This window comes from Myodes glareolus, chromosome 17 (genome assembly GCF_982192425.1).
Source record: "Myodes glareolus chromosome 17, mMyoGla1.1, whole genome shotgun sequence".
Classification (NCBI taxonomy): domain Eukaryota; kingdom Metazoa; phylum Chordata; class Mammalia; order Rodentia; family Cricetidae; genus Myodes; species Myodes glareolus.
In genome coordinates this window covers 39,944,206-40,088,384 of record NC_142042.1, presented here as the reverse complement: position 1 = coordinate 40,088,384, position 144,179 = coordinate 39,944,206, and positions in this window count along the sequence as shown.

Genomic DNA, 144,179 nt, shown 5'->3' with positions numbered 1-144,179 from the left:
GAATCTTTTTCCCAAAGAGGGGAAGTCTCTGAGATACTCGTTTTCCAGGCTTTACATTTCAACAGCAGGCAAATATTGATAGAGGAGGGTCATTTGTCTATGTGTTACTTTCATTGGTTAATAAAGAGACTGCCTTAGCCTTTTTGATAGGCCAGCTCTTAGGCGGGTGGAGTAAACAGAGCAGAATGCTGGGAGGAAGAAGGCAGTGAGGCAGACGCCATGGCTCTCCTCTCCGAGATGGAGGTGGGTTAGAATCTTCCCGGCAAGCCATGACTTCATGGTGATATACAGATTATTAGAAATGGATTAATTAATTTCTGAGAGTTAGCTAATAAGGGGATGAAGACAATGGTCCAGGCAGTGTTTAAATGAATACAGTTTCCATGTAATTATTTTGGGTAAAGCTATCTGGGTGGGCAGCGGGAAGTGGCCCGGCGTTCCTTTTACAAAATATTATATAGGCAAAATGAGTTCTGTGTCCCAAGATATAGTATGGACTGCCAAACATTCAGTCAGTATTCTTGGGCTGACTCTAGAGTAAATAGGATTTACTAATATTTGGGAATCTGTGTAGTAATTCTATGTGGAATGTGTGAATCAACAACCAATCAACCATCACCATGATCTCCTTTTCTTCTCAGACTGCACCATGATGATGTCAGAGGGTCAGGAGCACAGGTTCAGCAATCTCTCACTCCAACTTCTCTGGGAAAGCTTCAACAGCTACTGTGCCATCAGGGCTTGGACGCCTCTGTTCCATACACTGCACCAAATGTTCAGGAAGTCACTGATCTTCATTCTCCTCCTGTGAAAAAGCACAAACTTACCCTCAACCCCATATTAAAACAGGGTCAGGCCTTTTCCATAATCTAGTGCAAGGGTATTTCCATTTTGCTTTATTGAAGGTCACTCTGGTGCCATCATGCCAAAATCTACCCATGGCAGATTGCTCGTGGACATCCACATTCTAGAAATTTAGAATAAAAAGGACATTATTTAAGGCATTATGTGACAAGTGAGGGTATAATTTCCCCTTTTTATTTTTCAAGTTGTGTTTTCAAGGACCCATGGGCACTCTCTATAACTGTTTGTCTTTGAAGATTATAAGGAATGTCTGTTTTATGTTCAATATTCCCCAGAAACAATACTGCTGAAATGCTAAGAGAATATGTCTGGATCCATTAACCATTTTAATAATTTTTATGGATTCCCATATATGAAAAACACTTTAAGCAATGTGTGATCACATGCTTAGTAGCTTCCCCCAGTTTGTATAGTGGCCATTATGAAGCCTGAATATGTATCAGTTGTCACATGCATATATCTTTATTTGCCAAATTCTGCAATATGCATAGCATCAATTTGCCATAAATGGTTTAGAGGCAGTCCTTGAGGATTTACTACCAGATGAGGTACAGGTAAATATTATAGGCATGTATCACAATTCTTATCAATCCGAAGAGCAATTTCTCTTGTTAATCCAAATTGTTTTCTGAAGCTTTTACTATTTTGATGATGGAAAGCGTGTGATCATTGTGTAATTGCTCAAGAATCCTTATTTTGAAATAACCAATCAACCTATTGCTTAGTATAAGGAACATTGGTCACCTTAAGTTCTCTACCAAAACATTGCCTAGATTCCATCTAGTTTCTCTGTATTAAACAAGCTACTACTTCAAAATAAGGCTTTAATACCTTGACTGGTGAAACAGAAAGGTGTATCTGTAAAAGAGAGCCATTTTGCCATAATACTCCTGTGGGAGTAAGTTTTATAGGTAAAATATATGCTTGCCAAGGTTGGTTATAATTAATATAAAGCACCTGCTGATTCTGCATTGCATATTCCACCTGCTCCAGTACCTGTCTAGCAGTGTCTTTGAAGTGTATGGGAAAAATTGGGATCACTACTCCTCTTAAAAATCTCACTTGAGGGGCTCAAGATTTCCTGTAGACACCTTTAAATAGAACCATAGACATGGAATACTTCCCAATAATTTTTGAAAAATATTTAAAGTTTGTAAGCCATGTTTTCTAATCCAATCTCCAAATCTCTCATTAGCTGACAGGCAGCAATTTGCATTCACATGGATGCTTGGCTGGATGGGGTAAAGCTAAGGCTGGGCACTATGAAGTTTGCCAGTCCCACCTGACAAGGATGGGGAGGCCCAGGTTAGCTGATGCCTGTTGGGTCTGAGTGGGGCACAAGCCACACTCTTGGTGGCTGGGTAGGTGGTGGTGACTGACAAACTTACCTGTACCACAAGTGCCAAGGTGTCCACCATTGCAGAGTCTCAGAGACCAAGACATCCACAGGCTTGGCAGGCTCGGTGTTTAGGTGGGTGTAGCTGCACCTTTTTCATTACCTCTGTTTTTCTTTCCCCAATATCAGGAGCAGATAGGTGGGTTCGTGTCACTTTTACTTCTCTGAGCCCAGAAGCAGGCCTAGAACTGCAGCGATTTCCAGAGGCATTGGCCTGCAGTCATTGCCAGGCCTCGGACCCTGAGCTCTCTTTGCTCCCCGGCCCACTAAGCAGTCACAGTGGTTATGGCTCTGACACCACAGCACCAGGAGTTTGCTGGGAGCATGGGCGGGTTTGCTTCCCTGAGTCTTGGCACAGTCTGAAAATGTCCTTTTATGGGGGATGGAGTGAAATATTTATAGTATCTACAAACTCTTAAAATTGCTGCGTTTGTTTCGGCTCCATCCTAGCTCCTCTGGCTATCAAACTACACCCAAGCAAACGTACAAACAGCTGTCGACTCTTTCCTCGCACCATATCTACAATTATAAACAATTTTACTCCTGATATTCACCACCCTTTCACATCTATTATTTATCTGAGTGCTCACTTCTCACCTCTATGCGTGCCCTGTGATATTCAATGTGGCGTCCATCAAGTTCTCTACCTGTACCAGTAGCCATAAATCTGGGCACCACCTGTCTGGGTCTGACCTCGATGGGTTCATGCGTACGAGAGTAGGGGCGTGTGGATTAGAAGTGTTAGGTAGAAAACACAGAGATAGCAAAGAAAAGCCAGAGACACAGAATAGAGTCGGGATGGCAACCAATGAATACTGAGCCCACACACATTTGTTTTCCATATGCTTTATATAACCCCAATCCAAAAGCAGGAGAGAAGGCAAAAGACTTCTTTACCACGATTCAAAGAACAAACAGAGCAATTACCTCTTCAGTACCTGAAACATCAAGTGACAATATCCTGAGTTAAGTGTTCTGTTGTTTAGGCAGGATGTGAAGTGACCACACTCTCGGTCAAGCATCCTGTAAGTAGCCACAGCCTGAGTCAAATTTCTTGTCATAAATTTAAAGGATAGACCTAAACTCTCTGACCTTCAGCCAGGGTGGACAGATTCACATCTCTGGGCTCTAGCACATTCTCCTAGTGGGATGGACCCTCTCATGTCAATCATTAATTAAAAAGATGCCCCACAGGGTTATCTACAGGCCAATCTGATAGGGGTATTTTCTCAGTTGAAAAACCCACCTTGCCGATGATTCATAGTTTGTGTCACGTTTGCAAAAATATAACCAGCAAAATAACCCCAATCCAAAGATCTGAATAGTCATGTTAAGATTAGCTAAGGGAGAATGTATAGCGGAGTGTGAAGACTCTCTGCAGTTGGCCATGTCCTGTGTTGAGAATAAATGATAATGTGATTAAATTGTCTTCACCATCCTCTGGGAAGTATTTCATGAAGAGATTGCTTATCTGTTTTCTCTGTTTGTTGAATGATGAAATGACAGAGTTCTAAGCTAACAGATTAAAAATTCTTGCTACTGCAGACCATGCTACCTTGCAAGTCAGTGAGGGAGTCCAAGCAGCATTGAGGTAATCTGTATTGCACCATGGAGAAACAAAATATGCTTGAAAATGGGTCAAAATTGCCACGGGGTAAACAGCTTTTCAATACTCCCTTTTCTGGTTTTGGAGTGAAATGCTTTAACTCACAAGTAAGCTTATGTGGGGTCGTATCAAGCAGCATTTGGAGCACCAACCCACAGACCAAGTCAATTGCTTGTCTCAATACCACTCTTGGATCACTAGCTCACCCACATCCTCCTGTACTGAACCATGACTGTCTTGGGGTTAACTACAAAGTCAAGTAGTTATGACACAGATTACAAGCTTACAAGGTAGAATAGTCACTCTTACACCCTCACTAATTATGAATTTAGCCTGAATTTACTCTGCACCCATATGGTTGATCTTACCATCTCTAGAATCAATCCTCACTTTTTTTTTCTCCTATTCAATTTCTAACAAATCTGTCGTGACTGAATTCTTCTGCAACATTTAATTAAACCATGAAGTCTAGAGCTTGGCTCTGACTGTCCCTTTCTATGGGTATGAATTCACTGAACCCAGTGAATCCCTGACACCACTTCAGACACATAGAAATAACATGGGTGCAAAATACGGCCGAAGCTTTCTTTGATCAAAGTTGATGGAAATGAAAGAAAATGCTCTAATAAGCTGTAAAGTGAGTAGAGTGATATGTTTAATGTGACATTTAAATTTCAGGCATCTATTTGCCATTGCAAATATTATCCAGAGAGACTCTTTAAGCCTTAAAATGTCATAAAATGGCAAAAGCCACATTATACAAATATCTTTAATTTGCTCAATCTGTGCTGAGTTCTTTGAAAGTTATGTAAAATGGCATACTAATCAGAGTAAATTAACCAATATTTCAGGAAAAGCAGATGGCATCTTGGTCTTCATGCCATTTGAATACTGAAACCAACTGCTGTATTGATCAGAGAGAAATGGGATGTGATTCATGGAAATAAAACATTTTTCATTGTTAGCCCTTATAACATAATGTAATTTTAAAAATAGATATTTTTGGTATATATGTACATATATTCAAACATAAATATACAGACATACATAAGAAAGAGGTAATTACATTCCAGTGTGTATAAATCTTTGCATATTTAATGAAATTTGGAATAAAGTTAAATTTTAAAGGATTTTGCAAGCATTAAAATTTTAAAAAGATATTTTTTCTTTGCCTGCATGTATGTAAGGGCATCATGACTATGCTGGTATGCAGGACGTCAGAAGTGGGCACTGGGTTCCTGGACCTGAGTTATAGATGATATTTTCCTCCAGGTGAGTGTTGGTGGGTTTATAATCAGTGGAAGGAAACACCATTTAGGGTGATATATTTATTCTTAGTCCTGGATCATCAGGTTAAGGCAGAAGGATTTTGAGTAAATGCAGGGCAATATGGATCAAGTAGGGAAAGCTCTTGCTACTTAATTCAAGAAAAATCACTCGATCCTCCTTCTATAAAAAAATACTCAAAATAAAAAGAAAACATATGTCCATTCTTTTTAAAATGACATTATGCATAAACAACAGAAAAAAATATGCTCTGGGGTACACACAAGCATCGAAGAACACACACACACACACACACACACACACACACACGGAGGCAACATTGCCTTCATTACTTAGCCATAGTTTTCTTTATATTGTCAGAGAATAATGACAGATTTATGTTTTTAATAATTTTATTTCCTATTTATTTCATTAAATATTGAGAATGCAGATGCTTTATAATCTGCCTCTGATGTAGGATTTCCTTCTGTATGCTGTGAATATGTTTATTACCATTGGTTAATAAGGAAGCTACTTGGGGCTGTGGCAGGGCAGAATAGAGCTAGGTGGGAAAACTAAACTAAATGCTGGGAGAGAGAAGGCAGGGTCAGAGAGAAGCCAAGTAGCTGACTCAGGAGACAGATGCTGGACAGTGGACAGAATCTTGCCAGCACACTACAACCATGTGATGATATACAGATTAATATAAATGGGTTAATTTAAGATATAAGAGCTAGCAAATAAGAAGCATGAGCTAATAGGCTAAGCATTACTGTAATAATACAGATCTGGGCAGTCAGGAAATGAAGTGCTGGGGACTGTGAACCCCCAGACCCTGAATTTCCTGTGACCCCTCCCCCCCGCCTTCCAGAGTGAACAACTTGTTCTACAGCTGCTTTGAACAAACAACTTGTTTTCCTGTGTTTGCAGCCCCTCTGAGCATGAGACCTGATGGCAGTCCAGTGGTTTCAGCTAAGAGTTAGGGCATGGCCATTGGTTAAGAAGAACCTATATAAGCTGTCCTGGAATACAATAAAGAGGGCATTCTTGGCTGTCTTCTTGTCTTCTCTCTCTCTCTCTATCTCTCTCTCTCTCTCTCTCTCTCTCTCTCTCTCTCTCTCTCTCTGTGTGTGTGTGTGAGTGTGTGTGTGTGTGTGTGTGTGTGTGTGTGTGTGTGCTTCAGTTTCCAGTGCTTTTCCCAACTTGTTGAACTATATCATAGCATGTACCATGTAAAGCAGGTGTTGCAGGCCTCTGCCTACAAAACGGCACCCACTAACTGAGGCATGGATCCACATGAGACCTTAAAAAAAGCTTAAAAATATAGGGCTTCTAGACCCACAAAAATAGGAGCTAAGCAGTTTCTTGTTTTTTTCAGATAGTCCCTGTTTGCTGGTGGCAAGCAGAGACATGGCTCCCAGGTTTTCTGAGCCACCTTTAGTGTCAAGAATTGTGGTGTTTCTTTAAAGAAAGGCTTCCTGGTTCATGCTGGTTGCACAAATAGCTCTAACTTTTTCAGGAGACACAGAATTTGTATGGGTTTTGTGAGCAGGGTGGTACAACCTGCTTCATGGCAACATAGACCTGCTGTGCACCTGGAAATGGGACTATGAGCATGGCTCACAGAGCTGGTGCTGAATGGGCCTCTGCCATGTTGAACTGGGCAGAACTGAAAGGCAAAGCAGCCTTAGTCTTAGCCATACCACTTGGCATTTTAAGAAGCACTCCTGGACTGAAAAGGATTACTGATACACAATAGGACAGATTCAGATAGAAAAGACCCCTAAACGAGACACAGTGTGTTAAAAACGATGTACATATGCTTGGAAGAGAGAGAAAAAGAATACAGACAGTTACTTTAAAAGAGTAAATAGTTTTAAAATAAAAATAAAACAAAGTCTTTAAAGAGACAGAGTACACAATCATAGATTAAAATAGTAAAGACAATAAGCACCTAAAGATGGAATATACACAGAGAGTCTTAATTATGTTTATTTCTGTGCTTTCTTTGGTATTTTGACTACAGAAAGATATTTGATTCTGGGGGCAGATAAACCAAACATATATATTTTAAGGGTATCTTGACTTCAAAATTTGGGTCTAAGGATATATTGCTTTGGAAAAGAGGTTCTGACTTGTTTTCACATAAGATGTGAACCTGAGGATTTCTTTCAGGCTAATGTGATTTGATGAAACAACACCCCCTGAAAGGTCTCTGTAAACCCCTAAAATTACTCTGCCCAACAAAATGCAGAAAGCAGTTTGAAGAGAACTACATCCAAATTCCCAAATATTGTTCATAAATATTTGTTTACATTTAAAGAGGGATTTGATATAGCGATGAATACTTTGAATTGGTATGGATTTTGGTTTATTGATACAAATTTGAGGACAATTTTGTTATATGTATATTTCTGCTCTTGATTAGGGTATTGTGTTTGTGCAGCTCATTTAAAAATGTAATGTATAATTAAAAATATACATTAATAGATAATCATCTATGATGGTCAAGCTTGTAATCATTTTAGTTAGGTTTTCTAGATGTATAGACACATATTTCATTTAGATAGGCATTCTTCAAGCCTTTCAAAGACTAACAGAATATAGCATTTAAAATGTTTTAAGAATTTAGAACTTTTTATGACAATGAGACACATCTGCTCCTGGCAGCACCAGTCTACTTCAAAAGGATTATGGGCATCGAAGAGGTTCTTGTTGGAGTTTGCCAGCCATTTGGGCAAGAAACTGCTCTTACCTGAACTGATTGATGGTATGCTCTATGAATTTGACATGCAGGACACACAGAAAAGTGACTGCTAAACTTGCCCAAAGGTGAGACAGTCCTTTGGGGTTCCTGTTTCATGAAAGAGTCTGCCACAAATTCTGTGAACACAGAAAAAAGTGACTGATAAAGTACCAATATGAAATTTTCTGCTTCATGGAAAACTCTGACAGATGCTATGGACATGAAGGCTTAAGATTGGTGCCCTATTGTTACAGAAGAATTTTGGGTGACTGTCCAGACATTGAGATGTCTGTATCAATTCTAGAGGTTTGGAAGTTGCTGACAATGCACTTCCTGTTTACTTAGGTAATATTATATCATTCTGCGGTCTTTGATGGAGTTGAAGAATAAAAAGTTATAGTTTTCCTTAGTTATGATAAACAGTAAAGCATATTTAAATACTATAACTGTAATTCTTGTCTGATACCTGATCTGTTATTTACAATTTTATTATGTTACAGTTAAAACCTTCCTTTTTATTTAGACATAAAATGGGAGGTGATATGGGATTCCCCTCTTATGCCGTGAATATGTTCTGTTACTGTTGGGTTAATAAGGAAGCTACTTGGGCCTGTGGCAGGGCAGAATAGAGCTAGGTGGGAAAACTAAACTGAATGCTGGGAGAGAGAAGGCAGAGTGAGAGAGTAACCATGTTGCCACCTCAGGAGTCAGATGCTAGACAGCAGACAGAACCTTACCAGTTGGCCACAACCTCACGACAATACACAGATTAATAGAAATGGGTTAATTTAAGATATAAGAGCTAGTCAATAAGAAGCATGAGCTAATAGGCTAACTAGTGTTGTAATAATACAGCTTCTTTGTGAGTATTCTGAGTCTGGGCAGACAGAAAATGAATGAGCAGCCTCCAGTTACATGCCTCCAACAATTTCATCTTTTGAAACCCTGCAGAAATTCTTACTGTTTGTGTGGTTCTTGCCTTGAACCTTAACTGAGCTAACTCTTCTCTCAGTGTATTAGTCACTGTAACTGAAGCACTGGTGTTTTTGACATACACTTAAGAGTTTATATCTAAGATAAATTCTGCCACGTGCAGCTAGAAATCCTTCTGCTGGGCAGCACTGCTCACTTGAAATCACCTCAGCTGAATTACAAGTAGAGATTTCCCAGTCAGGCAATTAATTTAAAATAGGTCTGCAATGGCATGCAAGGGCATTCTATTTCTGGTTCAACTTGACCCTGGGGATGTAGCTCCTGTAGCTTAGATTTGGGGGAGAGAAGGATGGCAAGCCTCGCTGGATGCCTGGAATTTGTCTCTGCAGTTCATCAGCTCTTGTCAGAAAGCTCTGAATCCTGCTGTCTGTCCCTGCCCTACAGCTACTGTCATGATCAACCTCCAGCATCTCTCTGGGTTCTTCTTCCTCCTTTAATTTTGGCCTAGTAATTGATCTTTAGCTTTCCAGTAACATTTCAATGATTCTAAAAGTACATTCAGGACAACACATACACACACAGACACACAGACACACAGACACACACACACACATACACAAACACACACACATACACAAACACACACACACACACAGACATACATGCACGCACAATGTAATTACACACTTTAGTCCTGCTTTCTTTGCTACATCGATTTGGCTTAGTCATGGGCATCCTCATCTACACACAGGGCAAAGGCCTAACTGTGATGGAAATGGGGTTATGTTTCCAAGCTGAGCACATTGCCTTATCCCCCCAAATTCAATTCTGATATATACTATTTTTTTAATAAGAAATTGACTATTTCTACCCACTGTTTTTGTGGGTAATTTGTAAACTCTCAAGAAACAAGTAAATAACTTTTTTTTTTTTTAACAGAGTTCCTCTGCATAGCCCAAGAATGGCTGACAACTAATTTTTCAGGGCACACTGGCCTCAAATCTATGATCCCTGGGACCTGATCTCCTGAGTGCTGGTATTGAAGATATATACACCACACCCAGATAGTAGTCTGTAATTGGTTTGATTTTTTAAACCTTTTATTCTTATTCTTATTTGGTTAGTATATAAAGTAATGGTCCATCTGTATTTTTCATGTACTTTAAGATCTCTTCTTTCTTTTTCTTAACCCCCTTTCTAGCTTTGTGACTAACATCATATATACATTATAAATATACACCCACCCACATATATATGTTTATAGTTTAAAATGTATATAATTTTAAATATTGATTCTACATAAAAGAAAAAGTTGTAGTGTTATTCTTTCTGGATTATTTTGTTTTATATGATGCTCTCCCGTCCCATCCATTTTCTTGCAAATGATGTAACTTCATTCTTTTATGGTGTATTAAACTCCATTGGATCTACATACCACACTCCCTTTACCAATTTTTTGTGCTCACTGATATTGATTGCAAAACTTGGACACCGTGAGTACTGGTTACAGCAGAAAACATAGATGGGCACTGTCAATGTAAGAGCACATCTCTCAACTCAAAGTTCATAAGAAACAGTTTATTCTGGAGCTCGGGAACAGAGTATCTAGTTACAGGTTCTAACTTGGTTAGAATTCAATGGAAGAGTTATATAAACACAGTGAAGAAAGCTGTAAATAATTGTGCTTTTAAATACATGGATGAAAACTCCATATAGGTTAGTTATAGCAAAGCCAGAAAATCATTGCTGTGGACCTGAGATTCATTAAAGCTATTGGTTGGTAGAATCCAGGATTTTATTAATACATTTCTAAAGATTTTATAGGATAGTCACAAGGATGTTAACACAGAACAGAGATGGTCAAGGAAGGACTATTTGTGAGGCTAAAAAGAGGTCAGTATAAATCGTAGTCAGGATCTGCACCTGCCGTATTTCAACCTGTCCACTGTCACTGACCTCGGAGAAGGTCCAGTGTAAGGTATAGCTCTGTCTCAGAGCTGTCACTCACATAAAGCATCTCTAATATTATTACTAACATCACATATACCGAGGAGTGAAATTATAGGGTCATGTTGCTCTGTTTTCAGTTTTCGAGCAGTTCCCATAATGCTTTTTATGGAGGCTGCCCCATTGTACGTCCCAGTCGATGTTGAGTAAAGGCTCTTCTTTTTCCACATCTTTGCCAACAATTCTGGTCAAAGGAAATATTTTATTTTGTAAATGTGTTTTCTTTGAGAAATTTTTGTTATGACTCTGAGTAGTATTTAAAAGTTGGCAGAAGATTTAACTGGGACAAAGAAGCAGTTTTCCTCCTTTAACTTTGCTAAAAGATGTTCAGAGTGGGAGTGCATGCCCGTTGTAGACTTCAGGGTTAAAGAGATACATAACTTACCACATTTTCAGAAGTCATACTTGTAAAAATGAAAAATAAGTGATAATATAATGCAAATATACAAAAATGAAAATTATAGATTTTTTTAAAAAAAAACCATTGGGCTCAATGTTTTATTAACTGAGAAATAGCCAATACCTTCACTGATACTTTACCATCCTGTATCAATTAGCTGGATTCACCCATAAAAAAGCTGGAAAAATATAAAATCCTCCCCCTTGGATTGGTTTCTGACTCAAGTTACAGTCTTGTATCAACAGGCAAAGGAGGGGCTAGGTTCTTTATCTGAAATTGTTCTTTTTTAATAAAATGGGTGTTTCTACCTATACTCTATTCAGAAACTGCAATTCTTAAAAGGTCTCATGGAGAGAATGGCCATGTAGTATTGCCTTGAATTCTGGAAATTTTTTCCTTAAAGTGAATACTGTGAGCAGAAGGAAAGAAAACCTGAAAAGGCAGATTAGAGCACCTACTGAGCACCGCAGTTTCCCTGAACAGCTTTGCGTTACTATGGGAAAGACCCAGCCTGAGAGCAGTGAAACTGAGTAAGACGTGTGATCTGCACACATCAGTGCAAACAGCAAGGTAACTGTGAGCTTGCACTAGCTCTCCTCTCGCTTATGGTTCACTCAATAATTATTGACAGTTTACTACAGTGAGAACAGTCTAGGCATGGCCTACCAGCAACAAGCAAAAACAGCTAAATTTCTGCCCTTCAAGGAGGGAAGGGGTGAGTATAAAAGTAAAGATATTCTAGTTGTTGAAGATGATGGAAGAAAAGTAAGTCTAAAGATGAGCAGCGGGTGGGTGGAGCTCATGGAGAAGGGACTGCTCTAATAGGGGAGGACAAGGAAAAGTTATTGGTAAGTTGTCAGATTTAAGAAGACAACTTACAGAAACACAGAAGGTCCTGTTTTTATTCTGAGAGTGACACTGAATGAATGGGTTCTAGCTGGCACACTCTTCCCCAAGCTGCGTGTATGGTGTCTTTTTCACCTCCTTAAGTTTTCAGGAATAAAAAACAGAACCCCCACCACACACATATACACAGACTCAGAGATGATAATGCACTTCAAGAAGCACAGAGTGCCCACTGCTAGGATCTGGAGGGTTTTACTTTTACCAAGTCAGTTCATGTACTGATAACTTAATCCCCAACACGATGGCATTTAGAAATTTGAACTTTAAAAGATGGTTTTGTCACGAGGTCAGAGCCTTCATGCATGAGACTGGTGCCCTTACAAAAGCAGCCAAAGGGACTTGTCTCTTCCACCAAGTGATGAGACATTAACTAAAAAATAATCCCTCAGCAGACAGAAGACTGGACTGTACTTTTTCTTACATTTATATATATTTTAAAATATTTAAATTAAAATATGTTATTTATATTTTATATTCTGAAGATATTTTATAATCTTCAGAACTTGAAAAATTAAATTTCTAGCATGTGTGTGTGTGTATGATGTATGTGTGTGTGAGGTATATGTGTGTGTGCCTGTATGTATGGGTACTCTCATTCATGTGTGTGCACAAATAAACTAGAGGTTCATGTTGGGTGATTTCCATCATCATTCTCCACATTATGATGATGATGATGATGATGATGATGATGATGATGATGACAAGGACTTTCACTGAACCTGGAATTTGTTGCTGGGGTTTGAATGAGAATGACCCCCATAGGTTTATATCTTTGAATATTTGATCTTCAGTTGTTGGCACTGCTTTTGGAAGGGTTAAAAGGTATGACCTTTTTGGAGGCTATGTGCCATTGGGGTTAGGGTTTTGAGGTTTCAAAAGGCCAGGCCCAGACTCACTGTCTGCTTGGTACCTGTGGATCAGATGTAAGCTCTCAGCTACTGTCCAGCATCATGTCTGCCTGCTGCCAGACTCTCTGCCATGATGACTGTGGATTAATCTGAGCCTGTAAGCAAGCTCTCCACTAAATATCCTCTTTTATAGGTGACCTTGGTCATAGTGTCTCCTCACAGCAATAGATACGTAAATAAGACAATGTTCTACATCCTGATGAGAATTAGAAAGTGAAGCTCCTCTCTGGCCACAGAGGGAGAGTTTAATACCAAATAATCAAAAGCTTGTTGCCCTCTTCAATACTGTTCTGTAGCGCTTCACCTCTACCTCACAATAGCACCTATTTCTTTGTTATGCAGTTGTTTGTGTGCCTAGTGATGTCTTTCATTAGGATAAAATCTACTTAGATTGAAGACTTCAGTCATTTCTTCCTTACTCTTTCATCAATCCTGTCTATTAAGTGAATCTACACATTCCAACAAGAAAGAAATCTTCAGCTTACTATCTTGGCACCTCAGTATTATTCTTCACATATATTTCTAAGTCTGTTAATGTCGGAAAACCATTCAGCATCAGTTGCAAGAACAACTTCACAACAGATTTCTCCTGTTTACAGCTTTCTCCGCCTGTTCACAGTTGTCTCCACTTGTTTAGGGCATGCTCCTGAGTGACCTTACATCTGGGCTAAGTAGGCATTATTTTAAGAGAAGACAGCATTACAATCATGACTGTACATCTGACTGGACACACAGTCCAATACTGCCCCAAAGCCAAGGAAAAACCTTCCAAGCTGTTTGTTAGGTCCGTTGAAAGTAGATGGTTTAGAAGTACCTTCCTCATTTTCTCTCTTATCCCCTTCTTCTCAATATCTTGTCCTATTTCCATGTTGTTTGTTTCTGGTTCACTACAATTAATTATGGTCACACACATAGGCTGTGGTGGGGAATATTTACTCAAGTAAGGGAAATTGACCTTTGCTTGCTTATCACTAAACAGAACATCTCTATATTATTCTCTCCAAGACTCAGGGAAAAGACTTTTTTTTAATGAACCACGGAGGTTTGTGTTGTGGAAGTCTACGACTTTGTCAAAACCCGATAGAAATCAATGAATAAGCAAAAGGCAAACAAGTAAATATGTGTTGTGCTGCCCATGTGCATGTGTAAAATACAGATAGAAATTAGGAATTTGATTGAAGAAAATCCATTTAGCTAAAATCATGGAGATTTAATAAATAACAAAGGAATTGGGTTGTACTCAAAATTAACCAGAAAAGAATAGGTTGTCAAGAGAGCTACTTGAAAGTAATAACGCCCAAGGAAGTAAGTTAGCAGAGAGCAGATCAGAAGCACACATCTTTTTGCAAGAGTTAGGATGCATCTAGTCAAAATCAAAATGCGTCTATTATAAATGTTTGGTAAAAGAGTATGCTTATGGGTTAGTACCTGGGGTATTGATAGAAGATAACTCATGGGTCCATAGATACAACTTACCTACTTGAGAACTTTCAACATCATCCCAAAGTACACTGGAGACATGGTCCCAAAACAAGCTTAGAAAAAATGAATCTAACAGATATTATAAAGATAGATTATTCGAGACTGCTCACTCAAATGCTTATACTTATATTGGCTGACTGGAATGTGTTCTCAAATACTTACAGGGTTGATATCTACAATTGATTTTTTACTTTTCTGAAGGAGACATAATATAGAAATTCTAACAAGTTACCCAAAGTCAAGCAGATGCAAGATCATAGCCTTTATAAACCCAAACTTCATATTAAAAGTAGAATATTAATTGGTTGACTTGTTACTGTAAATTTCAGCACGTGACTCTTTCCATGATGTTGAAAGGATGCTTTTCATCTTCTACTCTCCTCAGTACTCAACCCTCAGTTTCTAGAGTCCATGTCAAGTCTAAGGCTCATTGGGCAGTAAATACTAAGCCTACTCACAGGAAACTGGCAGGTAGGGGCCAGGATATGAGTGCCCAGGCAAATCACTGCTTTTATCTGCAGGAAAGGATAGGGCAACTTTAGATACATGTACTGAGTCATGACGAGTGTGAGCTAAAGAAGTGACAGCATTAAACAGGAAAGGGAGTCTAGTTACTGAAGTTAAGAATCAGTGGCAAACCTGAAGTCTGTTCCTAGGCAGAAGTATGGCACATAGTCTTGATGGCTATGGCTGGCTTTTAAGAATTTCCCATAAAGTGGGGGTGGAAACGCAGGTAACACTACGAGTAAATTAATAATTTAAATAAAGGAATGCATGAAATTAGAACGTACCTTTCTTTGGAGTAATAAAATTAAGCTCCACGGGACTGAAACATCTCCAGTAATAGGAAATGTGCTACTTTTGAAGAAAGCCTTATCTACTGTTGGTTGCACCCCCATTTACCTTGTAATATGCTTAAACTTGTCCCTATTGATAAGTAAACCAGTCATATGGTGGTATTACCTAAATGATAGAGTTTCAGTGTTTGTTAGTAACTAGACTTCTTCAGTGCAAACATTTTCTCTTCCAAATGATAAATTTCTTTGTGTCACCAAGTGCTTTTTGTGTAATATCGGCACTTGCCATGGAATCCTTCAAAATGTCAGCTTTTTTTTTGAAATGGGCATCTTCCAGCACAGCATATGGTTAACACTTCTCAAGTTGATTGAATACCACATCACGCCCTCAAGTAAATACTGTAACTTATTCGGCAAATAAATGTTAGATTCAGAATCTGAAGGAGGTCAGTTATATATTAGTGTTCCCTTCAAAAATATACACTAAGAACTTCTCTTTCCTAATCTACAAACTGTGTGTATATCTATGTAGGACTAAGGATTAGATTATGTGATGCATCTATCTAAGTAACACAGTGAACTTTAGCTGTGTTACATTATTAGTTTATATTGGCTGTATGCCTTCTTTAACTTGCACATTTTTCTTATGAATTGTTTTTAAGCTAGATTCTTCACATCTTGCACTTTGTAATTGATTTTTGAATTTCTAAAGCCAGGAATTCACAAGTTTCCCAGCTCTATTCTGGTTTTAGCTGTTAAATTCACATTTACACTCTGTCTAAAAGTATATAGATATTGATTTATCATTTTCTAAATTGGCTATTCTTGGAAGCATTTTGAAGTCTTCAAAAATTTTTCTTCAGTGCTCATGTGTGGAATGTCTTCTATTTGTCAAGTAGTAAAGTTGCATCTGAAACTCATGATCAAGAAAAGTAGAATTTAAAATAAAACTGTTTTATAAGTGATATAAAATGTGCTGTTAATTCAGTAAATACTAATCAATTTACTTTGCACACAGAACTGCATTAAAAATCTTTAAAACACTTTCTACTTTAATCTTTACTCCTCCTTATTAGGCAGCAATTATTATTATGCATAATTCTAAATAAATAAAAAAGAAACTCAAAGACTGAATCAAAAATGATTTTTCTTGGTCATGAAATCTTAAGAAGTTAAATTTCTGTTGTTCTGAAGGAAGATGGAAAGGAGTGGAGATTTTATTGTAAGATCAGAGTAACAACTTCATCTCTGGTGTGATGGTTACTCTCAGTTGTCAACTTGATGAACCCTAGAATCATCGGAGACATAGGCCTCTGAGTATGGTTAAATGAAGTGTAAAGTCCTGCCCAGTGTGAGTGGTACCATTCCCTTGGCTGAGAGTCTAGGTTGTACAAAGAGGCAAAAGTGAGCTGAGCACAAATGTTCCTGCTTCTGGGCTTACTGATTGCAGAACCATCTGGCCAGTTCCCTCAGCCTCCTGGTGCTGTGACGTTTCCATCATCACGGACTGCAACTTTGAACCATGAGCCGAGTAAACAGACCCTTTGCCTTTGTTAGGGTGCTTCGGCACAGCATCAGGAAACTGATCAGGAAACATTATGTCTCAAATCTTTCTTTATTGTTCTAAGCAATTCTTTCACGTTTCAGTATAGATATTTTAAGCCATGTTAAGCACATAATTTAAATAACAGAAAAGTATATTATTGCAGCTTTTATGATAATAAATTCAAAGCCAAGAAGACAACCTTATTGGACATGAATAACTTCTTCTGTTGATTCAAGCCTATTCCTTGGTTATTTTTATATTATGTTCATAAAAATCTGCAATTGTCTTCCTTATCAGACATTTTGTTTTCTTTAGTTTTAGTTAACAGAAACCAATCATGGTCCACAAAGAACAGTGCTGGGGGAATAGACAGAGTCAGATCTCTGGCAGTCACTGAGCAGACAGCCTTGTCACTTGGCAAGATCTAGAGCAATGAGAGATGCTGCTCACAAGATGGTGGATAGTGTTATTCTCTAATATCCATACACATGCATACACGTATGCACATGTCAGCACATTCACATGCACACATGAACACATGGATACATATACCTGTGCATGTGCACACACACACACACACACACATACACAAACATACACATACACACAATTCCAATATATCTGTTTCTCTAAGTAGTATGATGAAATTTTGTGCTATCGAGTCTCGTCCTGCTTGGAACATGACTCATCCCATTGTCCCACAGTGTTTCTATTCTTTATGCACTATACACTTGTCAGTCACTCAATCTTGGTTACCATGTTGATTGCTGAAGTATCACAATGTTTATGATCATGTAACATTATATGAGACCCCAAATGTAATCACAATGATTACATCATTTCCTTCACTTTATATCAACATGTAGGCATTACATCATCTCATGACAAGAAAGGTGGATTTAGTACAACAAATTATTTTTAAACAGATAGAGGATACAGAGACACAGTAAGACTGGGAATCAGAGAATGTATTTGCACAAATTCTTTTACGGTTTATTATTTTACTTGTTCTGTTATTAATTATAGGTTTCCATCTCTTACTGTGACCAATTTATACTAAATTAAATTTCATTAATTAGTTAGTGTGTAAGTATAGAAAGAAATATAGTCTTTGTAGGATTTGTTTTTTATCTCTGTTAACCAGCATCCATTTTGGTTCTTGGAGCATCTGAAGATCATACTATCATTTATTTTTACTCACCTCTGTCAGTTATTAAAAAAGGACACTTGGTGGTTTGGCCACTAAGATGGTTCGATAGGCAAAGACCGTGGCTATGAACTTTGGCAGCTTGAGTTCAATCCCAAGGACTGGTGGAAGGTCAGAACCAATTCCTAAATGTTGTCTTCTGATCTGCACATATACCCTGTGGCATACATGTGCCCTCTCACCATAAATACAAAATATATAAAATGTAGATCTTTTAGGGTTTGGAAAAAAAGAGTTCCCAACACTTGCTGAAATGTAAAGATATTTCAAGTTGAGCATTCCCCTCGTCAAGGACTTAAGTCCTCTTTCAGAGGAGACAAGAGAGAGGAGCACTGAAAGTCCCCCCTAGAAACTAAGCTCTCAATAGTTACCCTCCTTGCTCTAACTTACACAGCCCATCTGTTTGTGTCTCAGGATTTCTTTTAGAATCATTTGTTTGAAGGATGCTATTCTTACTTTCAAAATATATGGCATTCCATGCTGCTCTGAGTACAGTAAACCAGATTTTCTCTGCTAGTGAACTTCCCTGGAGAACTAAAGTGGCACTTTGGGAAGCTCCAATAATTCTCCTTGCCTGTTAGGGCACCGTTCCAGAAACTGCCTCTAAGATGTTCAGGAATAAAGAGCACTTATGGCTTAAAGTAATAGCTCATATGTGGTACCTCTGTGATCTTAACTTGCAGGTGGGGTACAGCTTGCCTCCCAGCTCCCTGTCTCAGAATCACGCTTCATGATTTCTAGAATGGATACTGCTGTTGACTATTTGTGTGGATGTTGACAAATTGTCAACTTTTCCAGTTACGTTTCTGTATCTAACACATAGGAAGATTGGGTTATGCTAATCCCCAAAGTCCCTTCCTGTCTCCTGAAGCCATAGTTCACAAAGTCTTAGCTTCAATATGCTACAAAATCAAAGGATATATGCAATGCTGTGTTTTTGTGCGTGACTTGTATTTGTTCTAAATAAATTATCTCAGACAAACTCTCTGAAAGACTGCGATTTCACACTATCTTCTACAACACACCGCTATGAATTTGTGCCCTCTTTCTTGCTAATTGAAAGTTCTTTTTATATTCATAAAGCTCAGAACTTCCTAACTTTAATTGGTTAGGGAAACTTTGAGGTGGATGACTTTGGAACAGTATTAATTGCTGGTTGTCTGCTAAACAATCAAAACAACATCTAGGCAGACTGTCCCCAGAGTGAGTCAATGAGGCTGCCCAGGCCCAGAGAGATAAAGCACAGGATGCTAAAAGCAAGAATAGAGATAGGAGAACTGGTTATTGGAGGCAAGGAGTGATGACTAGCTGTTGAAGTCAAAGAAGCTGGTCCCCATCTCAAAGAGACACCTGCCTTATGATTTGAGATTCTCTATCAACTTCATTCATGGGAAATTGCTGGGCAGAAAACAATCTGCAGCTAGAGGGAGAATCCAGCATGTTAGGACAATAGCTCTTACTTCAAAGCTCAAAGGAACACAAGCCAAGAGCACATTATCTTCTCCCGAAGATCCCGAATCATCGTAATTATTTCTGTATTCGACTTTCCCCAACAAAAATTCAAGTGAAGGCTGGGAAGACACAGAAAACAAAACCAAAGCTGAGGGAAAGTGGGGAAGTTACAAGCAGAGAACACATACAGCCTAACAGATATGCAAAGCACAATAGAGAAGTACAAAACCCTGGAGAGGCCACACTTTTGTGACAGCTCTACAAACAAAGAACATCTAACACCAGAAAACAAAGAGGTGAGATAGCAGAGATGCTAGAAAACGTTCTGAAGATTATTCTATAAAAGTCTTAGAAAGTCAAAGATCGAGTAGAGAACTCAACCAGATAAGGAGCTTAATCAAAGATGTGGAAAGGAGTTTACAAAACCACTTCAAGACAGACAAGAATGTTGCTAAAGTAGGAGAAAGAATGAGTACCTTGGAAGAGAAAATTTTAACAATTGAAGAAATGGAAAGGATATAGAGACACTAGAAAATAACCAAACAGAAATTCTGGAAATGAAGCAACCTTTCAAATAAATGGCATAACAGAAAGCAACGTCAGCTGACAAAAGCAGACAACAGAACAGATAGTAGGAATGGAGAACAAGATTGAGACAACAATACATACAGATGCATTTAAAGAAAAAATTAATTAGTAGAGCACAAAACTCCGTGAAGTCTGGGATATGCTAGGATACCCTAAGAATTTGTGGGGTAGAGGAAGGAACTGTGATAAAAGTTAATGGCTTAGATAAGCCATTTATTCTTGGGAATTTGCCAAACTTAGAAAAATAAATGGATATACAAACATAAGAAATATTTACAACTCCAAGTAGACTTGACCAGAGAGCAAGAAGACTTTTTGAGACATACTAGAATGCCAAAAATACATTGAAACAATATTAAAAATATGAAGGAAAAGCACCAAAAAGCTTAGAGAGGCAAAAATATCAGAATAACAGTAGATTTGTCATCAACAAGCATAAAAGCTAGAGAAGTGTGAAATGATATTTTCTTAGCCTTGAAAGAAAATGGCTGCCAACTAAGATTGCTATATCCAGTGAAATTATCTAGTCAAATAAAAGGAATATTAAAACGGAACTTTATTTAAAATCAGATACACTGAAGCTGCTAACAGAAAGCAGGAGTAGCATTTCTGGACACAGGTGCAGGCAGCAAACAGAATCCTGAGCAGAACCCTAGTAGCACAGGATACAAGCCCAAGAATTAGCAAATGAGGCTACATGAAATTAAAAATCTTCTACACAACAGACTATCTTCTACACAATGTGTGAACAGAATAAACAGACTACGGAGTGGGGAAGAACCTTTGCCAGTATATAGGGCTCTAGTATCTAGAATATAAAATGAAATATACAAAATAAACACAAAAGAGATACAACTGCCAGTAGATAAATGTATAGATGAGCCGAACAGTTTTCTAAAGAAAAAAGTAAAATTACCAGTAATTTTTTTTTTTAGGCTTCAAAGTATCTAGCCAGCAGAGAATACAAATTTAAACCATTTAAAAGTCTATACCATCCTAGTGAGAACAGCAACTGTCAAGAAAACATGCTGGCGGGGATGTGGGGAAAGAGGTATCCTTATACACTACGGATATATTCAGCTTTAACCTCGAGGGCATTTCTTGAGTTCTGCGTCCTCGGATGGACATTCTGGGATCATCCACATTAATCCCACTGATACCACATTTCTCCTGAGGCTCCTTTTAGGAAATTTCTTGGAGTGGAGTTTAACTTAGCTTATTTATTCTACTCCAAGGCCCTGTTATGTGCCTCTATGGCAATGTGCACAACCTGTGGGCTTATACGCTTGCTGCCCCACTACCTCCCTTCCCTGCATGTCTTCCTGGTAAAAGGGCCTTGGCCTATAAACACTCTGGAAGTGCAGGTGATACAGGAGTTCATTGTACATTTGTCAGAGGTCCCTTTCAGCAACATTAGATTGGATAGCTCTTTCTGTCGTCTTCATTACCAGGTCAGGGCTTCAGGAAATGCACAAGTCAGCGAAGCTACTAAAAACCCCCTTCTTCAAGGGGATACCCAATGGATTGAGTCAGCACAGGTTTGCAGAGATTTTCTTGGCAGGAGTAATTCGCATGGCATCTCATAGATTATTACCACTTCACATAGAAGTCCTATAGCTTTCAAAGTGTGTGGAAAAGTGAAGATCACGAAGTCTACAATATGCTGCATAGAAAGCACCAGGAATTGCTTGGTCAGGGTTTACAAGAAAAACACATAGTGCCACTCTCTAATTTATAATTGGGATTTGCAGATTTAAATTATCTTTGTCATTGTAATTTACGATAGAAGGAGGAAGATGCCAACTGCACATCATTTCAAAAATGGCTCAGCTTTATTATGGGAATTCACATCATACAGTTCCCTGAGCAAAAAATATAAGCACCACCCTGCATTTCTTACAAACTTAGTTCCAAAGAGCTATATGTTCTTGTATGATTAAATAAAAAGCAATTATTTACAATCTTGTTTATGATTCTATATTGCAATTGCAAAAGAAGTTACCAAATACTGCAGAATTTTAACCAGAGTTGTTGATTGATAACTTTGGGTGAAATTTATGATGCACTGTCAGCATTTCAGCAATGACATACATTAATAAGTCTCAGCAACTCCAGAAGCTGTGTGATTTCCACAGACCTGGCCTTTTTTTTTTTTGTGCCTAAGTAAGTAATGACAATATCATTCTGTTCTTAGTAGAAAACATAGAAAGGGTTCACTTGATCAAAGCCAGCACCCTGATAATCACAATTAAGTGAGTTGCTCACCTTCTGCTGCAATGAAAGTTACCAAATGTTAGATTTCTGGTTTTGAGTTAATCCCATAATGGCATTGGCTAGGATACAGTTTAGGAGAAATTATGTAGTGAAATCTGTTGGCACAAACCTTGAGTAGGAGGAGTAAATGTTTCTAATACACGGTGTGCTCCACGTCCATCTGCTGTTCTCAAAGAAGAAGAGCTGGGGAGGTCTGCAAAATGTACTTGATGGGGCATTTGAGAAAGAAATCTGAGATAACGCATAGCTACATTTTCCTTTTTATTGAACTACCTATTAGCAAGGGCAGTAGACTGAGCAGGTTGTAACTGCATTCTGTTTAAAATGAATTTTAGAGACATGATCCTTCTTGTTTCATGAAGACATGCATGGCATTCCCAAACATTTAAAAAATTGTTGGTTCAAGTCTATTATTGGCTGAGCATTTTTTTTATTTAAAGAATTTCTACTTCCTCCCCTCCTCCCAATACCCTCCCACTTCCCCCACTCCCTTTCCTCCTCCCTCACCATTCCCAAGAGCAGTCAGGGTTTCCTGCCCTGTGGGAAATCCAAGTTCCTCCCCCCTCCCTCCAGGTCCAGGAAGGTGAGCATCCAAACAGACCAGGATCTCATAAAGCTTGGCTGTACATTTGTAATTAATAATAAGTATCCAGGTCAGTTATTGGGGAGGATGGGGTCTGATAAAAAAATCCCACCGATAAATGATGCCCAGCATTTATCCATATAAAAAATTAAAATTCTTAAAGCAAACACACAAAAATGGGGCCAAGCCCAGTTTCCTAGTCCCCCAGTCTCTCGCTCAGGCCATGTTACAGAGAGGCATCTCTACATGAACTGTATTCAAGAGTCACAGCATGAAGAAGGTTGACAACCACTGGCTAATGCCCATACAGTTTTTTATTTGAAAGACAATCAACTTTGTCACTGGCTGAGACCACAGCTGACATGTTGCACATGACGCACACAGAATTCATCCACTTCCTACTAACTTTCTGGAAGCATGTTGACTACATGCTCCCCATTAGATACTGTTTCCTAGGACTGGACCAAAGATGTCTGAGCTATATCCAGAGGGGCAACAAGACATTCGAGGTATCAAACCAGTTGTGGGAACTCTGCTTGCATCAAGGCTGCTGGAGTTCAAACATAGCAGCCAAGAGTGGATGGGCAACAACAAGCTAACCTGATTGAGCATGACTTTGGGCAACCCCCACCCCATATTTCCCAATCACCTCTGCTGCAGTCTGAACATTGGTGTACCCCTCAAATAATGTGTTGAAATTCCAACTTCCAAAAATGTGGTGTTAGGACCTTTGTAGGGTGATTAAGCTGAGACGGTGGCATTTATGTGAGGGAAAGCAATGCCGTTTTAAAATAGAACATAGCAGTCAACCTTTTGATGCTGGATCATGCCACTGTCGTGTGCAGTTTGTGCTTCAGTGCCATGCAGTGTAGTTTCTAAAACGTGTGTGTGTGTGTATGTCTGTGTGTGTAAAAAACATTACAATGGTTAAGTAAGGTTACAATTCTGTGTGGAGTTTCACTTATTAAATTAGCCCCTGCTCCACGTGGGAGCTGCAGCCTCAGACTGTCTATGACTTATGGCATTGAGAAGCCTTTCCCTATGATGAGGAAATGAACCCTCATGGGATACAGCTTGCCAGAACCTTGAGTTTGGACTCCCCAGATTCCAGACTGTGGAGAAGTTTCTGTTGCTTCTTTGCTGCCCCATTTGTGGTATTTTGTTGCTAAACAGTCTCTGAACAATGTCTCTGCTAGAGGTGGCTCAAAATATTCTCCTATTGAACAAGTCAGCAGCTTCCACACTTGCTGTCCCAGAATTTTCACCATATTTTGGGTGTCTGTTCCCTTGAATCAAAGGCCTAGATGTCACAGGTGGTCTGTCCGGTTGACCCAACATCTCCCTGCACAAGCCAGGCTACTTGTTACTTTCATTGCTTCCAAGTCCTTACTGAAATACATGACTCTCAAACGCATTTTAGGTCCCTGCTTAATCCTCATCCTCTGGGGGAAAAAAATCCCTTCACTTTCCTTTCATCTGAGACTGAATTATTTTTTTCTAAGTCAAACAGAGTGCCTCACTCTGTACATAGACACATGCTTTTGGTCCTAATGTTTGAAGGAATGAAAATGAAAATGATGTTTTAAAACAATGAATTTTTAGTGATGTCATGGCAGGCTTTTGGGATCAGGCATTTTTCCTCCCTGAAACTTTTTAAATCCAACACAGACTTTTCCGTCTTCCTGTAGGATAAGACCAGAGTGCTCAGCTAGAGCTTTGCAATGTCAGCAGAGTGGTAAAGAACCAACAGCTCGTCAGGGTGGTGTGCCTCTTTGGTACTGAAGGACTGAGAAAACAATTTCACCCTCATGATGCTTTCAGAACCTCAGTATGATCTCCAGGCTTTCATACTGGAATTTTATGCCTCGCATTTAAGTAATGTGAAAACTGAAGTTATTGTTTGTGTTCAGAAAACCTGGTTTATAATACTTAATGTCACAGAGAGACCATGAGGTTTCAACCCAAAGCAGAAAATAACATATACTTTCTTCCGTGATTAATCCTTTCTCCCAATTTTGGTTCAAATGACTTGCAGTTTGTATCTTTTCTCTGATAGATATCGATGTACCCAAAGTGATGCATACTTCATTTGCTTTCCATCTATTGAGTGTGTAAAGCCTGATATTTTAATTCATATTGGATATTATGTAATCATTTCTATGGATGTCAACACTATATTTTTACAATAGAGTATTTTAATTACTTGAAATTAAAATTGCATCATTTCCCCTCTTGTGTTTTCCCTCTGACCCCTCCTATGTACAACCCCTATTTTTCTCAGATTCATGAACTCTTTTTTCTTTAATTGTTGTCTTACTGTGTTTTATTTCACCTGTTCCTGAAAAAACACCTACTATGTATGGTAAGTTAAACCACCCGAGGCCTGTCTGTTAACTCCTACATAAAAGATATCAGTGATTCTGTTAAAGAAAATACAGCTGCCTTTTTTTGTTAGAGTACTTCTTGTTGAACAAAGATTTTATTTCTGATGGTACAATTGCTTTCTCCTTTTAACAGCTATTATTCTGTTAAAAAGGTAAACATTGTGACATCCCTTAAAATTAGCTATTCTATGTTCTTTATAAAATTGACATCACTGTATGGATGCTACTAAGTTTTATAGAGCATTTGGCCGTTCTTTATCTCTGTTTTTCCTTTCCCAAGTCATTCTTCCATCCTAGAAAACTGTTAGATTTGTATCATTATTATTATCTATTTTGTCTTTTGTTTCTTTTGAGACAAGGCCTCACAAAATGTTCCATGCAGGCTTCCAACTCATGACCTTCCTGGCTCAGTGTCTGAGGACCGGCATTACAAGCATATGCCAGCATACCTGACTTTAAATTTTTACAGCACCAACTAGCAATTATACACACAGAATGGATTAAAAGACAAGACATGACAGGATATGCAAAGGTTACCATGCTGCTTCTGGCTAGATGGGATCATGTACACCAAGACTTAGTCCCCAGAGCAATGTTATTGAGAAACCTACCTTTAAGAGTGACTTAAAGGACTGGGGGCATGCTGTATTCCTCATGAAACTACTCTGGTGATTGAGCAAAAGCATTGTCATAAGAGCAGTGCCTATTCTCTTAGACTCTGCTTATATGACTCAAGATATGACCATATGACACATATTCCCGTCACACCAGGAATTTGTCCCCACCAGGTGCCCTCACTATTTCTAAGCAAATGCCTCTTGCATCTGCTCTTCAAGTAAGAACACTGTTCTGGGGGCTGGAGAGATGGCTCAGTGGTTAAGAGCATTGCCTGCTCTTCCAAAGGTCCTGAGTTCAATTCCGGGCAACCACATGGTGGCTCACAGCCATGTGTGGTGAGGTCTGGTGCCCTCTTTTGGTGTGCGGACATACACACAGACAGAATATTGTATACATAATAAATAAATAAATATTAAAAAAAAGAACACCGTTCTGTGAAACAAAGAAACCTTTTCTCTACCCCAAAGCTGACTAATCCACTACCTGCATGCATAATCCTAGGTCTCCTTTGATGACAAGAAAAGCCAGAAACGTTAAGTGGGCAATCTCACAGACCAGATAGATAACTGCGGCACAGCCAGGACTGCAGAAAGCATTTGGTAAAACTGCAGAAAGCAAGTCTGGAGGATTATGCAGAAGTTAAAGACACTTAGAGTTCTTTCAGAGGGCCCAAGTTTAGTTTCCAGCATAAACTTCAGGTGGCTCACAACTGCTTGCAGCTCCAGCTCCAAGCGAATCTGATACTGTCTTCTGGCTGAAGGGCATCTGCACTCACGTGCAGACCCTCTATCCTCCACATATGCAATTTAAAAATATTTGAAGACAACTTGGAGAAAACAACAGGGATAGAAAATCTTGAGGGGGAGGGAAAGGGGAGGGAGGGAGGAAGGGATGGAGGGAAGAAAAGAAGGAGGGAGGTATTTCTTTAGTACAGTTCTACTGTCAGAAACAAAACAATGTGCAATAAAAAAAAGCACCAGGACAGCTTCAGTAACATAGGACAGTCCAGTTCTTGCGCTAAACATCACCCATTTCTTAAAGAGCATCTCCAGTGCAGGGGATCAATAGAGATAATGTCTGGAGATAAAACAGACGGAGGTTATGCGTGAGAGGAGGCAACTTCCTTGCTTTCGGCTATTGGCGCTGAAAGTGGAAGCTGTTGGTCCAGATATTCTCCTTCTAGTTTTAGCAGATCACGGCGGTTACTCGTGGGAGAGCGGCCCCGTCTGTGGGCAAGTCTTCCTCAGCCTGGCGACTGGCTTGCTTATTGTTAGTGTTCTTATCAGTTATTGACAAATCTTTGGACCCAAGCAAACATCATTGCTTTTTGCTTTGATCTGGTGACAAAGAAAATGCTTTCCTTAATTACAAATGTGCTCTCTTAACAGTGTAGAAAATATTTTTGATTACTTAACATGCCGCTATATTGTATGATAAATCTAAAATAAAAAAATGAATGGTGAAACTAATCACTGAAAAAATCTTTTCTGTGTGGAACTTATGAGAATATTTGCAATTCAAAAGCAACACTCAAATGACGTGCTTATATGAGGAGCTATGTAAAATTTTCTAGCAGTCAAGTCAAGCTAATTAGAGGAATTTATATGAAATTCTGAAGATTTTCATAACGAGGCACTAATCCTTTTAGAGTTTTGCTTTATTTTTATTCTGATAGTGATTGCGTGTGTGCCGTTCCTGTGTGTGTGTGTGTGTGTGTGTGTGTGTGTGAGAGAGAGAGAGAGAGAGAGAGAGAGAGAGAGAGAGAGAGAGAGAGAGAATGTGTGTAGATGAATGTAGATGTTCACAGAAGTCAGAAGAAAGCATCAGATTGCTTGGAGACAAATTATAGGCAATCTTATAGTTGAACCTCTTAACATGGATGCTGGGAACTGAATTCAGGCACTAGCTCTGCAAGAACAAGAAGCACCATGGAGTCATCTCTCTATCCCTATGGCATATGTTTTGAACAACAAACTTTGAACTAAGCCTTAGCTTCTACATTTCCTTTGAAAACAGTTTCTTTGATTGGCTGGCATTGATCACAGATATGTCTTTACATGAAACAACTCTAATCAATATATAGAAAAACCAAACAAAATATACCCCACAGGCAGTAAAAATTATTTATGATGTAGTTGTTTCCATCAGAAATCTTTTAGTCTAATGTATTGTATAGGGGGATATTTTTCCACAGTAATAATCTGTTCCTATGGAATCCTTTTAGAGTAATTACAGACTAATACTGTAAAAACACAAACAAGCAGGGCAGTTTGAAATTAGCTGGAAATTTGGGAACTTGTAGCTAAGAACAAGCTAACAGCAGATAATTTTTTTCTCCTTTTATTAGATTTCAGATACTGACAATATATAAATTTGCATCGAGCCAAAACTATTATAATTTTGGACCCCAGATGGAAGTTGTTTATGAATAGCTAGGGAACATCCACTTTCCTTATATCACTGAAATCACTAGCACTTGAAAAACTAAAAAGCAATTACTGTATCTCCAACCGTGCAATGACCCGTGTTAGATAAAAGGGCCACACATTTACCTTCATCGTTCTTAAATCAAGAGCTGAGTAATGGAGATTGTGACTACCTTTGTAAAATTAGTACTTTTAGAATTATAGCATAAAAGACAATGAAAAGTGTTACCCTTATTTTCCAGGATAATAAAGTTCCATTTTGGAGAAAAGAGAAGTAAATCATCAGAGAAATATTAAAATAAAATCAATTAGATAAGAATAATTAGACATCCCCCATGTGTTTGTGTGTGTGTGTGTATGTGTGTGTGTGACTATGTGTGTATTTATCCTATGATGAATATTTTTTCACAGCTTCCTCTTTCAACTCCTTTCTTTGCTCTGAGTCCCAATATTTCTATTCCTTTAAGAAGGAATAGAATGTGTCTTTTTAAGTCCTTTCTATCAGGTGACCTTCCACTATACTTTGGTTGCCATAGTTGTGAGGTTAGAGACAGAAACCTGGCAGCCCTGTCAGGTGAGGCTACCCATTGTCAATACTTCAATTAAGAGAGAGCTGATTGTGAAGAACAGAGCACGATTTCATCAACATGGTCACATTAGGAAGAGGAACAAAGAGGCCCAATGACCCTGCACCAAGTGAGCTGGAGCCGGAAGTTCAGGTTTAAATAGAAGGCAAGGGTATGCATAACTAAGCAGTCCTGTCCAGATATGGTCTCACCCATCATTGACCCACGCTCTTGGCTCCAGTATCTGCTGCTCTTCTCTGTCAAAGACAAGTCTTCAGCATTTGCCTCTCCCAGTATGAGACTCCTTGGAAAAGTCAAGTTCTTTAGGTTCATTGTCTCAGTTGTCTGACAGTCAAAGGGAGGCACACATGAGTCTTTTTTAATATCTCTGTTCCTGCCAGGATGTTACATTTTCCCATACTCCTTCCTTTTGGTTTGTTTCTTTTCTGTTCTTTCTGTTATTATAAGCAAGCTCTAACCGAAGTATTTTCAGTTCTAAGGAATGAAGAAATTTCTCTGTCTGATAATTATATAAAATGGCCACAAATACGAGCAAGGAGAAAATGAAGCTACTTTTCACACATGGCATCTATTTTAAAGAACATATTTTTATTGATTTTTGGGGGGATTTCACCCAAATCCAGCTCACCTCTCTGGCCCTCCATATCTGTCCCTCACCCTTGCAGCATATTCCACCAAAATCTTTTAAAAACAAACAAAAAAACAAACAAACAAAAATCCCACCTTGACTTGTCTTTACAACACCTCTTTATCCATCCTAGTGACAACTTTATATACTGTATACCCTTTTGTCGACTCAGCACCATCCACAAAACATTCATTGCATTGAGTCACTGGTCTGGTTCAAGGCCTCTGACACACCGTCATCACTAGACCCTCACCGAAACTCCTCTTGGATATCCTGCTATTTTCCTGAGTCATGGAGATCCTGGGGCTATCATTCTTCAGGAACAGTCCCTCCATAGATTCCAGCAGACCATAGATGGGGTAGATGTTAGGATGGATCAACTCAAGACCCAGGATGTAGTCTGGGTGGTAGTTAAACTGATCGGTCTGGGCCACTGGGACTACCTCCTCAGGCAAAAGGCAGAGCCATCTCTCCCAGGCCCATGGTGAGAGGTGGGACAATCTCTCCCAAGTGTGGGGGGGGGCAGCTCTCACATGGGGGATCGGGATGGGGTCAACTCTCCTGCATCAGTGTCCAGCAAGGGGCAAGGGCAGCTATCCTAGGGTCAGTGAGGGGCAGGGTCTGCTCAGCGTGGTCTTTGGATTTCAACCCACATGGTTCCTAGTACCCGCTGTGGTAACACGGACCATGGACATCATCACAGAGCACAGTTGCAACAGGAACACAAACTCAGACATGCCCTCAGCAGCAGCTCAGGCCTAGATACCACCCGGGCCCCAGCGGCAGCCAAGACCCTGGGATACCGACATGATCTCAGATGGCTGTCCAGATTCCTGGCATCCGTTCTGCCCCTAGTGGCAACAGGAGCCATTAACATCAACCAGACCTTGACTGCTTCTGGACCATACACATGGACCATGGCAGCAGCCCAGGACAGGACGACATCATGGCCCTGTGTGGCACCTCAGGCCATCCAGACAAATGGCAACTTAAAAATTTCATTGCACAGTCCCACATTCTTTCTCAGTCCTAGCATAGTATGCTTCCATTCATAATTTTGGACCATCGCTGATCAAGGGGTTTTTCGTACGATGCCATTCAGTACTCATTACAGAATAAGTTAAAATTTGTCATTGTTTCTTCTCTCTCTTTAGGAAAGTAAAATAATCTTCCTCCAAGATTGGATTTTGCCTGAACATGCTCCCATCACTCAACTTGTTTATTTTTTTTATCATGAATCTCTTCCTTTTCCTGTTTTTGTATTCCTTTCCCCTAATGCATTCATTTCTTTCTCCATTTCTTTCTCTCCCGTCATCCCCCTTCTCACGCAGTCCCTGATTCCCATCCTTTTTCTTTAATTCCACACTTCCCCTCCTCCTTCCTTTCTGCATTCCGACTCTTGTCCGGAAAAGGGTTGCCAGAGGCCTTGTCACTCAGCCCCAGGGCCCACAGACAATCAGTCATTAGAGAAGGAAAGTGGATACTGTCTGGCCTCGTTCTGAAAAGATTACTTCTTGGTCCTTCCTCTCTCATCACCCCCCCTTCCGCGTCCCTTTTCCCATTTAAATATTGATGCCATCTCGCTGGCCACCTCCTAAAGTAACTGTGGCTGGCACTCCGCAGAGGCAAGAGGAGCTGCGGCCTGGCAGCAGGTAAGAGACGTTAGGCATCTTTTCCTCCTATCTGTTACGTGCCCTCCTGTAGTCTCCGGGCCCCAAGCTTGCCAAGGACAGAAAAACTCACGTGCATTGCAGTAGATTTGCTGCCTGGAGAGGAGCTTCCCTTCCCTTAAGCTGTGAACTTTCTGATGCTGTTTCAGCAGCTGCCTGGGAGACACTGAAGCAGGGGGAAAGGTCAGCCCTGGGTCTCAAGTGGGGCAAATGACCAACAGTACAGTTGAGATCCTAGTTATCCATGTCTCAATGTTTTAGAGTTGAGAAAAACATACTTATTGGTTTGGGTCTTCCAGAGTTGCATATTCTCAGCCCATCCAGAAGGGCTGTGCATGTAGTTGCTTTGCCCACTGATCTGCCTACTTTACCCAGGGCAGCTGCATCTGTGGCTACCTTGTCTACCAGAATAAGGACAGTGTCATTTCTGAATGTAAGTGTCACAGCACGAGTTCCTGGAGACTGATGAGGCTTCTCAGTGCTTCGGTGTGCACCACTTAATTACGTGCCCCGTGTAATTTCAGAACAGTTCTATTTATAGTGAGACTTTATTTTTAAAAAGCTTATATTCCAGAGTAGGAGGCGATGCAAATCATTTTAGGCCTTGTAATGAGCCTTAAAATGCCACTCCACGGAGCTGTAAAATTGGCCTGCACTTCAAATGGGTCACATTTAGATCAAGATGACAGTAATGGCAGGGTTTGTAAGAATGGAAGATGTAGCGCATGTTTGAGTAAATATGTCTGATATGTGTTGTCGTGTGTGTGTGTGTGTGTGTGTGCATATGTATGCTTTATAAAGATGATTGTTTATTACTAGTAAAAATATAGAGGAAGACAAGGACTTTAGGACATCTAATAGCAATTTAGATTTTATAAAACATTTAACAGGGTCAGATTGTCTGTCGTAGATTCAGTATGAATTCCAAATGAGGAAGAGATGAGAGAGGTAAGATGTGAGTGTGACCAGTCGCAGAAAGCTGGCAGTAAGGATGTAGTGTTGTCTGTGTTGTTAATCATGAAACAGTACCCAGGGAGAGGGGAAACCTTGGTATGTGTGCGGGTTTCTGTGTGCACATAGATTGTATCTGTGTGTTTGTGTGCACATGAGTGTATGGGGTAGAGGAGAGGTTATTGGAGGTTCAAGGTCTCTTAAGAGCACAATAACTCCTAGCTTTCCTGCTTTGATTATAGTCTAGAGTATTATCTTATGTATAATTATTATTTATTTTATATTTATAAAAGTATAACAATTATTTTATCTGTTACATTTAATATTTTCTTTCTCCCTTGAAACTTTCATAAATGTGTACAATGTGTCTTGATCCAAACCACCTCCCATTCCCTCTTCCAACTCTTCCAAGACACCTCCTAATACATCTTCCTCCCAATGTCATGGATACACACACACACACACACACACACACACACACACACACACATATATATATATAGATCTCCATATATATGTATATAATCCATGCAATCCAGTAACCCATGCAATCCAGTTAGTGCTGCCCACATGATCACGGATGTGGGACCATCCATGGGGGCATGAGCGACCTATCACTGCCATACCTATAAAGAGTATGGCTCTCCCTCCCACAGCAACTAACAATGGCCAGTTGCTCCTCAGTAACAGGCAGGGTCTTGGGAGCCCCTCTCTGACCTGTGCCGGAATTTTACCTGTCTTCATCTTGGGCAGGCCTTGGGCAGGTGACCAGGTGACCATTACTTCTGAAATTTCATGTGTGCAAAGCCATGCTAATCAGAAGTCAGAATTTTCTCCTTGCCATCCTCTGGTTCTCACGTTCCTTCCATGCCCTTTTCCACTCTTTCTACCTACTCTTCCAGGCTGTTCCCTTAGCCTTAGGGGTAGGTGGGAGACTGGCATGGGTGTTCCGCCCACAGATTAGCATCATTATCTTTTATTCTAAATTGAGACAGAAGTGACTAAAGCTTGTACACCACTTGAGAGGACCTAGATGCACGCCGAAGTTTCATAGGTTTGTCCTAAGCATGAGTCAGTTCTCCCAATGTGATGTAACAAATTTTACCTCGCCACTCACCCCGTATTTCCCACATAAAGATTCAGAAGAACCCCTGCTGCAGTCATCCAGAAATTCAGAGATGGTACATAGCTTGAGAGTCAGCCCATCACCCACCTCGCTGCCTGACTCTAGCATCAGATCACTGGGGGCAGTTATGGTCAGGCTCATTCCTGAGCACAGCGAGAAATCAGGATAATCAGATGGCTGAATGTTTCTATTTTCTGGGTCTGATTGTTCCATTGTGGAGATCCAGCTGCACCAACTCTTCTCCTTTCTTAGCCGCCCCTCCTTGTACTTATTTCTGGTTCATTTTTTTTTACAGCTACATTCAGTCTTAACCCTTGCACCTATCTTTGGGCACATGCCTGTTTCCTAACATTTAACTGTAGCTCCAGCACCTTGTCCATGTTCCCTAACCTTTAACTGTTCACCATCACTTGGGACTTTATACTCATGTTTGTTGAACTAAGTTCATGGGGTCTGAGGCACAAGCACAAGGCTTCTGTGGGTCTGCACCGGGTCTTCTGAATATGTATTATAGCTATTAGCTAAATATCTTTATGGTACTCCTGACTGTAAAACAATTAGGTCTTTGACTCTTGTGCCTGTTCTCGGAACCCTTCTCCTCCTGTTGGTTTGTTGTGTCCAACTTCAATATGATAGTTTTTGCTTTATCTTATTGCATTTTATTTTGTCAAAAAAGAAAATAAATATTTTGCAACCAAGCAACAGTAAAAAGATTAAGTATAATTTCAATATCTAGTACATACTCTATATTAAAAGAAGACTGAAAACACTGAATTTAATCCTAGGACCCAAAGCAAACATCACTTTTTGAGATACATTTTTAAGTGAATACTCTGAAGGGATAATGAGATGGTTCAGTGAAAGGAATTTGCTATGTAATCATCGTGACCTGGAGTCCCTGGAACCAAAGTCAAATGGAAGGTGAATACCAACTCTGCAAAGTTGTCCTGTGTCTCCCACACATGAAATGTAGAATGCCGACTACACATTCATGTTAATTCACACTAAAACAGAAATTTTTAAAGGGTCATTTTCTTTAGGTATGATTCCAAGACCTATAATAATCCTCTGAAAACGGCATAAAATAAAACTGTGGTTTATTATCAAGTAGCTCCCTATTATTTAAATTTCAATATTGAAAACATGAACTATGAATCTAATTAGACCAGTGGTTCTCAACTTTCACATTCTGTGACACTTTAATACAGTTCTTAATGTTTAGGTAACCCCAAACCATAAAATTATCTTCATTGTTATTTCATAACTGTAATCTTGATACTGTTATGACTCATATCTGTTTTCCTAATGGAACTAGGCTGCCCATGTGAAGGTGTTGCTCCTCTCCCAAAAGATCATGGTGTGGGGGTCGCCGTTCCATGCCACCCACCTCCCACGAGTTCCATATTGTCCTAGGGGTAAAACACAAGACGCACACGACACAGATACAGAGTTCGAGTCATCCTCAAGAAGAGAATGCCCAATTGATTCAACTTAATCCAGGGTTAAATACTTTTGGCCCCAGTAAAGAAAAACTCCTCCCACCCAGAGGGGGCTGGGGAAACTGGCGCCTGTGAGAGCTTCTTGGCAGGCAGGTGGTCAAGGGTACAAGGCAGTGTCAGACAGGGTAGATGGACCTTGGCGCCTGAGCTTCTTTCAGGCAGGTTGAGAAATTACCATTTTAAAGTAAAATAGACCCCTCAGGCTATTGTACCAGGCTGTAGCAGAAGCAAGCACAGAACTCAGCAGGAAGCTTAGCTGGTTAGCGTAAACATTACTTGCATCCTGTGTTTTGGCCTCAAGGAACAGGGAGGACAGGGCCTCACATCATGGCCCACAGGTTGAGAACCACTGAATTAAACTATTATCTTAACTATCACTATTAGTAATAGAAAACATGGTAGTAAGAAAATTACACTGGCAATAATTCTGTAGCATTTTATTTGTTAAACTAGTATAGACTAGTATAGAAGAGAATGTTTAATGGGTGCAGAGTAAATATTTATAGGATGCTAAATGTTGGCAAATATGTGGTCTCTTGGTTCTACTCACAGTTCAAGGGTTCTGTCTTATCATCTCATTTTTGTTGACAATTTTCTTTTACAAGCCAGTGCAACAACAGGTAGACAGGTGAGAAGCGAGTATCAATAATTGCTGGTTATGTGATTAGCAGGGCAGATTAATATCTGCTTTGTGAATTCAAAACATACATTTAAGGGCTTGACTATCAACTGACCTATCATAATTTTCCATGAAAGGAGATATCCTCCCCACTAAAGTAAGCAGACAAAAAGTCAGACATGATTGTTTGTGATGGTTCAGGCTCTCATCAAATTGCCTACATACCTAAGGATGAACTCCTGATTCTTCTGTCCCCAACTCCCAAGTGTTGAAACTATATGTTTCAACATATAGTACAGTATATGTTCAGTGTCATTGTACTGAACTAAGAGAAAATATTTTACATTAAACAAACATTGTGGTCCCAGGTCAAAGTTTGGCGTTTGCTATTGGCAAGTCTCTCATCTAGAGACTGTTGGAACTGCAACTTTTGTATGATTAGCATATTTTGGGAGCACTGATTCTGAAGCAGTAATAGACAAGAAGAATTCTGCCTAAGGATCACATTTTACAAATCAGACATTCATGCTCAAATGGCTATTTAATCTCATCACAGGTTACGGGGACCCTACTTGCTACTTTTGATGGTTCATGCTCAAATGGGTTGAAAGTGGTCAAAGCCAGTGCCTTTCTTTGATCCTTGGACCTGGAAATTGGGCATGCTAAAGGGTGCTCTCAGACTGTGGCTAAGTATTTCTGTCTTCCTTCAGAGAATCCCCAGGGAGCTGACGGTGCACTTGCACGAGCAATACCTGGGGCTTGCTGCACAAATGAGGTCTTTGAGCTGTTGGATCGTTAGCAAATTTGAAAAAGAAAGTAGTAAGAATTCTGCCCACCTTGGATGTAAAGATGAAGAGACAGTAGAAAGCGTGTGTAAAGTAAATTAGCTAGAGGCAAAGCTGGTGGTAGTTATTGCGTCTACGGAAGAGGTCACGACTGACCATCTATGGTAAAGTTGTCTTAAACTCAAATCTGATTGGGGAACTGCTTTGAGGAGGAAAGATGTTTTCTACTCCGTAACACAATTATTATTGACATGTCCTTTTCAAGGACATCTATGTTTTTGACATGATCCATACTGAAACAGTTCTTTCTGTGAAGTCTATGTCACTGGTACAAACATAATTACTGCCATTGTGTGCTCACTGATTGAAGGTCAGAGCCCTCTTAGTATCCACTGTCGGTGAAGCACTGCTATCAGAGATACGAAGCCATTTTATCAAGCAAGTCACCTGCTTCCTTAGTATCTTTTGTGCATTTGAAAAGGTGTCCCTTCTAGCATAAACCAGCCCAATGGGTGCTTAGGAAACACTAGCATGGCGGGAACACGGAATAAAGTAAAACTGGAGAGTTTAAAATTGTCAATTCTGTTTCCTTTCCCAATTTATAGAAATTAGAAAGTCAAGTGACATCTCTACCAAACTTAGGGTGTGTGAGCAGTTTCTAGACATGTTAATAAACCGTCTCACGAATGGATTTCAATTGCTGCGAGAAGAATACCAATCACTGTTCTGATTCTATACCATGTAGTTCATGACCTTCTGAGTCTGACTGGTCCTCCAACTTCGAGGAACAGACGCCTGAACACGATTTTTAATGCTTCCCGATTCTCGTTAGGCTGTATACTTCAGCTGGTATTCTTTGGGGGTCTCTAGAAGGAGCAGCTAGAGACAGAAGGGCTTGTGTGGTTCTCTTTCAGTATGTAAGGTCAGCAGCATAAGCGGAAGAGAAACAATGTTTCATGGGTGCCCTTGTCATTACATGCTACCGACCCTTTCTCCTACACTGTCCCTTCCTTATCAGAGCTGGGAGTGGACACATTTGACTCTATAGTTGTAGCATTTACAGTCAAGACCCTGTTGAGGAGGACAGAAAGCCTGGGCAGCGATAGGGCATAACAGACAATGAAGCCCAGTGTTTAGAAATATATTTATCAGAGAGCATGCTGCCTGGGTCTCTTCTAGCATCATCAATCAAGAGACTAATAACAATTAGCCTTGTGGGCTCCCAGGAAGAGTATCTCAGTTCTCTTTATCAGTGGCTTTAAGATAAGCACAAGCTCACTTAATTTTATGGTGTGTGAAAATTACTTTGCAATTACATCAAGGTTCTTGTGAATTAACTACAAAGGAGAGAGCAGATTTTAGGTTGGTTGTATTACTGGAGCCAGTGCTGCTGTGTAAGGTGGAATATTCTCTAGAACTTTACTCTGTCAGATCACATCTCTCTATACCTCTGCTTTTGTTAGGATCTTTTCTGAGTCAGCTCAAGAGATAACTCCCTGGTTAGGAAAATAGGGTATCTCATCCTTAGATTCTTGGTCCAGAGTGAGAGGTATCTCTGCTTCCTACATGCATCTTACTGGACTCAGGTCACTGAACTTTATAAATTCTTCCTCTTCCTATGATTCTACATGATGCTAATTTTATATCATTGTAACAAAATACCTTGGAAAATTAAAGGCAGGAAGGTTTTTTTTTTTTTTGACTCATGTTTTCACGGGTGTTAGTCCGTGTTGACAGCATTCATTATATCTGGGCCTGAGGTGAAGCAGGCCATCACGGTGGGAGAACATCAGAAGAAAGATCCGCTCAGTGCATGGGGGTTGGGAAGCAGAGAGAGGCTAAAGACAGAGCTCCAGAGGATACACACCCTCTCCGAGCATGCCCCACTGACCTACTTCTTCCAATCAGTCCCCTCATTTCACTACCCCCTAGTAGCAGCCTCAGGTTTGTAATGAATCAGTGAATTAATCCACTGGCAAGGTTGTAGCTTTAATGATCCATTCGCCTTCCCGAAATTCCAGAACTGACCTCTGCTGCACGGAGAACCAGCCTTTGACACACAAGGTGTGAGGTAGGGTAGGTGAGTCAGATGCTGACCACAGCACACGTTTTCTCCAGATTCTGTATTTCGCAGGCACGTCTCTGGCACACATCACCACCAGTTTTCTAGTTTACAGTATACTCATCCGCCTAACCTGCTTTACTTTCCCCATCTGGAGATGTTCTGCCATCTATTTATAACTGTAAAGTAACGGAATTAACACGGAACTCTGCTCAGAGCTGGGGAAGCGAAGTCGATGTTTAAATATTTAGCTTAATGGACAAAGAGGGTGGCACCACATCCCACTTGGAGGGGGTAAAGTATCTTTTCTTCCTTTCCTTCAGTTGTATGGGATACCTTTTAGCCTATAAGCTTTCTACTGCTAGTAAGTTTATTACTACACCATTGTGAATGATAATATTTCTGGATGGTGGAGTGAGTGAGCATCTTTGCTTTCTTCCTGATTCTCTGCGTAAGTGTATGAAGCATAAATCTAATTAATCTTATCAATGAAAACCAGGAGTTGGAAATGGAGCTAAAATCCTGAAAGATCAGAGAAGCAGAACAGCCACAGGCCCTTCCTACCTCTTCCGTTCCTTCTACCAAACGGGCCTGGGTCCTCTCTCTGCCCCACCTTACCACTTCCTGTCTTCTCTCTGTACAGACCTCCAGATCTCTGTGGTTAACTAGAGGCTAGCTCCACCCTCTGATTCCAAGCAAGTTTTCTCAGAACACAAACAAAACATCACAGAAAAAATGTTTTCTTGTGTATGCAGGCACAGGTGTGTGCATACACAGGTGAGGCCCAGGGATAAACTTGATCATTGTGTCTTGGCGTCTTTCAACCTTGAAAGACACTTTCGTTGAGACAGAGTCTCAAAAGAAATAAGAATAGATAAAGCATGCCTCTATATACAGAATTTTTAAACAAACGAAACAAAACATGGGTTCTTGGACATTAAACTCAGTTGCTCAAGTTTCTGAGGCAAATACTTTCCTGACAGAGGAGCTGTGCACCTCAGCATTTCTTCCTTATTGTAGAAGGGGATACTTCCAGTTTCTCGCTAAGGAATATGAGTCTAGCTACTTGTGAACCTTTCATAGATGATTTTCACTTAACTTAGGCAGTTTTTTCTTTTCCTAGTTTTTGAGTGTCTTTATCATGATGGGGCTTTAAATTTCACCGGATGCTTTTGGTACATCACATGAAATGGTTGTATTATTATCATCAATATTATTAACTTGTAAAAAAATGAAAAAGATGAAATTTATGCCCTGGCAGTGCTGACGCATGCATGGGCAGCCAGTATATGGTGGTGCTGTTGAACTTGTTCATATTGGGTTTCATGGTCTAAGTTGATGAGGACAACTGACCAGGTCTCTTCCTCAAGAGGGCACCAGATCTCATTACAGATGGTTATGAGTCACAATTTGGTTGCTGGGAAATGAACTCAGAACCTTTGGAAAAGAGTTAAGAGCACACTGCTTTTAATTGCTGAGTCATCTCTCATAATGTATTTAATTGATTTCCTCTTTAAAACATAATTCTGAAGATAGCATGGTTAATTTCTATCCTTCATTTGGAATTTGATAGTGTTAGTGGCTTCCTTTTGAATTTTTTAGAAGGATTTTAAATGACTGGTATGGCTCGCACACTTCATTTGGGAAATTTCTTTGTTCAGTGGATGGTGGTTAATGCAGAAACTCACACTGGTCAAGCTGCAGAATAAGTGTGTATAGAGTGTCTAGCCACATCTGGAACATACATGTATTCCACCTCTACTCAAGGTTCAGGAACCACGATGAATAAGGGTATAGAAAGATTGAAAGAGACAGAACACAAGGAGGACCAGAGGAATACAGTTCTAAGAACATGGCAGGGCCTCTGTACTCATGAACTCCCAGCAGGAGAGTCTGTGTATATATGATATGATGCCGATCAACATTCTAGTATGGAGGGGTGAGAGACTCATGAGACCCTATTTCTAGCAGAGGAGCTCTTGATAGTTTACGGCTTCTGGGGGAGGGAGAATTGGTTGTCTTTAAGAGTATATATAGTCCCTGGTAGGCTGACAACACTCTAGTGGCTGGCTTTGTACTAATGGGTATATTGCAGCACAAATTGGAGTTGGTTTGTCATTTGAGAAAAGAGGACACAAAGTTGGGGTTTGTGTGGAGACGGAGAATAAATCTCAGAGGAGTGAGGATGAATAGTGTGTGAGGGGAGATGAAATCAAAATACATTGAATCGAATTCTTGAGGAATTAATTCAAATAGCATATTAAATTGAACAAAAATTTAAAAAATATCTTTGTCTCTCAAAGCATTCTGCTAGTCAAACAATCTTTCAAAAATTCAAATATCACTTAAAATATAAAATGAATTAGAGCTTCTAAATATAGAAAAAGCCATAGATAGACAAAACAACTTTAAGGAATGACAATAAAAGCAGAGGTCTTACCCTTTCTAACTTCAAAACGCAGCACAAAGTGACACTAGTCTAATAAGTGTGGTAACAGCTTATTAAGATAGACATAGAGACTGATAGAACAGGATAAGTAGGTCAGATATGAACCATGGTGCATGATCAACAAATGTTTAATAGAGGAACTAAGACAACACATGTGAAGAAACAGCTTTTTCAAATAATATAGAGGTGGGGGAATTGAATGTTTATAAGCACAATGACTATTATTGTGTCATGTACTTAAAAATAAATTTCCAATGTAGTAGTAAATTAACTATATGACTGAAAGCATGAGACTTTCAGATGGATGCAAACGCAGTGGAAGCCTAACAATGTTGACTGTGTAAACGATTTCTTGGACACGACACCAAATGCACTACAAACAATAACAAAGAAAGACAGCGAACAAAAATTTCCCTGCAAAAAAGTAAGTGATATAATTAAAATAAATGTATAGAGTGAAAGAAAATATTATAAACTGAATATCTAAATAAGAGCCCAATTTTGAAAAGGCATGGGGACGTTCGAGAGTTCAAGAACTCAACTTAAATGATTGCCTGACTTAAATAGACACTACTCTTATGAAAGCATGATGATATTTCTATCAAACCATGCTTCATATCATGTATTATTATGCAAGCCAACAGTGCATTGAGATACCTCACATGATTTAAGATGGGCACTTTTAATATTTACAAATAAGCATTAGTGAGGATGTGGAAAAACTGAAACCCTTGTGAATTGGTGGTGAGAAGAAATAGTGGCATGTTTGTTATGAAACTGATAAGAAGTTTCCTCAGAAGCTTACATTTATTAGAAGTGCCACCTCATCCAACAATTATATTTATTTCCTCTCAAATTGAAGACAAGACTCCCAACCATGTTTCCATTCATGTGTCCATTGCAATATAACTCACAAGAGGCAGAAAAACAGACATTCTTGGGAAAAATGTGATCTAAACAAACAGGGTGCTATAATTCTGTCTTAAAGAATGATGTACTAACGCATGTTATAAGTATGAACCTGGAAGATAGCATGCTAAGTACATGACCCAACCATGAAAAAATGAATAATAGTATTATGCTTATTAGAGGTATCTAAACGGCATTGGAAAGCTGAAATCAGGAATCAAATGTAATCCAGAGATTGAGACAGGGGCAAGGTTGGGGTGTCCGCTCAGTGGTGTCAAGGTTCAGCATGATTCAATTGTAGGGATCTGCTGTACAACTACATGCTTACAGTTAGCCACAGGGAGCTGTGCGATCAAATATTTGTTAGGAAGGTAAGTCTCACATGATGTGGAAGTTCTGGGTCACCACAGGTGGTGTTAAGAGGAGAATAAGAAGATAGAAACCGACGTAGCTGCTGGATAAAGGCTGCTTATTGGAGCATTCTGGGCATTTGTGTTGCTGTACAACAAGATGAACTGTCCCGCACATCCTATATGCTGAGTTAGGAGCTGAATAGGACATTTCTAGTCAGATGAGGGAATGATTCTGTGTATGGTTCTGACATCAAGGCTGGGGGTTCTGTCAGAAAAGAAAGGATCCCTGGGAATTCAGAAGAGCCTATTATGTGTTGGAGAAAGAGAAGAAACAAACAAAAACCAAAATTTCCCCACTTCTATCTACAAAGGCAGTAAAGAGGGTAAAAAGCCAATGACTTGCATTATTTTATAAACACTGAAAAAGTGCATGGCGCTTAGCATAGAAAATTTGCTTAAGGGATTGTAAAAAGAAAGAATTAGACTTTTCTGTGTGGCTAAGGTGGTACAACCTGTTGCGGACCTCAAGATAAACAACCAGGATTTGGCAGGATCTGTTGTTAAGCGCAAACCCTCTTAAGTGGACCTGGCAATTGGAGTGACCCTCTGAGTTAGCTAATGGTCTTTATCCAGAGAAGAGGGAACTTAAGTTCTTTCTCTTTTCTTGAATAGAGGAGGCATTGTGTGTGGATGAAAGGTGTCCATGGAAGGTAGGCGCCTTTCCTCTCCCAGAGACTGGGGGATGGGTGCCGGTTCCTTTATGTTGAGAGGTGGAGTCCAGGTCCTTAAGAAAGATGTCTCTCATCATAAAATTGACAACAGGCTTTTTAGTCTTCTAAGGAATCTACAGAAAGTTCAAAGAAAATAAAATGAATTCACATTAGCATTTTTTAAGCAACTGAAAAAAGGAAAGGAGGGACATGCTCGGCTCCCTTTTTAATTCATACTGCTGGTTTGTGCTTCATTTTGACAATTTCCCATCCCAAAGCAATGTGGAAGGGTGTGTGTATGTGACTTTGGGGTTACTTTCCTAGTTGTAGATATTTTAGGCGTTCACATGCATGAGTAGGCATGGGCTTTGTATTGGGGACACTGGGGCAGTTGAAAAGGGACTTTTCCAGTCCCTTAGGCTGTCAGTTTGGGCTCTGGAATGCAGGTTAGCCTGGCCTCTTCACCTCAGCAGTCAAGTCACACTTCCATAAAGTAGACTTTTAGGATATCATTGTTGTGTCATGAAGAAGCACTTAGCTGTGATCCATTTTAGTTAATAAATAATAATTATTTGAGGTGTGTGCAAGGATTCATTTTAAGTGAGAACTTGGTCTTTTCTATCAACTTGTAACTGTTAAGAGATGTGTATTTTGAAGTCACATGCCATTTCTTTCAAAATGACCTTATTTTAGCTAAAAGCTATCTTTATAAGCTATTTTTCCCTCAGAAGTTTAATTTCTTCTACTAACTGTTTCTATATTCTTTCTAAATTCAAGTCAGGCAGTTATCAGTCCATCACTTACACAACCAGAGTCTCTTCTTTTGTTTGGTCAGTGAGAATAAGGCAGGCAGAATTTGAAACAAAGGCATACATCAGCCTGGCCCCCATTCTTTCCTGTTACTGGATACCCTGCCACGAGATCAGTTGCCCTGCAACAGCATTTAACCCAGACCAAGTGATAATGGTAATAGCAGGCATGGGTATCATAACACAAGATCAAGTTACATTGTCTCATCTACAAACTCTGCTTTATTTTCTCTATCATCACTCTTGGTTCTTGATTTTCCACAACACAAGTGCAGGTGAACGGGTCTGTATTGAAACCGCCATGCCCGTTGCCAGGTACAAAGCTCTAAGTAATCAGAAACTGCAGGGAAAGGGACACCATTAATTTTACTCCCGAACTGGTTTGAAATTCTTTATATGAATCAACTATATACAAGAGTTGAAAGCATCCCTAACTACCTTAGGCTGTGATGAATCAAGCAAAAACTTTAAATAATGAGTAGACATTTAGCTACCAACAATATTCAAGACAATATTACAAGTCTAAATTGGTTTAACTTTGGCATCAAGAAATATAATATTTTTTGCATTATTTCCTGAGAGAATGCCTTCCACTCTAATTCATGTGTATAGTTATAGTTTATCAAAATCTTATTTGTAATTTTTGATTCTTTTCCATTATTTTTTTTCTCAATTAAGTTTTATGACACTATTTTTAAGAAGATATGAACAAATGTCTCCTCACCCTAGATATGGAACCAACTACAGACCAAAGAAAGGATACCTCCAAAGTCCAACTTGGTGAACCAATGAGTTTCATTAGTTTTACTTCAGGAGTATGAATGAGGAGTTACTTACAGATCGATCATAAGTGACCCAAAGACAGCTGCATCACAAAACCCACCCAAGCATACATGTTGGCTCACAAAAACTGGGAAGCTGTAGTATATTGCACCACCTCAAGATATCGCAATAGGCTGCCCAGTGTTTCTCACTAGTCCTTGTTGCTTATATAAGCCTAGGTAGGAAGAGGCTTAGTGAATCTTGTTAGTTTCCGGGACTTCCTGAATCTATTGAGTTGTCTACCTCCTGAGTCTGAATGTACTTCCCTTCAGGATGGACTGTTTCAATTTGATTTCAAATATACTGTGTTTTAAAAAGCTTTTAAATTGGAATGTTTTGCTTTTGAGAGAATTACTGTGTAATAAATACTAATTGGTTCTTTTTAGTTGAGATACTTTTGGTACTCAGGTAATTGAAGAGAATTGTTTGCAAGTCATGATCTCAATAATTGTTTTGCTTTTCTTTTGTATTTGATTGACCTGCTTGATAAAGGAAATAATAATTATCATTTATTCAATGAAACATTAATTTGATAATCCTCAGACAGGAAACACAATGACAGTAATTTTTTCTATATTCTGCATCATTATATAGAGCTTAAGTTTCCTAAGAATGGAAGTGTGTTTTTGACATTCATCTGTCATAGAAACTAATAAGGTGCTCATAACATTTCTTTTCCCCTTATAGATGCTATATTTACTGGAAGAATAAAAAAGAATCCTGTCCAACCCTCACTAAGAAAAATTACTCCAAAATATTAAGAAAATTCTAATTACAATTTAAGACAATTCATTAACATAAATTCAATAAACTCATTGCAGTAATTTTCCACCCAACTGTCATGGTCATAAGAGATTAATTGAACATAATTGCTGTTTACCTTTTTGTAAATGGACAGAGAAAGGAAAAGAACAGCCTTGGAATTACCCCAGTATATCTGAGTGTTATAAAGGTGACAATTGTTTTGTAACTCTGTGTTTACAATACAATACAGTTGACTGAAATATTCGCATGTCTTTCAATTCTGAATTCTTTCATTTATAGATGACAATCTGATCTGCTATTTGTTTTTGTTTAGTTTTATGCTGAAGTAAGAGTGGAATGATAACTTGGGAGTTCAAAAACTCTGGCTCTTTACTACACAGTTAGTGTAACAGAAGAGGTGGTTTCTTCTTCTACATTCCTACACCAGGGGAATTAAAATCAGTATTCACTTAGCATTTTTGCTTAAGCAGAGAGAGGATCCTTTTGGCTTTCAGAACTTAAAAAAATCTGGCTTACCTGGTTTAGGAAAAATTAAATGAAAAGTGACTTTTCTAATGTCTTTTTAATGTCAATCATATAAAATTATGATTGTTTTATTTATAGTCATTTATTTCATGTGTCTATGCACAATGTGGCAGAGTGTTAAATGTCAGAGAAGAGCTTGCAGAAGTCAGTTCTTTCTGTCTATCCTGTGGGTTTCAAGAGTTAAACTTAGACGAGCAGATTTGGCAAAAAGTGCCTTAGCAACTGAGCCATTTCATCTACCCCATATGTAAATATTATTTTATTACATCATTATTAATCTAAATGTTTTAAGTTGGATGATCTCTTAGTTACTTTAACTACTTTTCTATTGCTGGGATAAGACACTATTACTGAGGAAATTCATAGAAGAAAGAATTTATTGGGACCTTAAAGTTTCAGAGGATGAGTCCATGCCTATCATGGTGGGGAATATTGCAGTGGGCAGGCAGATATAATGCTGGACTAGTAGCTGGGAGCTTATATCTTGACCCATAAATATGAGGTAGCAAAGAAGATACTGGAAATGCCATGGGCTTTTGAGACCTCAAAGCCCACCTCCAGTGACACAACCCTCCAACAAGGCAACATCTCCTAATCCTTCCCAAACAATACTACAAACTGAAGACCAAGTCTTTAAACATATGAGCCTATGGGGCCATTCTCATGCAAACCACAACACATGACATAAATTAACATTAAGTTGCCATTGATTCTCTAGGAATTAAAACATGGGAATTACTATATGTAAGATATTCTTAATTCCTCAAGTAGATGCCATACTGACATGAGTGGATCCTGTCATAGAAAATCAAGACATTGTACCGTTGGGGTAACCTTCCAGGTTAGAAAACTGTTTCTAATGAATATTTAGGGACAAGAGTTACCAGAAGCTAACCTGTTGTCAAGTACCATATATTCTATTATAGTTCAGCAACTTTGGAATTTTGAGCAGTTAACAAAACTAACTTTTGTAAAATAAAATTTATTTCTAGGGTTAGTTTTGATTCAGTCAGAATCCACAGACTTCAGTAGAAAACTCGATTTATGTGACTCTGTAAGTTAAGACAAACACAGTCTATTTGTTGATCAAATTGGGATGCTGAATTCAGTGTCAGGCTATTCAAGTCTCCATCTTTGAGTATCTTCTTCTTCTTTCTCCAAGTGAATATATTTTCCTGGTTTTAAATTTAATTCTTAAAGTGAGCATACAAAATAGTGAGTTTCATTATGGAATTTCCTAACATTTTCTCAACCCCCCTCACTATATTTCCTCATCCATCTGCCTCCTTTTGTTGACCCCCCTTCCTTCTACTGTACAGTTCCTATTTTGTTTTTAATGTCATGTGTCCCGTGGATGCACTGTGAAACCATGGTGGTCTTAACAATACTCAGGCATTCTGAGGGGCGGATGATGATTAGTTTCAGCTACCATGATATGCAGCCATGTGAACAGTCACCAGTGTCCCCTTAGAAAGACACAGTGGCCTCAGGCTGTGAAAGGGGTCTGTCCTCGCAGTCAGAAACCTGAATGACCTCATCCCTAACCAACATCATGGCAAAACCTTTAAAGTGATCACTGAGTCAAAATCTCCCCTCTGAGCTGCTTTTGATCAGAAACGGACAAATTGTAAATATTCATCAGTGTAAACACACATGTGAGATGCATGCACACTCACACATGTGTGTGAATGTGCTCTCTCTTGTTCTATGGTATTTAAAGCTTAGCTGTCATACTGGTGGGTACTATGGTAGCACTGGATGAGGCACCAGTAACAGAAATAGAAATGTATTAAAATACAAGTTACCATTCATAATGTACCTCTGAGGAAGGGGAGAAATAGTCTTAAATTTATTATGAATGATACTTTTAGTTCATTCTCCATGTTGCACTTACTCACAGAAAACATTTGATATGGGAAGCCATTGCAAAGTCATGCAGGACTTAGAAGAAGCTTCATTGCTGCTCTCTTTCTTCACTAACCCCAAAGGTTTGCAACAAGCATTGTTTAAGAACAAATTTTATTCTTCCATTAGCATTTAGAAATAGTCACTAGGGATTTCTGAGCATTTTCCATTAAAAATTTCCCACTGTATGCTTATAATTTATGTATTATGTCAGAAGAACACATAAAGGGTAAGATTTTATTATATATTTCTGTACCTATGGAAATCAGTGTAAAGCATGAGTCTAGTTTAGAATCATCAGTGAACACAGGGAAGTAGTCTGAAGTCTCAGGCTTCTATAGCTTTTAAGTCTGGAAAATTGTTCAAAAAGTTCCAAAATTCTATTGAATGTGTGAACAGTTTTTCTTTAGTTGAAGAGTTGTTGCCTGTCCTAATTAGCTTCAACATGCTGCAACCTAGGAATTACCTGAGATGAGAGCCTCAGGTGAGGCATTCCTTAGATCGAATTAATCTGACTGTGTGTCTGTAAAGGATTGTCTTTATTGTAAGTTTGACATAAAAGTGTCCAGTATCTGTGGGTAGTACCAATTTCTGTGCAAGTAGTTCTGAGCTACGTATTGAAGGTATGTTAGTTAGGATTTCTATTGCTGTTAAGAGACACCGTAGCCATGGTGACTCTTAAAAAGGAAAAACATTAAACTGAAGTGGCTTATATTTTCAGAGGTTCAATTCATTATCATCATGGTGTTACATAGAGCGCAGGCAGACATGGTGCTGAAGACATAGTTGAGATTTCTACATCTTGACTTGTAGGTAACCGGAAGCGACCTGTCTCACTGGGGGTAGCTTGAGCATAGGAGACCCCCAAAGCCTGCCTCTACAGTGACAAACTTCTTCCAATAAGACCACACCTATACTCTACCATGACCACACCTCCTAATGGTGCCATCCACTATGAGATTGTAGGAGCCAATTACCTTCAAACTACCAAAGAATTCATTTGAGGAGGATTTTGCACAGACACCTCAAACTACATCCTTCATGCCTTCTGCTGTACTTTCTTGGTTAGAGGTAATTCTCTGTGAAGCAGAAAACAGGCCTGCCTTCATGTTCTTGCCCTGACTTCATTCAACTACGTCCTGTTACCTGGAAGTGTAAGACAAATAAATACTTTCTTCCCTTAATTTGCCTTTGTTATTGTATACAGCAGCAAAATAAAACTAGAACATTACCATATAACAACAACAGCAACTATTGTAGGTAAGGCAAGCATGGAGCTGGATTCTGACTACATTTGATGAGCTGTGTGCCATCCTGAGTGAGTCTCATTCCTTCTCTGAACCTGTTTTCCTTTTCATAAAGTGCTTAATAATAGTTCTGCCTTTATAACACTTCTGGAAAAAACAAAAGAGGTGTTTCTTGGAGAACATTAGTCCAAATATGCTGCAAATGAGCATTAAATGGAAGCAATTGTTGTTACTCCTTTTGATCTCTGGTCCCTCTAAGGGACAAACCATGCCCACTTCCAGCGACTTCTGACCTCTTATTGCCATCTTGGCTTCTTTTTTTTCTCTCTTTTGGCATGTGCACACGTGTTTCTGTCTTTCTCTCTCCCTTTTTCTCTGTTTCTTTCTTTCTCTCCCTCTCCTTCTCACTCTCTCTTTCTCTCTCTTCCCCCTCCCCTTTTCCTTCATAACCCCCTGAATAAATATTTCAATCTCATTCTACATGTCCATGACTCTGTCTCCTGCCTACCTGCTATATGACTGCTTGCTGCCGCACTGGCTGCTACCAGAGCCTGCACTGCCTGCCATCCCTCCTGGGACTGGCTGCCATCTCTCCTGGATCGTGGGAACCACCCAGGAATCTTGGGCAGGGTGCTGGGGGGGGGCACGCCAGCATTTGTCTCTGTCTCCTGCCTGCCTGCCATGTGCCTGCCTGCCCACAGCCAGCTGCTTTCCCAGGACACGCTCCCGCTGCTCTGTGAGCTCACTGCCTGTTCACATGGCCCCTGGAGATCTTGCAGTGACCCACAGCTGTCTCTGCCAGACTAGCGGCTGCTCTGCGAGCCTGCGGGGGGGCACGCCAGCATTTTATAAGGAATAGTAATTGTCACTTGGGTTACTTTGCTACTATTTGAAGCCTGGTTAGTGACTGAAAACTTTTCTACCTTTTTTTCAAATATAGTCAAACAGAAGGACAAATAACTGTCATCAAATCTCCATTGATCTGCCCTCACATGCTGCTTTTGCTCATCACTTTAATTCCTTTTGTATGTTCTACTGTTTGACAAACATGAAGTCACAGGATTATAAATCTTTCTCCATATTTGCTCATTCTGCCTTGCAAAAAGCTAACAGAAAACAGAGAAATTTTTTATCTGAGTTTTATAACAAAATTGCTGTATTTTTGAATTTATGAAATATTCATTAATAGATGTATAAATGTATTTAATACACTTATTTTGAATTGGATCTAGTGATGTATTATGTTCATGCGACTACTTATGATAAAGGGATAGAAATTTTCATAGGTTAAACTATATTTAATGTGAGTATAACATATACAAGATTTTGAAATAATTTTGAATGAAGCATTTAATTGGAGTTTTCAGACATGTTTTCAAGGTCTTAATAAGCTAATAATGATAAAAATCTCTTAACATTGAGGTCTCCTCTTACCTCAAAGATCAGTGGGACCTAACTCTGTGATATTTGCCCTCAATTTAAGTCCTTACTGCCTTTATTTTAGATTGTAATTTGCCTATCTTCCTCACTTGTGTCAGAACCAAAAATTCTGGATTCAGTAGTAAATTTTGACTTTTTGGTGCTGGCATCTTCCACTATGTCCCAAACTCTGGGAAAATGGGGATACACAGTGTTTACTCTGTCCAGCTATACTCAGTCTTTTACACAATGCTTAATGAATACTTGTTGAAGCTTGGATCATCCTGGGTGCATTCATAGGCTTGCTTTCATTGATTTACTTTTATGTGATGCATCTCCTTTCTTTAGCTTTTTACGTATGCAAAGCTACAACTACATGTATTTCAGTTGCTATAGGTTATATATTAATACAAAGTTTAATAAGCTTTCATTTTAAGACTTGGAAGAGGAAACCATTAAAGTCATTAGACTCAGTCTTAAAGAATGATGGCAATTGGTGGATTGGAAGGATTAGTGTAGGTAGGTTGAGGACAGGCCTCAACAACAATATCTCTTGCCAGGGTAGGGGCATGGGAATTTATAAATATTAGTAAAGAATGTGAAGGCACATAAAAAATAATAAGACAGAAACCGTAGGACAGTACCAGGAGGGCAACCCAGTGATTACTGAAATTGCCTGCATTTATTTTTCCATAGCGTTTATAACCAAAGTAAACTGGACAGGAGGGTGGGGTGTAGCAAAAGACTTTATTTACATGATTCAAAAGACAACTCAGTCAATCCCTTTAATGCTCTGAGACATCAAATCATTAGCATTCTGTTGTTTAGTAGTGGAGCTCCTTTAGACCTGGTAAGCTGAAGGCAGCCACTCCCCAGGTGACCTCCCCAGGTTACAAAAGAAAGAGCAGCTATGGTTGTCTATCATTTGAACAACCTCCAGCTCTCTGACCCTCAGACAAGGTGGAAATGGGCCCACATTTTAGGGCCTCCACAATTCCTCCATTTTTATTAATTTTAATAAAACCTGTGCTTTGCAACATGACAGATGATCACATCTGCCATAGGTAAATACTTTCTTGTTTCCAAGAGTTACTCATCTTTGATACATGCTTTAATCATACATGTTCATATCTTAGGGCCCTGGGAGGAAAAAGGATAAATGACTTTTATCCTTTATGTTGACAGTTGAATGACTGTCAACATCTGAAAGCAAAGGGTAAATATCTTTGGGCTCTGTGTCTCTGAGCCAATTTTTTGTCAAAAGTATTTATTTGTATTGACATTGTTTTGTGAATAAACATGTTCTTAATGGCTACAGTCTCCTAATTAAAGGAGAGGAGAATCATTAGGGTTGGGAATGTCTTTTTTAAATTGTTCTAGAGTGCTTTTTAAACAATTTTTTGTTGTATTAAACTTTAAATTTTTATTAAATATGTCAAACTCAAGCACTCTTAGGAAATGTTAAACTTTTTTTTAACAACTTATGGTGAACTAAAGCAGTTACAAACATTAACTGGCCAATACCATAATTCTAGAGTGGAAATTAACAATAAACACATAATTTGTCACATTACAACTTTTTTGAATCTATTTTAATCAAAAAACAAGAAAGGTTTTTCTGATGGATGAGAGTCTAACCACATTGCTGTTTTTATAAGTAATTGTCTTAGTCCCTGAGTATCAGGAAAAAAACCCTTGGGCTACCCTCCTCAATTTTGAAGAGGGATTTTAGTCACATTTTGTAATGAGTCTTTTTTTCCCTGAGGGGAAAATTAAGGTCTCAGTTTTTTAGGTCTAATATTCTAACAGTGGATTGAATACCATACTGGAAAAATGAGTTCTGTGTCCCAAAGAATAAAACAGTCAAATGATTGGTCTTCATTTCTGGTCTGACTCCAAGGTAAACAGGACTCACTAGGTCTGGAAGTCTGTGTAGCAAGTCCATCAAGAGGCTGGAAATCACCAGCTGCTGCCATTATTTTTTTTTTCCTTTTTAGACTGTAGCAACTTGTCGTGAATCAAGGACATTGGTTCAGGTATCCCCTTCGCTGGCCTCCAGCATGGTGGTACTAGGAGGTCAGGATCATGGGTTTAGGAAACTCTTTTTGCTTTTCCTATGGAGTCATTAGCGACTGCAATGTCATCAGGGCTGGCATCTTTTGTTGTATATATAGTCATTTTATTTAGCTTTATTTTCTTCCTGTGAAAAAAGCACAAACATATCTCAACCCCAAATTAATACAGGGTCAGGTCTTTTCCATAATCTAGCATAAGTTTATTTTTACCTTTGTCTTAGCAAATGCCACCTTGGTGCCATCATGCCAAAATCTGTCCATGGCAGATTGCTCACGGGCATCCATAAAAAGAGTATGACTTAAGGCATTACTGGTTATTTTTAATTCTCTTGTTTTTATCCTTTTAAGTTGTTTTCTAGGAGCTATGGGCATGCTCCACAGTTCCTTATCACTATTAACAATATATGCAGCTCTTCCACTGGAAGAACCATCTGTATTTAGCATAACATCCTTTAAGGGATCTTTTGCTACAGCTTTCGGAAACATAAAGGAATGTTGTTGTGCGAATTGTAGCAATGATCATCTGGGAAAAGATTATTAATCTGTCCTTTAAATTGAGGAAACATAATTGCCCAAGAATCACTACTTTGAAATAACCAATCAATCTGTTGCTTAGTATAGTATAAAGAACATTGTTCACAGTCGGTTTTGTGCCAAAATATCTCCTTTATTTTATCTTGCTCTTTAGTGACGCAAGCTATTGCTTTAAAATAAGTGTGTAATACCTTAATTGGTGAAACGGGAAGGTCCAGCCATAGAAGCAGACCATTTTACCAAAACAAACAAACAAACAAACAAACAAACAAAAACTGCTGTAGGAGTAAGTTTTGTAGGTAATTACATGCTTGCTAAGGTGGATTATAATTAATATAATATATTTTCTGTTTTTGTACGGCATACCCTACCTACTTGTGTACCTGTCTGGCAGCTTCTGTAAACTGTCTACTGGAATTAGGATCACTGCTCCCTTTAAGAGTTTTACTTAGTGGCTAAAGATTTCCCATAGGAAATTTTAAATAAGTTTTTTACCATTGGACATTTTATTAAAAGTTTGTAAGCTATCTTTAAAGTGTGCTTAGCTGATAGGAAAATAGAAAAAAGAAAGTATACACATTGGCACAGGAGACCACTTCCTAACTATAACCCAGTAGCACAGACACTGAGAGAAACAATTAATAAATGGGACCTCCTAAAACTGAGAAGCCTCTGTAAAGCAAAGAACATGCTCATTCCAAGGCAAAACGGCAGCCTACAGAATGGGAAAAGAACTTAACCAACCCCAAGTCAGACAGAGGTCTGATCTCTAAAATATACAAAGAACTAAAGAAAGGCCAAGATCAAAAACACGATGACAGTTTATGTTTGTTTATTCCATCATTGAGTCTATTTCTGAGGAGCACAAAACAGGAGTTGTGTAGTCAATATACTTATAAGGAATTCTGACTTATCTGTTTATACAGTAGTGTCAAGCATGCAAAGGCAGGTGCTGTATAGTTATGGAGTATACTGTCTAGCTGGCGCAGATGAACCAATAAGCAAAAGACAGTTGCTTCTTTCTGTATTGCTTTCTATTACCTCATGAAGGCAAGGGGACTGGGTCACACCCCAGGGCAGGTACTCACGTCTCAATGGCCTGGCAGATTCTGTCTGCCCCTAGGTTGCCCTTGCGTAGGATGATGGCCTCAGTGAGTGTTGCCTTGGTAGGAGCTCTGTGGGCTGCTTTTCCCTTGGATTAAAGAAAGCCATATATTCCAATAACATAGGAAGAAAAATCAAGCCTAGGACAATTATTAGTAATCTATGCATGTATATAAAAGTTGAAAGCATTAGTTACTTCTAGTTGTCCAGTTAGGAGATGAGTGATATCCTTTAAACTAGTAGCGATTGGTTACGAACACAGATAGAAGATAGAAGATATTTAAAGACAGTGCTTATTATGCATAAAGAAAATCTCAGTGGAAGGCAACTATCTTCTCACTCAAACGTCTTCCAGCCATGTGTTTACTTTCAGAGAAGAGAAAAGTTAATCACAGGCTTTCCTGTACATTGCAATGATACAATCATTTTGACGGGGCCATATTGAAATATGAAAATCAAAATTGTCTTACAAATGGCATTTGCAACAGATGACGGGACTCCAAGGATTATGCTCCCTGCAGACCTCAACTTCTTTCTGTTACCTGCCCCCAAGTTAAGGAGCGATTTTACTTTTTGCCTGGCCTGCATCCATATTGTTGACATTTTGAGTGTGTGTCATTTTTTTCAAGTTAAGTATTTCTCATATACAATTGTTTTAAAATCCTCAAGAACTAACTTAACCTATGTGAACAAAATGTGTTCTCTGTCTTGGTAATTGTGATTGCCAACTCTGTTTTGGAATCACTTAAATTATATCCCTGCGAGAAATGTCTGGAAGGGATGTTCCAGAGATGGACCAGGGAGAAAAGGCCAACCCTAAACGTGGATGGTGTGTCCAGACTGCACAAAAGGAGGAGAGGGGGCAGGAAAGCTAATGAGCACCTCCATTGATCTCCCTGTGCTTCCCTACTGCACAGCAACACGATCAGTTGCTTCATGGTCTAACACTATACTTTCCTTCCCACCATGTTGGGCTATGTGACCCCAACAATGACTCAGAATAAACCCTTCCCTCTTTAAGTGGCCTTTGTCAGGTTTGCGTCACAGCAAAGAAAAAAGTTGCAGATATTCTTTATCGTTGCGACGTAACTCCGTGACATTAAACATAGTACTTATCTTATTAATAATAAGGGAAAAATTCACATCTAAGAATGATCTTTGAACTACTGAAGTAGCTACTGAAATGTTTTTCTCATTGAAACAAAAGTCGGCTTCAGGTCATACCACTTGCTCATCTTCTCTTTATTCCAGACACAGAGTGGATGCTGGGCGACAGTTTGCTGGGTGTCCTTCTGTGCTTTTTTTTTTTTTGAATTTAATTTTTTTTATTAAGAACAAGTGTTCTCAGAAGTTACCTGTACAGTAATATCTTTTTTTCCATTATTTATTTATTTAAAGAATTTCCACTTCCTCCCCTCCTCCCAATACCCTCACGCTACCCCCACTCCCTCTCCTCCTCCCTCACCATTCCCAAGAGTAGTCAGGGTTTCCTGCCCTGTGGGAAATCCAAGTTCCTTCCCCCTCCCTTCAGGTCCAGGAAGGTGAGCATCCGAACAGACCAGGATCCCAAAAAGCCAGTCCATGCAGACGAAACAAGAGCCAGTGACATTGTCAATGGCTTCACAGTCAGCCCCCATGTCAGCCACATTCAGAGAATCCGGTTTGATCACATGCTCGTTCAGTTCCAGTCCAGCTGGCCTTGGTGAGCTCTCATTCGATCAGTCCCCTTGTATCAGAGGGTGAACGCACCCCTCACGGTCCTGACTTCCTTTTTCATGTTCTCCCTCCTTCTGCTCTTCATTTGGACCTTGGGGGCTCAGTCCAGTGCTCCAATGTGGGTCTCCGTCTCTATCTCCATCCATCGTCGGATGAAGGTTCCCTCTGGTTCTGCTTTCCTTGCTCATGATCTCCCTCCCTCTGCTTCTCATTTGGACCTAGGGAGTTAAGTCCAGTGTTCCAATATGTGTCTCTGTCTCTATCTCCATCCTTGGCTATATGAAGGTTCTGTGGTGACATGCAAAATATTCATCAGTATGGTTATGGGCCATTAGAAGTAGACAAGATTACCAGGCAAACTTGGGTGCACAGGGAGTGGGGGACGGAAGTAAGGGAAGATGGTTAGGGAGAGGGGGAGGATTCGGGATGGCTTGGGGGAATGGGAGGGGGGAGGGAGGAAGGATGGTTATGGGAGCAGGGAAGTTTATATCTCAACTAAGGGAGCAATTTTAGGGTTTGCAAGAGACTTCATTCTGGAGGGGTTCACAGGCCCAAGGAGAGGTCCCCAGATTGTTCCCTGGGCAACAGAGGAGAGGGTGCCTGAACTGGCCTTGGTTCTTCTGTGCTTTATAGTTTCTTTTTAAGGAAAGTGTGTCTTCCTATGTGTATATTTCTACATACTCAATGTTAAACTTTAATGCCATTGACAAATTTTACATGGTGGTTCTTATACATTAAGCATTAATTGAGAATTTCATTTACATTTGTATTAAGAAAGGAAACACTTTTTTTCCTAGTGACCCTTGCTTTGCCCTTTTAAACTCAATGTTTTTCATATGCAATGCTTGAATCTCATCATTAAAAAATATGAATATTAATAATATCTGATCCATAAGCTTCTTCTGACATTAATATAAATATATATATATATATATATAGTGTTTAAGTCAATTATGTTAGTTATTGCTCTACCTGGTATTAATTTCTATTGTGCCATTTCTAGTGTTATTTAAAAAGACCTCAGTAGACATTTTTCTGTCTTTAGTTCCACACGTCTGACCTTTTCTCTTGGGCTGGGTTTTCCCAGAGTTCCAGGAAGTCTGCTAAATGTGCTTACTCACTCATGACTTACACGTGGCCAGATTTCATTTAGATAGCTCCAAGATGAACCAAAGCAGTCATAACATGAACATACTTTCAATGCAGTGATATGAACCTTAATAAAACATCAGCTCTGTTTCTGGAATATACTATCAAATACAAAACAGAGCCTTTTAGGGAGAAAATAAACAAAGGGAAGTCTTCAAAATGAAATACACAGTCAGCTGCTCATTTTCTTTCTCTTGAAAATATTTTACAGAGTATAGAAATTATAAGAGCAACACTTTAAAAAGCAAGAAAAGCAAACACCACTTTAATCGCTCAGGGTAACGGCTATGCAATATTGTTTCTTGGGAAAATTGACTACAGCATCTTGGAGGAATGATATGGCTAGAAGATCCTGGAAATCACAATATAACAGTTTGAATTTCTAATGCATCATGACTATTTCATATTTGACTCCAGCACATGCACTACTTGGAGCTGCTTCTCAGAACGAACTTCTGCTGTGCCCTCCAGAAGCTCTGATTCCACCGGTACTGTGTGCTGTATTTAGTGGGCTTAGAATCACCTGAGGTCGCTGCTAAGCATGTTGTCCCAGGTTGTCAGATCCCTTGTCTTCACTCATCTCAAGTCCTTAAAACCAATCTCAACAAGCCCTTCATGGGTAACCACACTAACTATAAAATGAATTTTCAATTGATATAAAAACATAAAAGATCATGTGACACTGGGTACGAGGTGGCATTTTAGCACATGCACACATTAGATAATGTTTAAATCAGGGTAAATTGCATATCTCTTCAACCATTCATTTCCTCTTTATAATGAGAATATTAAAAATCTTTCTTTCAGGCCTTTGAAATTCATAGGACGTTTTTGGTATCTGTAGCCACATTGCTTTTCAACAGTGGAACATCGGAAACTCCTACCCCTAAATGACTGATTTAATACCTATTAATTAACTCTTTTCTTCTCTCTCTCCTCTTCTAAATGATCTCTCAGGTTGCGGTAACCATCATTCTGTCCTCAGTGTCTATGAAAGCAATCTTATTGTGTCCTACATATTAGCAAAGTCACATGGCACTTGTTCTGTGCCTGGCTACTTCACTTAACATGGTGACACCATCTCACTCATTGCAAATGACAGGACTTAATTTTTTTTTATGATTGGTTAGTATTGTGTGTTCACCACATTTTAAAAATCCATTCACCCATCCACCTAGAGACAGCTTAGTATATAAGAGTGAGCACTGCTCCTGTTAAAGACCTGGGTTAAATTACGGCACCCACATGGGCTACCTTATAACCACTTCTAGCCCCAGTAGATACAGTGTCATCTCTGACCTCCTTTGGTACCTACACCTATGTGCACAAACCACCACCACTACCACCACCACCACCACACACACACACACACACACACACACACACACACACACACACTTAAAGTAAAAATGCCTGTTCAGCCTTTGATGGACACTTAAGTTGATTCCCTTTCTTGGATACTGTAAATAGTGATATAACCACCATGGGAGTGCAGGGGTCTCTTCAACAATGTTTCATTTCCTTTGGATTCATAGCCATTAGTGGGATTATCATATCATATCATACGAGAGTCTACTTTTGTAATCCTGTAAAAATTATTTTATTTTTGAATTATGTGTACAAGTGTATATTTCAGTGCCCATGGAGGCCAGGAGAGGGTGTCAGATCCTTTGAGGTGGAGTAACAGGATGTTGTAAGCCACCTGCTACAGGTGTTGGAAACAAAACTGGGACTCTTCGGGAGAGCAGCAGCCACTTCTTAATTGCTGAGCTGTCTCTCCAGTCACCACCTTTTCATCTTCTGAGAACTCTTGATAAAGTCTTTAGTAATTTGCATTCCCATCTACAGAGTACAAGGAATACTTGGATACTTTAATTCTTTTCTCCACATTCTTGCCAGTCTTTGTTATGTTTTGTGGTTCTTTTTCAAACTATCCATGTAGCAGGAGTTGATATCTAGAATATAAGAGGAACACTGAATGCTCAGTAGGCATAAAACAAATGACTTGAAAAACAGGTAATAGACCTAAAGAGACATCTGTCATAGGAAAGTGTACACATTGTCAACAGATATAGGAAAAGTTCTCTACGTCATTAATCATCAGGTAGATACATATTAAACCACTATTAAGTATCACTTCACAACAGTGAGACAAAATAGCTCTATTTAACATCTCAGTTTGTTTCAACAGATGGCGGAGGTGTGCCTGTGGTCCGCTCCTGTCACATTTGCTCCTTCCCTCAGCTTTGTCTCTCTCCTCAGTCCAACCTCCCTTCTCCTGACTTTTGCCTCTTTGCTCCTTTGTTTTGCTTTCAATGGTTGCTTTTCTTCCATGAATAACGTTCCTTGGAAAAGAAACCCTAAACAAACAAAGCAACCCCCATTGAGCCTGGAGATGCTCGTGTTCACTGTCTCACCATTTTCTTGACATTGCCCTTATCGCCATTAACTTGTTCTTCCAGTAATCAGATGGATAAACTGTGAGAATCTGAGCACAATAGCAGAGACTCCCCCATTTGCATACTGGTACCTTGATAGATTAACAGTTTTTGAACAAAGTGTGTTCAAATCTATGCACAAATTTCTACTATTATGTTGTTCTAACTGGCTTTCTTTCTCATTGTCTAAATTGCCCATACAAAAAAAAATTAAAATTTCTCTAATGCCAGATTTTGCCTTTAACTTAATAAAAACATTTCATCTTCAATTTTGTAGGTGAAAGTAGAAACCACCACACTCAATTTTCTTAGCTCATTTTAATCCACACATGGCAATCTGGGTCTGAGACTTCCCCAACCAAGTGTTTCTAATGGCAAGGATGTGGTGTGTCCTTTGCCTGGAGTTTTGGATCTTAAGGTTAGTGTCCTCAAGGATTGTGTTCTGGTTTCTTTTGTTGTTGTTGGTTGTGATAAGAGCAGTTGGGTGGTGTGTGTGTGTGTGTGTGTGTGTGTGTGTGTGTGTGTGTGTGTGTGTGTATTAGTTTTGGTCAAGTTCCAGACCACGCTGTTTCTCAAACTCACTATGTAACCCATGTGGGCAACCCTCTTCCCTATCCAACCCTCTTCTATGCTGGCACAGTATATGTGCCTCCAGTTGGCCAGCCTTGTTTTCTTTTTCATTTTTAACTTACCTTCTACTTCTTTTTCTCTTTGTCAACTCAATGGTTAAAAAATTGAAATAATCAAATTTAATTTTAAAAAGTTAATTTAAAGAACAAAAATAATTTAAAATGGAAACTCTAAGGAAACAAACAAGACCCTTAAATCAGCCCTATACTTCCCAGGTGAAGTCGTTTAAAGCAAGAGAGATCCAGAACGGGCACTTTTAAAATCCAGCAGTGAAGGAAAACCTACTTTTTCCTTCCTGCTGTCATATTTGTGTCTAAGCCTAATAAAATTTCTATTAATTTTCTTTTTGACTGGCATATAATCATTGTTCATAACCTGGAAGTCCTAGTGTGATATTTCTCACACTCATGATTAAATTGGCATGCTCAACAGATACGTCACCTTAAATATCTAGAGCGTGTTTGCGATGAAGACATCCAAAATGCTCCCTTCTCACTGTTTTGAAACCCACAACACTTTAACTGTAACCATAGTCTCACAGCAGATCTTGTGCTTTCTGCCTGTTGAGCGACTTCTCTTTGTTGCCCTCCCTCACTTTCGTCTTGTAGAGTCTACCTCTCTGTTAATTCTTGAGCATTGGACAATACTCTAACTTGAAGTATTTTTTTTTCTTATTTCTTTTCTGTTTTAAGATTTGTTTATTTATTTTGTATACAACATTCTACCTCCATGTATGCCTGCACACCTGAAGAGGATGCCAGATCTCTTCACCGTGGTTGTGAGCCCCATGTGGTTGCTGGGAATCGAACTGAGGACCTCTGGGAGAGCAGCCAGTGTTCTTAACCACTGAGCCATCTCTCCAGCCCAAAGTATTTTTTTTCTGTTGAGTTTCTGTTACAGCATCCCATCTTTAACTCTTCCTCTTCCTTCTTCCTTGATGCCTATGATTTCTAAATCTCTAGCTGTAAACCACCTGTTGGTTTTGTTTAGGTGCTAAAAAAAATGCCCACAAAGTAGGTGACGAGATATTTACTTTATCCCCTTTCTGGAAGTTTGACATATGAAATGAAGGTGTCAACAAACCCACACATCATCCAGAAGTCTTGGAAGAGAATTCCCCTCTTAGCCTCTTCTGCTGGCTAAATACATTTCCTGGTATAATTCCCACATCTACTTCTCCAAGCTATGATATCCAGTGACTTCCCTTCACATTGATTGAAGTATTGCTGTGCCGTGATGATAGCTTGTAGATGCAGTTGTCTCACAACCCGGTAACCTGAAGAATTGTTATATTAGCTAGCACAATGTTGTTTTCTATTAGAACATTATACTGTGGGTATGACTGGCACTTGTTAGGTAAGGAGCTAACAAATTCCTAGGTGATACTAGTTTTCCTAGAGTCCACTCATACCTTCCTGACCTCTGACTTCCTGTCTGACTCCAGATTCTTGTCCAGTCTAGCTGACCCACGGACTCTCCAGCTGCAAGATATTTAAACAAGTGAGACCTGTATACTGAAATCTAAAACACTGCTCAGATGAATTATAGAAGGAATGAAGGCATGGGGAGATGAATGTCCATGACTGGATTATTTGCTAATACAACCTGGACAAAAATTCAAGTAGGCTTTGATAAAACCAAGAGGCTGACTTAGATACTTATTTAAAAAAAATAGAGCCAAAGGTATGGTAGGAACAATGCAATCTTAATGGAACAAAAAATTTGAAGAGAGGAGGCCACACAGTAATTGATGCTACTAGTAAGATGTTAGTAAACAAATAAGGATGGACAAAGAGACTTGTGAATTAAACAGAGGATTCGGAGATAGACTCACACATATCTGGTCACTTGATCTGAAAACAAAGAATGAAGATAGAATGAGTAGGGAGAAGGGCAGCCTTCCTGATGAGCAATGGTGGACCAACTGGGTATTCACAGGAGTGAAATGTGTACTTTGATTTTGATAACATATAGCACATGCAAACATGAATTTGAGACAGATTCTGTGCCTAAACTTTTCATGTTGGTGACGCCCAGAATCGTTGAAAAGGGAATGTGGACGTATAGGTGGCTCTCCCTTGAATAAAAATATGCCCCTGCTCTGCTGCTGCTGCACACATTTTGACAGTGGCCTTGCAGAAATCATAGCACATTTTTTATTGATAATTGAGAAAAATGAATTACTGGTGGAAGTTTTGGGGTTTTGATTTGAAAGGTAATTTTGCAAAGTCATCTATGTTCTAACTAATGGGCACCAAAGCACTTATCTACTCTCAAAAGGCATAAATGTGGTCGTCAACAAGCACATTCACCCCAAATGGATTTCCACCTGTTAACTGGGGGATGTGGATGTGCCCTGTGCCCACCTCAGCAAGGGGTAGTAGTTGAGCAGAAATGGAAACACAAATGTCTTGCAGTAAGTAGGCACAAAGTGTACAATATTAGACTTGGACTTGGCACAGAATTCCTGATTATTGCACCAGCTCTTGTCATTAGTAGGTTCTAAGAAGTACTCCATCCCTGTCACCTGTATTTTAGTATTTGAAAGAAGTGATACAAAGTGCAATAGCAGTATGTTTGATCTTCAAAACACTATACAGATGATAAATGAGTTGGAAGATGTTAGATTTCCCCCTGAGATTATGTACACACACACAGACGCACACAACACATGCGCGTGCGCGCGCACACACACACACACACACACACACACACACACACACGTGCACACACATACATACACATCTCCAGACTGCCTTCTGCAGCAGCCCTCTCCTTCTGTCACAGTGGGCTGGGGCTGTCACATTTTCATTTACCTCATCCTATGTCTGTAAAATGATAATCCTCTCTAAGAATCTTCTAACTGGATTAAGAAATTTTAAAAAAGGGTTTAATTCTTCTTCGATGCCAGAATTAAAAATCCCAAATACAAAAGTCGTGTTTTCCAGTCCAGAAGTGGCAGCCTATCTGCCATAAGAGAACCAATCTGGCTGGAAAAGGAGAACAAGGACCATGGAAAGAATGTGCGAGAGGAAGAAGAGCGAGGAGAATGAGAGGATTTTGCTGTGATTTGGTGGCTTTCCCGGCATCATTATGGCTATTGTCTCACATAGGCTGCCATTCAGCTTGAGAAAAGCCAAGGCCCTTACAATGAATGTCGCCGTTTCTTTGGTTTTGGTCATTTATTTTCCCACCCGCTTCCCATTTCTTGGTGTGTCCATCTATCAGTCCTTAGCTGTACCTGTCCAGCTGCCAGGTATTCTTTACACTTCCAGAAGGTGTCGCCGTGTCAAAGGGACAGACCATTTTGTCTTCTGGGAATTAGTGCTTCTTAGATCTCAGATCTCAGCAGTGGAAACAGTACGTTTGAGGGCCATTTCTGAGGGTCGTTTCTGAGGGTCTATTCTGAGGGCCGTTTCTGAGGGTCATTTCTGAGGGCCATTTCTTTTTTTTTTTTAAGATTTATTTATTTATTTATTTATTTATTTATTTATTTATTATGTATGCAGTGTTCTGTCTGCATGTATGCCACCAGACCAGAAGAGGGCACCAGACCTCATTACGGATAGTTGTGAGCACCATGTGGTGGCTGGGAATTGAACTCAGGACCTCTGGAAGAGCAGTCAGTGCTCTTAACCTCTGAGCCATCTCTCCAGCCCCTCTGAGGGCCATTTCTGAGGGCCGTTTCTGAGGGCCGTTTCTGAGGGCCGTTTCTGAGGGCCGTTTCTGAGGGTCGTTTCTGAGGGCCGTTTCTGAGGGTCATTTCAACTTAGCACTGTCACTAATTCTCCCTCTGCTGCTGGGGATGCACCAGGCAAATGCAAGAAGAAATGGTTCTGGCATTCTGTTTTATGCTACAGAATAATAATACTTCCTCGTTTCTTTTTACAGAATATATCTTTCTGGTTTATTTGAATGAAATGTCTCCTTAAATTTTTTCTTCTCTCTCTCTCTCTTTCTTTCTTTCCTTCTTTCTTTCTTTCTTTTATTTTTTTAAAGTCTTTTGCTTTATCCTAGAATTGAAGCAGAATTTTGACCAGAGAGGCTTCTGAGCAACACTAGATTATACTAAGAACCCTTACCCACCCCCTCTCAAAGCTCTGTTGTGAGCATTGTGTGAGTTTCTCTGGGAAACAGCTCTCTGTCTTTTAGATAGCAAGACCACCAGGTGTGTGCTTGCCATGTTGATCAGATATTCTTATTTACACCCAAATGCTAGCTATAGGTATAGGTTAGTCTGAGACCAAACTTTTTACCAAATCTATCAAATATTTGATTTCTGGATGACAGTGAGTAGTGTTTTTTAGTTTTATTTTGTTATAAAATTGTGTGTGTGTGTGTATATGTGTGTGTGTGTGTGTGTGTGTGTGTGTGTGTGTGTGTATGTGTGTGGGGGTGCATGTCCATATGAGCTCAAGTGCCCTCAGAGGTCAGGGATGACATCTGATTCCCTGGAGGTGGAGTTACAAGTGATTATCATCTGTCCAGCGTGGGTGCTGAGAACTGAACAAATCCTCCGTGAGAGTAGTAGCCACTGAGACATCTCTCCAGCTCCTTTAAAATTAGTTCTGTACTGAGATCATCCAAAGGAACCTACAACACGAGTGTTCACGATCTGATGCTAAGAAAAAAAGTTTTTTAGATGTGATGCTAAAGCATAAAAAAAACAAAACAAAACAAGAAACTAAGAAAGCTTTGACTACATACTAGAAAGAAATATTGGGAAGCCAAATATTCAAAATGTATGATAAGCTCCTAACATTGAAAAGTAAAGAGATTTTAAAAAAAGGTGTTAAACAGATGAAGTTTGGACACTCACTAAAGTGGTTCAAGAGAAGAAACTGGGACATTTAGAACAAATCCTCAGGAACTGGGGAGATGGCTGTCTGGGTAAGAGCGCTGGATGAGCAAGACTGAGGACCCACATCCCCAAGACACAAGTAAAAGCCAGGATGGAGAACCAGAGTGGACAAAGCCAGCCTTCTGCCCCCTCCTGATTTCAGAAAAACCATACTTGTGCATTCTCAGAGTTGGGAAACCAAAGCACATTTCTGTGCTTTTTATAAAGCAACATGCTATTACAACCCTTTGGAACACGCTGCCGTCTTGATTCCATCCTTGGGTATCTGAGAAAGGTCTACATTTCAAGGAAGTCTGTCACGTTTGGTACTTCATGAAATACCATGAAAACTTGAGTCCTGTTGTTCTGCCTACAGGACTGTGTTGTGTACATGTGTGTGCACCCTTGTGCTTATGCATGTGGAGGCCAGAGGACAATTGCGGTTTTCATTCCTCAGGTGTTGTCTGAATTGATTTCTCTTTAAAGGGATCATTGGCATAGTTGTCAATAGGCTGTACAGGCTGTACTGACCGCTCAATGAGACCCGGCGGCCCATCTGACTTCCTCCACAGTGCTGAGATTGCAAGCTGTCACACTGTCACTGTAGGTTCTTGTTAATGTGGGTTCTGGGAGGTGAAACTTGGATCTTCTTGTCTGCAAAACCAGCACTTTCCCGGAACACAGAGCTACCACTCTAGCCCTATGTGCTGGCTGCTCCACGAACTAAAATCCAAATGGCTGGGCACACCTGCGAGGGGTTTCGTTCTTTTTAATTAAATTGGTTGAAGTGGGAAGAGCTACTACTAAACTGGATCTTTGAGGCTAGGTGGGGACATTAATTTAAATTTTTTGACTATTCTGGGCCACACCTCCTGCTGGCAGCCTATGTGAAGGACATTGAAGAGGAAAGGTTGCCTCTGCTGCTCGCTCTCACTAGCAAGTCCATGCCTCCACTGGTGTTAGAGGCAACTTCGTCACCATTTCAGTGTATACTGAAGACCTGCTGAGACGCCCAGCCTCATGGACTACCACCTACTGGCTTCTCTATTCCGCTGGAGAATCCTGACTAATATGCCCTATTAATACATTCTTACAGAAGCAACACAATCTGCCCTCACTTACCGTTTCAAATATTTTAATGTACCCTATACCCGGGGATGTGCTGCTTCACAAAATCTTTCTTAAATCATTTGCTTTCCAATGCATAAACCCTCTCTATGTATTTCTTCTCCTCATCTTTAAAAAAAATCACTTTGAATATTTTGAATTAAAAAAAAAAGAATTAAGCAATCTCCTTCAGGAGAGTGGAAAGCTGGGCCCTACAGCCTTCCTCAAGTGACAACTGAAACATTAGCCCCTTTTTCCAAAGCAGACAGGGATCTCATAGGCAGAAGACAGGGGTATCCAAGGACCCCGAGGATGTCCCGATGTGCTCCAGACCATCTGTTTAAAATCTAATTGCTAATGGATGAACAGTTTTTGTTTTCATCCACAAATACAGCAAGCCTTTAGAGGGGTTCAAGCCAGGATTGTCGAGCATGCCTGGAACAAAGGAGATGTTGTAGAAGAAATCAGGCTAGCGATACTTTCGGTACACGTACACCAGGCCACACAAAAGGCATCTTCTCAATTATATGGACATCCTATGAAGCATTTTCAAATCCACGTCCTTCCAATCCGTCAATAACTTAGCTTCACTAATTTGGGTCAATTTTTAATTTCTTTTAAAAGATAAATACTAATCTCGACTCAAATATATTTTTCTCTTATAAAGATGATGCTGGAGCTTTAATTGTGCCTGGAGCTGAAAGGTTGTCATGGTGATGGGAATCTGTGCTAGACTGCTCCACTTCCCTGGCCTTGCTCTGAGCCTGAAGTGGAAGATTCTATTGTTAGGGTGGGCTTCATTGTCGGCTATTCGAACCTGTGTTTAATTTCTTTTTTTTTTTTTTAAACACAGTCTTGTTCCTGTTGGTATCTTTGTCTCATGAAAACAATGCAGTACTCAAGCGACGATAATGAAAATGTTTTAGATTGACAAGCCTTCTCTTTCTAACTGCTGCAGATCACATAAAAAATGGTGTCCTGCAGATGCACCGGTACCCGCCATAGTTTGGAAACGTCTGCCACCTGGTGGTCACAGTCGGAAATGCTGACTAATATTCACATTTATTTAGTTTGGAAGCAGAAAAACAGACTACCTGAGTAAATACACTCCTTGGTCGGCTATAGCACAGTTCTGATTTTTCCAACGATTCCTATTAGGTTTGCAAAACTGTGGTTTCGTATTTGGTGACTTCACTTCACTTTTGCAATTTTTGACAATAAAATTGTTTCTTGTGTTTGTATTTTTAACAGCGATTAACTCTAGAGTGATTAGTGTCTGATGTTATTTTTCCTTCATTGTTTCCGTTTGGCTTAGAGATATAACGTTATCCTCTCCTGGGACTCAATATCTACTGTAATGTAGGCTTAGTATCTATTTGCTTGTGTTGTCTTTCTCATTTCTTTGGTTTTAATTTGGACTTTTCAAATCTCTTTCATATTTCCCTTTATAGCTGTGTATAATTCTCTAAGTTTTTATCTAATCATGGCTTTACACACCTTGTGCCTTTTGGTATGACACTTCTAATTTATTTCCAAGCACTCTCTAAATTTCATCACAGATACCTGTACTAGTGGGATATGACTCTTGGTTTTGTTTGTTTGTTTTCGTTTTTCTACAAAGGGTTTCCTAGCAGCTATGGAGCCAGTTCTGGAACTCACTCTGTAGACCAGACTGGCCTTGAACTCATAGAGCTCCAGATGCCCCGGCCTCCCAAGTGGCGGGATTAAAGGTCTGTGTCACCACAGCCAGGCAATGCTAAAGTTTCTTCCCATTTAGCTTTGTGCTATGTATTTTTTTTTTTAATTTAATTCTGTCTGCAGAGAAAAGATTCCTTTTGAAGTGTAAAACAAATAGCTAGATTGTTCAAGTGGGTTGATACTTAATTGGTCTATGGGCACTGTTTATTACTCGAAGCTTTTCTTCCTACTGTTACCTGGAAAAGTCCAATCCCATGTCAGCCACTCAATAAAATCTTTGCCAGTTCTTCCTTTCCTGTGCTGCCTACCCAGGATGCTCATGCCTTCTATTGTATTCTCACTACATTTTGGACTTCCTTTGATGATAATTCTGATTTCGGTATATTCTAAGCAGGTGTGTGTGTGTGTGTGTGTATGTGTGTGTGTGTGTCTCCGTGTGTGTATGTGTGTACTAGGTTCTTCCCTCAGAGTAATGCTGTTTATTAATCTTATTCTCTGTACTATATTTCTTAGTGGCATTAATCCTCTGCCTTCCACCTTTTAGCCACCTCTTGAACACTCTTCCCTGGTTTCCAAGCCTCTCTTAGTTCTTCCTCAGTGGGATGGTGCCCCCGTCTACAGGCCCTTTGGATAGGCGGCTTCCCCTGCTTGGAATATTGCTCTTTTCATCCTTTCCCACCCCCTAGCCCATCATTGGTTTTCAGTTCAGCTGTGACTTGAGGAAGCTTTCTCAGAGTGGACAAGGTGTTCGCTGTGGGATACTCCCATTCCTGAGTGCTTTTTGATTTCTGATTGCCAGTCACTTGGGTCTCAATCACTGCCTCATCCAGTAGTAAGGAAAGGTTTTGATAACTGACCATAAGAGACTGCCAATAGAACTTGCATTTAATTTAAAAAATAATCTGACTCACTTATTTATGATAGTAAAATTAAATATTAGGCAGTTACTGTTTTTTAAAATGTAAAGGGAAATTAAAAAAACAACTTGAGAAATTGCATACTTAATTTTTAAATTTTTGGTTTTGAGCCTAGCTTTTGAGGGCTGAATCATCTTTTTGGCCTGGATCTCTGATTTTCTAAAGGACAGAACGTGAAAAGACAATGTCCCTTCTTTCCCCTCCCCTCTCCTCTCTTCTCTTCTAACCCTTCCTCATCTCACCAGTATCTCCAGAAGACTTGGATAAGCTCCTTGGTGTGGTTTTTGAAATTTCCCATTAGCCACTAAACATATAAAACACTATAAGCAGGAATAAATAGAACACAGACTACGAGGGTGTGGTGGCACACTAGAGGCAGAGGTAGGTGTTTCTCTGTGTCTGAGGCCAGCCTGGTTTACATAGTGAGTTTCAGACCAGCCAGAGCTATGTATAAAAACCATGTCTCAAAAATAAAATAAAATAAATCAAACAACAGCAACAACAAACCATGTGTTTTGAAGTTATGGCATTCCCAAGATCTGAGGTTGGGTTGACAGAGCCTTTAAGAACTGTGGGTTCCATACATGCAAGCCATGTGCAGAAACTGGAGTCTTCTCAAAATTTCTCCATCGTCCTCATTTACCCTTAGTTGGTATCTACTGTGTGCTGTGGATATCAACATAAATAAGATATGATGCTGACTCTCAAATAGCCTGGGGTCTAAGTTCATCACAGAGATGCACGATTAGAGATTCAAGTAATTCACAGGCACAGATGTCAGTGTAGACTGGATTCTGTCATACAGGCACAGAGGAGAGAAGGGGGGATGAAGAGACAACATTGCCGGGTTTCTCTTACTATTTGTCATATACCCTAACACAGTGCTCAGGCTAAATCTTGACTCCTCTCAGTCAATAGACATGAGATTTGGGGCTTGTTTTTAAATCTCTCTGTGTGTCATTAGTAATAGCAGAAGCCAAAGTTTGCACATCACTTGATGTAGCCAAGACTTTCTCCTTACTGAAATATGTATTTTACTTCCCCAATCCCTGCAATGATACAAGAAGAACTAAGGACTGATAAAAGGGATAACAATAGTGAGTGTGTTGTCTGCTGGTACAGACATAAGAAAAATGGCAGGGCTGTAATTCAGAACCTGGCAGTCAAGCTCCATGGTCACATCCTTTATTCATCACAACTGAGTCCAGCATGTTAGCAACAATGACAATAACAATGATGGGTGTACGTCTGCTATAAAGGATGCTTCTGCAAACTTGACTGTCACCATTATCAACTCCTTGCAGTTAGAGAAATTATTTGCTTACTTAACTTTTTAAATGTAATTAATTCCTAGGAAATAGTTCAAATTCTTGTCTCTGGTTTTTACCAATAGATGTAGGGAAAGCGTTCGCACTGGGCAGTGCTTTTGCCTGGTTAGAGCCCTCTTGTGGAAAAACATAATAATTCAGGGCAACCCTTTTACTTAGGGATTGTGAAATAGATGGGGATACAGGGGAGGGCTAAAAGTCAAGAAAATCCTAATAATAATCTGGCACCATCTACAGCTGTATTGGATACAGCAAAAATTTTATCAATGACTTGAAATATACAATTAAATAGGTAAAATGTACACTATTGCAAACATTAAAAAGCAAGTCTGCAGGGCAACTGAAATCTATCTGTAAGCTGTAATGAAGCAGAGTTAGCACGGCCCCAAGGCAGCTTTAATTAAGCAATTAAATTATTGGAAAGGTTCAAAGGTAAATATAGTACTTACCTAAAGAAATCAATTCAACTTTAGCATTTAGTTTGATGCAATAAAATATGCTTGCCTTTACATCTATTATTTATGTTTTTAAAAAGTTTGATTGGAATTAACCTTGGACAAGGAAGAATCCTGAAAAAAAATTAAATGTGCTTTTTTATTTGAGAGGCTTTAAAATTAATTAAAAGTAGGAACTTATTAGATATTAGTGTCTGCATAAATCATTTATTAAATGATCAGGTTGTGGGAGTTTAAGGCATGGATTGTACTGAAGAATGATTTCCCCTGGCAACGGGTATTTATTTACTTGCCCCAAACAATTTTTGGTTTGGTGTTGCAGGAATAAACTTTCTCCCTACTTTCGTTTATAAAATGGTATTGTTATCTGCTCTCACCTCAGAAAGAGACCTGCACTTTCTGTCTCCTGTTGCTGAATCAGAAGTTATCCTGGCCATGTGGTTTATCCTTGCTTTATGCACATTCCCAGTGTGAAAGAGAGATGCTATCAAGAGAAATAGTTTATTTCAAATGAAAATGCCTGTTAAAGGCTCTGATTGTGTGATTCCTATTCAGTCATTTCCAAGCCTCATCAGTTAAACTTATTAGGAAGAACTCAGTGTTAGCTTCTAATTGAATTTGCCTCCAATAAAGATGTTTCCTAAGGCTCTGTACTGTTCCTCTGGCAATGTGCTAGTATTTGTATTGGCCCTGGGTAATGTTTTCGGCCCGTTATCTTTTCCAGTCCTCAGGAGAAGAAACCACAAGGATCCAGGTACTTAAGGTGCTGACAGGCCTGGAACTGAGACTGGAACCCAGATGCTTCTTTTCCAGCTGTATCCAGTGACTTCAAGGGAGCCATGCTGCTAACAGAAGGGAGTTTGGGTGCTGACCAGTTTGAAGAGGAATTTGGAAAAAAAAAAACCCAGCAGACATGAGTTGGGTTTCCATCATGCTTCTAGGAGCTTTCTAAATGTTTCCTACTTCCTATTGCTCTGAAATGTTTTAGAGAAGAGTTCCACAGCTAAGATCAATTTGAATCCACTCTGTTTTCACGGACTGCCTGGTAGGTTGTCTCTGGCTAGGAAGCAATGGAAGTTCCTCAGTGGCAGTGCTAACTATTGTCTCCTTTATTGACATTCTTGGTGTCCCTTACCACAGTCCCTTTGGTGAGGATACTCATATTGCATTTTTGGGGGGGGCTTTAGTATGGTACTGTAGTGAGGGGCTGCGGGCAGGCCTGCTTTTCATCCTGCCCAGCTCCCGCACGGCTAGCTTAGCCCCAGATATAATAACACTTAAGTTGTATTCATTTAAATACTGCCTGGCCCATTATCTCTAGAGAGTTAGTTACTGGCTAACTCTCACATCTTGATCAACCGATTTCTAATAATTTGTATAGCACCACGAGGTGTGGCGTACCGGGAAAGAGTCAGCATGTCTGACCTGGTGGCTGGCTCCATGGGCGTCTGCTTCATTTCCCTTCTTCCCAGCATTGTGTTCTGTTTACTCTGCCTACCTTATTTTCTGTCCTATCAAAGGGCCAAGGCAGTCTCTTTATTAACCAATGAGAATAACACATAGAAGGCCCACCTACATCATAGTACCTCTCTTTTGGATGGCCCATTGTTTCTCTTCCAGCTATACTAGAGAAGCAAGCCAGATATAATGAAGTTGGCTAATAGAAAAAAAATTAAAGTCCAACAGAAAAGCCTGAATTAATCATCCAAACATCACAGCTGCCACCCCGGCAGTGTCTGAAACCTCTCTTCGCCACAGAGTCATACTCTTTTGTTTGATTTGTGAGCTTGGGTTTAAATCTTATTTTTGGGAGAACTACCTACCAAAACCTGCAACTAAATTCAATGCCAGGTACAAGCTGCTCTAAAGAACTAATGGATAAATCCAAGACGGAGTGTTTCCAATCAGCATAAACAGCAGAGACAAACATGTATTCAATAGGAAAGATATTTGTCTCAGCCACATGCATCTGCATCATTAGGAAACTTACTATGATTTTGGGGAGCAAATCTCTCCCCAATCTCGCTACACAATCTACATCTTTTCCTAAGTATCTCTGAAGCATCATATTGTAAAGTCCTTTTGTTCCTTGATTTAGATCTGGTAGCAGAGCTAGAAGGAATATGGAGTCATTTTCTAGAGAAGAAAGAAAATCCTGTATTCAATTATTGAAAGAGAATGGAGGCCCAGTAAGGTTAGCCAGCTTGCTCAGGGGTCTGTATGTAACCATCCCCAGGCCTTTCTACAGCCATCTAGTTCACACTCTGGCTTACTTGTGCACATGGGCCCAGAGAGGCATAGTTCAGTGCCATCCTAAATGCAATGTTTTATTTTATTTCTCTATATTGAAGGGAACAGTTGCTTTTGTCTCTCATTTTCGTCTAAGAGTTTCATTCCCAGTCCAGCTTTAAGTAGGATTTCTTTTTAAAAAGTCTCACACATGGTAGTGTTATTACTTGAGAGCCATTTGTTCCAGGGATAAATTTTTGAGTAAAATAGGTGGTATGTCTTCTGAAAAACATCATAGCTTTAGTTTTTCTCTCAGTTCATGTCCTAAGACATGAAGCTGAAGAAGTAAGCCAGAAGATAACCTGAGCAAGGGAGCTTGGGAAACTCAACATTTAATGCCCCTGCCTGCTAGCAAGGGAACCAGAGAAGCCTCCAAAATGGTACTAAGGTAGATTCAGTGACTTGAGAAAGGAGATGGATGATGAAGTGTAAGAAAAGAATGGAAGAGAAAAGGGAAGAAAAATTCAGTTTTATCTCTATCTCTAAAAAGAGAAAACGGTCTGCCAAAAGATTCATATGTCCATAGGAAACTGAAATTATAAAATTAATTTCATTATAGGTCTCAATATTGAGTCTTTTAGCCTGGTCTTCACAACAGCCTTGTGTATTAGTATAAGGGGGCCTTTTGTTTGTTCCTGGTTGATACCATGTTATTTAAATTACATAAAACAGTTATCAAGCAAGAATTACAGTTATAATATTTATATCTACTTTAGCTTTTATCATAACTAAGGAAAGCTAGAACTATTAATATAAATTCTTCACCTCCATAAAAGACTCTAAAAGGATATAATATCACCTAAGTAAACAGGAAGTGCATTGTAAGCAACTTCTAAAACTAGAATTTACAGAGGTATCTCACTGCATTGACAGTCAACCAAAGTTCTTCTGTACCATTGGGGCATCCATCTTCAGCCTACAGGCCCATAGTATCTAACAGACTTTTCCACAAATCAGGAAATTTTAAAGACAGTTCTATCTATATTGGTGGTTTCTCAGTCACTGTGTCCTGCAGAATGTCAGCAGACTCTTTTATGAAGCAGAAACCCCAAAGGATGGTCTTACCTTTAGGGAAGTTCAGCAGTCATTTCTCTGTGGGTCCTGTATATCCAGTTCACCCAACATACCATCAAGCAGTCCAGGCAAGAACAGTTTCTTATCCAAATGGCTGATAAACTCCATAAGGAGCCTCTTCAATGCTCATTTTCCTCTTGAAGCAATTAGTGCTATCAGGAGCAGATGTGTCTCACTGTCATGAAAAGTCCTAAGTTCTTAAAACATTTTAAGTGCCATATTATGAAGGTCTCTGAAAGACTTGAAGAACACCTATCTAACTGTATCTCTGTATATATCTAGATATCTCTGTATATCTAGAAAACCTAATTAACATGACTAGAAGCTTGACTATTGTAGATGACTCACTATTAATCTGTATTTCTTATACATTACATTTTTAAATGAGCTGCACAGACACAATACCATAATCAAGAGCAGAAATATACACAAAACAAGATTGACCTTTAATTTGTATCAATAAATCAAGATCCATACCAATGGATCTCTGTCATATCCCTCTTTAAATGTAAAGAAACATTTATGAGCAATCTTTGGGAATTTGGATGCAGTTCTCTAGACTACTTCCTGCTGATTGGGGTCGCCATTAATCAGATCTTTCACGGTGTATCCTGTGTGCTAGGTTCATCTCAGTCAGCAGTTAGGCAAAATAACTTTTGGGGGGTGTTTATGGTAACCTTTCAGTGGGTTTTGGTCCATCAAATCATATTAGTCTGGAAGCAATCCACAGGTCCTCATCCTCTGTGGAAACAAAAGAAGAACCTCTTTTCCAAAGCAACATATCCATAGACTCAAACTTTGAAGTCAAGAAACCTTTAAAACAGATATGTTGGTTTAGCTTAGCAGCCCATACAATGAAATGGCTCTCTATACTTAGCTCCTTCACAGACAAAAAATTCAAAGAAAACACGATAATATACATAATCCAGACTCTCTGTGTATTCTCCATCTTTATGTGGCTTATTTGTTTTAAGTTTATTACTTCTTAATATTTCTTTTATTATCTTTTTATAACTCTCTATACTCTTTTTCTTCTCTCTCCCAAGCTTACGTACATTTATCCAACACTGTGACCCATTTAGAGGTCTTTATCTGTCTTTATTGTGTATCTGTAATTATTTTCTGACCAGGAATGCTTCTTAAAATGCTAAGTGCTTCTTAAGAATCTCAGCTGTGGCATTGCTAAGATATATACGGCCCTGACTGCTTGTCCCACATTCTCCAACATGGTGGAAGTCTGTTCACTGCCTCTGCAAGCTGTATACATTGCCTCAGTTCTAAGTATGTGGTGGCTCTATGCCAAGCCATTAAGCGGTTTGTAACACATTCCTCACAAACCTCATTTAAATGCTTGATCTCTTGAAAGAGCCAGAAGTTGCCCTGGCAGCATGGCCCAGGAAACCAGCATTTCAAAGCCACATGGCTTTTTTTCTGCTACTGGTGAGTCAGGAAAACCTCTCTTAAAGGAGCCATGCCTCTGCTTGTTTCTAGCAAACAGAGCCCACCCAAGAAAATGCTGCTACCAAACCATGTTTAACTCTGTTCTAAATTGTGTCTAAAATTCTTTTTTAAGCTTTTTCAGGTTTTTATGTGGATGTAGTATTAGAGGTTCAATAGTTGTAAGGGGGTCTCTTGTTTGTTCCCGGGGGTTTGGCAGCTTAGCCCCAAAATAATCATGCTGAAACTATATTATTTTAAACACTGCTTGGCCTATTAACTCTAGCTTTTTATTGACTAACACTTATATTTTAATTTAACCCATTTCTTGTAATCTGTATATTGCCACAAGGCTTACCTGGTAAAGTTTCTAACATCTGTCTCTGGCAGGGCTACATGGCTTCTCCTAACTCTGCCTTATTTCTCCCAGCATTCAGTTTATTTTCCCCACCGACCTAAATTCTGCCCTATCAATAGGCCAAGGCAGTTTTCTTTGTTCACCAGTGGTATTCACGGCATGCGGAGGGGAATTTCACATCATATTGCATGCTTTCCAGTTCACAGGGCACATTTCTGAGTCTTGAATGATACAAGTAAAGTTGCCCCCATAGGTACATCAGTTCCTTTTGGGGATGAGAGTTACTCCTCTTATCTGTTTTATTCTGGAACACAAAGAGTTTTATTTTATAAGCTTTACAGTATCTAGAGTCTGGCCCACATATGATTATAGCTGCTAAAATTAGCAGTAAGAATTTACCCTTTTGCACTGTATTAAAATCAACAAACAGATCCTATCCTTTTTTTTTTCCAAGTGATGTTTTCCAGGTGAAATTTTTCTTTTTTCTGTATTCTCTGTTTCTATCCCTTGAGCATATCCTTTATCAGTGCTAAGAATGGGGAGAAGAATGTAGAAGTCCAATTTAGGTGTCTTTCTTAATTCCTTGCCAGGAAAACACCTTCTCTTTTGAAGTCCTTGCCAAGAAATGCAACATGGTCCTAGAATGCCCAAGAAGACAGACAACCAGGTGGGAAGTGGAAGCAGAGACACTGGCTGACAGCCAGACACCCAGTTCCTTTCACTCACATCAGATGTGAGTTACAGAGCTGAAAGCCCATGTTCCCTGAGGCAGAAAGGAGTCTACCCTACCCCCATAAGCCATGCATTTGCTCTCTGGAGCACATTCATTGAAACATATGTATATCTGAATGATTCCCTTGGCAAAATATTTCTGTCTTGTTGCCATGGTCATAATTGCATTTCTTATTGTGTGTGTTTTCTTGACCAATTCTGGTACACAGTTTGGAAATGGAAAGAAAATTCAGGTTGATGTGATAATGGTGTCCGGGTCTCTGGATAAATAGGTTATCTGTTAGCTTTATCCTTCCCTCTTTCCCTCTTTAATTACTTCTAAGAGGACTTCTTCAGTGTGTGCTTGGACTTTGGAAATCAAGTTAATATATTTTAAATCACATTTCTACAACCAAATTACTAACCATAAACCCAGTTATAGACTGGGCAGGCTAGGAAGGCATCTACTCCTGATATGGAAAGAAAAATTATATATATATATATATATATATATTTAGATATTTTAATCTGTTTTTCCTGAAGTGCTTCAGATTGAGTACAGTCTCTGAAAACATTTAGCATTAAGTATTTGTGAAGTTTGCCTTCAGTTGTTTTAGATTTGTGTAGGAAAAGTTTTAAAGCATTGAGTTTATTTTTATTTTTTCCATCTAAGGAGTCCCTAAATTCTACTGTGGGTAAAAATATGAGTTGACATATATCCTTCAGAGTTTGTCTAAATCTCATAATTTATTTACCTAAGAGAAAAACTCAGTCTTGCCTGAATGATTAAATAAAGGAAAATTATAGCTAATTATATTTTAAGAAGTCCCCTGTAAACAATGTAAGAAAAATGAATCTTAGTATGTGCATACATACTCACATATATATGGTTGTACATATACATGTTTGAATATATATGAATAATTCTAATTTCTAAAATTAAGAAAATGAACCCAGTTGCTTTTAAAATGTGTCCATGAAAACTGAACTTCTCAGTAATTAGGGATAAGAAGAGGGCTAAGGACAGAGTCTAGTCAACCTGTGCATTCTCCCCAAGCACAGGAACTTGAGTTTGGATTCCCAAAACCCATGTGAAATACCAGGGTTATAAGTATGCTCCCACAACCCTATTACTTGGCAGGGATAGGCAGAAATAGGTAGATTCCAGAAGCCCATTGGCCAGCCTAAGGGTTAGTAAGAGTCTCTATCTCAAGAAATAAAAGGTGGAAAGTGCTCTGATGGTCTCTATAAGGTTCCACACCCACCCATGTGCACACTCACACTAGCAAGTACACACAATTGCCCTTCCACACATGAGAAATAATAAGATAGAAAAAATTCAAGAATATTAAATCATTGAAAATTATAGAATATTCCTTAGAACATCTGTTATTGTGTTTTAATAAAACTTTTGCATTTTGTATTTTTCATATTTATATTTTTATATGCTTATTCTGGAAATAAGATGTCTAAGTATAAACTTTGTAAAGAATACTGAGTTCCAGCAGCACCGTGAGAAAGAATTTAATCCAGAAGGACTGTCTAACAGGCCTACGTATGGCAAAAATGGCACTGGAGGTCTTTCCCACCCCACTTCCCTTTCTTCCAGTAGACTATTAGATTACCTTCCCAAAAGGATCCATCAAGATCTATTCTCTCATTTGGTCACTTCCTTATGCCTGACTAAAACTCCAAGGTCTAGCAATCATTTGGCTACACTGACTAGCATGCCCAATCGGTAATTACCAAACTCACCCTAACACAGACTTCACCTTTTCTCGCCTTAAGAATCACTCCTGCAGAGTCACCTGTTGCTGTCTTCATCTGAGCCACATGCAGCCTCTGTGACCCCAGTTGCCCTTCTTGTGTAATAAAATCTTTTTTTGTGCTGAGAATTTGGTATCTGGGTATGTTCTGTGCTGACTCCGAGGCCCCCATCAAATTCTGTCCATATGTGTATTGGATGTCATTTCTTTAAGAAAACTCAAGTCTTAAAATGAGTCATTTAATAATGAGTCTTGACCCAGTACTTTAAGTTATTTTATTTGATAAATTCCATTGATATGAGTAAGATTTTATCAGCAGAAAAATGTAGTAATATGTTTTGTTATAAGTTATGTATAAGCAAATATAATTCAGTTGCAATAATTTGTGTATCCATTCACTGGGACAAAATAAATCTTCAGGAACTTAACGAAATTTTGTCTTGTTTAATAAAACTCAGAGAAAACCCTGAAGGTTGTTAACTCCATTTCATAAATAAGACTGATGGATTCTGAAGTCTGTGTTTTCCCTTTAAGCTGTCTTCTATGAGCTATCAGTATTTGCACAGTACCAGCTACTTGAGTGCTGACTTTATGTTCCATTGCATGAGACCATTATCTTGCCTGTATTTGAATTAGACCATATTGGCTGGGGTTTGTCTTAAAAACAAAACAAAACAAAACAAAAAACTAAATCTAGGGCTGGGCATGGTGGTCCTCACTACATTTGATCCCTGCACTCTGGAGGCAGAGAAAGGGGGGATCTCTGAGAGATCGAGATCACTCTGCTTTACACAGTGAGTTCCAGATAAGCTAGGGCTATCCAAGAAGAAGTTATCTCAACCCCCCCCCCCCCCAAAAAAAACAAACAAACAAAACCCCTTAACTCTGAAATATCCTTACTTATTAATATTTATTTCTTATTCACATAAGTTTTCCTTGTGGTAGTAGATACTCCAATACAAAGGCACTGAAGGTGGCAAGGTGGTTGGGCTTCTGTGTTCTGGAACTTTACAGGAGTTGTGTGTGGGCTGGTGGATATCATGTCAGTTACCTCTAAGTGACTACAAGTTCATAGTCCTATGCTATCTTAGGGAAGTTCATGTTTCCTTATATAAAGTCTATAGGAGAATGTCTACCGCAGTTTCCATGTCACATGCTAATTCAAGTTAGCTTTAGGAAAACTTTTAGGAATTCATTTATAAAATTCTAAATCATATTCCTCCCGAATCATTTAAGAAAAATCACGTGGGCTATATGATCAACAACAGACTACCAAAAGAACAAAAAAGCACAGTAACAGGTAAAAGGCACTGAATGGACCAGGGAGAAGAAAGCAAACATAACTGAAAAAATACTACTTAGAAAATAATGTGAAACCAGAATTAAGTGGAAAAAATATGATTCCATCTCTATTAAAGTGCCAAAACCCAAACATAGTGCCTGTTGTGTGGATGAGTCACCCAAATCTAGTTAAAACATATGTGATTGTGTATGAGTCAAATAAAGACGAAAGGTTTGGAGGAGAGGAAGCCAGAGGCACACACTGAGGAGTCTGGGTTATCCTAAACAGCTTTACTGAAGACTATGAAAGAATTACAAGCAGCTAATTAAATATCCAAGACAAGTAACCAGGGAAGATCACAAAAGATACACAAGGCAGGTGGCAGGAATGATTTAATAAAGGTATTAATGAGTTTTAGAACAAGAGGAGAAGAAGAGGGATTAACCACAAGCTCCCCAGGTGTGGTTCTTGGAAAACAACAGCAACGGCAGCTCCTGGAGCCTCAGCAGGAACAACAATGAGTTTAATATTCAGAGGAGGGAGAAGCAAAGCTGACACTTCACATTAATAGCAGAATATTCCGTTATGAAAGATACCAAGGAAGTTAAGAAGCAGCAAGAACTCACTCTTCCCTTGACAACAAATAATGTATGAAATCCAAGATGCAATGGCATTATGGGTGAAATATAAATTATGTAATTTTACTGAAACAGAGAATCATATCTAGAGTCTAACAACTAAAAGCATTGATCAAGTTGGGAAATCTTTATGGGTAACTCCAAATCTGGCTCATTTTAAGCATTAAATATTAATACATTTAACCAAAGCCTAATTTCTGAAATCGAAGTAAACCATTTCCTGGGTTGTATAAAGTGAGAATTATACTCACTCGAGAATCTGATAATGATTATATATTTTTTTAAATGGCCATTAAGAAAAGAATGTGGCATACTTCCAAAATTGTTCATGTAATATAGTACTGAGTCTTTAATGTTAATATTATGAACAATGGAATCACCTCTTGAAAGAAAGAGCAGTACAGCACATGTAGTGGTTTGAAAGAAAATGGCCCCCATAAGCTCATAAGGAGTGTTACTGGTAAGAGATGTGGCCTTGAAGTAGGTGTGGCCTTGTTGGAGGAAGTATGTCACCATGGAGGTGGGCTTCGAGGTTTGATAAGTTCACATTTGGCCAGTGTGACACAGTTTCTTACTCTGTTGCCTGTGGATCAAGATGTAGGACTCTCAGATCCTTCTCCATGCCTGTCTGCATGTTGCTGTGTCCCACCATGATGACAATGAACTAAACCTCTGAAACTGTAAGCCACCTCCAATTAGATGTTTTCCTTTATAAGAGTTGCCAGGGTTATGATGTCTCTTCACAGCAATAGAAAACATAACTAAGACACTACATTAACCAAAATATTCAAAGGAATATCATTAAAAATCCTACTCAGGTTCTCTGGAGCTGTAATATCCAATTCATATTCTCCTGGAATAGCATACCTAGGGACTAAATAATCAAATGATCTGCGGTGCTAAAAAGTCTATAGGAATGGCTCATAAATGGCAAATAAATAGAAAGGGCCAGATGCAAAAGACAAACCAAATATAAATGGGATAATTATATATAATATGTGTAATAAAACTAGGATTTCACATGTGTGGGTGACAGCAGATTATTACAAGGCTGTACTGCAAAGCCTGCAGTCTGCTGCAAAGTCAAGAGCCTGCAATAGCATCTGCTTTAAGCATGTTGATTTTAGGTCTAAGGTTCCTTGCAGCTGTGTTTCTCCTTCTTCACATCTGCACCTGGAACAAACCACCATGCCTATCTGCTTGACTCAGTGTACTGACCCTCTCAAGTCCAGTTCATCTGGAATTTAAATAGACATTAGCTTAATTGAGAGGGATTATGATTATTGAAAATAAGTTTTCATACAATATATTCTACCATAGTTTTCCTTCCCCCAACTCCTACTACCAGATTCTCCTCACCTCCCCTCCCATTCAACTCCATGACTTCTTCCTCTTTCTTTAAAAAAATAAAAACAAAGAATTCAAATGGTGTGAATGCAGTGCTAGCAATTTATATTAGCAACAATGTCCCACCAATATCAAAATTATAGCCCTACATTAAAAGCTATGAAGTGACAGAAGATAACCATCTTACTACCATTCATTTCTTTCTTTCTCTATATCTCCATCATATGTAAAATTTAATAATCCTAGGAAATGAGACCAGATTGGCAAACTTTGCCTGTTTTTCTGCATTTCTGAACTATTTTAATAATCACTCATAGCCCAAAATATAGATGCTCACATCACAATGATTAGTGTATTTTTCTTTCATGTATCTTGATTTCAACCAATTGAAGTTATATTTTCTCATTAACTTTGGCCTATTTTCTCGTATTTTCAGTGATAATTTTAAAAATCTGTACCTCTAAACTATTGGCTATGGATAGATTCTGGGAGAAAGGGACTCACTGTCTTTATTTGTGTCTTCTCTGATGAATCCACTAGACTCCAGAGGATAACTCCATACCCAGTGCCATACAGATGGTCCTGGTTTGTCTTGGTGAATTATGAAACAAAGTAAGAAGAGATGAGTTGAGAGAAGGAGGATGGACAGAAGTGCTAGAGAGGTGGGATGTGAAACTGGCCAGTATGCATGATGTACATACGCAAAATTGTAACAAGAAAAAAGAAAAGAAAATCCTACAACCAACTTGAAGCATTGTATAAGGATTCCACACCACAAGTTCTGTCAGTCAGCATATGATTATTACATTCTATTCACTTCATAATCTCTTTTAGGAACGTAGTTTCACAGTCATAAATAACCTTGGAAGAAATAAACCCTACATATTTCAATTATGTGCTCCAAATTGCAAGAAAATGCCTCTAAACCTGTTTTTTTTAATATTTCCTCCCTCCAGGAGAAAGATAATCTTTTCTCTTGTCATGTTATTCATTTAGCGAAAGTAAACTTGAACAGTAATTATGGGTGTGCTTTTAAGGAATAAGCATTTCATAATCTTCCTCTTTTTTTTCCCGGCAGGGGTTTGCTTATTGGTATTGTGTATTTCATTTAAAAGCAGATGATATGCCCAGTAAGATAAATCCTGACCATATGTCTCTGCCTGAAATAAAAGTTGATAAACAGAAAACATGTTGAGAAAATAAGGTACTTAACAAATTGTCCACATTACCATTATTTTAGGACTTCGAAAGTGGTAAAGATATTCTACATATTTCAAAGTACAAAAGAAATGTATTCTTATAACAGGAGTCTTTCTTTACCCAGTGAGGTTTCTCAGCAGATTTCTTTTAGACTCTGAAAGAGGGACAAAACCAACTTAGTATTGAAGAGGAATTTCAGATAGAATAACTCCCATGAGGATATTCAGAAACCTTGTTGTGGGAGGGAGTTAGTGTTGTAGGTGTTTGGGCTACTGTGAGGTGGCTGGAACTGTGTGTATCTTGGTGACTATATGGGGTCTCATTGTAGGTAATCACACCTCTTGTTGTGGGACACATGTACTCTGGATCAGCTATGCTGTGCACCAGCATTGTCCGCTTGTTCTTCTAGCATTGATAGGTCCAATTCCAGTATGAAGCACAGATTGAGACACAGCAGTGGACAAGACAGAGTAGCTTGCTTTTTTAACTAATCTTTTAGTGTAAGAAGAAAAAAGGTAAAATTTTCAGTAATCAAATACTCAAAATATTTGGTTATAGTTGGTATAGGGAAAGGGAATCAAGAAAGACAATATTCGACAGGGTTGACTTGTAGCAGTGCTCAGTCCAACTTTAAGATCCAAGTTGACACTAGCAGAGTATTTGAAGAATGCCAAGAAAATGATCGACTCTCTTTACAGGTATTGAAAATATTATTAGAGCTTGTGCTTTAAAACAGCTTAAAAATGTTTTGTTTCTTTGTTCCGTTTTTAAAAAGGGCACTTGGTTGTATATGTCAATCTTCACAGCCTTCAAAGAACTCCTTTGTTCATCACAAACTCTTAAGAAGTCCCTTAAGACTCGTACAAGGTCCAACCTTCTGCTAAGTGATCACTGCCTGCCACTTAGTTGCTTTTGTTGTTCATTCAGCTCCAGAACCATTATCCCGGCCGGCGAAATACGAATGGTGGTTCCTGATAAACCTAGGGGAGAGGAATGGAGGGTACAAGAGACACAAGAAATGACAGCAAGGCAATATTTCTGATCAGTTCCCCGTGCGTAACTTCTCCTGTGAGAATAATAGCAGTCCACATTGGCTGGCATACAGCTCTAGAAGGTTATCTTGAGCTTCTCTGCACAGCAGTTGCCAGGTCCTCCATCTCCAGCGTGCACATAAAGGCAATGAAAATTATGTAAAGAAGAGCAGTCATAGTGAGTCAATTCTGGTCCTGAGCAGAGTTGGAGAGACAGGGCAAGGCTGCAAGCTTCAGAGATTCTCCGATGGGAACCAGATGTATTTTTCTAATCTCTTAGTAATAGTGTTCCCTTCACAAAATGGGTGCATCTGCTAACCTTCATCTGGTGGAAAGACTGTCTAGGACTTTCACCTGAGTAGGACTTAAGCAAATACAGTATTTAAAAGGACCACGCCAGTCACTGTACAGTGGAGTCTTAAAAACACCGAAAGGAGGGGAGGGCCTTGTATAAGGAAGAGTAGAATATTTTTTCCTTGTTTGGCGTGATGTGCATATAAAATAGCAATATGTAGATACCACATAGACCTAGAGTTCTGAGGAAATGTCACGAACACCATGCTGTCTTAGTATAAGGAGAGTTCCAATTGATTGGAATGCATGCAGTAAGTAAAGCCTGTGCTCTTCACTCTGAATGATATCAGGAACAGAGAAGCCATATTAGACATATTTTTTCTCTAAGGAGCTTCCAAACTAAATAAAAATAGTATCATCTGAGGCATTTTTGCTGTTACTGTGATAAAATAACCCAGAAAACCAATTTAAGTCAGTAATAATTAAAAATAGGTTTTAATTTTATGGACATGAGTTTTTTTTTTGGCATACCGTGTGCGTGAAAAGTCTATATGGAGGCTGGAAGAGGCGATCAGATTATTTTTCTCCCCAGGCTTTAGTTCCTGTCAGCCAATAAATGCCATTTTGTATTTGTGAATTGTGTGTGCAGAATGTTTCACGATTTTGTCTCTGTCATGCTCCAACATCTAGTTATCTCCCCAAAGAACACCAAATGACCATGAAATAAAATTATTCTTTCTGCTCCCTAAACCCTGGTATTGAACAGTTTGCTTTCTGTTAATAACATGGTTTTGTTCTTTAAAAAGTAACACTTTTAAACATGAAATTGTAATATCACACTTAACAGTGTGAAAAAATAAATAATTTTGCTGCATAAAATTTGCAAACACCAATATGAAAATTCAGACCAAACAAATCTATTTTAATCATATACACAAATTTAAACGTTCAAATCTTCAAACACTGAAATTCACTCAAAAATATTATCTGCATATTTTCTATATGCTGGGGTTGCAAGGACAGAAGAAAAGGAAAATGAAAGAGATAGCTCTTACACTCATGTAATAAATTTATTTTGAATAATCACTTTGAATTCAGTCACTGAGAGCTTTAAACTCAGAGTTCATCATACTTCAGAATAATTTGTTGGGTTCTCTATGAGGGAGATAAAAATATTTTGGAACGTGATAGAGGTGAAAGTTGTAAAACATTCTGTGTATACAAAATGGCACATTTTTGGTGATAGGAACTAATGCCTGGGGGAGGAACATAAAAGATGAAATAACACTAAGTGCTCCCATAGCAGTGCTCCCATAGCAGTGCTCTCTCCATAAAGGAAGTTGCTTCTTCACTGGTTTCATTGGTTCTTTCCTTGCTGCTTCAGTCTCTGCAGTGGAAGTGCTTCAGGGAGGTTGACTCGACTGGGTTGTGAACAACTTGTTTGCTCTTCAATAGGATAAAGAGAAACATGGTTATGTGAAGTTATAATCCAAATGGAAAATGTGTATTTTTAAGAAATATGTGAGTGTTGTTTTTAAGAGTTCTCTGCGAGTTCAAGGCCAGCCTGGTTTACAACAGCTAGTTCCACGATGAGCTCCAAAGCTGCAGAGAAACCCTGTCTCGAAACCTCCCCCTCCCCCAGCCAATTTAACCACCATTATTCATAATAGCCACAACCTGGAAACAACCTAAATACCCCTCAACCAAAGAATGGATAAGGAAAATGTGATATATTTATACAATGGGTATTACTCAGCTGTAAAATAACAATGACCTCACAAAATTTAAAGACAAATGGGTGAAAGAAAAAAAAGAATCATTCTGAGTGAGGTAACCCAAACACAGAAAGACAAACACGGTCTGTACTCACTCATAGGTGGTTATTAAGAGTAAAGTATAACCAACTTATAGTTCACAGCCCCAGAGAGTCTAGGTAACATAGAGGGCCCAAAGAAGGATGCATAGATTTTCCTGGGAAGAGGAAGTAGAATATATCTCTTGGGTAAACCAGGGTGGGAGCTGGAGGGATGGGGACTAGAGAGAGTCAGTTGGGTGGGTTGAAGGCAGGAGGCAGGTTGGAGGCAGGATGGAGGGCGAGGGTAACAAAAGAGACATCTTGATGGGGGTGGGCATTTCATGGTTAGGGAGAAGCCTGGTACTAGGGAAAGCCCCAGAAACATGAAAGAATTACCCCAACTAAGATCCCTAGCAGTAGTGCAAGCGTGCCTGAACTAGCCATCTAATGTAAGCAGATTGGTGACTTCCCTAATTGTCATCAGAGATACTCTATGCAGTAACTGATGAAAGCAGAGACAGAGGTCCACAGATGAGCACTATGCTGAGCTCCAAGAGTCTTGCGGGGGAAAAAAGGGAGAGTTATACCAGTCAGGAGGGTTATGATGGGGGAACCCACAGAAACAGTTGACCTGACCGACCTAGACCGTCTGCAGGTGTGTGACAGTCTGTAGCTTGGTCTCTTAGTAAGTCTTCTAACAATGAGTGCAGGACCTCTTCCTGGCACTTTGCAAGCTTTTGGTAACCTATTCCCCTTTCTGGATTAGCTAGACCTAAGGGGAGGAGGAGCTTGGTCCTGCCCCAACTTGATCTGCCACACTTTGTGCCCCTTTCTGAACAGAGATGGAGGAGTGGATGGAAATAGGGAGATGAGAAAGGGGAGGGAAGGAGGAGGAGAAGAAGGGGAAACTGGTTGGTGTGTAAAACAAATGAAAAAGATGTTATTTCAATACAATTAGAGAAATAAAGAGTACACTTCAAAGTATGCATCTATATTATATTGATACATATATCTAGCTATGGACTTTTTTGTTTCAAGCAACTGCTTTGTAGCTTTCACATAAAAATATTAGAAGAGGAAATTTACAGCAGAATACTTACAGCAATTTGGAAGAAGTTGGGCACTAATGTTACTTATATTTAGGCTGTATTTTTTTATATAACCTTTAAATTTCTCAGTAAGAAATTTGATTTTCCCATCTTGGATGATTGCCAAAGAATTTGTCATTTGAGGGATGGGTGTGAGAGACAGACAGGGAAAGCGGTCATGACATGGCATGTGTGGTTGTTTCGTTCACTGTAACCTCTTCCAGCAAAAGTGGAGTAAATGGGACAAACGGCTCTAGAGGTCATATTTCCTGAAGGCATTAGAATGTGTTTCATATACAATTAGAAGATGCTGCCACAGTCTCTGTGAGCGTATATGTATATCAGTGAGGCCTGATTCCCTGGAGTCTTCCATCCCCTCAAGTTTTAAATTCTTTCTACCTTCTTTCAACCAAAATTCCCTGAATCCTGAGGGCAGGATTTGATGGAGACAGGCAATTTACAACTGAGTATTCAAAGGTCTCTTGTTCTCTGCCCCTCGTTCAGTAGGTCTTTCCCTTAATTTCAAGCATACGTAAATTTTTATTCCATTTATTTATCTATGCAAAAATCATGAAGGTTACTGATGGGCTAATCTCCAGTTGATACCTTGGGAACCCTAAGAAAGAGGAGGCAGAAAGGTTGTAAGAGTCAGTGACCACACAAAATGCCAAGCAAACAGGGCCTTCTACACACACCTGGCCTGACACATAGAAAATCCCAGAGACTGTGGCAGCATGCCCAGGGCCAGGGCAGGTGGGTTTGAGAGCTGAGAGAGGAAGTAGGCATAAGTCCCCATCCCTAAACCTATCCATCTCCCCTAAACCCAAGCTATCTTCACCTGATAACTGCTCATAAAAGAAACATTAATTCTCTTCAAAGGTGTTTTACTCAGTGTGCACATGGATAAAGGGGTCAGATTAAATAGAAGTTACAATGGCAACATTATTCTTTTAACAGACAGAACCAAGGCCAGTGGACTTCCACTTGGTTGGGGCCAAATCTTCCTGGACAAGGTTAATTCTGATGGTATAAAATTCTCATCTCTACAAAAAGCATCCCGATCTATGTAAAAATCCATTAGCTTCTGTTTGCCTTTAATCACTGAGGTTCCTGCACCCTCGTGATGATCTGATGCAGGCTCATCCTTGCAATCTACTGAGCAGGCTTTGAAGGTCCTTTGCTCTCCCGCCTCTTGTCTCTTGCTTTTCTTGCAAGAAAATAACTTGCTTTTCTCTATGATGTCCTTCTTCCTTTGAAGATTTTCTCCCCATCCCTTAATTTGTTTCATCTGGGCAAAGCTACTTTCCTAAGACTTTAAAATTACTGCTTCAGAGGATGGTTCGGAAGTCGAGTCTCCAGGGCCAGTGAAAGGCCAGTGCTTCTGCCACGTGTTTATTGCACTCTAATCACATTGGAATCAGGAAGCAACAGCCAAGATCAGGTCTGGTGTAATTAACTAAGTCAGATCAATTAGAGGGCACATGGCAGGGCATCTCTCTGGAGGCCCTGGACCAGGCACATGAATCCAACATCCATCCCTTTATGAGGTCATCAATGCAAAATGAAATTTGACGTCTAGGGTGCTGCACATGCTAAGCATGTATAATCTCACTGGATTATATTCTTAGCCCCAACACTGATGATTTAAACCCAGAAATTTGCTAGTTCATATGCATGTGGGCTGCCTTACAATGAAAAGAAACACTTAATATTGTTATCTACCAAAGCCTAAGGAGAGAGCTGAGTTCCCATGCTGTTCTCCCCTGCAAAGCTAGGCTATGCTGTTCCTTGGTGGCCAAGGAGACAAACTGGAGAAGCTATTGGTTTGTAGCCAAAAACCATCCCTGTATAAAGCATCCATTTGCCTCTGGGTAAATATTGGACTCTGTTATGAAGTACTGAGGTCAAAATCGTGCCTACTTTGCCTGTTTGATCCGTAAGGTTTTTAGTTGTTGGTTCAGACTGTGTTAACTAAAAGCCATGGATGGATGTATAAAATTAAAGCACGTTTAAACCACCTGCATAGTCTATGGTGGCAAAATATCCATGTGGTCTGTACCTAGTCAAATATTAGCCAAATATGAAGATGCTTGAAATGCATTAAAAGTTCTTGCTTCTTTTTAAAGGCAATGATAGAATCAGCTTCTTTTTCAAATATTTGGATCAGAACTAGAACATTTTTTATCTCTGAGGCCACAGTTAACTTTTTCTTTCTGAAAGGGTAAGTGACAATGTGTTACCATTCGGTGGTTGCTCATTGTTTCCTGTGTGTCTCAGCATGTACAGACCCCATAACTAAGTCAGTATTAAGTAGAAAGGAGGTAAAATCAGTTGGAGAAAACTCAGCATTTCTTAGAAATCATTTACTGATTGTCAGAGATGAGACCAAGGAGCTTTCTTCTCCTTCCCTTCTCTTTCCTTCTCTTTTTCCCTTCCCTTCCCTTCCCTTCCCTTCCCTTCCCTCCCCTTCCCTTCCCTTCCCTTCCCTTCCCTTCCCTTCCCTTCCCTTCCCTTCCCTTCCCTTCCCTTCTTCCTCAATCCCTCTATCCTTCCTTCTTCCTTCCTGTAACCCACTGAGAATCAGTGCTTCCTGAAGGAATATTTCCTAGTCTTGTGGTCTTGATTTTGTGCAGTTAACTATAGTGGCCATGAGTTCAATGCCCATGTCATGACAAGAAGATATATTCTAGCACTCCTTCCTCTGGCTCTTACTTTCTTCTGACTCCTCTCTGGGATAATCCCTAGCCACGAGGATGCACCTGTGTGACTGTGTGACATAGATGTTTCATATAGGGCTGTGAGCTCAAAAGTCCCTTATTCTAAACCCTTGGACTGGTTATGAATATAAAGATACAAATCAGCCTTTATGTGACAAGCCTCCAGTACTTATCTCTCTCATTTGTTTCCTCCAGGTACTCTATTGTAATGCAATTTCTTTGGAAATGCAAATTTCACAGAAAGTTGTTCATCAAACAAGAAGCTAATAGACTAGAATTAGTGTTACTGCTTTACCTGCTTTCATAAATAATAAAGTAAAAAATACACCCCCCCACATATATATGTCTTATTTGTGGAAACATCATCAACTGACTTTCTTGCTCTTCCCAGTGAAAAGCAAAACTATTTGAAGCCTGGATCTGCCCAACTCATGGAGTATTGGATGCTCAGCTCAGATTAAACTCTTAGGTTTCCAAAGTGCCCAGCCACAAGTGTAACTCGTGGTAGAGCATGTGCTCATACTGACTAGGCCCTGTTCAATATTTATCATGTAGATAGTTAGCCAGCAAGCTAGCAAGTCAGCAAGCAAGAAGAAAGAGATAGAGATGGGTAGAGATTTTATTTTTCAACAATCTCTTCTTCATTATTTATAAACCTTCATGAACAACCATGTCAGTATTTTTTTCTGTCACAGCCTCCTCAGGATCTCAAAAGGGATAGTTGTCCAAAAAATATTTATTGAATAACTTTTTGCTATTACTCATACCCATGACTCAGTAGGAAATTAAAATATACTGGGGCCCTTGTCAGGTTTCCACAAATGTTCACTTTAAAAGTTTGTAAGAGAAAAAAAAATCCTTGTTATGTAAGTAATCAATAGTTGTTTCAGAAAGAGAAAGACCACTGTTTTCTGAAGCTATGTAGATTCACATGCACTGTTTCAAGTCATCAAAGGACTATGACCACATGAGGACATGTCCTTAGCAAAGGAATATCTTCTTTTACTTTTACTCTAAGTCCAAGCATAATGGGAAATCTACCAATAAAACATTTATATCCTGATTATATATAGGCTTGTGGGAACAGAAACAGCAGACACCAGGTTTTCTGTCAATAGCAGTTTATTAGCCTGACAAATGGATAAAATAACATAAAATAATCCTTAAGCCCATTTCATCTTCCTTTTGTTGATCAGTTCCAGAAGAAGATCTTCACCAGCACATTTACATGTTTCTAATAGAATTAGTTGTTTTGAGAAAGAAAAGTCTGAAGAATGATCAAGAAATCTGAAATTGGTGGTCTGTAAGAATTCAGAAAAGTGCATTTTTGTAGAACAATAATTCTGGAAATACTAATAGTTCCACCGCTGTGGGAATATGGAAGAAAGGTTTATGTTGCATGATTGAATGATGGGCTGAGTGTGCATTACCAGTATTCTAAAAGTACATATCAGATACTGGGGTGGAGACTCAGGAAGGAAAGGGCTTGCTTTGCAACCTTGATGATCTGAGTTCGAATTTCCAGCACCCACATAAAATCCAGACATTGCAGGCTATGTCTGTAATTCCAGTGTTGTGGTCGGGGGCAGAGACAGCTGGTTGTGCAGCTCTCCCGGCCTAGCTAGTTTACTCAGTAGGTGCGCTCAATATGAGGCCTTGTCTTTAGAATGAAGTAGAGAGGGCTGATAAGAGGGCTTAAAGGTTAGGAGCCCTGGCTGCTATTGCAAAGAACTCAGGGCCAGTGGCCAGCACCAACGTGACAGCTTAAATCTGCCTGAATCACCAGTTCTAAGGGATCTGACATCTTTTGGCCACCATGGTACCAGGCAAACACTTGGTGTACATGCATACACACAGACAAAACACCCCTACACATAAAATAAAAATGAATAAATAGTTTAAAAGTAAAGTAAAGGGTGGTACAGGAAATATATGATGTCAATCTCTGATTTCCTTATACACACACACGCACACACACATTCACGGCCCCTGACCCCAGCACACAATAATACTTTATTTAAGAATGTAACATAGGAAAATAATTTTATGTTTATGTTTTCTAAGTTGGTTGTTGTATAATCTTATAAAAAAGGCACACATATTCACTTATATCTGGTTGATATCTAGGTAAATACCAAAGAATTGGGTTTTAATACAATTTAATCTCTAGAAGCAAGAAGGGTAGTCTCGAAAAGTCTAGTTCTGGGAATTTAACAAGAAAAGGTACCATGAAACAAGAGTGAGATCAAGCAGTTGACTCTGTTCCCACTGCTATATTTTCTATGACATGGTCATCCTTGCCTTACTGGCTTAGAGGGAGACATTACAAATGGAGATTTCCTTTATAAATACAAATTTATCCTGTAAAGAATAGCAAGTATTTTGGAGGCTTCTCTTCTGTTATCTATTAATATAATTAGTTCAAAATTATATTTGTGTCAAGAAGGTGTATTTTGGAGTCTCAATCTAGTACTATATATAATACATAACACATATTATAATATATATAATATAGTATAATATATAGTATGCTTAAGCAAACATAGATACAAATTGTGACTTCTGAGTAAAATTTAATTGGAAAAAATCTGCATTATATTAAGAATATATTTAAAATCAGTGTTTTAAGACCTCTGAATGGATATTGTCCACTAATAATAGGTAATGTTTATCTCTAGAATCACTGTTTGGGGACTGGTCAAAACAGTCTGTACATATCACCTCATTATTTAAGCCTAGGCAGAAGGCACTTGTGTTACTGGTCTTTGATTTGAATAGGTGTAAGACAATGTGGTCCATGACAGGGCCTGTGTCCTGTTCTGTAGAACTTCTTGGCCCCTCCTCTTGAGCTGTTCTTGGCAGAAGTAGTCCTTGCATGCCTCTGCCAGGTTACTGTACCTTGATAGTCCTGCCATATTGCCTATTCTAACCTGGCATTCAAAAGTCTAAAGAGAAACACCACCTAAATAGTTAAGATGTTAATAGTTAAATCTCTCTTTACAGTTCAGAATCTGGAACATCTGGAAACCTCTGTACTATCTCTCCTTAAACTTCTCCTGCACAACCAAGTAACCCCAAGTACATCAGCTTAAAGTCAGCTTTAATGGGTAGAAAACGATGACATTTGGCCATTAAATTAACTTGCTTCCTTCCCGTCAACTGTTGCCTCCTAAGTATAGGCCAGTGAGTGACAGAGAGTCAAGGCTTATCCTAGAAACAGTAAAAGAGGCATATTTCACTAAAATATTAGACAGGTGATTGTCAAAAATACATTTGAGTTTGATCATATTTTGGCATGGCTTCACTGAAGATTTTTTTACATATTCAAATTTTCACCCTATTCTATTATATTCTGATTCGTTTTCCTTGATACAGTTAGTTTGTTCTTCTTGATTACAGAAAACATTGATTTTTTAATATTTCTATTACAACAAAGAAAAATGAAATGTAGCAGAAATATTAAGTCTGTGAGGAAAAATGAAAGAACTCAAGATCTGTAAGACTAAAGTTCAGCCTTGTAGATTTCTCAGGATCCAAACAACTCATATGGTCTTTGTCTTTGAAGCATTTACATATGAGTTCACTTTTAGTATAAACTTCACTTAATTTTGACATCAACTATATAGTGATTTTTTGCATGTATGTACCTCAGTGTGAGGTCAAACAAATCAGAAATGACTTAGATGACACAAATCTTGGCTTCAGGAACTGTTTGATCTAGATTGGACCCTTCTAGTATGAAGCAACAGAGTAGAAGCTCTCTGAAAATCAGGAGACATGAAATACTGAACTCTTCTCTCCAGCTGCCCCCAGCTGCTCTCTTTTGAATCTCTCCCATGTTCCCTTCTTTTCTGCAGTGGCATTTCAACTGTATTTTAATAAATACAGCTTGCCTGAAGATCTGAGAGTAGAACAGCCCCACTGGTCAGCTTTATAGACCAGGCAATAGTGACACACACCTTTAATCCCAGTAGCCACACTAGTTGCCATAGATACCGGGTGGTGCATGCCTTTAATCCCAGTGGTACACATCTTAAATCCCAGGTCTAGAGAGGATTATAAAATGGGGAAGGTAGGAGACAGCTCTCAGACACAGTCTCATTCTGAGATTCCTGCAGACAGGATTGCCATTTCAGACTGAGGTAGAAGTAAGAGCCAGTGGCTGGCTGCTTTGCTTTTTGGATCTTCAGGTTGAACTCCAATTTCTCTCTCTGAGTTTATATTAATTGCACTTTACTTTTCTTTTTATTATTATTGTTTTGCACACACATTTTTTTATTATCATTGCTTTACACACACATGCATACCCGTGTACACACGCACATACACACACATACTTATATCACAAATATATAAGACCATTCAGTCCATTTTTGTTGTTTGTCTGTGTATAGTTTCAAGCCTTACCACCCTGAACTGGACAACCAATAAATGTTCTCATCTGGGAGAGGCTAAGTCTTCTCTCATCAGTCTTTAGTTGCCTATGGTTCTTTGTCTAGCAGTGGAAGCCCATGAAGTTCCCCTTTCCATGCCATCATGTCCACTGATTTGTCATTGTTCCAGTCTTGTTTGGGTAGTCATTTTTAGGAGAGACTGTTTCACATTAGGCTTCCTGGTATTCTGACTATTATGGACTTTCTTACTCTTCTTCCACAATGTTTTCTGAGTCATAGATGCAAGCACCATGATGTAGATGTATCTGTTGGGGCTAGGCTCTTCAGGATATATTGATCTCAGCATTGTATTTACTTGTGGTGGTCTATATTTGATATAGCTACATATACCTGTGGGTATATAGATAAGGTTTAGAACATAGGAAGGGGTTGTGCTGTTTAAGCAAAGTGGTGGTAGTAGGTTTTTTTCTACGGTCATGACCTCATTAGCATCGAGAAAACACTACCAGTGTATTAATGCCACTTAATGCACCTTTGTGTATGTTTTTCCATGGTGGTGATTGTCTTATCCATACTGATTTCTATTCAGTAATGATCACTTTGGGGACCTACTTTTTTATTTTGTGTTATGTGTTCACCCTACAAAGATAGGATTACTCATATTCTATAAAGAATTTGTGAGCCCTAAAATTCAATTCATTTAACATTTCATCTTCACATTGGGAAAGTTACTTTTTAAGCTCTGTCTTCTTTGATTCATTTATGATTTTTCTTGAATTGCCCTTTCTATCAGAAAAGAAGTAAAAAAATTAAATTTTAATATATTTTTCAGTTCTAAATTTTTTAATTTAGTTTTTAGCTAAAAATTCAATTTATGATTATTGTTCATCTATTTTAGTAATATAATTAGTTTAATGGAGTAATAGCTGTTTTAAAAATTTTAAGGCTTTAATCTATTAAATTAACCTTTTAATACCTTGGATCTATTTCCATTTTTATTTTCATTAACTGTGGGTTATTTAACCTATTTACATGTCTTATCACTTGTATTCCAAGCATTGGTATAAAGTGAATTAGGAAATGAAGTAGGTGATATTTAATTCCATTCAGGGGCATGCTCCTTCCTACCATAAATATTTAAACTGAGTCTTAAAATGGTTGTAGTTTAAATAAATTTCAAGACTCACTGGTTCCAAATAGCATGAAGGTTTGATTGGGACTTTTTCTCAAGCAATAACATCTTAGTGTACAACTTGGTTTTATTTCAGGTTCCTGTGACTACAGTAACAAAGGGATTATTAGAGTTCACAATTTCAGGTTACAGCCCGTCACTGTGGTGAAGTCAGAGCAGCAAGAACTTGATGCAAATAGTCATATTATATCAACAATCAAGGGCAGAAGTCAGTGAAGATACACACATGCTTGTACTCAGCTTGCTCTGTCCACTCTTACACAGTCCAGGATCCCCTGTCTGGGAAATGACACTACCCAGAGTTGACAGTTCTTCTCACCTCAGTTAATGTATTTAAGATAATAACTTCCAAAATATTTCCACAGGCCAACTTGATCTTTATAATCCTTCATTGAGACTCTCTTCTCAAATGAGTATGTCAAGTTGATAATTAAAATTGGCCAATACAGTGCAGGGTTTCAAGTCTTGTTGTTAAATTTGAAGAATGTGTCATCTGCACCCCAACTTTATTCTAAATTTTTATTATCCCATAAATGCCTCTCTTACTCTCTTTGGGAAATAATTGCCTCCAGGTTTTAATCTACTCTGTCAGTTTGTGACTTTATATGGAAGACTGGTATCTTCAGACCTTCTATGTTCCAGCATCTACCTTTGGCTTGCATATCCTTCCATTCACTCGTGGATGAGCATGCAAGAGATGCTGTGTTTCCTAGAAGGAGCTCGGAGAACTCTGCAACTTAGTTTTTTAATGTACCTTTCTCTTCTGATGAGTATAAAAAGACCCCTACAGTTTTTTATTCTATTTTTTTTTGTTTTGTTTCTTTTGGAAACATTAATCGTTTGTGATTTTCCATATTCTGAGAAAATCTTACCTTAACCATTCTGAGTCACTGTTTGTTATCTTCAAATGGGAGAAATTTCATGTGGATTTAAATATAGCTTGTGAAAATTACTTGGCTTGGTGCCTGATATTGGTAGGCGCCTGATAAATATTAATGTCATTCCTCCATTTAATGGATATCAAGGGTGTTAAGAAGAGAAATTAACATCTGTGAGGATTTTGCCAGAACAGAATTTGCAAGAGGTCAAGTTCTGAAGATACAGGATATAGATGGTCAAAAAGGACAAAAAGTAAAATGGAAGTTTTGTCTGATAAATTTATCTCAATCAATGTTCATGGAATGCTTCCTATATGGACTGTGTTCATGATTGGAAACTGTCCATAAGAACACTTGTGAGCCTAAGATCTTGGGCTTCTAAGCTTTTGTAAATCTTATCTGTGCAGTCACTGTATTCTACTGAAGCAAACATTGTTATTTTTATCGAGTTTATTTCAACAGGAATGAAGAAATATGTAGAAATGTAACAAAGGCTGATAAAGTACTAAAGCACGGCACCAAAACCCAGTTGGGTGACCCTAATAGGAATGTGAAATAAGCCCACACACACATAAACACTTGTAGGATGGAATACAATTATTGGGGATATTTGAATGTCCATATCATTGCATTTCAATGTGAATACACAATTCACAGAAGCAAACAAACAAAAAAAGAGATGGGAAGTATAACACAAAAGGAAAAGTAAGAAGAGAGTCTCTTTTATGGTTATAGCTGTAGTAACAGAAGTGGCGGGCTGCTTCCCGCCACCCGGCTCCCAGCTGCCTGTCTAGTTTATACCCTGAAATAACAACACACAAATTGTATTTATTTAAACACTGCCTGCCCCATTAGTTCTAGCCTCTTCTTGGCTAACTCTCCCATCTTGTTTCAACCCATTTCTAATAGTCTGTATGTCACCACGAGCTTGTGGCTTACTGGGAAAGATTCAGCATGTCTGACCTGGCAGCTTCATGGTGGGCAGTTCTCTCTGCCTGACTTCTTCCCAGCATCCTGTTCTGTCTACTCTGCCTACCTAATCTGTTGTCCTATCAAAAGGTCAAGGCAGTATCTTTATTTACCAATGAAAGCAGCACATAGAAAGAAGACCCTCCTACACCATATAGCAACAGACTAAGACCTCAACAGGATGAAATTATATATGGGTGGGAGCAAGGTGGATTTATTCCACTCTTGATCTTGACCAACAGTAGTTGCAAAGAATTTCCAGCTGCTGACAAAATCCTTCTTCTCTCTCTGAGAAAGGTAGCTAGTCTTTAACAATACCCTGTAAAATTTCTTGCTCAATCTGATAGTCTTTGATTCTTTTAAAAAATCAAGCAAATTTTATAGTGTACATACAGGCCAACTTATACTGAAGAAAGTAGCTTTCCCGAATGAGAATTACACTGTCACTCTATACCACTGCCATATTAACCTTCTCTTCCCTAATTCCCTGTGTCTCTGTGGAAGGAGAAATGTCCCCAGAAAGATGAATATCTAGAATGAAAGTTGAGCCTCTGAGAGGGGGAATTTAGTCTTTTGGTAATAGGATAATATTTTAAAATTGGACCTATATCTTGCTTCTTCTCTTTATCAATTGGTGGTAGTACATACTCCGGAAACACAAATACAATTTGAACATTTAATGTATGCCACTGACTTTGGTAGATAATTCATGAATTAAACTTCCTGGCTTGTTTGGGATCCTACTTTTCTAGGCATACTTACCAATAGCACTAACCATACTGAATTTTAATTGTCAGATATGATGATATAGTCTCACATGCATGGTCTTTAAATTCACCATACTGTAGCTGGTCTGGGCCAACAATCTGAGATGATAGTGAGTTAGCAATCTAATGATCTGTCTGCCATCTCATCTTCAGCCAACAGAATGTGTAGGGCAAGGAACCAAAGACAGTTAGTTATTTCAAGTTTAGTGCTCAGCCTCTGGTAAGGTGGTCAATCTAGTATGAGATTCTGAGACTAAAGGTATTGGTGTGTTTCTCCTTATATTTGCTTATCTCCCTTACCCTCCTTCTTCCCCTTCCTTCCTCTCTCCTCCATCCTAGCAGTGGGCATATTCACAAAAACCATCCTGTCCTGTAGTCCTCTGGAGTCTCATATTTGGATGACCTATAGAATAAAAGCTTCTATTTTAATGAAAGATAATTGAAAAATCTTGTTGGAGCTGGAGAGATGGCTCAGGGGTTAAGAGCATGAACTGCTCTTCCAGATGACCTGGTTTCATTTCCCAGCACTCGAAAATTCTATAGTTTTCATTCCAAGGAATCTGACACTCTTACACTGACATGAAGGCAAGTAAAACACCAATGCATATAAAATAAAAATAAAAACTAATTTTAAAAAATTCTCCTTGTCCCTAGCAAACTTACCTGTCTATTGACTGTACCAATGAAATACAATTCCACCTTAGTTTGCTCTGTTCATACTGTATTTAGCTAGCCTTAAAACAGAAATTATGGTTCTTTTCTCTCTGTTCCTCCAGACATAATTCCTGAGTCTCATTCTTAACACAGTAGTAGATCACCAGATGCAGTCTCCCTTACCCTCTGCCCACATCTGTGGTTCCCATAGACCATGACCTTCTAACTGTCCTCCCCCAACTTATCACTGTGTCTCAGTCCTCAGCTGAAGAAAACCCAAAGAAGGGGAGTGTACACACACACACACACACACACACACACACACACACCACCACCACCACCACCAACAACAACAACAAAATAACAGAAATGAATGATAATTGGTCATTAATATTTCTCAATACCCATGGTCTCAATTACTCAATAAAAATACATAGATTAATATAATAAATGAAAAAACAGGATTACTCTTTCTGGTGCATCCAAGAAATACAACTCAACATCAAGGACAGATATTATCTCAGTGTAAGGGGTTGGAAAAATATATACCAAGCAAATGAACCTAAGAAAAAAGCTGGTGAAGCCATTTTAAAATCTAACAAAATAGATTTCAAACCCAAAGTAATCAAAAGAGATGGTGAAGAATTCTGTATACTCATCAAAGGATAAATCAAGCAAGATAACATTTCCCTTCTTAACGACTAAGCTCCAAACACAAGGGCATACAAGTTTGTTAAAGGAATATTACTACATCTTAAATCACACATTTGCCTTCACAATTGGATAGCGGGAGGTTTCAATACTTTTCTTTTACCATTGAACGGGTTATACAGACAAAGAATTACTAGAGCTAAGAGTTGTCATAGATTTATGACAAATAAATGGATCTAACAGATATTTACAGATCATTTCACCCAAACAGAAAAGAATATACCTTCTTCTCAGTGCCTCATGGAACTTTCTCCAAAATTGATCACATACTGGAACACAAAGTCTCAATAGATACAAGAAAATTGAAATAACTCCCTGCATCCTATCAGATCACCATGGACTAAACCATCAACAACAGAAAGTTTGCAAACTCATGGAAACTGAACAACTCTCACTGAGTGAAAAATGGGTCAAGATAGAAACAAAAGAAATTAAAGATTTTCTAGAATTCAAAGAAAATGAATACACAGCATGCACCAACTTATGGGACATAATGAAAGTGGTACTGAGAGGAAAGTTTATAGCACTAAGTACCTAAAGTAAACAATAATAGAGAGGTTTCATACCAGCAACTTATCAACCATCTGAAATCTCTTGAACAAGTAATCATACTCAGGATGATTAAATGATGAGAAATATTCAACTGAGGACAAACAAATAAAGACATCAGTAAAAAGAATCAACGAGACAAAAATTTTACTAAGAAAATCAGCACAGCAGACAAAACTGTTGCAAGGAGACCGTTTGTTTGTCCTGGCCATTCAGCCCAGAAATAGCCACACAGAAACTGTATTAATTAAAACACTGCTTGGCCCATTAGCTCTAGCTTCTTATTGGCTAATTCTTTTATTAATTTAAGCCATTTTTATTAATCTGTATTTTGCCACATGACAGTGGTTTGCTGGCAAAGATTAGGCATGTCTGACTCTGGTGGCTCCATGGTGTCTCTCTAACTTTTTCCTTCTCCCAGCATTCAGTTCTGTCTTCTCCACATACCTAAGTTCTGCCCCTATCAACAGGCCATGGCAGTTTCTTTATTCATTAACCAAGAAAAGCATCCCAAGACAGAAGGATCTCCCACACCATAAACCTTTATCCAAACTAACTAAAATGGCGAGAGAGAAGATTCAAATTAATAAGATCAGAAATGACAAGGGGAACATAACAACAGACATGGAGGAAATCCAGAGAATCATAAGTACATATTTTAAAAGCCTGCTATCTTAGTTAGGGTTTCTGTTGCTGTGAAGAAACCTCATGTCCATGACACCTCTTTTTATATTTTATTTTTTAAACTTTTTATTGCATTTTTTAAAAGAGAAAACAAATTATCTATTTTCATTTTACATGCCAATCCCAGTTCCCACTCCCTCCCCTCTTTCCATTCCCTTCACCTACCTGCCCCATTCACTCTTCAGAGAGGATAGGGCACATTGCTTTGGAGAGGGTCCAAAACCCTTCCTACTATATCTAGGCTGAGCAAGTTATTCATCCTAAGAGAATAGGTTTCAAAAAAGCCAGTACAAGCAGTAGGAATAAATCCTGGTGCTGTTGCCAGTGGCCCCACAGTCTGCCCCAGACATACACCTGTCACCCACATTCAGAGAGTCTAATTTGAACTTATGCTGTTTCCTTCCCTGTCCAATTGCAGTTGGTGAGCTCCCACTTGCTCAGATAAACTGTTTCAGTGGGTATCCCCATCATGGTCTTGACCTCTTTGCTCCTATTCTCACACCTTCCACTCTTCGACTGGACTTTGGGAGCTCAGTCCACTGTTCCAATGTAGTTCTCTGCCTCTGTTTTCATCACTTTCTGGATGAAGCTTCTATGGTGACATCTAAGATATTCATCAGTCTGACTACAGGACAAAGTCAGTATGGGCACCCTGTCCTCGATTGCTTAGGGTCTTAGCTGGGGTCATCCCTGTGGATTCCTAGGAATTCCCCTAGTGCCAGGTTTCTTGCTAGCCCCCTACGGCTACCTCAATCAAAATATCTCTTTCCTTGCTCTCATCTCTGTTCTTCCTCCATCTCAAATATCCTGTTCCCTCTAGTTCTTCTCCCACCTCCCCTTCTCCCCTCATCTTCCTCTTCCACCCTTCCTTCTCCCCCACTGTCATGTTCCCAATTTTATCAGGTGACCTTGTATATTTCCCCTTTCTCGGTAGATCTATTTCTTTTTTTCTTAGGGTTCATCTTGTTATTTAGCTTCTCTAGGATCATGAACTATAGGCTCAATATCCTTTGCTTTCCAGCTGATATCCACTTATGAGAGCATACACATCATATTCTTCTTTCTGGGTATGGATTACCTCACTCAGGATGTTTTTTCTAGTCCCAGTCATTCACATACAAATTTCAATATGTTATTGTTATTTTTATCACTGAGTAGTTCTCTAATATGTAAATGTATTGTAAGGAAATGCTTGTTTGTCCTGGTCACCCAGAACCAAAATAATCACACAGAAACTGTATTAATTAAATCACTGCTTGGCCCATTAGCTCTGGCTTATTATTGGCTAACTTTTATATCTGAATTTAACCCATTTCTAGTAATCTGAGTATTGCCATGTGGCTGTGCTTACTGGGTAAAATTCCTTCCAGCTCCAGTAGAGCTACATGGCTTCTCTCTGACCCTGCCTCCTTTCTTCCAGCATTCACTTTAATTTTCCCCACCTGGCTCTGTTCTTTTGCCCGATTATAGGCCAAGACAGTTTTTTTCTTCATTAACCAATAAAAGCAACACATAGACAAAAGGACCTCTCACACCATTTCTCCTTTTCTGTTTAAACAAGAAGGAAGGCTTTAACTTTAGCATAGTAAAATTACATATAACAAAACAGTTATCAAGTAAGAATTACAGTTATAATATTTATATCTACTTTATATTTTATCATAACTAAGGAAGACTATAATAATAACTATCTTTTCTTCAACTCCTTCAAAGACTCCAGAAGTACATAATATTACCTAAGTAAACAGGCGGTGCATTGTAAGCAAGTTCCAACACTATAATTAACAGAGATATCTAGCTGCCTGGACAGTCACCCAAAGTTCTTCTGTACTATTGGGGCATTCATCTTCAGCCTACAGGCCCATAGTATCCAGCAGACTTTTCCATGAAGCAGAAAATTTCAAAGATAGGTCCACCTATATTGACAGTCTGTCAGTCACTTTCTTCTGTATCCTGCAGAATATCCTGGCAAACTCTTTAATGAAGCAGGAACCATGAAGTATGAACTCACCATTAGGCAAGTTCAACAGTCATAAATGTGCCACATTTTCTTTATCCATTCTTTGGTTGAGGGGCATCTAGGTTGTTTCCAGATTCTGGTTATTATAAATAATGCTGCTATGAACATAGCTGAATTCTTGTAGTATGATTGAGTATCTTTTAGGTATATGCCCAAGAATGGTATTGCTGAGTCCTGAAGTATGTTGATTCTTACTTTTATGGGAAACTGCCATACTGATTTCCAAAGTGGTTGAACAAGTTTGGATCCCCATCAGCATGGAGGAGTGTTCCACTTACTCCACATCCTCTCCAGCATAAGCTATCCTTGGTGTTTTTGATCTTGGCCATTCTAACTGGTGTAAGATGGTATCTCAGAGTTCTTTTGATTTTATTTTACTGATGGCTAAGGATTTTGAACATTTTCTTAAGTGTCTTTTGGCCATGTGAGATTCTTCTTTTGAGAATTCTCTGTTTAGTTCTGTACCCCATTTTTTAATTGGGTTACTTGGAATTTTGATGTCTAATTTCTTGAATTCTTTATATATTTTGGAAATCAGTTCTCTGTCTGATGTGGGTTTAGTAAAGATCATTTCCCATTCAATAGGCTACATTTTGTCTTATTCACAGTGTCCTTTGCTTTACTGAAGCTTCTCAGTTTGAGGAGGTCCCATTTATTCATTGTTGCTCTTATTGTCTGTGTTACTGGTGTTATATTTAGGAAGTGGTCTCCTGTGCCCATGTGTTGCAGGCTCCTTCACACTTTCTCTTCTATCAGGTTCAGTGTGGTCGGATTTATATTGAGGCTTAATCCATTTGGACTTAAGTTTTGTGCATGGGGAAAGATATGGATCTATTTTCATTCTTCTACATGTTGATTTCCAGTTATGATAGTACCAGTTTTTGAAGATGCTTTCTTTTTTCAGTTGGATAATTTTAGCTTATTTTTTTTTAAAAATCAGGTGTCCACAGGTGTTTGGATTAATATCTGTGTCTTTGATTCAATTCCATTGGTCAAGCTCTCTGTTTTTATGCCAATTCCAAGCTGTTTTCATTACTGTAGCTCTATAATAGAGCTTGATGTCAGTGATGGTGATGCCTCCAGATGTTCCTTTATTGTAAAGGTTTGTTTTAGCTATCCTGAGTTTTTTGTTTTTCCATAGAAAGTTGATTATTGTTTTTTCAAGATCTGTGAAGAATTGTATTGAGATTTTGATGTAGATTGCATTGAATCTATAGATTGCATTTGGTAGGATTACCATTCTTATTATGTTGATAATGCCTATTGAAGATCATGGGGGATACTTACAATTTCTGGTATCTTACTTAATTTCTTTCTTCAAAGAAATAAAGTTCTTGTTGAACAGTTCTTTCATTTCTTTGGTTAGTGTTACTCCAAGACATTTTGTGTTATTTGTGGTTGTTGTGAAGGGTGATGTTTCTCTAATTTCTTTTTCAGCTTTTTTATCATTTGTATATAGGATGGTTACAAATTTTGGGGGTTTGATCTTGTATCCTGCCACATTACTGAAAGTATTTATCAGTTGTCAAAGTTCCCTAGTAGAGTTTTAGGAATCAGTTATTTAAACTATCATATCATTTGCAAATACTAAAAGTTTGACTTTCTTTCCAATTTGAGTTCCTTGATTTCCTTTCGTTGTCTTAATGCTTGAATTTGGTTTTCAAGTATTTTATTGAGTATTTTTGCATCTATGTTCATAAGTGAGATTGGTCTGTAATTCTCTTTTTTTTGTTGAACCTTTGTGTAGTTTTGGTATCAGAGTAACTGTAGCTTCATAAAAAAAGAGTTTAGCAATGTTCTTTCTCTTTCTATTGTGTGGAACATTTTGAGGAGTAAAGGTATTGGCTTGTATTTGAAGTTCTGGCAGAATTCTGCACTGAAACCATTTGGCCCTGGGCTTTTTTTGGTTGGAGACTTTTGATGACAGATTCTATTTTCTTGCAGGTTATAGGTCTATTTAAATTGTCCACCTGGTCTTGATTTAACTTTGATATGTGGTACATATCAAAAGATTGTCCATTTCTTCCACATTTTCCAGTTTTGTTGAGTACAGATTTTTGTAGTATGACCTAACGATCTCTGGATTTTCTCAGTGTCTGTTTTTATGTCCTCCTTTTCATTTCTGATTTTGTTAGTTTGTATGGTCTATCTCTGTCTTTTGATTAATTTGGATAAGGGTTTGTCTATTTTGTTCATTTTTCTCAAAGAACCAGCTCTTTGTTTCATTTATTCTTTGTATTGTTTTCTTTGTTTTTATTTTATTGATTTTAGCCCTCAATTTGATTATTTCCTGTCTTCTACTCCTTCTGGGTGAGTCTGCTTCTTTTTGTTCTAAAGAAGTTATATTCTTTTGTGTTTGTGTAGAATGCTCTGTAGATGTCTCTTAATTCCATTTAAGTTATGATATTTGTTAGTTCTCTTATTTCTCTGTTAGGTTTCTTTCTGGTTGACCTGTCCAGTGGGGATAGTGGGGTGTTGAAATCTCCTATTATTAATGTGTGGGATTTGATGTGCAATTTAAGCTTAATAATGTTTCTTTTACATTTGTGAGTTCTCTTGGTTTTTTTTGGCATAGGTGTTCATGATTGAGACTTCATCTTGATAGATTATTCCTGTCATGAGTATAAAGTATCTTTCTCCATCCCTTCTGATTAATTTTAGTTAGAAGTCTATTTTGTTAGGTATTAGGAAACTACACCTGTTTATTTCTTAGGTCTATTTGATTGGAAAATCTTTTCCCAACGCTTTACTTTGAGGTAATGTCTGTCTTTGAAGTTGAGGTGTGTTTCTTTTGTATACCAGAAATCTGGATCCTGCTTTTGTATCCATTCTCTTAGCCTGTGTCTTTTATAGGGGAATTGAGTCCATTGATATTCAGTGATATTAATGACCAGTGATTGTTGATTCCTGCTATTTTTACATAGTAGTATTTGTTTCCCTTCTTTGGGTTTTGTTGATGTGAGGTTATCTGTTGTCTGTGTTTTTGTGGGTGCAGTTAGCTTCCTTGGGTTTGGGTTTTTCTTTTAGTACTTTCTGTAGGGTTGGGTTTGTGGATACATATTGTTTAAATCTGGTTTTGCCATGGAATATCTTGTTTTCTCCATCGAGGGTGATTGAAAGTTTTGCTGTGTTTAGTAGTCTAGGCTTGCATCCATGATCTCTTAGTGTCTGCAGTACATCCGCCCAGGACCTTCTGGATTTCAGGTTTTCATTGAGAAGTCAGATGATATTCTGATAGGTCTACCTTTATATTTTACTTGATTTTTTTTCCTTTGCAGCTCTTAATATTTGTTCTTTTTCCTGTACTTTTGCATTTTGATTTTATATGGTGAGGAGATTTTTTTTTATCTAGTCTATTTGGGTGTTCTGTAAGCTTCTTGTACCTTCATAGGGATATTCTTCTTTAATCTGGGAAAGTTCTATGATTTTTGTTGAATATATTTTCTGTGCCTTTGAACTGGAATTTGTCTCCTTCTTCTATTCCTATTATTCTTAGGTGTGGTCTTTTCATGGTGTTCCAGATTTTCAGGATGGTCTGTGTTAAGAATTTGTTGAATTTAATTTTTTTTGACCAGTGAATTTATTTCCTCTTTAGTATCTTCAACCCCTGAGATTCTCTCTTTCATCTCTTATATTCTGCTGGTTATACTCGTCTCTGTAGTTTCTGTTTGCTTACTCAGATTTTCCATATCCAGAATTTCCTCAGTTTGTGTTTTATTTCCTTTATTCCAGACTTCAAGTCTTGAACTGTTTGCTTCATTTGTTTGATTGTTTTTTCTTGGTTTTCTTAGGTTTCTTTGAGAGATTTATTAATTTCTTCCAACTTTTTGTTTGTGTTTTCCTTCATTTCTTTAAGGGAGTTTTTCCTCGTTAAAGGTCTCCATCATCTTCAAAGTTATATTTAAGATTGTTTTCTTCTGCTTCTTCTGGGTTAGCATGGTCAGGTCTTCCTGTTGTATGACCGCTGGGCTCTGGTGTTACCATGTTGCTTTTTAGGTTGTTTGATGAGTTCTTGCATTGGCGCCTACCTATCTCTTTCTTTATTTGATGCCATCAGGGTCTTTGTGTCTTGGTCCAATCCTTACAGTGGCTGTCTATGTCTTGGGAACTGTTCTTGGTCTGCTCTGCACTGTAAATGTCTGTGTCTTAGGGGTTTTGGAGCAATCTATTGGCAGGAAAATCACCTGCTGGCTGGCTATCGAAGCTGAGGCAGGTGGCAGAAGGGCTCGGGGTTTTGCCCCAGTATGAAAGGCCTAGAGAGTGGAGTGTCCTGCCAGGTGGCTGGTAATTCACCTCTTGATCCCCTCCGTGTAGTAGCAGGCTGTGTTTCAGAGTTTCACTTTGGTTGCAGGGAGATAGGAGGGTTCGGGCTAGGATAGGACTTGTAGTTTGCAGGGTACAATGATTGGGATGGGGGTGCAAGTTATTCAGCTTTTGTCCTCAAGGTTGGTTCTCCCATACATATACCCCCAGGGCCAGTTCTACTGTGTTGCCCAGGCAAGGTGTAGGGGCCCAAGGCAGACAATATATGGAGAGAAAATTGTAGCATGACACTGAGTTTTATTATTATTCATGCTACAGAAAATATAAAGTGGAGTCTTCCCCCAAAAATCTCTTCCCTCAGAGCTCAGGGAATCCTGTGAAAGGGGAGGCAGAAAGATGGGGATGGAGGACACAAGGGGAATGTGGCAGTCTGAATCAAGCAAGGTGAATCTGAGCTCACTGAAACTGAAGCCTCAAGTACAGAGCCTGGTTGGATCTATACCAGGTATAAATTATGAGCATTGCTTTAGTATTTTTATGGGATATCTGGCTATAACAATGAATAGGTATATGACTGTATTGCCTATTCTTGGGACTCTTCTTCCTGTTAAGTTGCCATATCAAAATTTGATATGAATTTTTTTTTTGCTTTGCCTTATTATATTTTATTTTGTAATGTTTGGTTTTTATCTCTTAGAATTCTGTTCTTTTCTAATGAGAGACAGAAAGGGAGTATGTCTGGAGGGGAGGAGAAGTGGTGAAAAACTGGGAGGAATAGAGGAAAGGGAAAGTGTAATCAGGATATTTGTATGAGAAAACAATCTGTTTTAAATTTATAAGTTTTCAGATTTTAAAGCATTTAACTTCACACATGAAGGACAAAAATGTATTCTCCTGTAGTACAATTTGACTTCAGATAAATGATTTATTCTAGACTCTCATCAATCATTAATCCAGCATCATATTGAATATTGTTGTAAATAGTAATCAAGTGTATTTATTACATATGGTTATATTTAAAATGGACCCTTATATATTACCTCAATCACTTACAGACACAAATTTATTAGAAAAAGCCAAAATTTCATTGATTAAAACAACAAATCTGTGAATTGAATTAATTTGATTCTAATTATAAGAAAATATCATTATTAGAGTTCAAGGTCAATGTTTCCAGCTTTAGGAGAAATGTAGGTGGTCATTTAAAGTCTATATAGTCAGGCTAATAAATAATTCTGCAAATGTATATTATATTTAATATTTTGCTTATAAATGTATTCTTTATAATGAAAAAGAAATAGTCTTAATCCAAGATCAAAAATATATACATCTAGAACATTGCATTCATTATTTTAATTCATTATAGAAATGTTTGGAAAGCAAAGGTTGCATTTAGAATATTTTCAAATGACAGAGCTAAGTAGGACACTGTATTTGATCCAGGTGGTGGTGGTGCATGCCTTTTAATTCCAGTTCAGGCAGAGGCAGGCAGTTCTCTGAGTTCAAGGTTATCCTGATATAAAGAACGAGTTTCAGGACAGCCATGAGTACACAAAGAAACCCTGTCTCAAAAACCAAAACCAAACACAACATCCCAAAATTGTATGGGTGTGTGTATAACAAATTAAAACAAGTTTAATATATCAAAATATGACAAAATGCTTAGTAGACTCATCTCTTAAAATTGAGGTAATTGGTAATAAAGGATTATCCTAGTGATTTTTAATTTTTAAAATCTTCTCTCATTTAAATATGTTCAATTTTATTTTATAGATGTAATAAGATTCAACTGACAAATACAAAATGTATGTAATTTTAAAGACAATTAGGGTATTGGGGAGGTAGTGCTTGCCCAGCCTGGTGAAAGCCTGGGTTCCCTGCCTAGAATTGCATACATGGGGAGTGATGATACAAGGCAGTCATCCCATCACATTGCAGATAGGGCCAAGGATCAGTGTCTCAAGGTCAAGGCCATGATCAGTGTCTCAAGGTCAAGGCCATGCTATTTGCTACTTAGTAAGTTTGAGTTTGAAGCCATCCTGGGATATATGCAACCACCACAAACAAAAATAAAAACAAAAAAGAGAAAGAAAAAGAAAAAATGACATTTAAGAGTCTCTAAAGGCAACCAGGGCTTTGCATCCATATACTTGGGGTTCAACTGTCAATCAAACAGGTGGTGTGGACAGATAGAATGTTTCAAGGGAATATCGCTGGCAGAGAAATTTTTAAAAGTATTCTACTGGTCTAACAAGATGACTGGACTACTAAAAGTCCTTGCCACCAAGCCTGACAACTCAAGTTCAATCCCTGAGAACTCATGAAGGAATAGAGAATTGACTCTTGCAAGTTGTGTTCTGACTGCCACACCCATGCAGTAGCATGGGGCATGCACACATAGAAGCCCACACACAGGCAAATGTGAATATATAAACAAATAAATATAAACTACTCTAACATTCTCTCAAAATTTGGACTCTTGTAGTTGTAGTTCTCTGAGGAGCACACCTGGAGAAAATGGCTCTGTCATCGATAGTCCAACCACTGACAAGTCAAAGCCTTGGATTGCTGTCCCTCTTGACTTTGCATTTTACTACTAAAGTAACAGGGAAAATGGACGTAGAGTGTCCGCACCAGTGTGAAAAGGAAACAGCAGCCTCATTCTCTTGGGGGATCTACTGCGCATGTCTCTCCCAGGCCTACCTGTGCAAGTAGCCCAAGGTCCTTTCTTATTGTAATTCCACTGTGAAAAAAGTAGCAAAACTCTAGAACAGACAGTGAAAGGGAGGCAGAGAAAAAGTAACATCCGTATCTTCCCCTCCAAGAAGCAGCAATGCTGGCTTTATTTCTGTATCAGCTTTTAGGAAAAGTCACATTTAAAACGAGAGGTTTGGGGCTTGAGGTTTAATCCATTTCTCCTTTGAAAATAAACTTTGATAAATGTTCCACGCCTCCATTTTCAGTTACTTATATCTATTTCATCTCCAATCTTTGTTATTTCTTTATCTCAGAAGATCCTGACAGGTTTTCCCTCAGCATTTGAGTTGTCTTTTTGTAGCTTTGGTTCTGCTATTTATGGCCCTGACTGTGATTTTTAAATTGTTGATATTTCATTTTAAGTATTCTGACATTTTCAAGTTATTTCAGCCTGCTTATAGTCACTCAGAAATAATTTATTAAAGCCTGATTTGTCTCACTGCAGTGAAGATGGGGTCTCTGTCCTCACTGTCACAGTTTCTGAGGGCTTGGTAGAGAATCACAAAGGATTTGGTGAAAATTGGATATTGAATTCTCAATGTCTGATAGATAAGAAGAGGCATAATAACTTATATGCTTTGCTTTCCAATGTGCCGTGTCTACAGTACAAGACTTCTGAATGAGATAAAATGTTGGCTCCAGGATGTTCAGCATAAAGACAAAACACGAGGAGTAAGGAGGAGTTGTGAGATGTGGGAAGTCAATATGAGTCAAGCCCATATTAAAAAATAGTTTTTTTCTTAAGAAGAAGACCAGAGATAATACAAAAGAGATATTAGTCACAGAAATAATATAAAAGCAGTTATTAAAGATAAGGAAAAATGGAAGTTACACCATGAAAAAGCCCTAAGCAATCTAATATTTTAAAAAGACCCACAGGCCCCTCCTAATTCTTTTAACTAAGATACAGAATATATCTTAAAATATTATGGGCACATTATAGAATAGAATAAAATCAACTACAAAAAGTTGAGATGCAGAATGATAATATGCTTCTTTCAATAACAATGATGATCAAAGACAATGAGACAAGCCTAATTAGAAAAAGTTTTCCAACATTAGAAAAATAGAATTTATACGCAAATGGCATCCTGGTTGTATCTTTGTCTAATTGACATAATTGGAGTTATCTGGGTAGAGGAGCCTGCATGAGAAAATGCTTCCCTGAGATTGTCCTGTATACAAGCCTGTGGGGCATTTTATTAATTAGTGATTCATGTGGGAGGGCTGACCCATGTGGGTGGTGCCAACCCTGGGCAGGTTGCAAGGGTGTATGTAAGAAAACAGGCTGAGTCAGCCATTTGGAGAAAGCCAGTAAGCAGTGTTCTAACACGACTTCTGCTTCAGTTCCTGCCGCTAGGTTTCTGCCTGAGTTTCTGCCCCAACTTTCTTGATGGGCAGTGATGTGGGACTGAATGTTGAAATAAACCTTTTCCTCCTCAGCAGCAATGGAAAGCCAATTAAGGCAAGCAGGCACCACAGCTGTCTGCAGCCAAGTTAGCTCCAGCTACATGGAGATGTTTGCAGTGAGGTCCCTAAAAAGGCAGCTGCTTTCCTGTTGAAAGGTGGGGGGCCATATTCTCTGCTCTTGTTGAGTCTGTCTGGTGCTGTACTGATCATGCGCAGATTGCATCTCAGACAGCAGGTGAGCGGGCCTGCAGGAAGGACCCAGGACCCAAGAGAGAAAGAATTACAGAGTCCTTTATCAATCAGTCATCAGTCAGAATGTTAGAAAATCTTTGCCTGGATTTCAGTTTGTATACTGAACTTGTCAGAAATATAGAAGCAAGATCATCAAAGCTTTAAGTGTTCCCAAATCAAAGTGACAGGTAACCCTGAGGTCAGGGACAAACTATGATAGAACACAGAAAAGAGGACCAAGGAAGCCTGCCTTTAGAAGAGCCCACGTCACTGGACACTGAGCTTCCTTTAGACTCTAGGTATCATTGTAGTTGCCTAATAAAGTGTACTTTAGATAATCCATGGTGGACATTTTGGACAGTAAGTTAATCAGTACTGTTTACTTTATTTACACTTATAAACAGACTGAAGTACTTTCAGATTCAGAAAAACAGAAGCCATTTTTCTTTGAATGATGAAAATTAGAACTAGAATCATTGCATTAAATTTGGGAAGTAAGGAACACATTACCATAAAAGTTGGGGCTAGCTCAGGTTAGGCCAAAGAAAGTCAAAATGATCAGTAACAATCCACAGTGGCTTCATTTTCTTTGTAAAGTGATCTAATCTAAGCTAATGTCGCAATTGATGTTGCTATTAACAACAAAAATGCTGTGTCAGCCTTTGTGCGAACACAGGTCTGAAAACGTAGACGCTCCAGCTCACTGCAAAGTACCCTACATGTGTGCGCTGCTGAGGACCGCAGACCACCGTGATCCCAAAGATGGCGCTTGCTGAATTTTCGGGGTGTGAGTTGAGGTTTGTGGAAGAAAAACAAACCAGGCAATTGCTTCTAAGCAGTGGAGATTAGTCATCTCCTAGACTTCGTTCTTCTATGAATAGCAGCTCCAGTGGGGCACATTTCCCAGTTTCCCACATAGCAAGCTCTGGCCTCTTAAGTATGTTCTAGCAAATCTGGAAAGATGTGCACATTTCCTTACAAGGGGAGGATATATTCTCCTACCAGTCTTTCCCCTCATCCCTTCCTCCAAATGCAAACTAGTAGAAAGGACATATTAGACTATAGAGGAGAGACTCTTGGGAAGGACAGGGAACTGGACAGTTAGGCCACTGCACAGGGCATATTAGAAGAGTGGGATTTACTGTTGTTCTCTTCTGTTAATGCCATGGAAGTTTTAGTTATCAAATATGACAATTGGAAAAAAAATCCTAAATAAAGCGTTTACATTTCCAAGTTAGTAGAGCAATAATGTAAGTGACATTCCCAGGATAGTCAGCTTGAATGTGTCTTTCCTTTTTAATGACTCATTATGAAATCGAGAGTGTGCTATATGATTCTTCCCGTCCTTGTGGAGAGCCGGAACACTTGTCATTTGGAACCACCAGATACTTTGTGATTTAAAAATCAAGATGAGAGCTTGAAGCTTAGGTCTCTCTCTCTCTCTCTCTCTCTCTCTCTCTCTCTCTCTCTCTCTCACACACACACACACACACACACACACACACACACACACACACAATCTCTCTCCTCCTTTCCCTCTCTTCATATATGAACTATTAGTTAAATTAATGTGGGCTGAAAAAATAGTATGTGCTGTATGCAATTGCACATAGCCCATTATGACAGTACTCTAGAGCATACAAGGTTATCGGAGGTATTGAAGATTTCAAGCATTTTGTGAAATTTTTCGATATAAGCTGCAATCAATAGTTAGCATGGTTATTTTAATGTGGGCTCCTTGCTCATGTTTATGCAATATTTGAGGCACAGCAGAATAATGAGCGGAAATCAATTAATACGGAATAGGGTACTAAATGTGAAATACTAATAAAATGCAGAAAATCATGGAATTTTTTGGCAATAACAGTTTAAAACTGATACAATACAATTATATGAATTTCCCAATGAAAATTGTTTTTTTAATAATGTCCACTTTTAGGGACATAATAACATTACAAAATAGAAATATTGTCCAGTCTCTATTATTACTATAATTTGCACTAAGGACCAAGGGCAAATAGATGTGGTTAAATTAAGCTAAGTTTCTGATGTTCCTGAAGTCATTTCAAATGGGATGCATTATTTAGTTTGAAGGACAGGCCAGCCTTACCCTCATAATTATATTTTCCTGAGACTAATAGTAGCATTAATTAGCATTCCATTTGTGTTCATAACGAAAATGACTCTAGAATTTAAATTTGTCACAGTAAAGCCATAGGCAAATTAAGTAGTTTTTCTATGTATATTACTTCCTATGCAAAAAAAATTAAATTTCCCCTGAGTAGAGGGAGGAAAAATTCAATTATAACATGGGAAAACGTTGCCAAAATTATGTAGCCATTAATGGTTAGCAAGACCTCACTTCAGTAATCTTTTCCTGCAAACACTTTTACTTATTTGCTGGCTGTTTCCAAACACAAACAATTAAATGAAGAACAGACTTGAAATATCATTTGACATTATCATACCTTGATGGCTGCTTTCTAGAATATTTGTTTGTGAAGGCTGCTGTAACAAAGTCCTAAAGATTAGATGTCGTAAAGAACAGAAAATTCCCTCCCACCCCAACTCTACTCACTATTCTAGAACCAGATGTCAGAGGCAAAAGTGTCTGTAGAAATGATTTCTTCCCAGAATTACCTTGCTAGTTATAGACAGTCAGCTTCCATGGTCTTGTTCATGTGTGTCTGTGTTCTAATTTCTCCACTAAGAACAGTAAGAGCATTAGATGGATCAGATTAGAATATACAGCAAAGTCTTCGTTTCTCCTTCATCACTACTGCAAAGGCTTTCTTTCCAAGTTTAGAGGAGCAAATACAGAGGAGTTTAAGATTTCAACACATGAATTTTGGGGATACACTAACTACACCATAATATCTAGAAATACAGTGTCCTTTTCCCTGACATGAAGATAGCAAGCTGAGTTTTAGCAGACAAAAAGGAACAACGCATCTGTTTAACTGAGGTTTGATGTCTGGCTGATCATGTTCCATACCTTCAGTCTGCTTGAGCTGATATTTTTAAGGTCAGACATAAAAGTTTATTTGAACCTCAAATTTTGTTAATTTGGTGGAAATTGATTAGTCATTTTTCTCATTGCTCTGACTAAATACGTCGCCAAGGGAACTTAAAGAAGGAGTTTGGCTGGCAGTTTGAGAGGACAATATGTCACGGCAATGACGTCATGGCAACAGGAGTATGAGATGCCTGGTCACACTGCATCTGTAGTCGAAAAGCAGAGAGTTCAGTGCTGATGTCCAACTTGCTTTCTTATTGTTTTTTTTTTTTTTCTTCAGTGCAGGATGGCAGCCCATGGAATGGCTCTGTTGTTCTCAGAGGGGGTCTTCCACTCTGGAAGTCAGAACTCTGGAAACACCTTTGAACATACTCATAGTTCTGTCTCATAGGTGGTTATAAACCCTACCAAGTGGTCAATTATTACAGTATCGTTACTAGCAGATGATAAATGTGAATCATGGAACTAAGTCACAAATACGGCATCCAGCAGTGATTGACAAAGCCAAAATTCAGGCAGGCATAAGAAACCTAACCTCCGGTGGGCAAAAGACTAACCAAAATCCTACCTTCTTTTAAAAATTTTGATATGATTTACAGGTTTGATCAACTGTTGCAACTAGCATCATGTTAAATGTAAAGTTTTAAGATTTCAATTATTGCAGCAGCATTGTACATCTACAATAACTGCATCATAGGACTGATCACTGTAAAACTTTAAGACTTAATATGTGGTGGGAAAATGAAGTTTGGTGAGACAATATCTCACATAAGTGAAAGATTTATAGTTGTGAAACAATCTGTTCTATTTAAGCTTTTCTATACATAATAACTTTCAAATTATTGGAATTTTCAGCTTATTTCTCTTATATTTTCTTATTAGTAGAGCTGAACTACTGCCCACATACTCTGAAAAGTGTAAGCTGGTGGGATATTGGGGAGTGAGGTAGGGTACAGGAAATCTCAACAATGTAGAGAACTGTCTGCAATTTTGCAGAAGCTACACCACCACGTTTAAAAACTTGATCATTGTCCTTAAATGACAGCAATGGGTCCAAGCTCTTCGGGCAAGAGAATTTTCTAATATTGTTTCTAAATAAGGCTAAAGTTAGACATTCTGCTTTGTCTCCTCCCGAAGGAGGCTGATCACTGATGCATACAGAAATAGGACTTAGAATATGGGGCACCAACATTCTGTGGCTTCAATTTTATGTATATGGGAATTTAGATTTTCTTTGTATTTTGAGGAATTGTAAGTGTCCATTTCTTTTTACACAACACAGTAGTTACTTTTCTTGTTGCCATGACAAAATGTCTGACAAGAAGCAAGTTAAGGAAGAATTTGTTTTGACTCACAGTCTTGAGGGTACTGTCCAGCATGGTGGGAGGGTGTGTGGCAGAAGTGTGTAATGGCTGGTGATGTCAGATAGTCACTTAGGAAACAGATGTATGCTGGTGCTCAGTTCTTTCTTCCCTTTCAGTTCAACCCAGAACCCCAGCCTATGGAGTGGTGCCTCACATATTCAGGCTGGGTCTTCCCACTTCTGTTAAATTTCTCTGGAAATACCCACCCGTACATGCCTAAGGTGTTTCTCCTTGAGTGATATTAAATATTGCCAATCTGATAACATAAATGAATCGTTACTTGAATCAGTCTCATAATTCCATATAAACATCTCATTTAGATTCTTTTAAACTTTTATGATTTTTTTTTAACCTATTGCTATCATAGGTGTTGACTTGTGTTTTCCATCACAAGGAACATAATCAAAACATTTCTTGATCATTATGACTAAATAATTTCCTGCCTTGATCCATCAGGTGATTTTTGCATCAAGATGATTTTATTTAGAAATTGCCAACAGCATACCAGCAATGACAGAGAAGGACCTTAGATCAAAAGCTACGATGGAGCTCAGTGTTGACAACAGTTTTGCCTTCCCCACCTTCTTAGAGCCAGGAGCACTTGTGGTGGGAGTGTTGGCCGGTTTCCTGGTGAGAGGTCTTCTAGGAGCATGCTAGATATTGTGAACTTCAGGTGAGGCAGGTACTGGGAGTATAGATGCTCACCAGATTCCCTCCCAACCATCTCACAATAGATGCAGTCCAGTGTCTGTTATCTGGCTCTACATAGATAGAACTGGAAATAACTGATGATCTGGCAAGCCAGGGACCTTATTCAGAAAAGAAGCATTATTGTGGGTGCTAAATGCAAGACAAATGGAGGATATTAATGTTCTGACACTGCAGGCAATAACTCAAGATGTATGATGTCCGTTCCTGGTACTACAAAATTAGCTCTATAATGAGAATTTATTGAGTTTCCACAGAGCATGTCGCCATGTACAAACAGGATGTCACAGTTTCTGTATCCTTTCCTCTATGCCAACAGGAAAATGTTTCCCAATCACCAAGTCCAAGAGTTTAGAAGCAACACAATTTTCCCCTGCTTCATATTCGTAGAGGTAAGTACACTGAACACTTACCTCTAGAGTGTGTATTTTTCAAATGAAAGATAAGTCATTCAAAGTAAGAGGTGACAAGCATTCCCTCCCATAGAGACTTAATGTGCCCTCCTCCTAATACACTGAAGATGTAACTGTAGTTCTGTGCTGTGGCACAGGTCATTTTCAGCTCAACTCTGGTGATTAAGGTGGTTGTGAACACAGATGCCGTCGTTGCACCATATACAAATTTTTTAGCTCTAGAGGTTTTTGGTTTTTTTTTAATCTTATTGTCACATCTCTTTCTTTCTATCTCCACCTACTCTTCTTTTTATAGGCTTGCCTGTAACCCAGTATTTCTCAGTCTCAGTCTAGAATGTCATAGTGTGACTTGACTTGATTGGTTAGTATAACTACACTTGACCCCGCATTAGTCAGGAGCCCTGAGGTTGCTGTCACTGCGGATTACAGCTCTGTTTCAGTTCCCCACGCTTCATTTCCCTTCTGTCACTTTCATCCCCTGCCCTGTGACAGAGTCTCGGAGCTCCAGCTTGCTCCTCTGTTAGCCTCATTATGTCCATCATAAATTGAAGTTGCAGTGAACCATCACTAAAGCTGGCCTTTCCAGATCCTGTATGTATAACCCACACGTTAGCAGCAAGTTATCGGTGACAAGGACCTGCCATCAGCCCAGACCTTTTCCTTTGAGTCTGTACTCACGTATAATGATACTATTGAACACATTGCAATATATCATACAGTGAAATGCGTGCAGTTCCCATGCTGTAATGAATTATATTAAATTTTTGATTAAGCCAGAAATGCTAAACTGATAATAGCTTCTTCCCATGAAGTCTTTAATAGGATTATAGCTTAGGTTCAGACATGACAATTACTTTCTTGGAGTCTTCTCCTCTTTGATTACTGTGTCATTTTGTTGAAAATGACCTAGGGTAATCTAATGAAATGAGAGGCGAGAATATCTGGATGCTGGGATGGGGGAGTAAAATCACCTGGGCTTTAAAGTTTTCCATTCTTTAAAATACGTTTGAATGCTTTAAGAGGACAATGTAGAAGACTCTTACGAGAAACTAACTTTTTTTTTTTTTAAAAAAAGGCCTCCAATAAAAATGAAAAGTTTAGTTGAACCAAGGAAGAACTTCAGCCTTAGCCTGAGCAATATATACTTAAAGACAGAATGTGGACAGGTCTTTATAGTTGAGTGTACATTCCTTGTGTTAAATCCACCAATCTTACTTTTACAATGTGAAAACAGAGATCATAGTAGGAGGAAGGCTTTGGAAACACAATCACACTGTAAGCAAAACAAGTAAGTAGCGGCTCCTAGATAGAGAAATAGGGCTCACAACAAGCACAAAGGATGCTCTGTAGGACAAAGCCAACCTTGGAAGAAAGCTTTTGGGGTGAATTGGGGATACCTGGTACAGCATCTGTGAAGGAAATCCAGGAACTCACACAGGTAAAAGCACAAAAAAAGAGGTTGGGAATGAGAGGCAGCAGACAGAATGGTGACTATGTATTAGCCCATGAAGTTGAGAGGAAAAGTGTTGGGGAGAATACCAAAGGAATTGGAAGGAAATTGGAGGGCATGAAATTCATTTTTATTGCTTTATAAATAATAAAAATAAAAGAGGAAGAATAGTTTAGGTGGTATTTTGGCAGATGTTGATAACAGAGCTTGTTATATGATCAATTTACATGACTGTTATTAACTGGTGCCTGAGACTACAGTAAACTGGAGACTATGTTAAAAAAACATTTTTCATAGCAGCCATGGATCCACTTAACTATGCTCAGCTAAAGAACGAACAAAAAAACAGGCATGTGAGCTTATGTTTAAGAATATATGCATGTACATATGTGCATGTAACAACAATTAATGGGAAAAGAGTCCATGAATTTTAAAGAGAGTAAGGAGGAGTGTGTGGGATGATTTGGAAGGAGGAAAAGGGAAGTGGAAAATAATTTAATTATATTATAATCATGACAAATAAAAGAGGTAATAAAATTAAAAAATGAGCTGGCATGTGCTTTCCTCACCACCTCACCTACCCCAGTATATTTTGGATGCTGAGCAAGGGCCCCTTGCCCAAAGTGTGCAATAGCCACTCCCTTGGCATTGTTTTCTCTGTGAAATAAAGCTTTAATTCATGCTGTACCAGCAGGGAGACCAGGGGTTACAAGCTCATCTCTCTTCTTCCCAGATGAGTTGATAGCAAGGAGACTTAACTTCAAGAGTTGTGAAGAGCTATTGACTAGATGTGGAGGAGGGACCCATTTTAGGGTACAGAAACACATGCCTTTTCTCAGGTCACAGACGTCTTTGGTTGGGGAGTTACCTGCTGCTCAAGGGAGTTTGAGATTGGGGTGATCAAAGGACACCATCTAGAGGATCAAATTACTTCTGAGGTTGTTTATTATTCCAACTCTGGAACTCTGGAAGCGTTTCCTGAAAAACACCTTAAATGTCTTGCTAACGGAAGAATTTCTGCACGCATATGTCCAAGCCTAAAGTGACTTCATTAAATTTACTGGGGCAGAGCAGAAGGTGATGTTTTGGCTCTTTCCTGCACCTTTTCCGTCTTGCTCAAACTCTAGACTCCAGCAGGCCCCTGGGCAACTTTCTTGCCATGTGCACTTTGTTTTGGATGCCCTAATCTCTCAAAACAAGACACAACTAACCCTCGAGGGTGGACCATCATTACACTCTCCTGCTCTCTTCATAATCAGCTGCTTTGTTTTTAGGATGAAAAATAAGTGTATGCAGGTTCCTTGTTCAAATTTTAAAGGATTAAATGGTTACTAATTTTAAGAATAAAAGTTAAGAAAGGTTTTAATGTTTTCATGCATTTAGTTTCATTAGCTGAGTGCCTTATGTGTAGAACATACTGTTTTAGTTTCTAGGGATACAGTAGGGACAAAAGTACATTATAATTCTGTCTTCAAAGATGTTACATTCCCATCAGCTAGGTAAACAAAGAATGGACAAGTGAAAGGATCATTTAGATCATCAACTGTGATAGAAGAGAAAGACAGTGTGGCCAGAGAATGGGTGTGCCTTAATACAAGTGCCTTCTCATAATTTTCTTATGATGTTGCTATTGTTTTAGGGGCGGCTGCTAGTTTGTTTCCCACTGCCCTGACTTGAAATAATCACACAGAAACTATATTACTTAAATCACTGCTTAGCCAATAACTTAAACATATTGCTAGCCAGCTCTTATATTTTAAAGCAACCCATTTCTATTTCTTTATATTTTACCATGAGGTTCGTGACCTACAGGCAAGGTTCCGGCTTACAGTTTGCATTTTTTCCTCTGGCAGCTCCATGGCTTCTCCTTGACTCCTCCTACTCTCTCTATATCTCTTTCAGCCTGGCTTTACTCTGTTAAGCCATTGGCTGAGAGCATCTTTATTCATTAACCAAAAAAAGCAAAACATAAACAGAAGGACTTCCCACACCATTTTTCCTTTTCTGTTTAAATAAAAAGGAGGTTTTAAATTTAACATAATAAAATTACATATAACAAAACAGGTATCAAGCAAGAATTACAGTTACAATATTTATATCTACTTTATCTCTCATCATAAATAAGAAAAACTATAACTATCTATTCTTCAACTCCATCAAAGACTCCAGAAGAATATAATATTACCTAAGTAAACAGGAAGTGCATTGTAAGCAACTTCCAAAACTCAGGAATTGACAAAATATTTTGCTGCCTGGACAGTCACTCAAAGTTCTTCTGTAACATGAAGACTTCCAATCTTTAAACTACAGGCATATAATATCTGGCAGACTTTTCCACGAAGCAGGAATTTCAAAGACAGTTCTGCCTATATTGGCAGATTGTCAGTAAGTTTCTTCTGTGTCCTGCAGAGTGTGTGGCAGACTCTTTCATAAATCAGAAACCCTAAAGGACAGTCTCACCTTCATTAAGCACCTTCAGCAGTCACTTTTCTGTTGGTCCTGCAAGTCCACTTCATATAGCATAACATTAAGCAGTCCAGGTAAGAGCAGTTTCTTGCCCAAATGGCCACCAAACTCCATGAGGAGCCTCTTCAATGCCCATAATCCTCTTGAAGTAATAGGTGCTGCCAGGAGCAGATGTGTCTCACTGTCATGAAAAGTCCTAAGTTCTTAAAACATTTTAAATGCCATATTATAATGGTCTCTGAAAGATTAAAAGAATAGCTATCTAACTGAAATATACCTCTATATATCTAGAAAACCTAATTAACATGACTACAAATTTGACTTTTATAGATGACTATTAACCTGTATTTCTTAATTATGCATTACATTTTTAAATGAGCTGCATAAACACAATCCCTTAATCAAGAGCAGAAATATACATATACAAAACTGACCTAAAATTTGTATCAATAAACAAAGCTCCATACCAATGCAAAGTGTTTATACCTATAGCATATCCCCCTTTAAATATAAACAAACATAAATTATCAGTTAGGGAATCTGAGTGTTCTTGTCTAGACTACTTCCTGTTGATTGGGGTGCTATTAACCAGATTTTTCATGGGGTATCCTGTGTGGTAGGTACATCTCAGTCAGCAGTCCTGAAGCTGTCATGGGTGTTGGACCATCTGGGCCATTTTCAGGGACTTTTGTTTTATCAAACCACATTAGTCTGGAAGGAATTCACAGGTTCTTATCTTCTGTGGAAACAAAAGTAAAACCCCTTTTCCAAAGCAGCATACCCTTAGACCCAAATTTTGAAGTCAAGATATCTTTAAAATATCTGCTGGTTTAGCTTAGCAGCATGTACAATAAAATATCCCACTGTCCTTAGCTCATTCATAGTCAAAAAATTCAAAGAAAACACAATAATATACATAATGCAGATTCTCTGTGTATATTCCATCTTTATGTGACTTATTTTTATTACTCTATTAGTTTTTCTACATGTTTACGCTGTCTCTTTAAAGATTTTGCTTTATTTTTTAAAAAATCATTTACTTCTTTTTGTAACTCTCTATACTATTTTTCTTCCCTCTTTCAAGCCTACATATATTTTTTAAACACACTGTGACCTGTTCAGAGGTTTATTTCTGTCTGACTCTGTCTTTATTGCATATCTGTAATTAATGCAAAGTGGGTGTGGCTAGGACTGAGGCTGCTTTGTCTTTTGGCTCCACCCAGTACAACATGACAGAGCCATGTTCACTATCTCTTCAAGTTTTGCACACTAATCTAGTTCCAATTGTGCAGTGGGTCTATGTTGTGCCGTGCCATTAAGGAGTTTGTAACATGATGTTCACAAACCCCAGTTAAGTGCTCTGTCTCCTGAAAGAGCCAGAGCTGTTTGTGTAACTAGCATGAACTAGGAAGCCTTTTTAAAAGCAGCCACATGGTTTTTGCTGCCAATCCTGTGTCAGGAAGACCTCTCTTAAACTTGCTGCCAGAAGAGTCCATCCAAAAAAATAATGCCATCTATCAAGAAGTCATGCTTAACTCTGTTCGTTTGTGTTTAGGATTCCTTTCCAAGCTCTCTCAGGTTTTACATGGATTTAGCTGGCACACATTGGCACACCAATTTGTTGGGGGGATGCCACTAGTTCATTTCTGCTGTTCTGACTTAAAATAATCACATAGAAACTATAATATTTAATTCACCGCTTGGCCAATCACTTAAGCTTATTACTAGCTAGCTCTTATATCTTAAATTAGCCAATTTCTTTTATTTTATATTTTACCATGGGGCTTGTGATCTGCCAGCAAGGTTCCATGTAGCAGCTTGCATCTTTCTACTCTGGAGGCTACATGGATTCTCCCTGACTCACTTACTTTCTCTATATCTCTTTCAGCCTGGTTTTCTTTGTTAAGCCATTGGCTGAAAGCAGCTTTATTCATTAACCAATAAAACAAAACAGACAGAAGGACTTTCCACACAGAAGACATCAAATGGGGAGAACGTGAGCCAAATAATCCCAAGATAACTCCCAATAGAGTGCTCTAAGTTTTTTCTTCATTAAAAGGGAACTCATGGATCACACTGAGGAAATAGGAATGGGTTCCACCATCTAGGTGTGGCTTGTGGAAAGAAGAAACCGAGCAGGGTCACAGCCTTTGGTACCCAAAGCCACGCCCCATTATTCTTATCTATGTTAGTCACGTGGCTTGGTATGTTTTATCAGTGAGGAATTCTCCTCTTGCTTCCTCTGTGTCTGGGTGATGATTGCAGACTGAGCCTTTCTTCTTCCCAGAATTCTCCTATTCTTGTTGTCCCACCTATACTTTCTGCCTGGCTACTGGCCAATCAGCATTTTATTAAACAAGTAAAAGAGACAGATCTTTACAGAGTACAAGACCATTGTCCCACAGCAGAGTTATATAGGTACAATACCATAATCAAGAGAAGAAATGTATGTTAAACTTTCTCTAGCAAAAATAACTACAAACTTATATCAATATGCAAAAATATCATTATAAAATATTAAAGATTAGTAGTTGCTTTTTGGTTTAAAAATAGATTCAATAATCTACCATTCTATTCTTTTCTTTAACAGTAGATTCAACCATCAAGCAATTTTTCTATTATTACTATTGCCCCCTTTTTCTTTTAAAGACAATAACCCTGAATCTAATCTCCTTTGTTTAGTTTTTCTCCTGGTCATTAACAATACCAACTTGTAACCAACACCCCTAAACAATGACACATATCCATAACCCATTGAATGACCAAAACCCACCCACTCTACCTCTTGGGGACGTGGGCATCATGTTCTTTAAATTACTTTTTACTGTTTGGGCATAATGGCATCTTTTGGCAGCCCTGAAAAATATTGGACTAATTATCATGTCCTGGAAAAACTAGCTGTATCATTTGTTATCTAGCCTCTATATAGTAAGAAAGGCCAAAGCTTATCTCAAGTTTTCTTTATAGTAGTCTGTGAGGCTGGGCCATCTCAGCTAGCCACCTTGAAATTGTCCCGAGAAGTTTGTAGTCCAAAGTCAGTCTTTCAGTGGTGTTTGTCAGCTTAGCCCTGCTCTCATGTTCCTGGTGGAATAAGTGCTGTTTGAGTCCCATCCTCATTTTGAAGACTTCAAAAGTTGATGTTAGGCATGGCTATAGTTCACTGCAGAAAACTTAATCATTTGAAATGTCATATGCTGCAGATCTAGAAAAGGACCATAATTTTTTATGTGCATCCTGATTACAAAAGCTTAATTCATAGTTATCTGTTAGAGACTCAAAGCCAAAACCATGTACAGGAAGGATTAGTTAGTATTCTATATGACCATAAATATCATGACAAAAGTTTAATATATATACTAAATATATATATATATATATAAAATAAAATTTGGGATATTATTTATACATTAAGATAAGTTTCAAAGAGTTAAAATGAAACCAAAGATTTATGAGATTAGTGGCAATAGAATAGTACCTTAAGTTTTATTTTTTTTCGGTCTCATATCAAGTGATTCTTCTGAGACAGAGATTTTATTTTCTTTTAACAAACATGTTTAGATTTAGAGGAGAGAGCCACACTCCAACTCCAAATCCAGCTTTAATTTTTATTTGAACTGGGACAACAACAAGATCATTTGAATAATATATCTATAGAGAATAGCAGAAGCAAACATTTGGGAAATTTTCTAAAATTTTGTCTTGTTGGATATATGATATACCAATAGGCCAATTTCCTCTTTTTCTTTTCTTGGGACATTTTCTCTGGATGATTTGTTCTTTTCCTTTAGAAGTCTCCTTTGTTCAATGGTCTTCAGATTCTTTAGCTGGATGTCTTCATTTTCCTGAAAATACAAAAACAAAATCCTGTATCAACTCTAACTTTGGGATGGTTCCCTTTTGATAAGTTATATCTGATCAAATGAAAAGCATTTGCTAGTCTTATAAGTTAGTTTAGATTGAACGCTCACACTGTTTGATGAACTATTTCCTTTTCTGATCAAGAGGTCTCTTTTGTTTGAATCTAATCTTTATACTGCTTGCTTTATGGTTTCTCCTGAAATTTTTGTTTTATTTTCCAAAGCTGTTCTACCATACAGAGCAATATGGTTTTATTTACAATAAGCATTGGGTCCTTTAATTTCTCTGGGGAGAGATTTCCCCTGTGATGTATGATTGAGCCAAATTTTACATTGGGGTCTGTGAGAGCCCCCCATCCCAAGCCATTTCCCAATTACTAAGGGCTCCCTGCCTGTCTCTTTTTGATTTCCATTTATTGGTCCAGTGTTGGTGTTGGACTTTGTCACACCTTCAGCATATTCCAGAAGGGAAGGGCCTTCTGTTTAAATTAGAAGAAATATTGTTTCTAGAAATGCCCTATCTACAGTCTTGCTTTTGAATGACCTGATTTGCCACAATTAAAACATCTGGAATTTTGATTTTTCTTCAAGCTAATAGAAGTCACCTGTCCTATCCAATTATCATCATGGTTATGCCATTCAAGATTGACTATTTGCTGGATCCATTCCTCTATGGGTGCTGATCTTTAAAGACAGCATAAAAGTCTTTATCATCTGCATTGTGAAGTAGCATTTTCAAAATTCAAAGATTCAATTATTATTTATCTAGCTTCTGAATTTAGTATCATTCTATTTACTGCTGAAGTCAATCTTTGTTTAAAAAAAAAGTCAATGAAGGTTTCTTTTTGGTCCTGTATAACTTTAGTAAATGACTGAGTTCTCTTTCCAACTTCTTCAATTCTGTTTCAAGCATTCAAAGTTGCTGCATGGTAAAGAGACAAGGTGTGGGCATCGTATTGAGACCATCTTTGTCATTAGCATAATCACCCTCTCCAAGAAGTTGGTCTTGGAAAATTTCAGTGTCTCTAGCCCTATTTTGTTGTAGGAGGCTTCCTGTTCATTGTTCGTTGTCCTAGCCTCATCTTTCTACCAGGTCCTCCACTGCAATTGAGGATCAAGCTTCAAGACTGTAGCAACCAAATCTTTACAGTCTTGTGGGATAATTCTGTTACTTGTTGACCATGAATTTAACACCTACCTCACAGAAGGTGGATTCATACCATATGAGACTATCACTATCTTATATTTCCTCAAAACTAGTGTTTCTACAGGAATTCAGCCAGCTCTTACACAAACTTGGGGGAATTCCTGTCATTTGGTAGTCCCTGTAAGGTGACAGGATAAATTAAGATTGGTTGTTTGAAAACCTTGGGGTGTTCCACTCTAATTTTATAATGTAATACTAAGGTTTATTCTCCTTCAAATTCTTCCACCTTTGTCTGAATATCTCTTTAGGCTTGTAACTTATCAGTCAAAGTGTCATTATTTTCTCTAGTAACTTTTTCTAAGGCCTTTATCTTGTCCACATATCAACCAACCTTTTAAGGGATAAAACAAGAATGATCAAACCAATAATATTTATAATTAACATTACATAAATTCCCATCTAAGTTAATTAATCCCTCATGTAATTGCTCCCATGTGCTTCATTTGTGTTATCAAATGAAGACCTAACTCCCTCTATCATAATAATGTTTCCCAGCTGGGTAGTGGTGGTGCACACAGTTAATGCCAGCACTCAGGAGGCAGAGGAAGGTAGATCTCTGTGAGTTTGGGGACAGTCTGGTCTACAAGAGTTAGTTCCAGGGCAAGTTCCAAAGCTACAGAAAAACCTTGTCTCAAAAACAAAACAAAACAAAAGTATTTCCCGTTTTTTAACATGGGAAATCTCTCTCTCTCTCTCTCTCTCTCTCTCTCTCTCTCTCTCTCTCTGTCTCTCTCTCTCTCGAATCTCATTCCCACATTTAAGAATTCCCAATTTTCTCATCAAATCTTCTGGTGATGATGGTGAAATGTGAGGCACAGCGTGTCTGCGTGGTGAACATAGGCAGTGAACAGCCTGGCTGAGGACATTTTCTGCTGATCCAGTGCTCAGCAGCCTGAGGAGGGATCCAGGGAAAGCCCACAACACATAGGGGTGGGGGGAGAAGTCAAAGAGCTAGCCTTCTGCATGGGGGAACATGCAAGGGTGCTGACTCACATGGCAGTTGACACCCAAGCACCTGTGGTGTTTTCTGTAGAGAAACTGCAACATAAAAATCCCATGCTCACTCAGAGGGCTTGGGAAAGAAAGGAAAGGCAGTCGGTGGTTCAGTGACTCTGCCCGCTATACTTCCCTCTGTGTGCAGATCCAGTGGGTGCTGGTAACTGCAAAGTCAAGGGCCAGTGGCTATTTTGTGAATTTGTGCCCCGTGTTGGCCCCCAGCTGATGTGTAAATCTAATTCACCTTAATCAATAAAAAACCTGGGAGTCAGATGCCAGAGAAAAAACCGGGAGGATCAAAGAACTGGGAGCAGCTATTAGCTGCTTCTTTCCTTTCTCCTTCCTCCATCTGAAAGACTGAGATTCTGTCTTTGCCCCACCTTATCACTTTCTTTCTCTGCTTCCTGAGTGCTGGGATAAAAGGCATTGTAGCATAATTACTAAAACCCCAGAGACAGAAATTGGGGTTCAACCTGAAGGTCAGAAAAGCAAAACAACCAGCCACTGGCTCTTTCTGCTATCTCAGTCTAAAATGATAATCCTGCCTCCAGGAATCTCAGAAAGAGACTGAGTCTGAGAGCTGTCTCCTCCCGTCTTATATTTCTCAAGGTCTGGGATTAAAGGTGTGCACCACTACCACCTGGTTTCTAGAACAAACCAGTGTGACTACTGAGAATAAAAGTGTGTGTCTCCGCTGCCTGGTCTGTCAGGCTGATCAGTGCAGCTGTTATGTTCTCTGAACTTCAGGCAAGTCTTATTTATTAAAGTACAAATGAAACAAGGCATGAGCCTCCCAAGTGATGGGATTAAAGGCATGTGTCATCACTGCCCAGTTTCCATGGTTAACTAGCAGCTAATTCTATTCTCTGACCTCCAGACAAGTTTTATTTGTCAGAACACAAACAAAATATTCCAATACACAATGCGTGTGTGTGTGTGTGTGTGTGTGTGTGTGTGTGTGTATTTGTGCATTCAACATTCTCTTTCTTTTTGTTTATTCTGGAAGAGTAAAAGAGTCTCTTTTGTTCACTAACTTCCTGATTGAATTAAAAATCACAGTTAAAGCTGGGAATGGTGGTGAATGCTTTTAATTACCTCACTTGGGAAACAATGTTAGGATTATTTATGTGGTTCAAGGCCAGACTGGTCTATATATTGAGCTACAGGCCAGACAGGGCAACATAGTGAGACACTGTCTAAAGAAAGATAGCTTTATGTTTTTTAGTCTAGAAAACATAAAGTCTAATAAGACCCGAGCTCTTATTCTTTGCTCGTCACTTTTTGTCCATCTTTTCTCAATTTAGAGATACTGCACTTTTTCATTTTAGGAAAAGATTTACATGAATTTTTCATCTGTCACGGTGTTCTTGTCACTTTTTAAAACTTATTTTTATACCTTTATGTTCTCTCATTCTCTTTCAATTTCTTTCCAGTATTTAAAAACATTCAAATATGTATCCCATTAAGAACAAGAGACAGGAGCTGGAGAGAAGGCTCAGCAGTTAAGAGTTCTGGCTTCTCTTCTAGAGGGCTGGAGTTTAATTCCCAGCAACCAGATGGATACTAACAGTCTTCTGTTGCTCCAGACTTATGGTATCTCCATTTGGCCTATTCTGGACACTGCACATGTTTGGAATAAAGGCATACATTCAAGCAAACATCCTTACATATAATTTTTTCAGTACTACAAAATGATTAAAAGACAAAAAGCTGAATGGAGCCTTTGAGTGTGGGTTCAGAATTCCAGCTGGTTGTGTTAGAATATAGTTTTAAAAGAAATATTTGTGTATTGATTACTAGTGATTCTGGTTGGACTAAGTCCACGGTCAGTAATAGGTCCAGGATTCATTAGCATTGGCGGTCACATCTGCCCCCTTCTCTTTCGGCACGATACACACTGCACTCAGGACTTCCTGGTGTGATTCTAACGCAAATAATTAAAATGATTTATGCAACTGTCAGTTGAGAAAAGCAAGTCTAGAGAGATATTGGTATGGATTCCCTTGTGTTCTACTCTGGTCTCCTTTTATTGCACTTCATTTGCTTTCACATAATTAGAAGGAGAAATTGAAGAATGGAAGTATCAATAGGTTTAAATAAAAATATGATTTTATCTTCTCTGTTATTACATTAAAATCAAAGCATTACATTCTTTATTTCACACGTAAAACAGAATATTTCTAGTACATTTTGTAAGTTGTATGGATTTTATTTTTATAAATTTTCATTCATTTTTGGCTATTTTATTCAAACACTTAGATATTATTGTGGTTGTTATAATTAATAATTTAAAATTATTTATATTTATGCCATCACTATTATTCTTATTTAAAATTTATGTTTATATTCAAGTCTAGATTTTACTAAGATCAAACCATAAAAAATCCCCTCTCTGATTTCTCACATGTATAAATATTGTTAAAATGCTACCCAGCACAACACTATGATAGATTCTGAGGTCCTCAAACAATGGAATTCCTGTCCTTACACTGAGAATTATTCCTCAAGACGGTTGTGTATAGTTTTATTATAAGACTTTCAGTGTACTTAGGTAAACAGGAATGGAGGAAGGATTACCATATGCATGTGGATTCCTGGGGCTTTATGAAAAGTCTCCTTAAGGTTTTATTAGCCTATGTTGGAGGCAGGAAAGAAGGATTTTTATAGCTTGTGACCAGTGAAAGGAACGTTCAATAGTTAAGAAAGAAAATGAAGAAAGCAATTGACATGGTTTATTAACCATTCCTTCTAGAGAGGAGTGTGTCTTAATTTTGGCAGAGTAGGCCTCTCAAAGATTAATTCATTTAATTTATAATCTAGAAGATGATAGGAATCCTTATAAATATTCTTTTTAATGAAATAATTGCATCATTGAGGTCACGGTTAGTGTTAGAAGTTTTTCAGGCGTACATATTTTATTTACCACATTATGACAATATGGTACATATATTGTACTCCAATGGATGGCCCTACACTCAAGTACATGCAGGCAGCACTATTTGGACTCAGCGGGTTATTAAAAGAAAAATCACAGACATGAAGTTAGGAAGCGGGTGAGGAAGGGTCTGGGAGAAGATATGCAGGAGGAGTTGGAGTAGATAAAACTAAAATACACTATATATGTATACACACACACACATACACACATACATATACATACACACACCCTAAAGTCTCAAATGATAAGCAATATCATTTAAAAATATTACACTATAACAAAAAAACCATGCCTATAATACCAGAAATATCTTAATTCTCCAGTACTTTTAGAACAGAGTAATGTGGAAGGAATTATATAAGAAAGTGGAACAGACTTTTTTGTTTTTACAATTAAATAGGTTTATTTAAGAAGATTATAAACCAAAACATGAATGTGACACTTGGCACAGATTCATAAGTAAAACAATCTTCAAGAGAAAAACTTTGAATTTGTTTAGACATATTCCATGGAATTTGTCTTTTAAGGAAAATATAGATTTATGTGGGTGCATATTTGTAATCTTTAACTCCTTCCTTCCTCCCTTCCTCCCTCCCTCCCTCCCTCCCTCCCTTCCTCCCTCCCTCCCTCCCTTTCTTCCTTCCTTCCTTTCTTCCTCTCTCCCTTCCTTCCTCTCTTTCTTTAATTAAGACAGGATCTCAGCATATAGCCCAGGCTTCTCTAAACCTTAGACTCTTTTGGCCTCAGCCTCATGCATGATAGAACAGGCATGGGATATGTGCTAGAATTATCCAAATGGGATAGTGGGAAGGGGGATTTCATTAATGTGTGTGTGTGTGTGTGTGTGTGTTTGTATGTTTGTGTGTGTTCATGTGTAAGCACACATGCATGTAGAGTTCATTGTCCACTTCAGTTGCTCTCAACTTTTTTTCTTTTTTTGAGACAGTCTCTCAGATTTGCCAAAAGTGGCTAACCTAGGATTAACCTGTCCCCACCACACCCAGCTTGTATGTTAATGCTGGGCAACCAGAGTTGGATCTTCATGTTTGCCTGGCAAGCACCTTCCTAATCATGCCATGTCCCCCACGAAAGCTGGGATTTTCTTTTTGTTACTATTTCAAAGGCTTCTCAAGGCTCCCTTTGCCCTGGTGTCCCCGCAGACATAAGGTTTTCTTATTTTATGACTTTAGTGGATCAAGGGAATAGACAATTTTTTATCCTTTCCTCTTGTGTGCTTGAATTTGTCTCATGTTTTTGCCTGTTCTTGGTGACTGGAGCATATATTTTATTCACATTTGCTACAAAGCAAGTTTTTTTGTTTTACTGCAGACCAGTAGCATGCCTGCCTCATTCATTGTCCCTCCAAATACATTTGCTTTGTCATTACCTATGCAAAGGAACTGGCTCTACACAAGAATATTTTCTGAACTAGAACTTAGTTAGATCTCAGAATTATTTGTGATCTCTGGTAAGTTCTACCTTCTTTCTTCCGTGTTTCTTTTTATCACTGGATAAACGCATTTCTGTGAATTACTCATCAAAGAGCAAACAACGTGTTGCCTCCTGCACACTTCTTTCCATCAGTCTGTTTCAGTGCTTTGGTAACCTGACAATTGACTCTCCCCTTCCTTCAACACAAAGGCATCTTCCACAGCAGGTTTGCTGCTTGTCCTTCCCTAAAGTGTCTTGTGCTGAGATAATGTTAGGCAAGAGGCCTTTCTTCCAGTCATAACTCTCAGGCTCAGGAATACCCTGCTGTGAATTTTTTTAATCTATTATAAGAGGACTTGGTGGTTGTTATTGCTAACCTTCCACAATAATATGAGAACAGAAATGCTTAGAAGATTTAGTGATTAAGACTCCACCAGAATGGCCCAATTTTGAACAAGTATAATAATCAAATGTCCAGCCAAATTTGTGTCTCTGCTGATGAAAGAAGGTCAATGGTCCACCTTATAAATAATTCACATGATGAAGGTTATCAGTTAATTTCTGTTTCAGTGGCTGCATGTGTTCTGATAAGTTTTCAATCTTCTCTTACTTCTTTCATTTTAAAGCAGAAAAACAAAAATAAGGACAATAAACATACTATTGCTATGTGTTCAAGTTACTTGATTCTGGGGCCAATGCTTACACTGTCAAGTATTTAAATTGGTAGAGCCTGCTCTGCTTCCTGGATGCCTCAATGCTCTCTCTGCTATGACGTTCTGTTTTCAGTAAAAGCCCGTGAATGAGCATTTCCCATCAGGTTCTACTTCGTAGTGTTTCCACAGTCTCCTAATAGTGCCACCAAGTGAGAACTCAACCATTAATACACAAACCCTTAGGGGATGGCGACCCAGACCACAGCAACTGCTTTGTTTTTGAGAGGATTTCTACTTTTTGGTGTCATTTCATCTTTAAACTGTACTTTCTATGTATAGGTCATATACAAATCTCTGCATCTTAGCAATCAGTGTTCCCTTTGGGTTAGTTCTAAGGATTTCATTTATGGCCTAAAAAGCCAAAGTAGAGAGCCAGAAGTAGTAGCGCCCCACACTTGGAATTCTGAGGTAAGAGGATTTTTGTGAATCCAGGTCTGTCAGGGCTACAGTGTGAAAGTCTGTTTTAATAATAATAATAATAATAATAATAATAATAATAATAATAATAGTGATAAATAAAGAAGCTGCCACAGTCTAAGTTAGGTAACAGGAGGGAATTTTCAGGTGGGGAAGCACAGCTAAATTTTACAGAACATTTATTGTTAGACATAGAAATAAAGAGTGCATTTATTGAGAGAAAAGTAAGCTGAATGGAATCAGGAAGGGAAAAGCAGCAACTACCGGGGTTATACCCAGACAGTGCAGCGTGTGCTATCATTTTCCTGCAGAATATCATGTTCCAGCGCACCTTCTGAAAATATGAACTCAGGGTACCTTTAAGAAAGACAATAAGGGACTTCTCAGAGGAAGGATTGTCCAAGCTCATTGATGATGTAATTTGTAAATAAGATTTATTAGCAAAATGAAACAAACTCCAGCCCCAGTTCCATGTCTCCTCACAATGCCTTGTGCAGTGCTTTCTGTCCTCTTTGCATGGAATATAGACTTTAATACACATTAATTACTTAAATTCTATGCTTCACATAATTAATACATACTTACATTCTGAAAAATGTTTGAGGTGATACTCAACACTAATTATTTGTACTAATTAACTATGTAAAATATGCAAATCATCTTTCAGTAATTCTGTGATTATTAATGTTTGACATTCTAATTTTAGCTAATTATAAAATTAGAACTTAAAAACCATCTTTAAATCATTTTAAGTAGCAGGGAGGAGCTTTTCTAAAATATAATCCTAATTCTATCTAAATATCCCTTGTTCTGACTTTTGCATGTTACTTAGTTCTAAAAGTTCATGGCTTTCATATAGATTTAATTTCTGTAAAACGTAGACAGCAAAGGAAACAATGAATGAAAGCATTCTCACGGAGGAGGAGCCCACTACATTCACAGGGTTTCCTATGGCAGAAGTCTGAGATGCTTTACTTCCCTAATAGGCTCCTTCCCAGGAGAAACATTTTCTCCTTTTGGAAATATTGGACAATTGTTCACTCCCTTAGAAAATGCTATTATTTCACTTAAATGCTTTTATGAAGTTTCATGGCAGAAGTACTAGAGGAATAAGAACCGTATTTATTTTCCCACCTGAAACAATTTAAAAACATGCAATTATATTTAAGTAGTTTTCAGCTATGAACCATCAGCTGGGATGTCATGAGAAGGTAGAAACAATGAGGGTAGCTCAGGTGATTGCCTCAGTCATGGCAGAGAGGCTACAGATAGGAAGTGAAGACCTGAACAGCGAGCATGACTTTCCCTGAATTGAAGTAACAAACGTTCGTACAGAGTGGGGCAGATCCAGAGAGAGCCACGGAGGGTCTTCCATGAGTATTCACATGAGTTCTGTCAGCTTAGACATGTGAGGAAACTACTCAGAGTGGGGGTGGGATGGGGAAAACTATTGGAAAGGAATGGGATAAACAGTTCCTGGAAATCATGAAAAGCCAAGAATAATGCACGTTCACTGGTCAGAAGTTAGGGAACAACTATAAGAAATATTATGCAAAATGCTCAACAGCAAATTGCCTTACAGTTGAAAAAACTAATCTTACTTACCCGTAAAGCTATTTGGTCCTAACTTACAAGCTTGCAGTGAGTCTTAAAAATATCAATCTAATACCAAGGAGCTTTATCAGAAAACAAAGATTAAGACTATTTGGGAAATTACAGAACAGTTAACCATTGGATAGAAGGAGAAAAAGCATTCAGAATCTGGAAAAACAAGTAAACAACCTCACAAGACATGTGAGAAAGTAAAAATCATGACCCACAGCAAAAACATATTCAGTACAATGTATAGCAAGATTTGTCTGAAAATGTGAGGAGGGTTTTTAACAATGAAAAATTGTCATTTTTTTCAATTTTAATTACTTGGACATTTTGAAATGCTCAAGTAGACCAATACATACCAAATTCCAGTGGAGTGCTATTTGATAATTTTGTGTGTCGTTGATAAGAATAGAAGTAAGTAACATCATTGACTATGTACTAATATTTTGGAGGATAATAACTGACTAGCTCTGGTTTATTACTTACAATTATCCCTTTTTGAATCTGTACTTCTTGTTTATATCTAAAACATGTCTACTTTAGATTAAAATTGATTCAAAGAGCTAACTGAGTGAATAAAGGAAGGATTTATTTTATTAATTTGTCACTTGTTGAAAATATTGTCTGCTTTTTATGGTTTTATATATAATGCTTTGTTTGTCCTTTTTCAGAGAGACAGTTTTAAGTGACATATTTTCTGAGTACTCATGAATAAAGACAGAACACTATGTTCCATCCCCTCATTGTCTTTTTCATTGAGATAATAGACAGTGCACAGCACTTGTCTCAATGCAGTTAACCAGGTCAGAGACACAGAGGATAGTTTTGTCTCAGATCAGTTGTTCTCAAACTGTGGGCTAAGAACCCTTCACAGATGTCACAGAAGACCATCAGAAAACACAGATGTTTATATTATGATTCATAACAGCAGCAAAATTAGAGTTATAAAGTAGCAACAAAAATAATTTTATGGTTGGGGGGTCACCACAACATGAGGAAGCATATTAAAGTGTTGCAGCATTAGGAACGTTGAGAATCATTGTCTTAGATCCTTGGCTGATAATCTGTCACAAGAAGAAATACTCCTCAACATAAAAACAACTGATGCACAAAACAACATGGTTAAGTGTCAGATGTGTGTGAGCAATATCCACAGATTAAACAAAAACAATGACTACGTTTTTATTTCATTCTGAAAAAAAACCTAAACTACTGGGGTAGGTAACAGAACAAAGTTCATTAGAAGTATGAATAAGGACTGTCTCTGGCTACACAGGGTCAAGGGGGGAAATCTTTGGGCTGATGAAAGTGTTTTGTGTAGTATGTGTGGTGATGAAAGTGTTTTGTGCTGTGTGTGTGGTGATGAAAAAGTGTTTTGTGTTGTGTACGTGATGACAGGAAATTCTTTTCAAGTTCTCATAATCTTGATATATAACTTTTTCTTTTGACAAAGTACATTTAACAAACATATTGAATTATTTCTATTATGAAAATTATACTTTAAGACAGCAGTGTTTTCATGCTAATAAAAAATTTTATTGTTTTCTCTTCATATAAGTAACAACTCTGAGATCAGGAAGATACTCAGTTCAAGATCTCATAAATATGACAGAAGACTTGGAAATAATTAATATCTTTGGGGCACAGTAGGGGCAGATATCTCTATCAAATAGCACTCTAAAGTAGAAACAGGTGAAATTTTAACCAGCTTACAAACAATCTCTTAATGGGAGCTGCCTGGACTAGGGTGTTGTCAGAAATCTGGTCAGGATAGGGTTTGACATAAAAGAATAGCATATTTGATTATCAATGTGTCTATTGACTCACAAGATGAAGTGATTATTTATGCATCAGGGGAATCCTAGTTTCTATTTTTATTGGTGTATGGAATAAAATGTCCAGTGAAGTAACTTATTGTTTAAAGGGTTTATTTTTGTCTCATGGTTCAAGGTTATAGTCCATCATACTGGGGAAGTTGAGACAGCAAGCACTTGAAGCAGCTGGTTGCATTGTACCCAGGAGTCAGAGATGGATTAATGCTGTTGCTCAGTTCCTTTTCTCTACTTACACACTCTGGGATCCAAACCAGAAAAAAATGCCACCTACAGTGGTGAGTCTTCTCACCCCTGTGAAATTAGGATTGTTTCCCACAGATATGCCCAGGACCTATCTTCCAGACCACTCTAGAGTTTGTTAAGTTGACAATTAGCACTAACCATACATAACAAGAGACAAAATTCTGATTCTCCCTTTTTCTAGCTTGCTGAAGCTACTCCTTCTCCTAGACTCTCTAAAACCATGGATATAGGCAGCCTACTAGGTATTCTAGTTAGAGTTGTGTGAGAGGTTGTCCTGATTGATGATTGATTTGGAAGGGTCAACTGTGGGCAGTACCATCCCTATGCAGGTGAGCCTGGGCTGTGTAAGAGAACTATCTGAACATGAGTTAGTGAAAAGACCAATCACTCCTCCATGGTTTCTGATACAGTTTTTCTCTTCAGTTACTTTCCTGACTTTTCTCAAGAATAGATTGTGACCTGGAAGTGTATCCTGTTATGGAATATTTGTTTAAGATGTGTTACATTTGTTTATGCTGTGGACTATCTGTTTAATGATGCAAAGATGTATTTCATTCTTTTATATTGCATTTATTTAACACTGTGAAGCGCTGTGTTACTTTGCCTGCCTAAAACACCTGATTAGTCTAATAAGGAGCTGAATGGGCAAAACTAGGCAGGAGAACGATAGGCAGGACTGCCAGGCAGAGGGAATAAATAGGAGGAGAAATCTAGAAAGGAGAGGGAGGAGTGATAAAAGGAGGAGAGGAGAACACCAGGGGCCAGCCACACAATCAGCCAAAGAGTAAGAAGGGAAGAAAGACATATAGAATAAAAAATCATAAAAGCCAAAAGGGAAGCATAGTTAAAGAGAAACAGGATGATTTAAGTTAGAAAAGCTGGCTAGAAACAAGCCAAGCTAAGGTCAGGCATTCATAAATCAGACAGTGGCTGCCATAGTGATACATGTGTGGTTCAGAAACCAGTGGTGGCAGCATCAGCATCAGCTGCATCTAAAAACACTCATCTGGGCTATGACTGCCTGAGCTTCTCATTGGTGACTAACTTCCTACATACTTACATACTTCTTATGAAACCATTTCTTCAAGCCATACCAAGGATCCTATAGCAAATAGACCATGTGTTCAATTTCAGCACAATGAGCCAGTATCAGTTTCTCTTATTTGTAGCTAAGATCTTTGGTTAACAAATGCATGATGCAATTAGTGACAAAAAAAATTTGTTTCTTTCTACTTGCTCTGTAGAGGATAGCTGGCTTTGTCACTTAATTATGTTAGAATCAGCCACTGCTCTTCTTTTTGGGATGTGTACATCGATGTAAGTTATCAACAAATTACTTACTGCAGCTTCTTCAGCAGCTGCAATTATGGAGTTGATACAGTTATGTTTGAGTCAAAAGTAGAAAGTTTATCTTCAGAAACATAAGTAGTATGAATTTTTTGTCATAATTTTTATGGGTAAACCCAACTACTTTCCACATCTGTATTTCAGCATCATCACTATGATTTCTGACTCTAACTCAAACATCATCATAATTTCTCACCTTCCCTCAACATCATCACCATCATTTCTCACCTTCCCCCAACATCATCACCATGATTGTTCATTGTCCCCCCAACATCACCACCATTATTGCTCCTTGTCCCCCCAACATCATCACCATCATTGCTCATTGTCCCCCCTCAACATCATAACCATCATTTCTCATCTTCCCCCAACATCATCACCATGGTTTCTCCCCTTCCCCCCAACATCATCACCATTTTTTTTTTTGTATCTTCACTCCACCATCATTCATGTTGCTTACAGTTCTATTTTTGTGCATATTGTTGCCTTTTCTCTTTCTGGAACAATACTTGATATTTGTTCTTATTGCACATAGTTTTTTTTAAGTTTAAAATCATCTTATTTAGACAAAAGGGGGAGGTGTTGTGGGAATTCATTCAGCCAATAGCCTTTTAGATACCAGACCATTAGGGAGTTGTCTGAGGTACTATAAGCACAGACAGAAAGCATGGTTTATCCTTTTTCCTCTCTTTGGCTTGCGTGATGGTCAGAGTTTGGTTTGTAGCTCCCAGTGCCCACAGAGCAGAGCAATGCAGTGGCCTTCCTCTTGTGAGTGTTCCTCATTAAACATTTGTTATCTTTTCTTGTGGGCTCTTGTTGGCCTCCTTTAATTATGCTACACATCATCATCATCATTTCCCAGTCAAACTCCAACATCATTGCCATTATTTCTCATCTCCATTCCAACTTTGGCACCATTATTTTCCTGACAATTCCTCAACAGCTAAATAATTATTCCCTGGTCCCTCTGTGTGCATAACACTTATACAAATTATTGTCTAAAATAAAACCCTCAAAGGTGTCTCTTTAGGAAAATTGATTTTCTAGTCTCTATAGTAGTTTGCTCTTGGCTCTCTTGGAATCCATATGCTATCACTTCCTGCATTACCATACTGGCATGTCTGCTCTTCATTATCATGACTGGAAAGACCCTGTCTAAGGACTTTTGTCCTTGAAATTCTTTCTGATTCCTGGCACAATTTCCATATTTTTATAGAACTCATCTAGTCATTCAGCTGAAATCCCACTGTAGGATTGTCCTCACCATCCTTTCTAGTTCACTTTTTATTCTCATAGTTCTTTTCTTACTTTGCTTTTACTTCTTATCTTCACTATTGTTTGGTTATTTTTATTTATTCATTTTACTTTTCTCCCCATGGGAACATGAACCTCATGGGAGGTGAAAACTCAAACAGTTTTGTATGTTTGTGTATATGCAACTGTACTGTCTGTGCCCAGAAGTATTTCTGGTACATAGTAAATAGCTGGTTGCTGGGAAATGAAGAAAAATGTCATAGAACCCCACACTTCCTTGCTGTTCTAGTTTCTTTATTGCTGCTGAATTTACATCTCAAATAGCCCATCGTTGAGGTGTACACTTGGCTGCAGCTTGTATCTAGCAATCTAAAATGACTATGTACCAAGTGACTGCATAAAGCTAATCAGGCTAAACACAATTCAGGGAACAATAAAACGATGAAATAAGAATTTGACATGGACTTGGAACTCTCACAAACATTAGGAACACCTTTGGAGGCTTGACTCCTCCATTTATAAGTTTCCTAGTCTCATATACAGTATTTTATACAACTGGTTTGACAGATTTTCTGAAATCTTTATATTAGATCAGAACAGCATGAAAAATTTAAAGTATTTTAAGTCATAGTTATTGTTTTCCTGGTATTTATAACTCTTGCAGAGATTTATCATCATTTATCGTGAATGTCCAGGTCAGAGTGATTTACTCCCTTCTGAGAATATGTGTTATCTGTTGGCTGGTTCAAGTCAATTAAATTGGGAGCACTGTGTTATAAAATGTGGAGACTTTGAAAAGAAAATGACATATTTCCTGCTGTCAAAGAGTCTGTCAGTTCTAACATTAGTACCAATCAGGTCTCTTGCTGAATGTGGCACTTGGTCTCCTGCCAGCGGAGTCGGTGCTCATCTTGGATTCCTCAGCTGATAAAATAAAGCTAATAATATCACTGTCAGGAAATAAAGTGAAGAACGGTATGGCAGTGTTTAAAGATGGAACTTGTTAGTGAGCTGCGTGTTAGATCAATGCATTTTGGGGTGTTTGGTTGTGTGAAATAGCAATGACATTTGAATCTACTTTCTCTTAGAGCTGAAATTTAATGTAGGGTAGTATTTATCCAGGTTTTTAAAAATCGGGATCATGTAAAAGGAAATAATTAGGTTAATGAAAATAATAAAATCTGTGAGATAAGTAAAAAAATACACGTGTATACCATTTAAATAAATGTTGGCATCCATATATCCTACTGCCTGGGGACTCCTCATATAGACACAAGCTCTTTTCAAACAGCCTCTGACAGTTATGGTCACTTATGCTAACTAATTTGGATGCCATTCTGTCTTTGATAGCCTGGGGCAGTTGAGATTAACTTCTTAGACAGCAATCTAAGTTGTTCACAGCAACACTAATAACTGTAAAGCTAAGCATGCTGAACCCTGCTTTTCATCACAGCAACCTACATTACGTATTTTGAACTCTGACCAGTTCTCCTTAATTCATGCTCTCCAATCCCTGTATATGCTTTCTGAAAGCTTAAGAACCCCGCTATTCCTCATATTTGCCTCAAAAATTATTTTGTCTTACCCAAATGCACACACTTATGTGCATATATACACATTCTGATTTCATAAAGAAAGCTGTTGGTCCCCCAAAAATCTGGATGTGTGCACATTTGAACTTCTGAGAGAATGTGGATCTTTCTAGATCTTGTTCTCAGTTGAATTCCAAGCACGAGTTACACTGCCTTGTGTTTACATATATACACATGTATGGACATATGTTTATCCACCACTCAGTAAGACATATCCAGGATTTCTCTAGATCTAAGTAATAAGGATGGAAGAGAAATTGGCTCTAGCCTTCATGGAGTTAACAATCCAATGTAATAGTTTTTTTGATATTGGGTGGAAATTTTATTTTTAGAGCAAGTGACATTTACATCAAATTGCAACAGAGTGTGGGAAATCCCCTATATAGTCCCTGGCAGCAAAATTGTATAACCTTTCCATAACACATTCACAGGCCAGAATGTTGTAATAATTAATGAATCTATACTAATGTGTTGTTACCACAGATTTTATTATGTTATTCATGCTTTGTGTTCTGTGAGTTTTGAATATTTTATTATAATATAATATAATCTGTGTTCAGATCCCCAGAACACACATCATTGTTTGTATCTCTAACCCTAGCGCTGGATGAGAAGGGTGGAGGCAGGCAGATAGATCCGGGGAGTTTTTCTGTCAGTCAGTCTAGTGAATGAGTAAGTGTTAGACTCAATGAGGACCTTGTCTCAGAAGATATGATTGAGCTCATTTCCACATCAATCTCTGGTCTTCACATGCATGCATGAGTAAACACACACACACACACACACACACACACACACACACTTGCATTGTACAACATGATGTTACTGCATTTCATACTTGAATATCTTAAAGTTTAAGAACTACATCAAGTAGCATTTCCATTCAGATTTTCTGTGTAAACATTTCTATTTTGTGTGGTATTTGACTTTCTGAACCAGCCCACCCTGTCTGCAATGCACTTCCAGATCACACGGTCTCACACATAAGTAAAGACTCTGGCTCCTCACTAACTCACAGGAAAATAAGTTTAAGGAAGAATGTGAGCTGAGGCTGTTTGTGGATGCAAAAATAACCCTCCCCCTGTATCATCACTGCACATCACTTGACAGGCATCTTGATGCTTCTGGACGGAGCCTCGGGCGGCTGATACCAGTTTCAGAAATTCACAGAGTTTTAAGTGATTTGTTTGTGACTTAGACGTGATTGCTTGGCATGGAGTCTGCTCAGCTTCAACACAGCATGAGGTGTTTGATTCTACCAGACTTGGCCACATGTGGGCTCTAGACTCAGAACTCCATTCCACTGTACATAGAACCATATTTTCTTGGCCCAGTGATTAGTGAGCCAACCAAAATTTGTGGAGGTGAAATCTCTTGTTTCAAAACAAAACAGCTAAGTGACAACATAGTTTTCCCCAGGAACTCGGGACCTGGAGTATTCGCTTCTACTACATGGTATTTATCGTTTGCTCTATGATGTGCTGAATTTCATGTGTCAAAGCCAAAAATAATAAACAAAAAGTGCAGTTGTGCTCATGATTAGTAAACATTAGGCAGAGAGAAGAAATGTGTTTCCTTAGAGAGGCAGCACCCGGAAAGCCAAAGCCTAACAACGGTCCTCTCTTATCCTTTCCATGGCTGAGACACACCTAAGGAATCCTTTAATAACCCTGCCCTTTCTCTTATGGATTCCATATGTCAGGTGCCAACAAGCCATTTACACAGACCAGGGTTGTTTAAAATTCTATTTTATTTGATGTGAGTGGTGTGAATACAAGAAAGATGATTCAATTTTATAGACTTTTAGTAAATATATATGTACCTATTTTATTTACGCACACACACGGACATTAATCCTCCCACTCAAACTTTAGTATAATGTGACCAGTACAGCGGCGTGCTGAAGATCAGATGAAAGAATGGTTTAATTCTCAGACATCTGCAGGGAACTCAGGCAAAACAACTAAAATTATTCTTTTGGAACTTAGCCCTGGCACGAGCAGAGACACCATCACCCCAGGGAAGATGGCATGGAAGTTTTTGTAAGACGATATAGTACAACATTGGTTTCTTCCTCTGAAAAAAAAATTATCACTTTTGAATTATTTGAGAACAGTGTTAGAGTTCGTAGCTATTCCATCTGGTCAGAGAATTTCAGAACTGCAGAAATAGACAGAAGCAGACAACTTCATTGAGCCAAAGGGTATCGCATCCCTCGGGGTTTTACTCCAGCATATATAGCAGATGGGTGTCTAGACTGTTTTTGATCACCTCAGGGACAGAAATTCCACGGAGTTTTAATTATGACGAGCATTTCTAGAATTTGTCAACATGCTTGTACATGGTTTTTCTACTTCATATGGCAGCAGTGAGAACAAGATTAAATGACACAAGCAAAATGTTGAGCATGGAGTTTAATACATTTTATTTCTATTCCCTTTGCTCATAAAGCTAGGAGAAAAAATTTTAGAAAGAGTTACATGTGTATTGTTTTCTAACAGACTCCAAGCAAGTGGAACAGGTAAGATTGTATTTCTTTCTGCATGCTTGGCACCTATGCCAGGGTATTGGGGAACAGTTGTTCCTGTGTAGCGGTACCCTAAGTCTGTTCTCTAACTCTGAGGTTCCTCTAACAGCCTCACAGATGACACCAACTTACCTTTATAAGAAGCGGAATACCAATTATCTCTTCCCCACCAGGAAGTCTACCCTCCTTTGTCATGTGTGTAGGGTGTCTCCGCTCCTGGACTCAGGCCTGACAACAGATGGGCTGAGATTAGGACGATCAGTGACCAGGGCCAAGCAGCTCTGCTCCCCCAGCAGGGAACTGAAGCGCTCTCCAAAGGGAATGGAATTTAGTTTTCCACATGATGCCCCTAACCTTGCCCTGCAGGGAGGGAATGGAAACCCTAGTCTGCTCCCTTGTGACGGGGAGCGATGAGGTTTTCCCATGAATATAGAGATGCAGGAGTGAAGCTAGGGTAAGAAACATTATCTGTTGCCAGGAAACATTTTCTTCATCTGTTTCAGGGAGGCTTTGTTCAGAGCTGGGTTTGCCCTGTGCTGATGGGTGGCTCTGAATTGGAGGTCGCTGTGCCTTCTGAGATGCATGAAAGGCAGCAATGGAAGCCTGTGGAATGAGAGGTCTGTTTTCTAATTCTGGGGTTCCTAAGCAGGACATTGTTCCTCCCACTTTCAGAGACATACCATGCTTGTTTATAATGCGTTTTGTGAGAAACAGTCTTTTCTCTTTAAGATGGCTCATCCACCAGGAGCAGGCATTCTATAAACCACTCTATTCTGCAAAAATACTCCTGGGCTGACCTGATTGCTGAACCTCTGGATGCCAGATATTCCTGAGATTTGGCTCCAACACCTTCCTCTTTCATCCTATTATGAATAAGCCAGTCTTGTCAGAACTTGAGGTTGTGCTTCAGCAATGAGATGAGAAACAGTCACCACCTGAGTTGGAATGGAAAGGAACCTTCCATCCAGGGCTCCTCTCACCTGAGTTTGTCACTGTATACCCCTTTACAAGAGTAGATTGCTGTGCTGACTTTCTTCTGCTTTGTTCTTGCATCTCCTTGTGTGTCTCTGCAAATATGTTTTTCCAATAGTACCCAAACTCTGGCTGTGGGGAAAGAGATCTGGGAGAAAGAAGGTTACTCCAGCTTGATGTGATGCTACATTCTCAAACGCTCTTTCATATGTTATATTTACATCCGTATAATAGTTTTATACGTATAACAGTTTCACAGAGAATATGCATTTGTACATTATAAAATATGTGACTATATTATGAAATGCAACACCTGCCATTTATTAAAAACCTGCATTATTTCAGACATTTAGTATGTTAAGACTTTACACAAATCTTGTAATTAAATTCTTAAACAAGTCTCTATTTCCTATGTAGAATCATAGAGCTTCAAGAGGTGACGAAACTTTCTCAAGACCACACAGATGGTTAAACTGCAGATTTGCAGATCTATTTCTGAATACAGTGTAATTTCAAAGTTTCTAAAGAACACTAAATATGTTTTAATTTTTAATAATTAAAAATGAAGACTGTCATTGAATTAGAAAATATGAATGTTTTTACGTAAAAAATTGCATGCATGAACATGTTATTTGTCTATAGTAACTATCTGTAAATAAACATGGTGTGTGTGTGTATGTGTGTTCAATTGTGGCCTTAGATTAGAATTAAAGTATAAAGCTGAGTTGAAGTACGCAAGAATCAACCATATAAAAATTCAGGAAGGGCAGTTAACTATTAAGCATCAGAAGAAGGGAGTCACAGATGTGTCAGTGGGGAAAGGCACTTGCTACTCAAGTCTTATAACTTAAGTTCAACCCCCAGAGCCCACGTAAATGTGGGAGAGAATGGTTTCCACAACCTTGTCCTCCGACTTTCACATTCATGCATGACATGTATGCACACACACAAAATATGAATAATAATAATGATAATTAATAATCAACAGTAATAATAATTCTTTTAATTTGGAGAAAACAATGTAAAGTAATAAAAACGCATCAAAGACCCATCAAAGGAATTTCTATCTGGGATGAAAAGTGGTAAACACTTTCTCTTCTAGGTCCAT